This window comes from Bos javanicus, chromosome 7 (genome assembly GCF_032452875.1).
Source record: "Bos javanicus breed banteng chromosome 7, ARS-OSU_banteng_1.0, whole genome shotgun sequence".
Lineage (NCBI taxonomy): Eukaryota > Metazoa > Chordata > Mammalia > Artiodactyla > Bovidae > Bos > Bos javanicus.
This window is the reverse complement of record NC_083874.1, coordinates 97233252-97377430: the sequence shown is the minus strand read 5'-3', so window position 1 is coordinate 97377430 and position 144179 is coordinate 97233252. Positions and strand designations below refer to the sequence as shown.

At 39.1% G+C, this 144179-nt stretch overlaps 1 long non-coding RNA gene across 1 annotated transcript; it reads left to right on the top strand.

The window, feature by feature from the left end:
• The first annotated feature begins 23162 nt into the window (after positions 1–23162).
• On the top strand, positions 23163–84079 carry LOC133251701 (uncharacterized). Its single transcript, XR_009737743.1, has 4 exons — positions 23163–24757; positions 77992–78142; positions 78400–78441; positions 79018–84079. It is a non-coding gene; the product is annotated as an uncharacterized LOC133251701 (long non-coding RNA).
• Positions 84080–144179: the final 60100 nt, after the last annotated feature.

Here is a 144179-nt window from a genome sequence, read left to right as displayed (position 1 = left end):
GGCTGTTTGGAACAGAAAGTCCCTCTTCATAGCACATCTCATAGGGAAGTCTTAATTACACTTGCCTTCAGAATTGGCCTGCATTTACAGAATCACAAATTTGTAGGCAATCTTAAAGACCACTGTCCAATCTATTTAGGAATTTCTTTTTTCAAACTGTAGAAAATGATTCATGAACATTAGATCTAATTCCAGTTATTGATTTAACACTAAGTCAATGGAGAGAAAAGGATGAATCTGAGTGTTATTTGCCTGAATGAAGCACGATGGTTAATAAATCTGTAGTTTCCTTGCTTTGACCCTTACAGCATGCATTACCTTTCCCTAGCTTCATCTAATTATACTCTTTTTATTTTTTTCTTTGCCCTGATACCTTATTTTATTTTGAAATATACTTTTACTTTCTGTTTCTGTTAGTCATTTTGAATCTTTTTTGGAACAAGGTATGATATAATTCTTCATGAGCTCAGGGGTTACAAGCTCTTGCCCTTTCCTGAAGAGAAAAAAAAAAAAATCATGTAGCAGTGACTCATTAACCTAGAAACTTCTAGGTGATCTAGAATCATGCTATTTCTTTTGGTTATTCTGAGAGAAATAGTTCATACTGCTGACTTAGAAACAAGAATTACTAGAAATTTGCTTATTTTCTCTCAATCCCGTCTTGAGTGACAATCAGTTCAGCTCAGTTCAGTTGCTCAGTCGTGTCCAACTCTTTGTGACCCCATGGACTGCAGCACGCCAGGCCTCCCTGTCCATCACCAACTCCCGGAGTTCACTCAGACTTACGTCCAGCGAGTCGGTGATGCCATCCAGCCATCTCATCCTCTGTCGTCCCCTTTTCTTCCTGCCCCCAATCCCTCCCAGCATCAGAGTCTTTTCCAATGAGTCAACTCTTCGCATGAGGTGGCCAAAGTACTGGAGTTTCAGCTTTAGCATTATTCCTTCCAAAGAACACCCAGGGCTGATCTCCTTTAGAATGGACTGGTTGGATCTCCTTGCAGTCCAAGGGACTCTCAAGAGTCTTCTCCAACACCACAGTTTAAAAGCATCAACTTTTCAGCCCTCAGCTTTCTTCACAGCCCAACTCTCACATCCATACACGACTGCTGGAAAAAATCATAGCCTTGACTAGACGGACTTTTGCTGGCAAAGTAATATCTCTGCTTTTGAATATGCTATCTAGGTTGGTCATAACTTTCCTTCCAAGGAGTAAGTGTCTTTTAATTTCATGGCTGCAGTCACCATCTGCAGTGATAAAAAAAATAAAGTCTGACACTGTTTCCACTGTTTCCCCATCCATTTCCCATGAAGTGATGGGACCAGGGTCTTTTCAAATGAGTCAGTTCTTCGCATCAGGTGGCCAAAGTATTGGAATTTCAGCTTCAGCATCAGTCCTTCCAATGAATATTCAGGACTGATTTCCTTTAGGATGGACTGGTTGAATCTCCTTGCAGACCAAGGGGTTCTCAAGAGTCTTCTCCAACACCACAGTTCAAAAGCATCAATTCTTTGGCACTCAGCTTTCTTTATAGTCCAACTCTCACATCTGCACATGACTACTGGAAAACCATAGCTTCAACTAAATGGACCTTTGTTGGCAAAGTAATGTCTCTGCTTTTTAATATGCTATCTAGGTTGGTCAAAACTTTTCTTCCAAGGAGCAAGCGTCTTTTAATTTCATGGCTGCAGTCACCATCTGTGGTGATTTTTGAGCCCAAGAAAATAAAGTCAGCCACTGTTTCCACTGGTTAGCCATCTATTTGCCATGAAGTGATGGGACCAGATGCCATGATATTAGTTTTTTGAACTTTGAGTTTTTAAGCCAACTTTTTCACTCTCTTCTCTATTGTCACTCAATTTTATTCACAAATTTATTGAGTGACAATAAATTTGCCATTGTTTATGCTGAACTTTTTGGATTGGCACGTTTTCATTATAAATTAGTTACATCTCATTATGGTCTCACTGACTAGATTCTTGACTATAATAGTCTCAAAAATGCATTTCCTAAGTCAATCTTTAGCCACATTACACAAAGTAAGTTCCTGTGTAAAAAAAGTAACATTTTGACAGTAAAGTAAAAATTCTGTTTTTTGTAATTTGTTCCATCTGTTCACAATTAAAAGCAGAATCTGCTATTGAGAAAATAGATCAATGAAAAATAAAACATTCTAAACAGAAACATGGTTTTGATCCCCTTGTGCTTAGAAATAAACTGGAGGTATACTTTTTTCCCCAAGAATTTTGAACAAAAAATTATTCTCTCTGTGAAAGTTGGGGCCAAAAACTGTTGCTAAATAACTAAGTAAATAAAAATTTAAACTTCTAGCTAGAATGAAGTGACTATGGCCAACCAAGACTAGAATAAACAAATAAAATGTAAAAATAATTTGTTGAAAGTGTCCGAGAACTATTAAAAGAATAACAAGACCTGGAAGAGTTAATAATCCAGAGAAGGGACATTTTGCATCTGGGTATAGGAATTAATTCTTGGCGTAGGCAAGAAGATGAACACACTGGTTATGTAATTGATGGCAGAAAAACCAGCAAAGCTTCTGCAAGACTTGAAAACAGTTTGATGGAACTGGAGATCAATAGAAAGCCCAGAGATAAATCCACACACATATGGACACCTCATCTTTGACAAAGGAGGCAAGAATATACAATGGATTAAAGACAATCTCTTTAACAAGTGGTGCTGGGAAAACTGGTCAAACACTTGTAAAAGAATGAAACTAGAACACTTTCTAACACCATACACAAAAATAAACTCAAAATGGATTAAAGATCTAAACATAAGACCAGAAACTATAAAACTCCTAGAGGAGAACATAGGCAAAACACTGTCTGACATACATCACAGCAGGATCCTCTATGACCCACCTCCCAGAATATCGGAAATAAAAGCAAAAGTAAACAAATGGGACCTAATTAACCTTAAAAGCTTCTGCACATCTAAGGAAACTATAAGCAAGGTGAAAAGATAGCCTTCAGAATGGGAGAAAATAATAGCAAATGAAGCAACCGACAAACAACTAATCTCAAAAATATACAAGCAACTCCTACAGCTCAACTCCAGAAAAATAAATGACCCAATCAAAAAATGGGCCAAAGAACTAAATAGACATTTCTCCAAAGAAGACATACATATGGCTAACAAACACATGAAAAGATGCTCAACATCACTCATTATCAGAGAAATGCAAATCAAGACCACTATGAGGTACCACTTCACACCAGTCAGAATGGCTGCGATCCAAAAGTCTACAAATAATAAATGTTGGAGAGGGTGCAGAGAAAAGGGAACCCTCTTACACTGTTGGTGGGAATGCAAACTAGTACAGCCACTATGGAGAACAGTGTGGAGATTCCTTAAAAAACTGGAAATAGAACTGCCTTATGATCCAGCAATCCCACTGCTGGGCATACACACTGAGGAAACCAGAAGAGAAAGAGACATGTGTACCCCAATGTTCATCGCAGCACTGTTTATAATAGCCAGGACATGGAAGCAACCTAGATGTCCATCAGCAGATGAATGGATAAGAAAGCTTTGGTACATATACACAATGGAGTATTACTCAGCCATTAAAAAGAATACATTTGAATCAGTTCTAATGAGGTGGATGAAACTGGAGCCTATTATACAGAGTGAAGTAAGCCAGAAGGAAAAACACCAATACAGTATACTAACGCATATATATGGAATTTAGAAAGATGATAACAATAACCCTGTGTATGAGACAGCAAAAGAGACACTGATGTATGGAACAGTCTTATGGACTCTGTGGGAGAAGGAGAGGGTGGGAAGATTTGGGAGAATGGCATTGAAACATGTAAAATATCATGTATGAAACGAGATGCCAGTCCAGGTTCGATGCACGATACTGGATGCTTGGGGCTAGTGCACTGGGACGACCCAGAGGGATGGTATGGGGAGGGGAGGGAGGAGGGTTCAGGATGGGGAACACATGTATACCTGTGATGGATTCATTTTGATATTTGGCAAAACTAATACAATTATGTAAAGTTTAAAAATAAAATAAAATTAAAAAAAATAAAAAACAAAGAAGCTTCAAACACAGGGCTGTTTCACTCTCAAGTTATTTACCAAATTTTGATACTAAATAAGGATAAAAGTGAAATAAAAACACAAGCAAAGAACACTAAAAAGCAGAGCAGAATTTGTATTAATCTCTACTGCCAAAGCGACAATGATCAGAATTTAAGATGTTCTGAGGAGAGAACGAACTCAAATGATGGATTTGGTGGCAGATGTAAAGATTAGAAGACAAGATTAAGAATCCAAAAAATTCATTATTAGGAACTAAGAGGATAGGTTATAATAAAATTCATAAACTTAAACAAATAGAAGGAACCCTAAAATACATTAAAAATGAACAATAACCCGGTGTACGAGACAGCAAAGAGACACTGATGTATAGAACAGTCTTATGGACTCTGTGGGAGAAGGAGAGGGTGGGAAGATTTGGGAGAATGGCATTGAAACATGTAAAATATCATGTATGAAACGAGATGCCAGTCCAGGTTCGATGCACGATACTGGATGCTTGGGGCTAGTGCACTGGGACGACCCAGAGGGATGGTATGGGGAGGGAGGAGGGAGGAGGGTTCAGGATGGGGAGCACATGTATACCTGTGGCGGATTCATTTCAATATTTGGCAAAACTAATACAATTATGTAAAGTTTAAAAATAAAATAAAATTTAAAAAAAATGAGTCTTAGATCCATGTGGGCTACAGTGGCAAGTTGTAAAATACGTGTATCTTTGAGTACCAATAGAAGAGAGATGGAAGCAACATTAAATGAAATAACGACAGACTTTTTCTTTTCCAAAATTGAAGAAGAACATTAACTCAAAGAGTCAAAATTTGTGAACCCTACACAGGATAAAAAAACTAACTAGACACACAGCAGTGAAACTCCTAAAGCCAAAGAGAAGAAAAGCAGCCTGAGAAAAAGACATTGGACCTTCAAAGAAGCAAGAGTAACAACAGAAACAGGAAATAATGGAGTGACAACTTTAAAGTGCTGAAAGGAAAAGCAAACAAAACCTTCCATCTGGAATTCTATCCCAGGGAAAATATCCTTAAAAAATATCTTTTAGAATACATGACCTGAGAAAATTAGTCATCAGCAGGCATGTTTTAAGAGAAATGTTAACGGAATTTCTTTATGTAGAAAGAAAATGATCTCAGATGGAAACATGGAAATGGAAGGTATGAAGAACACAAGAGATGATGAACAGATGGAAGAATATAATTGAATATTGATTGTTCAAAATGCATTTAAAAGTTGTGTGCTGTGTGTGCATAGCCACTTGTCATGTCCAGCTCTTTGTGACCCCATGGACTGCAGCTTGCCAGGCTCCTCTGTCTATGGAATTTTCTAGGCAAGAATATTGGAGTTGTCATTTCCTTCTTCAGAAGATCTTCCTGACCCAGGGGTTGAACCCATCTTTCCTGCATTTACAGGTGAATTCTTTACCATTGCACCCCCTGAGAAGCCCCATTTAAAAATTATGTACAATTAGAATGTGTGGAGGAACAATGTAAAAGACAGAAAGAGTAGCTATAATGAAAGTGTTTAAGATAATAGCATAATGAAGAAAGAGGAAGAAAAAGGTCTGCAAACAGCTTTTGTGGAATTGAATTTGATTTTTTTCCATGTTAATTACTTGGATACACTTGAATAAATAAGTGTTTTTCTAGTGCAGCATCATAGACATTTGGGTACCAATATTGCAATAATATTATACAGAATGGTTACCATGATTTATGCTTGGTTATGCAGCCAGACATGTTCCACTAAGATCCTCGAAAAAGAAAAAAAGCCTGGAAACAATTTCAGAATAAACTATATATTACAAATGTCACTAATAATGGTGAGAATGCAAAACTAATTGAGTTGAGAAGACACGGTTCTTTCCTTTTACAGTCAATGTGTAAAACTCTGTGGTGCTTCACCAGATGAACAGTAAGCCCATTATCACATACGTTAAAGATCAGAAATTTCTTCCTTCCAGCACATAAGCAAGCACCTGCAAGAGCGTGGCAGAGGGTTTGTGTCATTTATCGGCAGGAGACCCTCTCTTCACAGAACAGCTGCCTGACACAGAGCCCAAACTGTGGCTCCCTTGTGTTTTGAAAAAGATGATGTCTCCCCTGGAAGGACAGGCGTACAGTAATGGGAGTTTTGGCTGGGAGTTGCTCTGGCTGAATGACAGATCTTCATGGGTGAAAAATGGACCTACATAACCTGCTTAATATCATAAACTCAGAAAACAGCATTTGAAATGCATAGGTTGACGACCTGCCTAGTTCTTATTTCAGTTTCAGTGGAAAACATGGCACTCAAGGAAGTTCTGTTTTTACTGATCAAATTGAGATTTTCCATCCTGCTATCCTCTCTTCCCTCCCTTTTTCCTTCTGAGGATACATTTTTTCCCTCTCTTGTTGATTTATATTGCTACATGGTATACAGTACTGCTTTACAGAGCTATTTCTTTGTATGTAAAGTTTTGTTTTGACTATCTCAAGATGACAAATTGGCTCTCATGGCATTGAGAGGATTTAACTTAATGTCCAGAAAGAACTAGTCAAGTTGAGGATGAAGTTCATGGATAAGAATTTCAAAATCTAACTTTTAATCTAGTACACTGAGCTCTTCTTTGAAGAAGCATTAAAGAAGTGTAAAGCTTTATTTATCCTACTAATTTTTGTTCATGATTTCTGATGTCTATTTTAAAAATATGAAGAGGGTGAACTCTATCAAAAGACATAAGATGTAAGCTTATGTTTTTAGGACAAATTTCTCAAATTTTAAAAAATTGGTAGAATTCATAAATGCCATATATACTAATCTCTAAAGCTTAAATTACATTTATTTTGACTCTAGAGTTGTTAGATGAAATATAGAACACTCAGTTAAATTTTGATTTCAGATAAATAATATTTTTTAGTAAAAATATGTCCCAAATATTATATTTTTATCTATGGAATAAACTCTCTTCTCTGACACTATTTTTAAAAAATATAATCTGGGTGTCAATGGCTCAAGGACTATTAACTAAAACTTAAAAATGAGACGGTTTTGTGTGGTAAAACCTACTTAGTTTGCTTTTGAGACACAAAAAGACTGCAGTTATTTATCTGTCTCAAAAGAAGCTTTAAAGCTTCAGGTCTTTCATTTTGTCTTGATTTTTACTGCTTCAAATCTATATTTTCTTCAGCACCCTACTAGTAGTTTATGGGGCCATCATAAAGAAAAATAGGCCTGACTGTTTATAGGCAATTTAGTGCAAGATCCAGTTCTTCAATATATGTGTGTGTATATAGCTGCAAAGTTTAGGGAACCCAGTTTTCATGTTGGCACATACCTTTTATTTCACACATTAATGACAATGTAATTGTTTATTAAGAAGATAATCTAGTACACAGATTTTACAAACCAGTGAATCTGGGTTTTAACCCTAACTCTTAACATATTGTAACCGTATAGCTTTGGAGGAGTTACTTAAGCTCTCTATGCTTCGGTTCCTTCGTGTTAAACAGAGGTAATAATGGTACCTGATTTGTAAATTTGTTGTGAGGATTTAATATGTTAATATATACAAGTTCTTAGACCAGAGTTCAACACACAGTCAATGCTATACAAGTATTTGTGATTGATTATTTTTTGTTTCTTTTCTATGTGCAGTTAACATGTCAAGGTTTTTTTTTTACAAATCCTACATTTAATCTTCAAAACAATTATCTAAAATTAATTTTATTAATGTATTTAATAATGTTGTATAATTTGACTACTTAAGAGAGCCGGGATTCAAGTTCAATGCTTTTAATCAAAATGATTTCCTGTAATATGTTGATTATACATCCCCACCTCCACACACAAATACACATTCTTCTAGGATGAGTGATTTCTTGAGACACATGTACTAGTAAGCTAACAAAATCTATATAACAAAGTCCATTTAGTAGGAAATAGTGTTCATTGATTCTACTGCCTTTTCTTCCTTCCATCAAGGCTAGGTTCATGAAATCCTAGGACCACACAACCTACATTTAACTTGTCTCCTTGCTTTTATTTGTTATATTAATAAAGTATTCACATTTGCAAAGGTGTAACTGAAAAGTATGAGACTTCTCTTGATTATGATCCTTAATAGTTCTGCATGTTTGACTAGAGCTTCTTGTGGCTATGTGACAATTTACTTTCCCATCCAAGGACCCATCTCACAAGCATGAATGTCCAAACATGTACACACATGTGTATATTCCGCTTGCTCAATTTAATGAGAACCTGATTGCAAATTATCTGATGATTTCCTAGATTTTAAGACAACAGCAAAGGAGAGTTGTTCATTCATACATAGGATGGTGAACTGATGATAGATACAGAGAAAACGCTTGAGAAAATTCAGTGAACAGAAATATCTATTGGGGGGGAGTTGCATGTGAGTCAAATGAAAACACAGGAAGTTATTAAAACTGTGCAACCACACTGAAACCTAGCTTTAAAAGAGTGTTTTGATCAAGGAAACACATTGCAACAACAAGGAGATTTGAAGATAAAACAATTAAAAAAACTTGAGTTTCTCAAAATACTGTGAGGAAGACATGTACTCTTTCCTGATATGTGTATATATATACATACACATATTAATTTTTGGCTGCACCGCACAGCATGTGGGATCTTAGTTTCCAGACCAGGGATCGAACACTTGCCCCCTACACTCAAAGTGTGGAGTCTTTAACTCCTGAACCACCAGGAAAGTCTTTTTCCTGATATTTCTTGAAGAATTAGTTGTTCTTATCTCCACTCTCTTAACCTGTTATAGATGTTTCTATTCTTCTCTCTCCCTGAAATCAGCATGACTCTCCTCCTTGCTCTGGATAAAAGTCCCCTCCCAACCTTCTCCTTGGTCCCTTAAGTCTCTTCCTCCTCTCCACTTCCTGCAGCCTCTAGACTTCTGTCTCTCCACACCCCTCCTCAAGAGTATGCATCACCATCCATAATTTCCATCATCTCCAGTCCTCTGGGGAAGGACGAGGGTGAGAAACTGTGCAGACAAAAAGAGAATCCCCTTGGAGAAGGGGAGGAAAGAAAGGCCAGGAACACTGAAGAGCTCATCCTTCCTTCCCTTCCCTTCCTTCTCCTCTCCTTCACTTCCCTCTGTCCTGTCCTTTGCCGCTACTCTTGAAACGCTTGTAATTCACATATAAGGCAAAACTATCCCAAGCATTATTGCAGGATGAAGTAAATATAATTTATATTTACCTATTCTACAATTTATATCTACTTATTTTATATGACTTTTATTTCCCAATTCTTGCCCATGTCTATTAATTGATATTTTTGAAACTTTCTGAGTATAAAATATTTATGACGTTGATTCTTTTTCTTAATCTCTCTATCTCTGTCTGCCCTTCCTTCCCCTCTTATTTCTTTCTTTGTCTCTCTGTTTCTCTAAGTTTCTCTCTCTCTCTCTCACAAACACACACACACCTGCATACAAACACACACACACCTGCACACAGACACACATGCACATACACACACATGCACACACACACAGAGTTCTTTGGTTTACACTGAAGCCAACCCAGGCACGCAATTCATTTTGCACTGTGGATCCCAGATAACTGATCTGCCAACCAGTTCTAACCTTTCATTCATAGGAATGCTGTCTGAAGAATTGTGGCAAATTACTAAAAGTAACTGAGAGATGTGGCAAGAGGGGCAAATACGTGATTCATAATGGTGTATTTTTTTACAGTTTAATATTAGTGATGCTTTTCAATAAACATACAAAATAATCAAGCTCGATACTAAAAAGTTCAGGTTTTAATGTTTGTAATGTGAGAACAAGGAAAGCAAGTGGAGAAATTTCAATGGACAGAGAGGATTATAAAACATTAACATTAACAGTAATAACTATCGTTTACTGAGTAGTGACTTTCCACTAGAAATTGTGAAAGTCTTTAAGCATATATTATCTAATTTAATCCTTGGATCAATACTGGTAGAGGTATTATTATCCTCATATGCCTTTCAAAATTTTTACTGGAGTACAGTTGCTATACAATGTTGTGTTAGCTTCTGCTGTATAGCAAAGTGAATCAGACATATACATACCTCTCCCCTTTTTTGGATTTCCCTCTCAGGTCCGTACAGAGCACTGACTAGAATTCTCTGTGTTCTAGAGTAGGTTCTCTTTCGTTACCTATTTTATAATAGTAGTGTATATATGTCAACCCCAAACTCCCAGTTCATTTATAGAGGGAAGATCTAAGGTTTACACGGATTAAGTAACTGCCTGTCATCTATCACTGGACTTGTAAATTGCAAAGATGGAATTCAAATCCATATCTCGCTGATCTAATGTTGTGCTTTAAACTTTGCTATACATGTGTATAGACTTATGTGTAATACATGTATACATATATTTACATATATGTAAATGTACAGAGTAATTGCTTCTGTAGGCAGTTTGCAATTTCAGATAGAAGATGTTTAGAAGGTGGGGACACCTTTCTTAAGGTTCTATAGTATGAGGCAGATGGTCATATTATAATTAGTTCCATAAGTGCATTTGAAGAATAGAGAACCAAAGAGTAAAAATAGGGCAACTGTACTGTGGAGCCTGTCAGGTGTGGCAGCTCGTTACTACCTTTGCTGTCCTTTCTCTGGTGCCTTCTCTCTCAAGTTTCATTTACTTATTTCATTTTCATCGATTTATACTTAAGTTGAATTTTTTTGCATCAGGATTATTTAATATCCTTTTTTTTTGCCCTTCTTGACATCTGCCCTCAATGTTGCATGTTCTCGTTAACTACTATGAATTGTAATTAAACAGAAGGATATGTGAAGGGAAGTGAATGCTGTTTCACAGGTGGTCTTATGGAGGGTTTGTACAGAGCATCACAAAATTCCCAGACAGTGAGGACTGGTGCCTGTGGCTTACGGGCAGCCTTAGAGACTCTCATTCCTGAAAGAACAGAATAAGGAACCAGGATGGTCATGCTTTAACACAAACCTTGTACAATGCCATTTGGTGCCATGGATAGTATCTGATTTTAGTTAGTCCCGGATGCCTTTTATATGAACATCAAAAAGTTAAATGTGTCCCTAAATGTCTGACGTGAGGATTGAACTATAATTCTATATTACACATTCTCTGCAGTTGGTGGGAAGTCCAGGGGTCAAAGCCCTGCTTGGGGCATTGTCAGACACAACAGTTTAAGTCTCTAGCTTGGCACATTAGTCGGTGATGGTATTATGGGGTTGCTTAGGGCTCTGACTTCCCATGGATAACTGGAAAGCATCAGCATCACAGCGCCTCACATTTGCTGAGTACCCAGAAGTCACATATGTGACTCAATGGGTTTTTACAGAATTCAGACGTGTCACTAGTCTTTCAAATGCACTGTTTAGTGGGGAGACAGGGCAGACCAGCAGAGAATGGGAGCCCTGGAAATAGGTGTGCTGCAAGTTCCCTTTAGTTGGAATCTTGTGAAATGTTTGAGGGCAGGGATAATTTATAGTGTTGCCGCAAAATGCACCCTCTCTTATCTTGCAGCAGAGGACTCTCCTGGAGTCTGGAAAGTATACTAATGATTACACGGAACATATCTACTGTTTTCAATAATGCTCCAAAATATTGTGTTGTAAGCATAATGGAACACCCAGAGTAACAAGTATTGTTTTCTTAATTTCTCAAATCATAGCTAAAAACATTGACAGAGAAGTATTAAAATTACATATCAGTTCTATAATTCTGCTGCTGCACAGTTGTGTCCGACTCTGTGCAACCCCATGACGGCAGCCAACCAGGCTCCCCCGTCCCTGGGATTCTCCAGGCAAGAACACTGGAGTGGGCCTATAATTCTGAGTCTTCCTTTATTTTCTCTCTAATGTACATGCCTGCTTAGCAGTGATTAAGTGAATGATGTGGGGAGAAATGGGAATTCTAGAACAAGGGCTGTCAGATCTCTGTGTGATCAACCTCAGGTGGAAGGCTTCACACACACAGCTCTTGGGATCCACCCCCAGAGTTCCCGATCCTTTAGGCCTAGGGTCAGGGGCCATAATTTATGTTCCTAACTTTTGAACTGTGGTGTTGGAGAAGACTCTTGAGAGTCCCTTGGACTGCAAGGAGATTCAGCCAGTCCATCCTAAAGGAGATCAGTCCTGAATGTTCATTGGAAGGACTGATGCTGACACTCCAATACTTTGGCCACCTGATGCAAAGAACTGACTCATTGGAAAAGACCCTGATGCTGGGAGGGATTGGGGGCAGGAGGAGAAGGGGATGACAGAGAATGAGATGGTTGCATGGCATCACCGACTCAATGGACATGAGTTTGACTAGGCTCCGGGAGCAGGTGATGGACAGGAAGGCCTGGAGTGCTGCAGTCCATGGGATCGCAAAGAGTTGGACACGACTGAGCAACTGAAATGAACTGAACTGAACAAGTTCCCAGGTGATGCTTATGCTGTTTCTCTGAGCACTAGTCTTTGTGAACTACAGTTTTAAAATACAAGAAGGAATTGAATGGAAACAATGCTTTCCTGCTGAGTGTTCTACTTTCTTTTTGAAAAACAGTGAATAAAGAAGAAGGACTAAATGTTCAATTTATGAAAAGAACTTATCATTCTTTTAAAACAATATTAATGCTGCAGAGGAGACTTAGAAGTTCTGGTGGGAAATCCTAGGCCAGAACTATTTCATCTGAAGACAAAATACCACCTGCTGCTTTTGTTTACTTATTCTGAAGAAAGTGCTTCAGTGTTTTCTTCCTTTCAACTGATTTTATTATACAGATATATTTTAAGGAAGATTATAGACATTGTGATATCCTGCCTCACAAATACTTCAGCTTATATCTGTAAAAAAGAAGAGCATCGCCAACATAATCCAAATGGCATTATTACACCTAACGAAGTTAATAATCATTATTTAATATTTATTCAAATTTCTTAAAATTGTTTCTAAAATGTCCTTTTTTGTTGGTTTGTTCATAGCAGGATCTAATCCAGGAAAACAGATTGCATCTGGGGGTGTGTGTCATTTCAAACCTTTTCAATTGAGGAGAGTTCTTTGTTTCGTGACACTGACTTGACGAAAAGAAAGGGCCACTTGTTCTGTAGAATATTTCTTTCTTTTTTTTTTTTTTGATTTGTCTTGCGTCCTTGTGGAAAGACCTATATAAATCACAGTAAATGTTTTGGTAGGGGTGTATACTAACTATACTGTTTACTGTATTACATTAGGGGACACATACCATCCAGCTTCCCATCATTTGCATTGCTTTGACTATGCATGCTAATGCCTTCCCGATCATCCACTATGATATTACATTTTCTGCCTGCTGTCAGAAAATCATCTGTGTGCTGTCACTATGGTACCTCACAAATGTCAGATCCCGCTATACATTTACATTACAGTTTTAATATCACTTGATAATGCTTATCTACAGAAGTAATTTCATTTAAGTTTACAAAGTGATTGTTTATTTGTTCTGCTACGCCTTCCAAGTATATTTTCTGGCATTCTTTTTAAAAGTAGAGCTTTTTCTTACAACTGAGGCTGTTTAAGATGCATTTTCTACTGGAAAGCTTTATCTTTCTCATAATTCACAAATTTTCAAAGTGAGTAATTGGTTTTAACTAAACGCCTCAAATGTTGACAAGTGAGGTAGCCTAGCTTTCTCTGTGTAAGTGTCATGAAGGACACGCTGATGTTCACGATTAAATGTGATTCAGTTGCCTACAATTATTCTGAAAATGTACTCGCATGACAGGAGTGAACTGTCAAGAAGCAATGAGCTGAAGACCCAAAGGACAACTCATTATGACAGGAAACAGGTGACTGCGCTGCCAAGAAAACTCAAGGCTTCAAATTCCCTTATTAGCCTTTTTTGGGTAAAGCATCCAAGGAAGAGGCCCCTACCCAGTGAAACACTGACAAGAGAAGACACATTCCATTTGCTTTGAGAGGTATTCATTCCAATGTGGCTTAATAAAGCCAATCCAGGAAATTGTGGCCACCAATTTTTATTATTAATAATAGAAATAGTTTTTTAAAAAGTCAGGGTGCTAAGAAACCTTTCAGGATATATAATCTTTGCAACGTGTTTGCTTTGAGCCTATTTTGGGAATAGTGATGTGGAAGAAATGCTGTTCTTTATGGTATTTATAACCATGCTGAGCTTGCAAAGGGAAAACAGACTGACATCATTGGACGAATGCAGCAAGGCAGTTACATGTAAACACAAGGGGAGTGATTTATATAGAAGTCTTCAGCATTTTTCTCTATCTCCTGGAGTTTTTTTTTTTTTTTCCAAAAGATCAACAAACAAAAAACCTAGTAGCGAAGAATTGGAAAGCGTTTCCTGTTACCTTGGTTTGAAGTGCCAAATGACATTGGTAAGACTGTTGGCGATAGCCCACAGTCATAGGTTTTAACTGTGTATGTTCAAGGAGTTGAACTTCTAGCAGATGTTTTCAATCATCTCTCTTGGATGCTGTCACCCCTTCCTTTTGTTCAAGTCTCAGCTAAAGGGACATGAAATCTGTGCTCTGTATGGAGAAAATCACTATGATGGATTTGTTGATGCGAAAGATAGTCCTACTCGTTCCCTCCCTCGTTTGCTGGAGAGCCAGGTGTTATTCCTTGGAAAGCCACATAGAACTCTGAACTGGGAATTTTCAACAGCAAGTACCATTAGCTGGGATCATATCTACCCTTCCTAGGACCCCTGTGCCAGGAATTCTCCTGGGTTGACCTTAAACCCAAGCCAGTCTGACATCTTTCATCTCTGTCACTATTCTCACACCCATTCTGTAGCACTGGAATGAGTTACTGGTTTTCCAGAAATTTCCATACATACATACAGAAATATATGCAAAAGTAACATCCTGAGAATTTTCCAGGTTGAACTTCCTGGTCACACAAGGTTGTCCTTGCGTGGAAAGTTGTCAGTGTGTCAGAGTTGACAAAAAAATAAATGGTATCTTGTAGAAGAATAGTAAAGATAATATTATTCTTCATTTCAGAAATGTTTGATGAGTATTTACTATGTATCATGAAGGAATAGCTCTCTTAAACCATTAAACTTGGTATCTGCTGCTGCTGCTGCTAAGTTGCTTCAGTCGTGTCTGACTCTGTGCGACCCCATAGACGGCAGCCACCAGGCTCCCCCATCCCTGGGATTCTCCAGGCAAGAACACTGGAGTGGGTTGCCATTTCCTTCTCCAGTGCATGAAAGTGAAAAGTGAAAGTGAAGTCGCTCAGTTGTGAACGATTCTTCATGACCTCATGGACTGCAGCCTACCAGGCTCCTCCATCCACGGGATTTTCCAGGCAAGAGTACTGGAGTGGGATACCATTGCCTTCTCCAAACTTGGTATCTACTCTCTACTAATTGTCTGATTCGGAGCAATTAAGTCTATGACTAAAGATGGAAGAATGTTTATTCCTTTGTAGGTAGGGTCTTCAATTTGACCTTTATCACAATCAAACAACAAGATAGCCAGGGTCCAAAACACTTCAAAGTCTCACCCTGCTGCCAGTTTTAAAGGCTTTCGGAATGTTTGTTTCTTTCATACTTTAATGTTTGTGTATTTATAACAAAGAGCTTATTATAGTGCATAATTTCATAATTATCCATTGATTCATACAGCTCCTTGCTAAATTCAGTTCCAGGTGCATTCCTTATGTTTTTCATCCAAGGTTCAGATTTGCCTTTGAGATAATTTATCGTTGGTTTAAAGACAAGAGAAAAAGAAAATGAGAGACATTGCACCTTTGTGAATCCTTTGGGTACAATAAACAGTGCAATTAAATCAGCAATTCTAAGAACTCTGAAGTTGTTTTAAGAACAATTTTCCTCAGGTCTATAAAAATGCCATCCCTTGTAAAGCTTCTGAAATCAACTAGTTGTATCTTATAGCCAATGAGGTCTTTCATTGGAGGTTTTGATGTGTGAATTATGTTGACTTCAAAAGTTTCCTTTTGAAGTGTGGAATGAAATATAATTTTAAGAATTTTAATTCTGTTTCAGTTCAGATCCAGAGGCAACTGTACTTAGTATTCTCTGCATTGGCAAAAGTCTTTGAATTTAGATAGCCATGACTGTTAAAAATGAGAAAGTTTGAGAGTTGGAGTTGTAAAGAGTTTCTTGGGCACAGGTTGTATTTTCTTGTTGCTTCATTAACAAAGGGAAAAGTTTTAATATTTTGTAAACCTTGGATAAAAACTAATGTATTGTAAACAAAAACATCATTTTATTATATTTGTACAGAAAATTTGAGATCACTTGCAAGGTCCTAGATATGGGGTGGAGGGGGTGGGATTAGTCATCAAATCTTTCAGACACTTCCATAGACCTTTAAGTATCTCCTCTAAAGGTCTGCTCACCCACTGCAGAGACAGGAAAATGCAGTGATGCGTGCCACAAAGGCAGGCTTGCTGTCCCACATGCCTTGCTTTTGACTCTCCCAAAAGACTCACTCTGGCTCCTGACTTTCCCTATTTCTTAGGACCTGGACCATAACAAGATATTTACTCTTTCATTCTTCAACCTTTAGTCTGATACTAGAAGATGCTCCATGTCCCTTATATAGAAACAGATGGTGCCATGCCCTAGATTTGCTGGAATATAGCTCAGAGCATCCTGCTGGAGAAGATTTTATGGGCTCAATCAGGACATGGGTCCAGCTCAGAGTGGAACATGCCTGCGAATCACAGAATTCCAGGCTTGGGAGATTTTTCTGAGTTTAGGAATTTACCACCTCCTCCTCTCCTGTGTTACTTTCCCTGGTTTGTGCAGTCTGTCTGAGTTCACATAGCTCTGTTATATTTTTGAAACCACTGTGAGAAAGTCTCTGTAGTGTCCCCCCCTCCCCACTGCTCCTGATTGGAGAATAAGATAATTTTGAATAAAAATTTTGGCTCTGATAGTTTGTGTTCCCGTACTGCTGAAGGCTTAGTCTCCTTTATGCCAGGGTGAATCAGTAAGACCCCATGGTGTTAATGAAACTAAACAGGATCATATGGGGCTCCTAGTCAAGGAGACTTCTGTGTCCCCTGGTTCTTATAGGGGACAAACTCTAGATTCTATGAACTTCCCTGAATTCCAAAGTGCAAATTCAATCAGTGGAACAGTCGCTAATCCGGGAAGGAGGAGATGCAAACTCAAGGGAGGAACAGCCAAAAAACAGTAGTTCAGCCTTGGGGCAGGGTTCTCAAGGGATACATTTAACAATGTCTTGAAACCCTTGATAAAACTAAAACCCAGCAAATGAACAGCAGTCATCATGCCAGAGAGCACCACATGAGGCTAGGCTAAAGGATCCAGAGAAACTCATCAACAAGATTACATGAGACAAGTTTAAAGTCCCTGCACATATCCTAACCTTATCAGCAAAGCGAAAGTCACTCAGTCCTGTCCTACTCTTTGCGACCTCATGGACTATACAGTCCTTGTAATTCTCCAGGCCAGAATGTTGGAGTGGGTAGCCTTTCCCTTCTCCAGGGTGTGTTCCCAACCCAGTAAACCCACCCTTGAATCACTGTCATAAAACTCCTCACCAAACTCTCCAGGGTTGGGACACATAGTTTTCAAGAGCAGGGGCCTCTTATGTCTGCCTTTGCCTGGCAAAGCAATGAAGCTATTCTTTTCTACTTCACCTGAAACTTGGTCTCCAAGATTCAATTTCAACATCATTGAGATATAGTCATGTATTCAACAGACATTTATGGAATGCCTAGTAAGTACGCTCGGGCTTCCCTAGTGGCTCAGTTGGTAAAGAATCCGCCTGCAATGCAGGAGACCTGGGTTCGATCCCTGGGTTGGGAAGATCCCCTGGAGAAGGGAAAGACTACCCACTCTAGTATTCTGTCCAGGAGAATTCCATGGACTGTGTAGTCCATGGGGTCACAAAAAGCTGGACACAACTGAGCGACTTTCACTTTCACTTTAGTAAGTACCAGACATTTTAGGTGCCAATAAGAAAGAAGTAAACAAAAATAAACAAAATCCCTGCTCTCAAAGAACTTATATTGTTCTTGGAAAGGAGAAGATATCAGAAAAGCAAAAAAAAAAAAAAAAAAAAAGGTATGTATGTCTCTTAGATGGTAATAAGTGCTTTGGGAAAAAAGTAAAGTTCAGTAGTTCAATTCAGTTCAGTTGCTCAGTCATGTCCAACTCTGCGACCCCATGGACTGCAGCACACCAGGCTTCCCTGTCCATCACCAACTCCCAGAGTTTACTCACACTCATGTCCTTTGAGTCGGTGATGCCATCCAACCATTCATCCTCTGTCATCCCCTTCTCCTCCTGCCCCCAATCCCTCCCAACATCAGGGTCTTTTCCAATGAGTCAGCTCTTCTCATCAGGTGGCCAAAGTATTGGAGTTTCAGCTTTAGCATCAGTCCTTCCAATGAACACCTAGGACTGATCTCCTTTAGGATGGACTGGTTGGATCTCCTTGCAGTCCAAGGGACTCTCAAGAGTCTTCTCCAACACCACAGTTCAAAAGCATCAATTCTTCTGCACTCAGCTTTCTTCCTAGTCCAACTCTCACATCCATACATGACTCCTAGAAAAACCATAGCTTTGACGAGATGGACCTTTGTTGGTAAAGTAATGTCTCTGTTTTTTAATATGCTGTCTTGGTTGGTCATAGCTTTTCTTCCAAGAAGCAAGCGTCTTTTAATTTCATGGCTGCAGTCACCATCTGCAGTGATTTTGGAGCCCAAAAGATAAAATCTCTCACTGTTTCCATTGTTTCCCCATCTATTTGCCATGAAGTGATGGGACCAGATGCCACGATCTTAGTTTTCTGAATGTTGAGCTTTAAGCCGACCTTTTCACTCTCCTCTTTCACTTTTACCAAGAGGCTCTTTAGTTCTTTTCGTTTCTGCCATAAGGGTGGTGTGATCTGCGTATCTGAGGCTATTGATAAAAGTTCAGCAGACAAGTTGCGATTTAAAATCCAGAGGTCAGGAAAGCCTTGATGAGATGGTGACTTTGAGTAATGACCTGAAGGAGGTAAAAGTGAGCTGACGTTTCAGGAAAGAGAATGCCAAGTAGACAGTGCAGCAGATGCAGAAGCCATGGATTTGAGGAATGGCAGGGTGGGAAATAGCAACCAGACTGGTGGGGTTTTGTACAGACAACTAGAACTATAACCTTGACTTTCATCCATATTGAACTTGGATACTTATGAACAAAGAAGTGATACACTCGAACTTAGTGTTTCAAGAACTTCAGTCGCAAAGTCACACGGAGGCCAGCAGGAGCCATGGGCAGAGACTGGAAGAGCAGTTTGGAGGAAGCTACCACTAATAATTCAGGTGAGATGTGTGTGCTGAGGGGTAAGAGGTTAGAGCAAGCCGGAGACACCAGAGGTGGTGAGAACTATTTCAATTCTTAATACATTTAAAAAATAGAACAGATATGTCTGCTAAAGGATTAGATGTAGGGTGTGAGAGAAAAAGGACTCAAAGGTGACTTCAAGGGTTTTGTCCCGAGCAGTTGGAAGGGCGGAACTATGGCTCACTGAAGTAAGAAAGACCTGGATCAAAATCCCTGTCTGTTACTCAGAGTGTAACTTTGGATATGCAACTTAAAACCTCTGCACCCCTGGCCCTGACCCCAGCCTTGGTTCCACTTATAAAATGGAATAATCTTATCTACTTAGAGGTTGATGTAAGAGTTAGAGATAATGTATTAAAGCTTTTGCAAGGTGCCTGATACTGGTGGGTACTCCATAATAACTGGAACACTTATCATTGTTGTTCCTTGGGAACAAAACTACAAGTCTGGGTTTCCCCTCATGATAGGGCTTCAGATATTTGCAAATTACTCACATGTTTCTCCAGTCTTCTCAGAATGAATTCTATTGTTTCTTTTGGTGGGAGCTGGCTGGATTCTTTGACTTTCCTCGGCACACGCAGGTTTGAATCACTCTCCTAATTTATAAAAGGAATGAGAAAGGTTTAGAAAAGGACTCTATACATCTTTCAATAATGAGCTAAATTATCAGAAATCCACTTGTGAGAAATCTGTATTCCCCCTTCCCTCTCCGCTATAACAACTGTGAAAGGAAAAGCTTTATTTTGTATGCAGTTTATACAAGCATGAGTCAGAATAACGGGAGTCATTATTTACATATATTTTCTTTTTTTCAGTAAACCTTCATTTTATCCCAGGGCTGTAATGCAACTTTAGGGCAACCAAACATAACACCTCCAAGTTATAAAATCCGTTCCATCCAGCCACAGTTACAATTTCTCCCAGTTCTGAGCCTGTCCAGCAGGCTGGTTACATAGGCAAAAGGTTCTAGAAAGAATGAAAATGTCAGATGAACTCTATTTGACTAGGAACCATGCATCAAAATCATATGCCTTGGGACTTCTCTGGCAGTCCTGTGATTAAGACTCGAAGTTTCCATTAGAGGGGCACAGTTTGGATATCTGGTCAGTGAACTAAGTTTCCGCATGCCATGAGGAGCGGCTAAAAAAAAAGTTATATGGTTGGAGCAATAGCCTGAATACACAAGGAGATATGGGAGAACATATAAAATCAGATTATGTCCTTGGTCCTTATGGTTTTTTTTTTTTTTTTTTTTTTAAGTAAAATTTATAGTCCTGGACTAGTTTATTTAATTCTGTCTCACATTAATACTTTGTGTTCTATTTTTTTCCTTCTGGTGCCATCTCAAAACATAGTAAAAATAAATGTTAACATTCCACCTGCCGTGGTGGAGTTGATAGCCTTCTGGAACTTTTCATGGATAATCAAGCAAATGGATTATACTGTAGTCAGCATACAGGCAGGGCCCAGATCTTAACCTCTGTTGGCGAGGCAAAGCAAGGAATTTAAACCAACATATGAAGAAGACAACTAGAGACTCTTTGACACAAATTGGATTCTCACAGTCAGCTATAACTTCAATGTTCCTTATCTAGAAAAAAATTACTTTTACTAATTTATCTAAAGAAATAAACCTGATGATGCTTCTAAATTACTTAGCACCATGCCTGGAATATAGTACACATCCAAAAGGTGCTGTTTCTAATAGCAATAATGGTAGTATTTCAACTTTTTATGTGTCTTTCTGGTGCAACGCTATTCTATATTCATTGAGACTGGTCAGGCTGTTAGGCATCTCAAAATGCACAGCAACATTGACTTAACTTGTTAATAAACTGGAGCTTCACACCTGCTCCCAGCAGTCCCTCAGAGGCCCTGTGAAGTAGAAACACAGCTGAAATGGTCCAGGAATTGCTGGCTGATTTTAAAGTCCTCAGCATTCACATTGGTCACACATATACTCACACTCCCAAATGAAACATATCTTTGTGCAAAAGCAAAGAAGGTGAGTGAGGCTGGCAGCTTGACTCACAGATGCTTTTACGCTTTTCACCTCCTCCCCACACCAATTTTTATTTAAATCCAGAGAAGCATACATTCGTGACTCTCCTATACATTAGTAGTGGAATGGTGGAGTGTAGAACCAACAATCTCAAGTGTGTCTAGGATTGGCTGGGTGGTAAGGGTTTAATTTGAAGCCTGGGAGCAGCCATGTGCATACATCAAGCCTGTGTCTACTCTGGGCATGCGCCCTGGTGACTGCTGGCTCACAGGCTTTCTCTTGGTGCTGCTGTGTGATGGAGTGAATTAAGATTTATGTTTGTCACTATGAATTTTTCTCTCAGTGCAAACAGATATATATTTTATAGGCTAGACACAAGCCCTTAAAGTTATATTCTAAAAGACTTTAGAAGAATCTGCAGTAATATTCCAAAGTAACTTCTGGAAATTGAAAGAACATTAATCATTCTAAGTATTGTTAAATTTTTCTTGTATGTTTTATTATTGTATATGAATATAGAAATACATATAAATATATATGTATTAATACACTTATATATATATATATATATATGTGTGTGTGTGTGTGTGTGTGTGTAACCTTTGCTCCCCAGGAGGTGGCTAAAACTCTTCTTTGATTTTCATTTTATTTTCTTGTTGTGATGACTACAGATCTCTGTCCCTTTAGAATGTAAGATTCACAAAGAAGGAATTTTCCCATTCATTCTTTGCTATGTCTCCCAGTGCCTATAAGAAAACAAAGAAAAAGCTCTAAGTCGTGTCTGACTCTTGTGATCCCATGAACTGTAGCCTGCCAGGCTTCTTTGTCCATGGGATTCTCCAGGCAAGAACACTGGAGTGGATCACCATTTCCTTTTCCAGGGAAACTTTCTGACCCAGGAATTGAACCCAGGTCTCCCTCATTGCAGGCATATGCTTTACCAACTGAGCATAAGAGCATCTATTAAATACTATACTAAATATAGAAAAAAACTTAAATATTAAACACTCATCCAGTAGACAATAAAGAAGAACTACTTTCAAAGGACAATATAGACAAGTGTACAGTGTTCTTAAATTTGAAAGTGCATTACAAAAAGAATTGGGAATTTATCAAAAACTCATATTCTTATAGATGCTCAGAGGTTTCAATTCAATCTGGGGTAGAGTCCAGGACTTGATCAAGCAGGCTTTTCTCCTCCCCCTCACCACCTTCCTACAAACGATTCTAAGATAGGTGGCCCTTGAACCACATTTTGAGAAATACTGCCTTAGAGTCTGCTTTTTATTTACACAGACTGAATAACTAATACTCTAAACTTAGTGGCTCATTTCTCTCCCCATTCTACATTGCGTTCACTTTCCTTACCCAAAGTACATTAATGCCTCCTAAATTCCTTTTAGCCTTTGCTCACCTCTTTATCCCTTAGATTAGAACCACAAAGGTTTGGCCACCAATCAAAAAGTGTCTTCCCATCTATTGACAGAGGATTAAGAGGCATTGAAGCTGATTGACATCAGGAAATGAGACCAAGACACAGTGTAGTTGCCCAGGTTTGCGAGAGAAAGAGAACAAGTGAATCTGCCTGGAAACAGCCAAGACAGAGGAAATGAGCTTTGAACTAAGAACAGAAGGGGGCAGGACTTGGTGAAAACAGACCCGGACTGGGTGCTTAAGACAGGCACTCTAGTGTCTAGTGACAGAGACAATCAAAGGGGAGGCTACCAGCGTCGGTGCTTCTAGTCAATGCCAAAGCCAAAGCTGTGCCTGAATATAGGGTGTTGTGTCTGCGATTCAGCCAGAAAGGCTTTGGTTTCCCCATGGAATTGGGAATAAGGCAAATAGCTGGGTTAGCTTGAGTATGAAACAGGTTGGAACTAAAAAAACAGGCTTGTGAATTGCAGTTTGCCAAGTTGGGCCCTATGACTAAGTTGGGCAGTTGTAGGTGATCTGCCTGTGGGCTCTTTAGGCTCTGAAATCTTACTCTCTAGAAGAAAAACCTGTCTTTATTTTTATTTATTTACTCATTTTAAAATCAAAATGTGTTGGGCTGACATAGAAGGCAGGGATCAGGAGCATGGAGGCAGCCCTGCTGGAGGCAAACTCATGGTTGAAAGGTTGCTTATAAAAAGAAAAAGTTAATCTTCTTTGACCTTGGGAGTGAAACTGCTAAGTGGCAAGTGGAAAATTTTGTATGTGCACCGTTGGTGCTTTAGCACATAGCTCTCCAGCAGGGCCAATTGAGAAGCTTAATGGAGGACTGGAGACTTCAGGACACCCTTGCCTAGAGCAGCAGGTGGTTATACAAGATCATTTTCCAAAATGCACTTCTATTTTCTGCTCAGTCCGTTCACAACTTAAATAGTACAGATGATTACACTAACTAGTTGTATGAAAACTTGCTTAAGAAATTTAATGTCTCTGCATACACTCTTGCCTTTCTTTTTTTCATTTTAGAGAAAAGCACATTGCCTTTACAATGGGTAGAAAGTAATACTTATTCCAAAATTACAAAGATATATTCTGGCTCGAGAATTCAATGTCCAGATTCTAAAAATAGAGTAAAGACACTTATTACAAAAACATTTATTGCATAGTGTATAAGATATGGTAAGACATGGTGGCTAAGTGTTCTTACCCTAAAGGGCTTATAGTCAAGTAAAAATAAGAAAAATCCCAAATTTTGTTATGGCACTAATCTAGAACCAAGAATTAAATTTGTTTTGTGTAACATTTTAAGGAAAAAAAAATAAAAGAAAATCTACTGGACTAGATTACTAAATAAGGAACTGGCAAAACACACGGAATGAATGGGCATGTTTCCACTGGACACGTGTATGGGAAAGCAAGTGTTGGGAGTAAGAGGTCAAACAAACACAAAACAAGGCCCCAAACAAGCGCACATCTGTGCAGCTTGAGCGTTGAAAACAACCATCCGTATCCTAGAGGGAGTTACATACTTTCAGCTCCTTGCTTTACAGTTAATTTCAAGTAGAATCTCTCTTCATTTATTGTACAAATGATTAGTGCTTTCTGCTTGGCACTCTGCTAATGGGAAAAGGAAGATAAATTAGACAGGATTCCGCTTTCAAGGAGTTCAAAGATAGAAAGCAGTGTGTGCGTGCTCAGTCTCTTCACTCAGGTCTGAGTGTTTGCGACCCTCTGGACTGCAGCCCACCCGGCTCCTCTGTCGATGGGATTCTCCAGGCAAGAATACTGGAGTGGGGTTGTCATGCCCTCTTCCAGGGGAATCTTCCCAACCCAGAGATCGAACCAGAGTCTCCCACGTCTCCTGCATTGCAGGCAGATTCTTAATCCACTGAGCCACCTAGAAAGCAGTATTGTAAGGTAAGGTAAAAGCTTGAGGGGCCTTACAGAGGTTCAGGTTGGGGGGCGGTGGCTAGAGAAGTCTGGATGGCTTCAGGGGAAAAGGTAGGGGGGTTGAACTGGACCTGAGGGCGGGTGCAAGTGGGCAGCCAGAGTTTGGAGAGCTGGCACGTGTTCTAGATGGAGAGATTCTAGTGATGTAAGAAACGTAACCGAAAATAGGTCATATTCAGGGCCAACCAATGAGCAATCTGGTTTGTGTGGACTAAACGGATTTAAGAAAAAGGCACACTTGAAAAGTTGAAGAAATAGTTAAAGAAATAAAATGAGTGTTGAACAACATCTGATTATGTACTTAGTCTAGAGACTTGATGAGCAGGAGAACCAGGGTAAGGAACACTCTGAAGAGGATTTTGTAAGTTTTGTAAGTTTCGCCAAGTTTTTCTCTGTAGAGTGGCAGTTGCAAACTCGACTGTCTAGGAGAGTCTGGTAAGGAGTGCTGATGAGGGAACTGAGCCAGGGTAAGAAAAATAGCAACTCAAGGGAGATGATCAATGCCAGCAGACTCTTGATCTGCATGTCAGGAGGTGATAGGGACTGGGCTTAAAGTTGGCCAAGTGGACAGAACATTTTACTTTTGAAAAGGATAGCTGCTACTCAGCTCCAGACACTTGTAGCCTTGTGGAAACTGAGGCTCAGTAGGGCCAAATATTCAAGAGAAATTGGAAGCTCATATTTTATGTTGGAAATGAATTAAAATTAAAAAACAACAACAAACCCAGTGGACCTCAGCATTGTATGGGCCAAAAAAAATAGGTCTGCAGGCAGTTTGAGACCTCTGATGATTGCTAGGAGTCCTTAAAATAGAAGGAATATGGAAAAGCCTTCCATTTGAAAAGAAATCAAAGCATCATACTGCTAGGAATAGCAGGAATAGCAAAGAGAATGTGGAAAACCCACAGCTTGTTTGATTATTTATTCAATGTCTGCCTCAGTAGACTGTAAACACCCTGAGAGTGGACAGCCTCATTGCTTTTCTTCTCAACACCCAGCACAGTGCCTAACATAATATAGGCATGAAATAAATATTTATTGAATGGACATTACTCTTAGAAATGTATTCTTAAGGCTAATGAGAAGTGCTACATTCTAGTTTTTTTCTTTACTTTAGATTGATGTTTGAATAATTAATGACTTGTAATTTTACCATATCAATATGCTATTTAAGACATAATCTTTTTATTTTCAGCAGAATCTGTTCATATACTTTATCACAAAACCCTTAAAGTTTACAGTCTATGTGAAATCCATGAAATAACTGTGATCATGGTGTTCCTCTAAGCTTCAATGATTTCCCATCACCTACTGAAGACAGTCTAAACTCAACCTGATTCAAAGATATTTATATGATCTGGCTTTTGAACATTTCTTAGGTTCATCTTTTCTATTTCCCAATCTTGGGATAAGTGAGTAGGTAGGTGAGTGGTTCTTGGTTGTTGAGAGCTGTTTCAGAGAAGAATTTTTAGGGGACATTCATTTATATTTGATACTGATTTAAAAAAAGACAATAAACAGCAATACACAGGATATATTCAGTTCAGTTCAGTTGCTCAGTCGTGTCCGACTCTTTGTGACCCCATGAATCGCAGCACGCCAGGCCTCCCTGTCCATCACCGACTTCCAGAGTTCACTCAGACTCACGTCCATCGAGTCAGTGATGCCATCCAGCCATCTCATCCTCTGTCATACCCTTCTCCTCCCACCCCTAATCCCTCCCAGCATCAGAGTCTTTTCCAATGAGTCAACTCTTCACATGATGTGGAGTTTCAGCTTGAGCATCATTCCTTCCAAAGAAATCCCAGGGCTGATCTCCTTCAGAATGGACTGGTTGGATCTCCTTGCAGTCCAAGGGACTCTCAAGAGTCTTCTCCAATACCACAGTTCAAAAGCATCAATTCTTCAGTGCTCAGCTTTCTTCACAGTCCAACTCTCACATCCAGTTGCCAAAAGAATCAAGTGAAATTGGGCAAAGGTTTATGATAGGTTTAAGGAATCACTAGCATTCAAACTTGACTTGTGCTTAGTTTCCCTTTGTAGGTATTGGACCTAGTAAATAAGGACACACATTACTTTTAAACGGTTTTATGATATTCAGAGTTTGTGTGTTTTCTGGTTAAATATTCTAATATGTTTGTGAATGCTACAGGCATTATGTAGTCAATATTCACATAATGAGAATGGCTGTAAACTGTAAAAGTATTTATTTTCTAGATGTTCTTTATCCATTGTATTCTATGTCTTAAAGCCGTACTTCTGAAAATACAGACTAAGGAACAGTTGTATTAGAATAACCTAGATTGTTTGTCGAAAGCGGATTTCCAGAACATGCCATAGGTATACAATTAAAGTAAATCTATTGGGAAGGGTTCAGGCCTCTGAATTTTTACAAAGTTTCTTAAGAGATCTTTTTGCAGATGAAATTTGAGCACAACTCTTTGAAGGTAGGTGGAAACTGAGAGTGGCATCACTTACTATAATGCGTGGTTTCCCTCTCTTTCTTTCTCTGTCCTAGTGTGGAGTCAGCTCCACAAAAATGCCACCCTCTGTAAGTTTGGCTGGGGAGATTCTGTGCAAACACCTGCATACCAGATGGGCATGATTGTAGACCTCCTTCTGCTGATCCAGCTTCCATTCATGTCATGCACCACTTGCTTAATTCAGAGTGAATGGAGAGGATGATGGGCATTTCACACAGAAGTCTTCAGCACATCAGAGTCATTTTTCTTTTTTTTTTTCGGTTCTTTTTTTTTTTTTTCTTCTCTATTTGTCATGATTTACAGTCTTTTTCTTTTTCCTTATCAAGAATTGCAGGGATTGTATACCCCAAAATAAATGACTGAAGGCAGAAGGCATTGCTTTGTGAAAGCAAGTGACTTAATGCAGAAAGCCTCAAGAAGGTGGTGTTGCTATTTTTAAGGGATAGACTTGTTTTTTTTAAATAGATCCAGTTTTCTATTAAAGCCACCTAACAGCTTAAAGTTTATCAAGTACTAAGTGTAAAAGTATGTATGCTGCTGCTGCTGCTGCTAAGTCACTTCAGTCGTGTCTGACTCTGTGCGACCGCATAGACGGCAGCCCACCAGGCTTCCCCATCCCTGGGATTCTCCAGGCAAGAACACTGGAGTGGGTTGCCATTTCCTTCTCCAATGCATGAAAGTGAAAAGTGAAAGTGAAGTAGCTCAGTCATGTCCAACTCCTAGCGACCCCATGGACTGCAGCCTACCAGGCTCCTTCATCCATGGGATTTTCCAGGCAAGAGTACTGGAGTGGGGTGCCATTGCCTTCTCCTAGCTGTACTAAAATAGGATTTGAAGGTAAAAGAATTATAATTTCTTTCTTTTTCTAATGCAAGTGACCTAAATATCAAATAGATGGTTAATCTCAATCACCACAATGAGATACCAGGATAAGATTGTATCCTAATCTTTTAACAAGGCAAGTATAGCACATATCTTTCTTGCCTGGAGAATCCCAGGGACAGTGGAGCCTGGTGGACTGCCATTTATGGGGTCGCACAGAGTCGGACACGACTGAAGTGACTTAGCAGCAGCATAACATATATCTAGCTTTCTTTACTTTCTCTCTCTCTCTCTCTCTTTTTTTTTTTCACCTGTACTTTTCCCTCTCACATTGTTTTTCCTACTGCTAGATCTAGAGGGAAGGATACTGCATTGCAAGGTGGAAGGAAATAGAAACAGTCTGTTGTTGGACTCCTGGGGAACTAGGAAACACTATCAGAAATGGTTTAGGTAGGAGTCATAGATCATGGGAGGGGAATTTAAAGGGAAAATAGGAAGTTTACACAAGACTTTTTAAAAAGGGGACCATAAGGCACTGTGACAATCAGAACAAATGATTACAGCAGCACCGCCCCCCACCGCCCACCCCCCCAACAAGTACTGGGGGTCAGAGGGCGGTGGCGGGGAGGAAGCTTTTCTTTTTCTATTCAAGGCTCTCAGCTAAATGCTTTGATTGCATTAGCTCACTGAACTTCATTAAGCCCTACAAGTCAGAATCCCCCCGTTTCATAGATGAGTAAAACTGGGGTTTATAGAGACTAATTAATTACCCAAGGTTACAAAGTGGCAGAGCCATAATGTGAATTCAGATGGTTTGTCTCTAGACCTCAAGCTCTTCACCACTCCCTGTAACGGCTGGAAGGGTGGTGCGGAGAAACAACAGTTGTTAGGGATCAGCGAATTCTGGGAATGTCCTAAAAAGAAAACAGTTTAACTGCTAATCTGGATTGGCCAAATCTGGATTGAAGAAAGAAAAGAAAAATCTCCAGTATACATCATTGACTCTGCCCTTTTCTGAAACGTGTGCAGCTGGGAAGCAAAAACAGTTAAATTATTTGAATGATATCTGAGCTGGTTTTGTTGAAGGCTGTTGCTTGCAAATTAAACTGCTAGAAGAATATATAGAATAAAGCTGAGTAAATCTGAAAGATACCCACCAAGTCTGTCTATAGTTAAAACTCAGTGGAATACAGTTGCAATTCATTTCCTTTCCTTGCGAAGCAGGAATTGAAATGCTGAGCATTTGCCAGTCAGTTGGAAAATGCCTCTTAAAGAGGCAGAGGCTGCCCCTGACCTCTTGTTCCCCCCACAGTGGACTGCTGTTAAGTCTTCATTGTTATGTGCAGAGTTCAGTCCCAGCAACATCTCCCTCTGTGGTGAGTTCACATGGGTTTGCAAGGGAACAGACATACTGTGAGCAGTTAGCCATTCCACAATGCTAGGCTGCCTAAGCTGACTTTGCAGTATTCACAATAGAGCCAGCTACAGAACCCCAGCAGGAATTTCCTGTTTGGGATCCTTTTATTCTTGCCACAGCAAAACCTCTCAGAAATGTGTCCTATGCGCATCAGGTACGGTGGAATTAAGTAATATCGTTTAAAGTTCCCATCAAAGGACTTTTGTCCTCCCAGCACATATTGTGGAATATACATCTGCTCATAGCTGACACATGTGGTTTTGTCTGGTTGGGATTATCTTTTGGGAATATGCTTTAACAATAAGCTTGAGCGTGAGAAATATATAATTTTAAATTTTTTCCCAAGGTTTCTGTCCACTGCCTCTTTCCCCAACACTTTCGTTACCTTTCCCCCTTTCTTTTTCTATTCCCTGCATTTCCTTCTCTTCTGATATCAGAATTTTGGAATAACAGCAACAAAAGTATCTATGGCACTCCACAGCAATACGGGATTCAGACTCTGCAAAAAACCTTAAGTGAGGTTTCATTAGTTTAGTCAGCAATGTTGTGACCAATTGTCTGCTGGGTTCATCCATGTCAGGAAACTTTCAATAAGATAAATAGAATCATTTCTGTGTCACAGGATGCCATGAGGAATAAATGAAGTTGCGTATGGGAAAGCATAAAGCTCAAGGCATAGAGGGGTGTTCAAGAGACATTAATTCCCCACTTGACCCCACCCTTTTCTCTTTTTTGTGTCTTAAAACTCCTGAATATTTTGATTTGATGCTTTATAAAGGTAACAAACAAGACGTTTTATTGTTTGAACGCTATTGAAAGAATTATTAGATTTATCAGAGTTGGCAAACATAAATGTATGTAGCAGTTCGTGTTGGTTGCTCAGTTGTGCCTGACTCTTTGCGACCCCATGGACTGTAGCCTCTGTCCATGGAATTCTCCAGGCAAGAAACCTGGAGTGGGTAGTCATTCCCTTCTCCAGGGGATCTTCCTGACCCAGGAATTGAACCCAGGTCTTCCATATTGCAGGCAGATTCTTTACTGTCTGAGCCACCAGGGAAGCCCCATATAACAGCTTGTATATATGCTGTGCTCAGTCTTTCAGTCGTGTCCAACTCTTTCTGACCCCATGGACTGTAGCTCACTAGGGTCCTCTGTCCATGGAATTTTCCAGGCAAGAATACTGGACTGGGTTGCTATTTCCTCCCCACCCAGGGATCAAACTGAATCTTTTGTGTCTCCTGATTTGGCAAGCCAATTCTTTACCACTAGCATCACCTGGGAAGCCATGTATAGCAGCTTACATATAAAAATTTATAATTGCAGTGTAATGCTGTGTTAACAGGCATACCTCCTTATCAGAGCTTTAGTGACCCTCAGGGCTGGCCACAGCAGGAATGGCAGATAGGTTTTGCATGGTGTTTGACCAGAGAACTCACTGGGAAGTAATTTTCTCTGCTTAGAAAAAGCCTCCAGAACATGTACAAGCCAAGCCTGAATCTCCAAGCTGGGGAAAGAGCTGATGGGAAGCAGAGGTGGGGGAAGGGACTAGAACCTTGGCTTTGATATCACACTGCATGTCTGTTTTCAGTGCTAGGAGCATGGTTTCATGGCTCTTTACATACAAATGCCACTGGGATCTATAAGCCAATAGTCTCTTATTTTGTTCTTTCTTGTAACATAGGAATTTTTAACGTCCTTGGTTGGAGGAGATAATGATATCCAAGGTGGCAAATCAGAATCCAAAGTTCTGGAATACCTATCATTGTTGTATAAAAGTGAAAAGACCCAACTGGACCTAGCTTGTGGAATTTCTGGTTTATGTAATTCAAAGCAGGGAAAGCAGTCATGCATAACATGTGAACAAATGGGTATGGCCATTTTTTCTAGTAGACTTTCATACAGAAACAGTACAGCCAGATTTGGCCCACAGGCCGGAGTGTACCACCTCGGCCCCTGTCTGATGGAAGAGAAAAGAGTTACATTGGGGCCTTGTGCTCAATCCAGGATCAGACAGGTGGTTCTGCTGCATTTGCGATGGCCCAGTGATTCTATCAGTGATCTAGCAGAGATAGAGAATGAGCTTTATCTCATCTGTCACTTTCAAACAATTGGTTTGAATGCATGTGTAACTATGTTCAGAAGCATTCTGACATTGTGCCTGGGCTAAGCAGAAAATATAAACAATTAGCAATGTTTGAAATAGGCATCAAGGGGGATACAGTGATACATCACATTTTTGTCATTTTCGCTTTGGTATATAGGACCGACATGGCCTGATTTTGTTTCACACATTGCAAAATTTCCATTCAAGGGCCAAGAAAGATTTTTTTAGCTTTATGATCATATATATTTTTTAATGATCCTAATGAAGATCCAAGATCGGCTAAGACGTCACCCAATACAATTGCTCAAAAAGAATGTTTTCAATTTTTTTAAAGTTTAGTACAGAAATGATAAGATCATTTAAAGTATTTTATCAAGAGGAATTAATCAGAATTTTGGAGCTAATCCATCTTATGGAATTTTGGGGCTAATCCATCTCATGAAATACTCAAATGAGATGCCTAGGGTTGTTGTTGAGTCATTAAGTTGTGTCCAACTGTTTTCCTCTAGTTGCTAAGTCACATCTGACTCTTTCGCTACCTATTGGACTGTAGCCCGCCAGGTTCCTCTGCCCACGGGATTTCTCTGGCAAGAATACTGGAGTGGGTTGCCGTGTCTCCTGCATTGACAGGAGTCCTTGGAGCACAGGTGATCACTGTGTCACCTCAGAAGCCTGTGATAACAATTACTTTTGGGGATACTAGAATGGGATGGCAACATAGTATTGTATTTTTTTTATGTTTTCCTTTAGCTCTCAATTATTTTGTACATGTATTACCTATGGTGTGCTCTTACTGACCTTAAAAAAAAATTTTTTTTTCCATTTCTGGAAAAGGCCCCAGACATTTTGAAAGTCATAGGAGGAGAGGCGATTCCTAGTTGGCTGTTGCAGAATCCTGCCTGCAGATAAGCAAGCACCACCTGCAGTTGTGCTCTAAAACAAATGCTGCTTCTTGAAAACATAATCATTGGGAGGCACTTGGCAGCTGTTAAAATTGAATCACCATTGCTCAGTCCAAAGGGGAGCAAATTTTAACCATTAGTCTCTCTAAATTGATATTTAATTACTCTCAAAAAGAAGAAAAATGTGAAATTTCTCTTCAGAATTCCTTATGTGCTGTACCCAAGGTTTCATTAGACCAGTTTATTGCAGTTGTTTCGACAGCAGCTATGTGGCCAGAGGATACACAAGAAATAAATCCATGGTTCCTTTTAGTTGAAGTTTGGCTTTAACCAGCTCTATTTTCAGTTATTTCACTTACACTTTCCTAAAAAAGCAAATTAGGTTTCAAAAATATAGTGAAAATCTTTTTGAACACTTTCTCATGATTTTGATTGGAATGTTTTTCTTATCAGAGAATGAGATGTGAGAAATGGGAAAAAGGATGGAGAGAGGAAGAAAGAGAAAACAGGAAAGAAGGTTGAGGCAGCAGTTCTTATCCTAGGCTGGCTTCAAGGATAGTCTTATAAACTGCCTGACATTGTATGTGAGACTTTACACCCATTCCACTCGTGTAAAGTATGCTTCGGGGATAAATATTAACCCTTTAGTTGAAAATTACTGTTCTAGTAGATTGAATCTTTATCTAGAGATGGTAGCCGGAATAAGTTTTGGAATGGCCAAGTCCAGCCTGAGACATGGTAGAAAGTAGGGCCAAAGGAAAAGAGATGTTAACTAAGGAAAATATCACGTACTTCACCAGTTTGCCCAGAGGCCGCCCTGATCCTGGATACACGATTATCAGTCCCGGAACCAAGGAGGAATCGTGGTAGTCAAGGCAGGCTCTTTTGGGGAATCAGTGACATATGACTGCTTCCCTCCTTCTCTCCGTTAAGAGAGCAGCTGGTGCACCCTGGAGAGTCCTGACAGTGAATGATAGCCCAAGGACAAGACACCAGCTGAAAGCCAGCTTGGCTGCAAATTAGAGTATAATGGCAGAGTGGTTTCTGCTGCGAAGCGATTTGCATCAGAGCCCACTGACAATGCACGGTCTGTAGGGCGGGCATTTGAAAGAGAAGGAAATAAAAAATGCTACATTTCTAAATAATTTAGAAGATTCATCAAAGGAAGAGATGCAGAGGAGATAGGAATTTCTAGTATCTGTTTTTAGATTATATTATATGAACACTCATTTTACATCCAAAGAAATTTATCTATATAAATTTACCTCCACGTTTTTCATGCTAGTTGCCCCTTCGTTCCCTACTCTCATAGTACTTAAATCATAACTCTGTTATAGAACTATACAAATGCAGTGCTTAGACATATATCTCATTAAATTGTATATTTGTAATGCTTAGGTGTGGTTCCCTAAAGATCAGATTACTGTGGTTATCACATCAACGCTCCAGCATTCTAAGAATCTGGGGTATGTGTGTGTTTAATAAAATCTTTAGGAAATGACGGAATCTTGTGGAAGAACTCTGATAATGTGAAACATCAGAGAAAGTAAGTGAAAGTGTTAGTGGCTCAGTTGTGTCCGACTATTTGCGACCCTATGGACTGTAGCCCGCCAGGCTTCTCTGTCCATGGGGATTCTCCAGGCAAGAATACTGGATGGGTTGCCATGCTCTCTTCCAGAGAATCTTCCCAACCCAGGGATCAAACCCAGGTCTTCATTATTGTAGGTGGATTCTTTACTGTCTGAGCCACAAGGGAAGCCCCTAAACATCAGAGAAGAGATCCAGTAAATGCTGAATCAAATTCTGTGATAATGGAGACAGAAAATGCTGATGAAAACAAGCAGTTGGAAAGGGAAACAAAAGAGAAACATGATAAGATTCATAAAATAGAACTAATAACCAACATGGAGGAGCATAACATATTTATGTGCTGTAACTATCGGAAAGATAATCCATTATTCTCGGTATATGAGAAACATATCGAATAAACAGCATTATTTTATTAATTTAGCTATGAAAATCTGCTGGAATGGCATATAAATACACAGTAATTTATGACATTTGAAAGGCTGAGCTTGTATTTTCCACCTGATGGTGATTTTCATGGGGACAAAAACTATATCTTGCTCCTTTTATCATTTCCAGTACTTAGCTTAACACATCACACTGAAAGCACTGAATAAATATTTGTTTTTTAAAAAAGAATGTCTGACATTTAAGAATCTTTGTAATTGAAAGGCTGATATTATCAGTGCTTCTTAATTTTCCACTTCTTCCTATTCAAACCTCCTGCTCTACTCATCACTGCCTCGTGAAGCCTCATTTGAGAATGTTTTCTCTTTGCCTTTCCCAATCTTCTCTATATCTATTTATGCTTCAGCACAGCTTACATCTCACTTAGTCTGAGGTCTCATTTGTCTGCTTTATGTGTATTGAACTCCTTCTAAGTTAGAGTTCATCATGTTTACTTTTTTAAAATTTATTTTATTGAAGTATTAATTTGCAATGTTGTTTTAATTTCTACTGTACAGCAAACTGCTTCATATATAAGTTGTTTTTCATATTCTTTTCCATTATGGCTTCCCACAGGGTATTGAATATAGTTCCCTGTGCTATACAGTAGGTGAAAGGGTAAGTGTTAGTCGTTCAGTTGTGTCTGACTCTTTGTGACCCCATGGACTGAAGCGCACCAGGCTCCTCCGTCTATGGAATTCTAACCAAGCAAGAATACTGGAGTGGGTTGCCATACCCTTCTCCAGTGGATCTTCCTGACCCAGGGATCGAACCCAGGTCTCCTGCATTGCAGGCAGATTCTCTACCATCCGAGCCACCTGGGAAGCATCATGTTGTTTATCCATTCTATTTATAATAGTTTGTATCTGCTAATCCCCTGTCCCATCACTTCACGGGAAATAGATGGGGAAACAGTGGAAACAGTGGCTGACTTTATTTTTCTGGGCTCCAAAATCACTGTAGATGGTGACTGCAACCATGAAATTAAAAGACGCTTACTCCTTGGAAGGAAAGTTATGACCAACCTAGATAGCATACTCAAAAGCAGAGACATTACTTTGCCAACAAAGGTCCATCTAGTCAAGGCTATGGTTTTTCCTGTGGTCATGTATGGATGTGAGAGTTGGACTGTGAAGAAGGCTGAATGCCGAAGAATTGATGCTTTTGAACTGTGGTGTTGGAGAAGACTCTTGAGAGTCCCTTGGACTGCAAGGAGATCCAACCAGTCCATTCTGAAGGAGATCAGCCCTGGGATTTCTTTGGAGGGAATGATGCTGAAGCTGAAACTCCAGTACTTTGGCCACTTGATGCGAAGAGTTGACTCATTGGAAAAGACTCTGATGCTGGGAAGGATTGGGAGCAGGAGGAGAAGGGGACGACAGAGGATGAGATGGCTGCATGGCATCACTGACTCGATGGACTTGAGTCTGAGTGAACTCTGGGAGTTGGTGATGGACAGGGAGGCCTGGCGTGCTGCGATTCATGGGGTCGCAAAGAGTCGGACACGACTGAGCGACTGAACTGAACTAATCCCAAACTCCCAATCCATCCCTCCCCACTTCCAAGCCCTGGAAACCACAAGTCTGTGAGTCTGGTTTTTTTGTCTATTAAATCTTTATGTCTATTAAGTCCATTTGTATCATATTTTAGATTCCACATATAAGTGACTTATAATACAAAGATAGTATTTGGCTTTGTCTGACTTCAGCTCAGTTTAGTCGCTCAGTTGTGTTCGACTCTTTGCAGCCCCTTGATCCGCAGCACACCAGGCCTCCCTGTCCATCACCAACTCCCGCAGTCCACCCAAACCCATGTCCATTGAGTCAATGATGCCATCCAACCATCTCATCCTCTGCTGTCCCCTTCTTCTCCTGCTCTCAATCTTTCCCAGCATCAGGGTCTTATCAAATGAGTCAGCTCTTTGCATCAGGTGGCCAAAGTATTGGAGTTTCAGCTTCAGCATCAGTCCTTCCAATGAACACCCAGGACTGATCTCCTTTAGGATGGACTGGTTGAATCTCCTTGCAGTCCAAGGCACTCTCAAGAGTCTTCTCCATCACCACAGTTCAAAAGCATCAGTTCTTCAGCACTCAGCTTTCTTTATAGTCCAACTCTCACATCCATACATGACCACAGGAAAAACCATAGCCTTGACTAGATGGACCTTTGTTGGCAAAGTAATGTCTCTGCTTTTTAATATGCTGTCTAGGTTGGTCATAACTTTCTTTCCAAGAAGTAAGCGTCTTTTGGTTTCATTGCTGCAATCACCACCTGTAGTGGTTTTGGAGCCCAGAAAAATAAAGTCAGCCACGGTTTCTACTGTTTCCCCATCTATTTCCCATGAAGTGATGGGACTGGATGCCATGATCTTAGTTTTCTGAATGTTGAGCTTTAAGCCAACTTTTTGACTCTCCTCTTTCACTTTCATCAAGAGGCTCTTTAGTTCTTCTTCACTTTCTGCCATAAGGGTGGTATCATCTGCATATCTGAAGTTATTGATATTTCTCCCTGCAATCTTGATTCCAGCTTGTGCTTCCTCCAGCCCAGCATTTCTCATGATGTACTCTGCATATAAGTTAAATAAGCAGGGTGACAATATACAGCCTTGACGGACTCCTTTTCCTATTTGGAACCAGTCTGTTGTTTCATGTCTGACTTACTTCACTTAATATGATAATCTCTATGTCCATCCATGTTGCTGCAAATGGCATTATTTCACTCTTTTCATGACTGAGTAATATTCCATCATATATATGTACTACATCTTCTTTATCCATTCATCTGTTGATGGACATTTAGGTTATTTCTATGTGTTGGTTATGGTAAACAGTGCTGCAATGCACAATAGGGTGCATGTGTCTTTTCAAATTATGATTTCCTCTGGATATATGCTCAGGAGTTGGATTGTAGGATCATATGGCACATGTTCAGTTGTTATTTCATTGACAATTTCACTTGTTTAAGACTTATTTCCTTGCATAGACTACAAGCTGTTTCGGCAGAAGGAATCATATTTCAAAGAAGGTAAGTTTCTATATTTCCCATGTTGCTGAGGACATTTTGTAGACAGATACAGGCCTGCAAAGTAGACAGCATTTCTGGGAAGGAGGAGGAATATAATGCCAAGCAGCAGTGATGCTTACAGGACCTGAGAGCATGGGAGGTGGGTGGGGATCCAAGCTTACAGGTTTCCCGACAGTGCGGGTTAGTTTCACCATTTGTAGGGAGCTCCCGTCTATGGAGATCTGATAAACAGGAGGCGAGGCCCCTGAATTTAGTGTCTTTTGTGGGGATCACACACTTGGCTAAGCTTTCCACTCATTTCCTATCTCAGCCGCTGTAGTCTCAAAAGTGACATATTGAAATTAAATGGGTTTCTTTTACACGGTTACAACTTTTAGCTTTTCTTCTTCTCTAGGGCATAAATTAGTAGAAGGTAAGTAAATAGTGGCATAGACATTTAATCAGTTTTCTATTATTGGAAAGCTCCCCCGCCTTTTTTTTATCTCTCTCAACTTCTAGGTGGAGAACATAAAATAGTAGTAAAATCGTTCCTATATTCTCATTTGGCATTTACTGACTTGACAACATTTTTCAGTACATGGAATACAAACAATACAAAAATCTGATCTATATATTGTGCTAAACTTGAAATTTTTTTTCCTATGGTTTTTCAAGAGAATTTAGCTATATCAGTTGATAGATAGTATTCAGTAAAGAGAAAGAAAAAAATGTAGTCTTTGTTAATTAAAAAGAACTGAAAACATGTTATATAAGCTCTAATCCTTCTGCCCTGTGAACTCTACTTTGGGAATAAGGCAGACTTTACCCTCCTGAAATTGTAGAATATTTTTGTATAGTTAAGCAATGATGTAGCATTCTTTAGCCATGTTTTCCATAAAAACATCTAATAGCCTATTAGAAGAATAAAGAAAGGCAAGAATCAAGATCTATCCCAGTCTGATAGGATTGTTCTATGTGGTGGTGGCTTACTAATAGCTTTATTATTAAACCATGTAAGCAAAAGAAAGCACTACAGCTTAGAGAGAACTCAGACAGATCTGCTTTCAGCATGTAACTCAACCAGTGTGTAGAAACAAGTAATTAAAAGGACACAAAGCCCGTAATCAATTGCACACCGGTTATCTTTGATTGCTCTTGCAAAGGACAAATTACACACAAGCCTCTTGAAAGCCTGCAGAGAAAGAGGTTCTATTATCTTCATTTTGAAATCATCTCTCCACAAAGACAAGGGCGTCCCTATTCCCGATCTCTTGGTTTAATTAAAAAGACACAAACATCGGATGATGTTGCCGCATATCGAATGTTTCCGTCAGTGCAATGGAGTGAAAGAGGAGTAGGGGGAGGAGGGTGAATGGGGAAATGGAGCCGGGGGAGGGGTTGGGGGTGAGGGTGTGGGCTGGAAGAATTTCTTTGCCATAAAGACTGGCCTTTTTCACTCTGACCATCTGTTTTCTCATGGTGAAAAGCCCCATTGCTGGTATCCTGGCATAGCTTTGCCTGTCTTTGTGCTTGAGGGACATTCAATCTTGCATCTGATACACGCTGATCTGTGACACTTCCTAACAAATGAGGCTTTGTTCAAACAAAGAGGCTCCCTGATAGGAACTGTAAACTTGGAGCTTGATATCCTGCAGGAAAGGCAGGCTACGGCTGAACAGGCACAGGAAATTCTCCCTGAAATGCAACAGAGCCGAAGGAGGTCACACGCCCATGCACACACATGGTCTTTCAGATCCTCCCAGACCTCTCATCTCTATCTTCCCTTCAGATCCGACAGCTCTAGAGCACAGCTGTGTTCAGACCTGGCAAGAGTGGGACCCATTTCTATTAGAGGCCGAAGCTCACTCTCCATAATAATGGCACTTATTCGTGTAGTTTCTTCATTTTACAAAGCACTTCCACAACCATTAATCCATTTGATACAATAAGCTCTTAAGGCCCAGTCCAAATGTGATCACATCCAAGAGCACTCTTTTGTAAATATCAGGGCCAGTCGCTGCTTGTCTCTCTTTCCTCTCCTTTTATGTCCTCTCTCTCTCTTTTCTTCTCTCTCTCCTTTTTCCTCCAGCTGGTGACCTTGAATTGGAGGTTCCCAACATCAGTACTGTCCACCTTTTAACCATATACTATGTTTCTGCGGTCCCTGACTACTTAGACTTGAGCTGTGGAAAATGGATAATGAGCTATTGAATATGGATTGCAATTTGGAAAAACAAATAAACAAACAAAAAATAGCAGAGAAGACCCCAGATCAGGAAAATACTGCTTGCTCTTTCTAGTTATGGTTTGGTATCCTGTTAGAATGTAACCAAGCACCCTAGGAAGAATGCCACTTTTTCTTTTCCTCCCTTAATGTGCTGTGTTCTCTCCTAGGCAACTCCCATGCACTCACGGAACACCTGGCTGTCGCAGCTTCTGTTGTGGGCATCTCCTTCTTCCTCTAGTTGGTTAATTGGTACTTCCTTCATGTTCTCACCCCACCTTGCTTCCCACTCAGCACAAGTATGTCTATCTATCTCCCCTACTAAACTGTGAACCACAGGGCTGGAATGTGTATTTATTATACATCCTTGTATATTTCCAGTATTTCATGGAGTGCCTGACCCACAGCAGGCTGCCAGTAACAGTATGTCAGATAGATACATTTTGTTGGTTAAACAGTGATACAATTGAGAGGGAAGAAACGGGAAAATACTGGCAAAACATAAAACATTGACTTCCCTGCAAACATCTATAAATTTTTTCTTGGCCTGGACCTGTCACTTGGCTTTCTGCTTCTTACCACTTCCACAATGTGAAGCAGTGTGTGATTCAGGAATTATCTTAGATCCAATGTCTCAGTTTTCTGGATCAGTACTTTTTTTTTTTTTTTAACAAAGATGCTTGAATTGCAGAGAACTTAAGTAACCTTGTATAAATTCTATCATTGATTACTTAATGGATCTATTACCAAATGTAAAGATTTTTGGCCCAGTAAGGCTCTGGAGTTACAGGAAAGAAAACTCATCCAGTGAGCACTTTAACATGAAAATTTCTTAGGGAGGACAGTAAGCTGCAAAAAAAAAAAAAAAAAAAGAGAGAGGTCACATAGACTTTAAAATCTCACCTTTCAACTGGCTTGTTCAATTACAAGTTGTTTTTAATGTTTCTGAACCTTGATTTCTCTAGCTATAAAATGAGAATATTAACACTAGCATGCCTCAATGGGATTTTATGAGGATTAACTAAATGTGATTGTAAAGCATGTTGGGAACATAGAGTACTGGATAAAATAATTAATATTCATAATTTTGAGACTGGATATGATTTCAAAGGGTAATGGTGTGAGGTAGGTTGCAACTGCATTGCAGTTTTAAAGGGAGTGGTTCCAACTCATTTTGTCCCTTTTCTAATCTCTTTCCCTCATGTGCTGGTAAGAACACAACAGAAAATTGATTAATTAAAGTTTGGTAGCTCAGTCAAATTTATTTGAAAACCGTTTTTAAGAGTAATAATGGTCAGCAGTCAAAGGGTAGAGTAACTGTAACTGCCCCATTGTTCCAGCCAGTTTGAACATGACCACGTAAAACATGGGAAATAATAAAGATAGCAGGGCAAACTTCTTGGCTGTTAATGTCCAGTCACTTATTCAATTAAAAGTAACCAGTACGGACTCTCTAAATGCCTGTCAACCTATGTTTCTGTTGGTTCTGCTGTAGCGAAAGGGTTAACTCTTGGCCGAGCAGTGAGCACAACCTATGGATCTAAAATTTGAGGTTCAACTAAGAAACACCTTCAAAAGGTGATTTACACCATGGAATCACGAGGTTAGTTTATCATCCCAGGGGAGTAGTTATGAGTTTAATGTGAACCTACTCAGTGTGATTCTATTTAAACTAATAGCTGACATGAATGTAGTGCTGCCTTTTCCTCTGAGTCTCTGTTCTGTATCATTGCATATGATGCGCCTAAAATCCCTCTAAGGAGACAGGAGAGACGGTAGTCACTCTAAGGTGTAGACAGGAGAGTGAGTCGCTGTCGCATGAATCACGCACCCTGGACAACCTTTCGCCTCATCATCAATGAAGCTTCACGTTCTGATTCAGCTTGTCAAATTTTCCAAACTTGTGTATCATGTGTGAAAAGGGACTTTTTAAAAAAAAAAAAAAAAAGGAATAGAGCTCTGGGAACAATTTTCCCAGCGTTTTCAAAAAGCAGTATTGATTTTTCTTTTCAAACTATCTTTCAGATTCCTTCCCTCTTTTCCATTCTCACGTCAGCCCTGAAGGTCAAAGTCTCATTACTTAAATTACTAGAGCAGTAGTTTTCAACCCTGACAGCACAGTAACATCTCTCTGGGAGTTTCAAAAGCACTGACATTTGGATTGGAATCTCAGAGATTCTGATGCAACTGGTCTGGGATGTGTCCTGAGCACTGAGATACTGAAAGTGCTTCTGGTGATTCTCAAGGGTAACCCAAGGAGAGGAATCAGGGATCATTGACCATGAGCTCTTCTCTCTCCAGATCCATCCTGCAAGTTCAGCTCAGTCATTGTCGTGTCCGACTCTCTGCGACCTCAAGCGTGCCAGGCCTCCCTGTCCATCACCAACTTCCAGAGTTCACCCAAACTCATGTCCATTGAGTCGATGATGCCATCCAACCATCTCATCCTCTGTCGTCCCCTTCTCCTCCTGCTCCCAATCCCTCCCAGTATCAGGGTCTTTTCAAACGAGTCAGCTCTTCACATCAAGTGGCCAAAGTATTGGAGTTTCGGCTTCAATATCAGTTCTTCCAATGAACACCCAGGACTGATCTCCTTTAGAATGGACTGGTTGGATCTCCTTGCAGTCCAAGGGACTCTCAAGAGTCTTCTCCAACACCACAGTTCAAAAGCACCATTTCTTCTATGCTCAGCTTTCTTTATAGTCCAACTCTCACATCCATACATGATTGGAAAAACCATAGCTTTGACTAGATGGACCTTTGTTGATGAAGTAATGTCTCTGTTTTTTAATATGCTGTCTAGGTTGATCACAACTTTCCTTTCAAGGAGTAAGCGTCTTTTAATTTCATGGCTGCAATCACTATCTGCAGTGATTTTGGAGCCCCCAGAAATAAAATCAGCCACTGTTTCCCCATCTATTTCCCATGAAGTGATGGGACCGGATGCCATGATCTTAGTTTTCTGAATATTGAGCTTTAAGCCAACTTTTTCACTGTCCTCTTTCACTTTCAACAAGAGGCTCTTTAGTTCTTCTTCACTTTCTGCCCTGCACTCGCTTAAACTTCATAAGCATTATAGTAACTAGATCCATCTTGGTTTTACTAAAAATACCTCTCATCTCCATTTTTTCCTATTTTCTATTCCTAACATAGATATTTCATATCATATGGTTTGACACGAAAAGTGGAATAGATGATAAATATATTAAAATTCCAGTGCTAGATAAATATTTCCCCAGCAGTGCTTTAATCATTTTACTCATCCAGAAATTCTAAAACCTCACATTGCCAAGTTGCAAAGCTCTTTGAGCTAGTATTTAATATTCTTCAATTGCTTAAAATCTCATTTTACCTCTCCAGCTTGACTTATCATTAAGCTTTTTCTGTATTCCGAATGTACCACATTGAACCATTTGTTCTCCCACCATGCCTCCTATCCCTTCATCTCTGTGTCTCAGTTCTGGCCTTTCCCTCCACTGAGAAAGCCTTGAGCCAGCTCTAAATCTTTCAGTATTAACCACCCCTAATGTGCCAATCAATATGCCACTTTCTTTAATAAGATGTTTCAGTTCTGATAAAAATGGGTTCAAACCCTTTTTCTACCCCATAACATTTTTACTGCTACATCTTATGGTGTGATCTATGATTATTTATAAATTTATCCTACATCCTTTCTTCCTCCCATTATACTTATAACTTCTCAATGGCCAAAATAAAATATGATTAGAGCTGCTTTAGATTCAGATAGCCTGAGTTCAAATCCTGGTTCTACCTCCTAAGAGACATGTGACTTCTAGCAAATTGCTTTCCTCTCTGGGCTTTGCTTTCTTATTTTTCAAATGGGAGAGATAAATGCCACCTTCTTATAGGGCTGTGGGGCAAATTACTGACTCGTGTATGCTTTGAGCAGTGCCCGGCACAGAGTGAGTACCAGGAAATGTCAGCTCTTGTCGGTTGCCTGTTTTATCTTGACAGAGAGTAGGGCAGTATCTTGTACATTTTAGGCACCAAAAGTATTTGTCAAAGGTACTAAATTCTTTGGAGCTTGAAAAGATCCCAAATACCCATACTATAAATATTTTATAGCTGATGATTTTTAGGTCATTTTTACAGCTACTTGACAGCATGTGGGCCAAGGTGACTCGATATTTTGCTTCAAAAAATGGAAAACATAATGTCTGACAGGCTTGATATCCTGTGTTGAAATTCTTGGGTCCCACAGTTAGTGCTAGAGATTCACCTCTGTGAAATGCCAAAACTGCCAATCACAGTGATTTATTGCATACTCAGTTCCACAGACATTTAAAAGAAATAGCTGAAAATCCAGAAGCCATTGAAATTCTTTAGCTTAGAGCAAGTATGTGCAAATAAACTAAATAGGAAAATTATGTATTCTGATAACAAAACTTCCCAATATAGGTATTTCATTTAGTAATATATGCTTCACAGGTCTTTGGAGATAAGACTATAAACATGACTGTCAGATTTAACCAATAAATATTTTAACACCAGCACATTCTTAAACTCATAGGCATTTGTATATCAGATGTCATAAAGTTGAACTGCCCTTTAGGTTTTCAGGACAGAAAAAAAGAATAAATAAAATGATCAAGTCAATGTCAAGTGCGACTATTCAGCCAGTTACTGGGGTTTTCCCCCGCCTACATTGACTTGTGAAATGTTTGAAGTCACTTTTTAAAAAATTAATAATTAATCTTTTTAAGCTGTTCTTTTTGCAGGTGGTGAGGGCAGTCAATGTTAAAGGAAAAAAGATAAGAACAGAGGACAAGTCCTGCCTGTCGGTGTTTATGAGGTAATCTGACACCACAGGGATCACACTGTGTGTGTTTGTGCTGTAGATGTTAATGTGATCTTTGTCTTCAGTGAATTCCCAGGAAACCTTGTCAATGAATTAACTCTGGAGGTGTTGTTTGTGCATAGGAAGTAGAATAGTAAAAGTCTGAAGTAACAGTTTACAGCTGCAGAGAGAAGCAGAAAGAGAAAGAAAGTAAAAGAGAGAGAGAGAGAGAAAACTTTAGAGGCAAATAATGCTTTTTGGGAGCTGACTGTGGCTGAGATCATGAACTCCTTATGCCAAGTTCAGACTTAAATTGAAGAAAGTAGGGAAAACCACTAGACCATTCAGGTATGAACTAAATCGAATCTCTTAGGATTATACAGAGGAAGTGACATAGATTTAAGGGACTAGATCTGACAGAGTGCTTGATGAACTATAGATAGAGGTTCGTGACATTATACAGGAGACAGGGATCAAGACCATCGCCATGGAAAAGAAATGCAAAAAAGAAATATGGCTGTCTGAGGAGGCCTTACAAATAGCTGTGAAAAGAAGATAAGCGAAAAGCAAAGGAGAAAAGGGAAGATATACCCATTTGAATGCAGAATTCCTATGAATAGCAAGGAGAGATAAGAAAGCCTTCCTCAGTAATCAGTGCAAAGAAATAGAGGAAAACAGTAGAATGGGAAAGACTAGAGATCTCTTCAAGAAAATTAGATACCAAGGGAACATTTCATGCAAAGATGGGCTCAATAAAGGACAGAAATGGTATGGATCTAACAGAAGCAGAAGATATTAAGAAGAGGTGGCAAGAATACACAGAAGAACTGTACAAAAAAGATCTTCACGACCCAGATAATCACAATGATGTGATCACTCACCTAGAGCCAGACATCCTGGAATATGAAGTCAAGTGAGCCTTAGGAAGCATCACTACAAACAAAGCTAGTGGAGGTGATGGAATTCCAGTTGAGCTACTTCAAATCCTGAAAGATGATGCTGTGAAAGTGCTGCACTCAATATGCCAGCAAATTTGGAAAACTCAGCAGTGGCCACAGGACTGGAAAAGGTCAGTTTTCATTCCAATCCCAAAGAAAGGCAATGACAAAGAATGCTCAAACTACCACAGAATTGCACTCATCTCATATGCTAGGAAAGTAATGCTCAAAATTCTCCAAGCCAGGCTTCAGCAATACGTGAACCATGAACTTCCAGATGTTCAAGCTGGTTTTAGAAAAGGCAGAGGAACCAGAGATCAAATTGCCAACATCTGCTGGATCATCAAAAAAGGAAGAGAGTTCCAGAAAAACATCTATTTCTGCTTTATTGACTATACCAAAGCCTTTGACTATGTGGATCACAATAAACTGTGGAAAATTATGAAAGAGATGGGAATACCAGACCACCTGACCTGCCTCTTGAGAAACCTGTATGCAGGTCAGAAAGCAACAGTTAGAACTGGACATGGAACAACAGACTGGTTCCAGATAAGAAAAGGAATACGTCAAGGCTGTATATTGTCACCCTGCTTATTTAACTTATATGCAGAGTACATCATGAGAAATGCTGGTCTAGATGAAGCACAAGCTGGAATCAAGATTGCCGGGAGAAATATCAATAACCTCAGATATGCAGATGACACCACCCTTATGGCAGAAAGTGAAGAGGAACTCAAAAGCCTCTTGATGAAAGTGAAAGTGGAGAGTGAAAAAGTTGGCTTAAAGCTCAACATTCAGAAAACTAAGATCATGGCATCTGGTCCCATCACTTCATGGCAAATAGATGGGGAAACAGTGGCTGACTTTATTTTTTTGGACTCCAAAATCACGGCAGATGGTGATTGCAGCCATGAAATTAAAAGATGCTTACTCCTTGGAAGGAAAATTATGACCAACCTATATAGCATATTAAAAAGCAGAGACATTGCTTTGCCAACCAAGGTCCATCTTGTCAAGGCTATGGTTTTTCCAGTGGTCATGTATGGATGTGAGAGTTGGACTATAAAGAAAGCTGAGCACTGAAGAACTGATGCTTTTGAACTGTGGTGTTGGAGAAGACTCTTGAGAGTCCCTTGGACTGCAAGAAGATCCAACCAGTCCATCCTAAAGGAGATCAGTCCTGGGTGTTCATTGGAAGGACTGATGTTGAAGCTAAACCTCCAATACTTTGGCCACCTGTTGTGAAGAGCTGACTCATTTGATAAGACCCTGATGCTGGGAAAGATTGAGGGCAGGAGGAGAAGGGGTGACAGAGTTTGAGATGGTTGGATGGGATCACTTACTCGATGGACATGAGTTTTGGTAAACTCTGGGAGTTGGTGATGGATAGGGAGGCCTGGCGTGCTAAGGTCCATGGGGTCGCAAAGATTCGGATACGAATGAGCAACTGAGCTGAACTGAAGATAGTTTATCTTTAAGGAATCACATACTGATAATGGCACATGAGAATTTATGTTGTTTTGGATGCGTTATAGCTACCATTTTTTTTTTTTTTTTGCTTTTGCTGACTGTTTGAGTCCTCTTTGTTCAAATAATTTATTCATGAGGTTACGCTCAGATTAACAATGGAATATCCAGCATGTATACTTCTGGATGGGAGTATATTTCTTTATCTGATTCTTTTATAGGGGTCATTACATGCCAGCACTATGCTCTTAAGTTTTACTAAAATATACTTACCGATTTAATGGTCCGAATAGTCCTGTAAGATAGATACCCTTATTATGCCCATTATACAGATGAGGTAATGAAGGCCCAGAAACATAAAATATCTTGCCTTAGGTCACAGAACAGGGCTAGAAATAGGACACAGGCTGTCTGATGGGCTATCTGGCTCATGCTTGTAAACACTGAGTTATGTTGTTTTAGAAGAAAAGGTACAATAACAATCAAAGCAGGTCCCCCCATCTCCCCGAAATTTTAGTGATTTGCTCTTATTCTGTAACTATAAGCAGTACTCCCTTTTGAGGATAACAGGAGATAAAGGGGCTAATCTGATGAAGGAAAGGAATTAAAAAAAAGTGTGGCAAAGGAACACCAGAAATTTAAATTGACAATAAAGTGGGTGTAAAAGTCTCAAAGTGTTTTGGCCCACGGCCTACACTGATCTATGGGAGGAGCTGGTGGCTCAGGGAAAGCTGTGCAGTGAGTGTGGAGGTACAGTTTTATGAGAGAGTGATAGAGGTGTATGAGCAGGCACACTGAAGGCCAGAAGTGTATGAATTCAGCAAGGACATTATCTCACATCAGAGAATGGTTTCACAGATCCTAGATACCGTCCCCTTCCTTCTAGGCTTCTCCATAGTAGGATAACTATTACAAGGATATTCTGCAAAAGATCGCTGTCTGGATGCCTGGATTTAAATCCTCAGTCCTCAACTAACTGGCCTTATGGCTTCGGTCCAGATATTATATTTCCCTTGATCACAGCTTTCCTATTGGTGAGACAGGGTTAATAATAGTACCTGCTTCAAGGTTATTGTGAGAATTACATGGGCTAATCTACATGAAACACTCCTCGCACAGAGATTACTCAACAGTACTTTCTGACTTCTCTCCTTTATGACATTTGATGTCATGAATGCAATTTTATATTTCACAAATATTTGTCTTCTACAGGCTAAGTGCCGGGATATACAAAGATAAACGAAATAGTCCCTGACTTGGGGAGTTTAAAAGATATTCATGATCTACACAACAAAGGCAAATATTTGTTACATGGTTGTACAAATAAGTGAACTACAAATACTGCAAAAATTCCTAATCGATTCCCCAGAGCAAAAAAAAAAAATAAAGTTTTAAAAGTACACAATAATCTGATAAAACGCACTAAGTGTTCTCTGCCACGTGTGTCTCTGTGACTTTTCCGGAAGCGTGATGGATGTTGCTAGGTGGAAGAGGGTTCTCCACTCACAGTCTGTATACTAGGTATCTCACAGCACAGGTATAGGCGGAGATATCCTTGAGATGGGCAAAGTCTTTCTCCTTAATTATGCTCAAAAGGTATCAAATATACATTTTAAAGGGGAGGCATGACGGAAAGAATGGATTTATACACAGGTTTCTTAACTATAGTAACAAGACGTTATCTAATGTTTCTAAGGCCTAAATCATAATTTCTGGGTAGCAGGTCGCAAAAGTTCTTTGTACATTTTTCAAAATGGTTTCAGTTTGTGTAGGCCAATATGCTTCATAAGATATGACAGGTAAATTTTAAATATTTAATATGAATACCAAATGTATTCTGTTGCTTCAGGTCCCACCCTGCAGCCTACCTCTGATTTTAGCCACAGCTGCAGGGCACACTTTTATACACTCTTAGCTGCAGGCTGACAACATCCTGTACCAAAGCCTCCTCATGTAGACACATTTTCTACCCGAGACCCTCTCCAAAACCACAGCTCCTGCCCAGCCTATCAACAAAACCAGTCCAGGAACGGCTGGGTGTTGATGTCCAAGGCGAGTTAGTGGATATACTTGCCCTACCCTTTTTCTACTGTAATAATTGTGAGACACACTCTACATGCTCTGGCTAAATTGTACCAAATGCATGTATTTACATGTATATTGCATTATATATAAATTTTTTCTCCTTTCCTATTTTACTTTCTTTGCTTTTTCACTCCTGTTTTCAAGATTGTCCCTCAGTAAACGGTCTGCATACGATGCATTCAAATCTTTATCTTAAGCTCTGCATGGAAAGGGTCCATGCTGCTGCTGCTGTTAAGTCACTTCAGTCGTGTCTGACTCTGTGCCACCCCATAGATGGCAGCCCACCAGGCTCCCCTGTCCCTGGGATTCTCCAGGCAAGAACACTGGAGTAGGTTGCCATTTCCTTCTCCAATGGAAAGAGTCCATATTAAGGCATAAAATCCCAACACGCAGGTTATTAATAGTCTTAAGTTAGTTAAATAAACTGAGTCAAGGAAAATGGGTAGATTAGGATATATGGGTATTTCACCCAGAGAGATTTAAATGGAGAACGTCAGTGGAATCTCCTTTCAGACCAATTAACACCATAGAGGCAGGCAGGGTAGCACCAACTACAGTTTCTAGGAAAAAAAATCTTTAAGTAAACTCATCCTTCTAAGAGATATTCAGTGGCTACATATTTCTATAATAGGAGCGGAAATATTATGTTTTAAATATAGTAAAAAAAAAATTACAACACATCTTTCTTCTCAATAAACAGTTTCAAGTCCTAACTGAAAAGTGCTGAAAAGACTTAGAGACATATGGACCACTTTCACTGAGTTTGAATCAATGAGACCGACATAATGGCCTCATTCTTCTTTAGTTGGTTTATGACAGCTGCTTGTGTTAGAATGTCAATGAAAGCCTGCGACAGCAATATAAAAGCTATCATATTGATTATGACATAAGCTTTGAGCTGATTAGAAGAAAAGTACATAGTGCAAAGTATAATTTTTATCACTTTATAGTCATTATAAAAGGACCACAGTGCTTATCACTAGCAAAGCTGTTTACATCATGGAGCATGAAACTGACATGTATATAACCCCAACTGAGGCAAACAATAGGAGTTAAGGATAGAGCAAATACACCTGCTCTGAAGCAAAAGCATAATAAAATGACAGGGTCCTTTCTGAAAAGGGGTCTATATAGTTTGTATCCCTAAATTTGAAGCTCTTAACGAACATAATTATACTTGAGTTTTAAGTTAAACAGTGGTGAGCTAAAGAATTTCATTTTAAATCCATTTACTGGCTTTCCCTCTTTTAGCCATAGTAATGTCACTTTTGATATATCTTGTGCATTTCAGATTACCTATGACTCTGATTAAGCCTCATGCCAACTTTTAGAAAAACAATCATCCTAAAAATGATAAACAGTTCTTTTAATATTCCAGGTTTATGGGAACATTATCAGAGAAAAATTAAGGAGAGCTTAAATAATTTGAGTCATGTAATCTCTTCTAGCACAAACCAGAAACTGAATTTGTCCAAAAGCTGTTGAAGCCTCTTGAAGTAAATTAGCAGAAGAAGAGATGCTCTGACTATGATGGGGAAATCTGGTCAGTGTCACGAGGTTGTCATTCCTCTTAAAACTTGCTGGGGAGCTATGTTCAACCTCTGTATTCGGGGGCTGTTTGAGAATTTATCAGAGTGTTTTTTAAGAAATGGGGATGTTTGAGGTAGTGAGGTTGACAGAAAATTCCTAGGTGACAAATGACCTGAGAATTGTTAAATGTTGCAGCTCAGTTCACTTTAGATGTCTCTGCTATAAACAAATGGCATTTCTGTGGAGCGTCTCTTAAATGGGCAGAACTATTTGTATCAAAGGATATGATAGACATTACTCACAAACACTGCTGGTATGTCAACCCTTCTGGGAGCGTGGGAGGATTGCATGTATTTGCCCCATTAAAGTTAGACAAACATCTAACACCCTCTGACCAAGAAAATGAAAGTAAAGTAAGTGGTGTCACCTGTGACCTAAGGCATAGAAGAAAGGGCCTATGTACAATTCTTTCTTCTCTTCTTTGCCCTGCTAAAACTGGAAGGCTCTTTTGCAAGTGCAGCATGTAGGAAGCTAGAGCCTTTATCTATCTTAGTCTCTGAGTGACTGCCATAAACCAAGTTCTCCCCTCGATGCACACAGGTCATGTGCTGTGTGTGGCAAACAGACCTTTGCTGCATTGTCACAGAAAGGTTAGTGTTTTTTGTTAAACTAGCACATCCTGACCAATACATAGGATCTGTTTTAAAAGGCACTGTTTATGTGAACCAGCTGCCTGGGATTGAAATTAGCTTTGATATATAGAATATAAGGGTATAATATTTAATCAACTATAACTCTACCTGTAGAATCTTGTGTTTAACCTCCAGGCTTATGGCAAGATAATACCTCAGGAGAATAAAGTCTAAGTTAGTGGATTTTCAGTGATAGAAATATAACTCGTGTTATTTGAATTGAGTTGTGTTAGAAAGCAAGAGTGCAAGGAAAAAGGATTTTGGCCAAACAGCCTCTTATACCACAGAGAAAAAAATGTGAGGGAGAAAGACAAAATCATGATGAGGTAAAGAAAGGCATCGTAAGCAGTAGGGGGTGATACATACATAGCCATAATGTAACAGGTTCAGGCCAGAAAACTGGGAATATGCTGACTGAGCCAGCCCGAAGTTTGAGGAAAGATAAGGCTGTAGTACAAGTTTCAAAAAGTAGCTCAGATGGTAAAGAATCTGCCTGCAATGCAGGGAATGACCTGGGTTCAATTCCTGGTTCCGGAAGATCCCCTGGAGAAGGAAATAGCGTCCCACTTCAGTATTCTTGCCTGGAGAATCCCACGGATATCTATTCCATGGATAGAGGAGTCTGGCTGTCTATAGTGCATGTGGTCACAGAGTTGGACGTGACTAAGTGACTAACACACACACACACACACACACACACACACATATACACAGGTTTCAAAAGGGTTTTAACTGAAGCTGTGTATGCTGCTGCTGCTGCTGCTAAGATGCTTCAGTAGTGTCCGATTCTGTGCAACTCCATAAACGGCTGCCCACCAGGCTCCCCCGTCCCTGGGATTCTCCAGGCAAGAACACTGGAGTGGGTTGCCATTTCCTTCTCCAATGCATGAAAGTGAAAAGTGAAAGTGAAGTCGCTCAGTCGTGTCCGACTCTTAGCGACCTCACGGACTGCAGCCCACCAGGCTCCTCTGTCCATGAGATTTTCCAGGCGTGAGTACTGGAGTGGGGTGCCATTGCCTTCTCCAGAAGCTGTATATACGTGATGTCAGAAGTTTTATGAAGTTCCATATTGGTTTTACAGATCTAATTGATTTTTTTCCTATCCAATTGATTGACTAATGCTATGTATACAAGAGTGATTTTTTTTTTCTCTCTGAGAGTTGTATGTCATATCTAATCATGTGCCTTATCTCTCACAGTTTGGTGTTAATTATTTTTATGGTCAAAAAAATTTTTTTCCTAATATCAACTTTTTAAGATCAAGAACAATATAAAGGTTTTCAAAACTTTGGTACTTCCCCTTTTTGATGTTTATATTCCCTAAAGGACTGACATTCCTCGAGGGCAGAAATGACATTAGTCTCTTCACCACACAATCCCCAGGACCTGGCATAATGTCTTGGACACAGTAGATGCTTATTATCTTCTCAATGAATATATGAACATGTATATCAAACTTCTAAGCTCTTTTCGTATGGTCCTACTTTAACTTAATCTTCCCTGGAGGTTCAGACGGTAAAGCGTCTGCCTACAATGTGGTAGATCGGGGTTCGATCCCTGGGTCGGGAAGATCCCCTGGAGAAGGAAATCGCAACCCACTCCAGTACTCTTGCTTGGAAAATCCCATGGACACAGGAGCCTGGTAAGCAACAATCCATGGGGTCACAAAGAGTTGGACATGACTGAACGACTTCATTTTCTTTACTTCATCTTTCTGGTTTTATTTCTGTTAGGCTCCCTCACACATATTGTGGCCAAATAGATCTGCGTATAAACTTCATCCCAATCTTTGTTCTTTGATTTACTCTCTTTCCTCACTATGTCCCCATCTCTCCGTCTCCTGCTAATAGATGCCTTTCATAGCTGAGAACTTTTCATATATGCTGCCATTCTCTAAAATGAAAGAAACAAAACTATGAAGTAGGCTGTATTCATAGTAATAATACCATTATACAGATGAGGAAAATAAGGCTTAGAAAGGTAACGTATCTCAGTTCTCTGAGCCCCGTAGGTCCCCAAAGCGCAGGGCGGCCAAGCTCTGTCTCCTCACAGAACCACTGCCTCTAACTGCTTTGCTTACTGCTAACTCCTGCTGTCGGAGAAGGCAATGGCAACCGACTCCAGTACTCTTGCCTGGAAAATCCCGTGGATGGAGGAGCCTGGTAGGCTGCAGTCCATGAGGTCATGAAGAATCGTTCACAACTGAGCGACTTCACTTTCACTTTTCACTTTCATGCACTGGAGAAGGAAATGGCAACCCACTCCAGTGTTCTTGCCTGGAGAATCCCAGGGATGGGGGAGCCTGGTGGCTGCCGTCTATGGGGTCGCACAGAGTCAGACACGACTGAAGTGACTTAGCAGCAGCAGCAGCAGCAACTCCTGCTGTTCTTCCTTCAAGCCCCATTCAAATACCACTCCCTCCATAAATCTTTTTTATTATGTTGATCTTCACCTATCTCAACCTCTCTTCTGTTCCAAACACCTGTTACCCTTAAACTCAGCAGCAGGCTGTTCACCCTTACTGGTTCTGTATATATTTCATGTGTACTAACTTAATGTTTCCAATGAGACCTTGAAGTCTCCAACTGGAATTGAGCACTATGGTATATCCCATGATCTGGCGCAGTAGAGATGATCAAGGAAAACTTCCCAAGAAGCAAGTTGAGAAAGAATAAAATCATTCTAGAGTTGCCCTATTTAATCTGGAATTCTCATTGGTCAATTTTTCTCAAAGCTCACATGTAGCCTTTCCTTTTGACATTCTTTATTAATTTATTTTTTAATTTCTGCCACTCTGAAACTTAAAACCATATCTTTAGCTTTGGAATTGTTAGAAATAGTTTGGATAAAACAGGCTGCCTTTTCAAGATGAGGCAAAGACTGCTATTTCCAGTCATTAAAAATGTTTAGGAACAAAGGAATCAGCTGACAACTTGTGCCTGGTGCCATCAGAGAAGCCGGAGATTGGGATGTTTATTTTTACACATTGGGAAGGAAGAAGCAAGGATTAGCCCCCGAGGTTGACACCTCAGATGAGCTCAGTGGTTTTGCATTATATCACATGAACATAATGTCTTTCTTCATGCCCTCTCAGAACTAGGCAGAGGCACAAAAGAAAGCCCCAAGCCAGAGCTCTGAACATAAACTGGATCTAAGCCTTAGTAACTGAATCTGATCATATAAACAACTCAGAACAAGTGAAGAAGTGCCAAACTTGCCCTTGTGAGTTTCCTTGTAAGTTAAAAATAAAACTCAAGCAATTATGGATTCAGATTATAGAAAGGTAATGAAATTGAAGCTAATTTAAGTAAATGATTCATGATTCCAAAATGCATAAAACTACTACAAAATTAAGTTTATTTTGTGCAAAAGGAAAAACAAAATAAATGGAGCCCTTGGTTAGGTTTGATATTCTTTAAGCAAACTGCAAAATATTTTCTCATGTCAGCTTAAATCATAGATTCAGATTTAGACCAATTTGGGGATAAGGAATAGTTATTACTGGATGGCTTTTTTGTGGACGATGTAAAACAAACACAATTTAAGTTAATTCTCAATGTAAAGGTGTCCATTATAACTATGGATACTTAGGCTGAGGCCTCAAATAATCCCCAAATTATGTGATAGTATCAGAGTGGTAAAGAATCCATCTACCAGTGCAGGAGACGACAGAGACTAGGGTTTGATCCCTGGGTCAGGAAGATCCCCTGGAGGTTAAAACGGCAACCTGCTGTAGTATTCTTGCCTGGAGAAGTCCATGGACAGAGGAGCCTGGCAGGCTACAGTCCATGGGTTCGCAGAGTCGGATTGACTGAGCATACACATACAACACACACATAATTCTCTTATACATATGCATATTTTTAATGGGAAGCAAACATTTATTTTTATTATGAGTTGATTTCAAGATAGAAAGTGAAAGAAAGTGAAGTTCCTCAGTCCTGTCCAACTCTTCAAGATAGAGACTCACTTAAAGGTCACAGAGTTCATATCAAGGACATAAATAGGAATTGTGAGACCAGGCCAGATGCACGCCCATTTGGACAGTATAATCTTGCTAACAACACTCCAAAGATCATGCCGTGGAGAGGGCAGAGGCTCTCATACTGGTACTTTATGGTCACTTGTTAACTTCCCAGTGCTTTTTGGGGGTCTTTAGACTTTTGTTGGTGAAGGCAATGGCACCCAACTCCAGTACTCTTGCCTGGAAAATCCCATGGATGTAGGAGCCTGGAAGGCTGCAGTCCATGGGGTCGCTGAGGGTCGGACATGACTGAGTGACTTCACTTTCACTTTTCACTTTCATGCATTGGAGAAGAAGTGGCAACCCACTCCAGTGTTCTTGCCTGGAGAATCCCAGGGACAGAGGAGCCTGGTGGGCTGCCGTCTATGGGGTCGCACAGAGTCGGACACGACTGAAGCGACTTAGCAGCAGCAGCAGACTTTTGTCATTATTTTCTGCAAAGTACAATACCTGTTATTCCTACCACCTCTTTTGATTCACAAGATATCAGGATGGGGATGGTTGCTTACCCTGAGGGACTTCCCTGTGAGATCTTTTGCACTCTTACCTCGCCACCACCCTTCTGTCCTCTTCTTTGTCAGTCTCTTTGACCCATTGTTGAGATTCAGATAACCTTGCAGCAAGCTGCTTGTGTTGGAGAATTTACTCACATGTCACCTAAATGTGCAGCTCTCAATCATTATGACTCTCAGGCTCTTTGGTCTTTACAGCTTTATGTTTTACTAATTTAGCAGTTTCATGACTCTTGCTCGTTCTGATTGTCCTTCTAAATCTAGACCTCCTCAAGCTTTCTTTGTGTAAAATTACTGAAATGGAAAGTTTATGATGTAGTTCAGAACCCCTGGTAATAAGTCTAGATGAAGTTATATGTGCAAGAGACCAAATGAAGGAAACACCTGTGAAGAATAGAAGGGGAGATGGAGCAGACCTTCAGACCAGGATGCAGGTCTGAAACCAGAAAGCAGAGAGGGGAGGAAGGAGGATTTGGAGGCATAGCCACACATTGCAGTGCAAGTGGAAGGAAGTCACACTCAGGTCGGATCAAAAGCGGCCCATTAAAGGCATTTCCCGTAGGTAGGCATGGTCCAAGACCAGCATCCCTCCTGTGCTCTACCACGGCGCAGCAGGTGCCCAGGAAGAGCATGGTCTCCATGTGAGTGCTGTGACGGAGCCCACTGGGTAGCCACTGGGGTCATCACCACCTACAGTCAGAGCAGATTTTCTCTGGAAGGGAGGTCAGAGTAACTCACCTTCACAGCTTCCATAATTCCCGCTTTGTGCCACACAGACTCATTTCTCCACCTGCGTTTGGGGCCCAGCCTCTCCCCAGTTCCTGGGACTCCTCTTTCTGTAGGATAAATTAGAAGATGGTAGTTAGGGGGATGGAAAACAGTTGTATAATTTCATTTGGTCTCAAGTCTGCAACAGTGGCTTGTTGTCTCCCTCCTCTACAGTTTGATTAAAATGCACCTCGTTCACAGTCTTCTCGCTAAGTCTTTGTAGTTAACCTGAGGGATCTGAGCCCTGCTAGTCATTCCTTTATCAGGTCAGGTCGGGGTTGCTGAATGCACGCACTCACAGCTGGGGGAGTCTCCAGAGAGACCCAAATAGGTCACCTGGGTTCCCCATGTCCCCCCTGCTCTGTCCCCATCAGCTCAGAATGGCACCTCCTCCTACTGACTAGGATCAGACTTTTGCTTTGTTGTGTGGATTTCCATGTCTGTGGGTCATGTACTCTCTCCAAGACTAGACAGTGGTCCTAACTGAGCATCCTTGGGCAGGTAAAGCAAACTCATACACGAAATCAGTATTTTTCTCTGTGAGGACAAACTGCCAATCCTTTCAAAATAAAAGAGACCCAAGGTAGTCAGACTACCTGAGGGAGTTGCTGGTCTCCTGGAGGAATAGAGCTACATTGGAGACTCAGCACCAATAGCAAGTTGAACGTTCAGAAATGACAGTAGAAATGTGGGCCCGGAGAGGTGTGAGTCCACGTCAGGTCCTTATGTAGCTTCCGATGCTGACACCTTGGCAGCCCTGAATTATACAGAACTTCTCTCTCACCCTCTTGATTACAGGTGTTTGACCAAGGCCTCTGAGGCTCTAGCCATCTCCTGATCACCCTGCCTGAAGCCACTGATGCAATAGATCAATGTGATTTTCTGTGGAATGTTTAGACAGCCCATATCTCCTTGAATAGTACTATGACAGAAGGCAGGAGTGAGAGTGAAGGTGAAAGTCGCTCAGGCATGTCCGACTCTTTGCCACCCCATGGGCTGTATAGTCCCTGGAATTCTCCAGGCCAGACTACTGGAGTGGGTAGCCTTTCCCTTCTCCAGGGGATCTTCTCAACCCAGGGATCAAGCCCAAGTCTCCTGCATTGCAGGCGGATTCTTTACCAGCTGAGCCACACGGGAAGCCCAAGAACACTGGAGTGGGTACCCTATCCCTTCTCCAGCGGATCTTCCCGACCCAGGAATTGAACCAGGGTCTCCTGCATTTGCAGGTGGATTCTTGACCAACTGATTTATGAGGAAGGCAGGAGAGCTATCACAATAGAGTTATCAGATCCCAGGAATAAAACTATACAGATATTCTTGTCTGTTTCTTGTAAATGCAATTGTGTTTGAACTTTTTTTCCTAATTGAGTCCTTATTAATATCTTCTAGCAATGAAACCATGTTGGTTTTCCAGAGGTGATCATGGCTAACACTTGGTTGTGCTCTGGTAGAATGCAAACATTCTCCCTGATCTGTCCAGTTTTTGCAGTGGCCAGACTAGTGAATTACACAAAGGTATGACAGAAGCTGTAGTCTTAAAATATTTAGCTCTTTAATGAAAACAATAATCTCCACCATCCTTCCATGAAGTGATATTGTTTAGATATACTTTCTTGACTGAGAAATAATAGCATCTTTAAAGGGTTTCACTCAGCTTCATCCGCTGTGACAGTGCTTATTCCACATTCCAAGGATCCAATGTGAGGGGTAGTCTAACTTTGAATCCTAACTGTACTCAAAACTAATGACTACTTAATGTGCCTGTGGACTCAGTGGCTGGGACTACTGTAGCAGATAAATCCACTGTACTAAGTTAGATTTTATCAAAGATCCCATTTATTCCTGGATCCCACTCTAATCAGGTGTGATAATGATGGTTTGGGTTCCACCTATCAATGTCAATTCAGAATGTAGTATCCAGTAGTCTTTAAAATGTTGGATACTACTTTTTCCAGGAGTCAGTCATCTGAGTAAAAGGCTACAGATCCCTCTATGAATATTAAGTGTATTTTTACCATATAGACTTGTGATTGAATTGGGAGATAGGCAGTGGATTCTGTTTCTGAAAACTGACCCAGAATTAGGAAATGAAAAGGAATTGTGACTTCTTACTGGCATGACTGTGCTCAGCTCCCTACCCTTGCATTGTTGTTAGAGATAAAGGAGCTTTACTGCTGTCAGGCTATTTATCTCCTAGGCTGTGACAGTCTTTAACCATTTTTACAAGTCTTTGTGGGTTAACTCTACATGGCTGCTTGCCAGTTATCTTGGTAACAGTGGCTCCGTAGCTTCTGGCCATTAAGTGCCACCTCTTGGCCTCTATTGTCCACTTGGCTATTAATGAGCCAGGCTCAATGCCCACCTCCCCCAACATCAGCCCTGGACAGCGGAGGTGGTCACCACTGAGGCTGGTGCTCCCCTCCGTAGTGCATTCCTGCTGGCCTTGGTGATCGCTGGATCTTGTGAGCCCTCTCCTGGAGCATAGTTCTGGGTTGGATGTTCATTTCCATATGCCTCTTTCTTCAGTTCAGTTTAGTTGCTCAGTCATGTCCAACTCTTTGCAACCCCATGGACTGCAGCACAGCAGGCCTCTGTGTCCATCACCAACTCTGAGCTTGCTCAAACTCATGTCCATTGAGTTGGTGATGCCACACAACCATCTCATCCTCTATCATCCCCTTCTCCTCCTACCCTCAATCTTTCCCAGCATCAGGGTCTTTTCCAATGAATCAGCTCTTTGCATCAGGTGGCCAAAGTATTGGAGTTTCAGGGTCAGCATCAGTCCTTCCAATGAATATTCAGGACTGATTTCCTTTAATTCCATCTTCTACTATCTTTCATGTCAACTCAGGCATTTTACCTTTGTTCAGCATGGGCCACAGCTTTCTCCAAGCTTCTAAAGTCCTCCCAATAGAGTGTTCCCTGTTTCCTGTGGGTACTTGCTGATTTATTGAACCTGTGTCACAAGAAAATGTCTGCAACTCAATAAATTACTGTTCATTCAGTCTTATATTCAGGATCCCTTGACTAAGCACCTTCAAAACCCAGTTCCAGGAGACTCCTCTGGATCCTGCTGGCCCATGCCTGCTAATTTTTGCCATTTCCTTGGTGTGTGAGGTTCTTCCTGCCTTATTGGATCTGCACGTCACCAGCTGGATTATGCTGGGATCGAACTGTAGTGCTCGGGCTGGTGGCCAGGAAGGGGAGTAAGAACAGCTTGCCAGGGGCACTTGCCACTTTGCAGGTGAGGGGCCTCTGTCACAACACATGCACAAGAAGAGTGCCATCTCTCAGGAGGTGGTGTCACCTCTGTAAACTCTGTAGGCTCAGGAGAGTCTGCAGAGCTCCCCACCCACCACCCCCCGCCCCTTAGGGACGTCAACCCAGTTCTTCCCATCCCTTAACTCCAGGCCCTAAATATTCTCAACTTAGCATAACATACCTTCCAGGGCTGGGCATTTAAATGATTCTGGAACACCATGACCCTAACTCTTAGATTCTGTGCTTACTCCTCAACTGTGTCTGTCTTTGCACCGCACCAGATAAAGGACTTCTTCAAAGGGGTAGTCCTGACATATATACACTATGATGTGTGAAACAGATAGAAAATGGGGAGCTGCTATATATTAATAACATAGGGGGCCCAACTCGGCGCTCTGTGGCAACCTAGAGTGGTAGGTGGGTGGGACGGGATATTTATATGTGGCTGATTTTTATTGTTGTACAGCAGAAACCAACATGACATTGTAAGGTGATTATCCTTCAACTTAAAAAAAAAATAAGCTACCAAAAATGCCCTCTTGTTCACACACTTTGCAATTAACTCTTTTTTAAACTTATTTAAATTTCTCATTGCCCTTCAGAGTGTCAGTGCAATCCAGAAGTAACTGGCCAATTCCACTGTCCTTAACGGGCATTTTTCCACCATTCATTTCAAACATCTGAATTACTGCACCATCAAGAGTATTCTCTTCTCCTGGGTCATTTTCCCAGATCAGTTCAGTTCAGTTCAGTTGCTCAGTCGTGTCTGACTGTTTGTGACCCCATGAACTGCAGCATGCCAGGCCTCCCTGTACATTACCAACTCCTGGAGTTTACTCAAACTCGTGTCCATCGAGTTGGTGATGCCATCCAACCATCTCATCCTCTGTCATCCCCTTCTCCTCCTGCCCCCAATCCCTCCCAGCATCAGGGTCTTTTCCAATGAGTCAGTTCTTCGCCATTGGTGAAATTTTTAGCAGTTGGGCTCCTTTCTTGTGTCAGAGACTCTCTGTGCCTCCTTCTAGATGAGTGTTAAGGGATCCACCAGCTCACAGACCTCATCTTAATATATTTCACTGGGGTCATTTCTGGTGCCAACTGTGTCAGCTTGGGAAGCAGGTGCCAAAGTGGAATTAGATATATGAGAGTTTTATTTGGACAATGGTTCACAGAAGATGAAGGCGAGAAGCATCAGGATTATGCAGGAGTGTGATGCATTTCTGACCCCTGTAAAGGGAGTTATGGAAGGAGGAGGATGGAATAGAAAGAGCCTCACATCATGATTCAGCTTGGAGAAGGCACTGGGCAGGCTGATAGACAGCCCTAGAGGGAAGACTGCCCATTAAAGAAGTCCCACTTTGGGCAGAAACGGAACAGCTCTAGAGAAACCTCCACACTCCGTGGCTGGTCATAGCGTGGCCTTGGCACGCATGCTGCAGTGGATTCTGTGATGCAGCCCCAGAGTACCCTCCTCACAGCAGGTTCTTTCTAGAAGGGAGATCTGAGCCACTTCAGTGGCTGCCACAGTTATATTTCAGGTATAGACACATCATACTTTTATTTGAGGGAAGTAATAATTTGTTGATTTTTCCCCTTACATACTAAAATTTCCCAATGCCTAATATTTGGTTCACTTTCAAAACCCTAGTAACCTAACACAAACAGTTTCCACTCATCCTATGTCTCTTTTCTTGATCATAATTGTTAGCTCAGAACTCTTTGTATTATTTATAGTTTGAATTATTTATTGCCAAATGCATTACCTTGAGTTTTCCCATATTAAAATTTGTCTGACCACTTTCCTACTCACTGTTTGGATTTAAATCATCTTATCATAGTGTCTCTACCACTCGAATATGTGTAATGGGGGTCACAGCTATAATTTCCCCTTTATAATGAATATTTGCAAGTTTTGAAAAGTATTCTTCCCATTTCATGCCTAAGTATCTCCTTGGATTTACCTAAAGTCTATTAGCTTTAGACTATTTTGAGATCCATGAGCAGAATCTTCTGAGAATACTCCCTTTATACAGCAACAGGGGGCTCATCCTCTCTGTCCGCCTTGTGTTTCTATACTGGAGAGATTAACTAAGGGCCCATTAACCTGATGCGAAGAGCTGACTCTTTTGAAAAGACCCTGATGTTGGGAAAGATTGAAGGCAGGAGGAGAAGGGGATGATAGAGGATGAGATGGCTGGATGGCATCACTGACTCAATGGACGTGAGTTTGGGTGAACTCCAGGAGATGGTGATGGACAGGGAGGCCTGGCGTGCTGCAGTTCATGGGGTAGCAAAGAGGCAGACACAACTGAGCGACTGAACTGAACTGAACCTGAAGAATCTGTGAAGTACATGCTGCTTTTTAAGGGTGGAATTTCCTGTATAGAGGGTCATGGCTTAAGAAGCAAATTTTTCAGGGGAAAGCTGTCTTGCTATCTGACTTACCTGGCTGTACCAGGGATACACAAGAAGGCAACAAATGCATGGTTACCCATGGGGTAGGCCAGCTGACTTTGGTGAGGCTCTGCTGATATTCTAGAGGAACATGGAGAAAGGCGGTCACTTAAGTCCTGACCATTAGTCAAGGTTAAACAACTGCCCTCTATGTAATCTTTTATGTGTAACATGACTTCTCTCGAGAGGCAGCCCGTTAACGTACCCCAGGTGTATGTGCTAGCAATACAATTAATATCTGGAGGTAATCTGTGCTCTCTCTCTTTAATGCTAAGGAATTTGATCAGCTTGATTAGCTTTACTTGGCTGTATAATTCCCATTTATGACTGTCCTGTTGTGTCTCCTGACTGTATTTATGTATTTTTGAAAAGTCTTCATTTCTAACCCTTCTCCACTTACAGAAGAAATGTTTTTCTGGTGCTTGTTTTTTTTAGGTTTTAGACCACATTAGTTTCTGGTTTTCTAAGTCATTCAATAATTTAGATGCCCACCAACACTGTGTCCCCTCCAGGGTAGAATTATCACTGAAAGCAGATACTTAGTCAGAGACCTAGGTACCTAGGTACCTCAGCATCTAGATAAGGCTGTGTGTCTGGTTCTTGTTACTGGAATGGAGTGGAAATGTTGTGTCACACTTTTTCTCTGTGCATTGGATACAAAACATAATAAAGTCCTTGGATATGGCACATTCCCAATATGGAGGGACCAAAGGTCTCTGACTTACACATAGAGAAACACTGCTTACTCATTGGGAATAGCTGGACTAGGGAAAACAAGGAAAACAATTAACTTTTATTGCACTGAAATTTTAGGATTTATTTACTGGCATTACCTTAATGAATACTTGGCTTTCAATAAGGAAATATCTTAAGAATGGTTTTAAGAAACATCATTGCATTTACTTTACGAACATCTCTGAGTGTGAGGAGGCAGAATTCATAATATTCTGTGACACTGATAGAACAGAAGAAACTTTTATGTAAAAAATGAAATACTGTTGGTATATCTCTGGATAGAAGTACCACTTATTTTTATATAGTCTGATAAAAATATATTACAGACACCAAAACCAAAATAGTGTGACTAAGTTTCAAAAAATGGAAGGATTTGGGTAAGCTACAAAATTAAGTCGACGTGTAAATTCAGAAACTTCATTTAACAAGAGATGGACTAGTGGAATGTTACAAGAGCTGGAAGACAGGGAAGGATTTTGAATAAGACAGGGGAACTGTGTCAAGAAAGGATACTGAAGAGTTCATAATTTAGCAGAAACAAACCCAAAAAGGAGTAGTGAGTGAACCAGTAAAAACTGGCAATCATAAATCAGTAAATCAGTATTTTAAATATAGAAAATAAGTACCACAGATATGTCTTTTTTTTTTTTTTTAATCTCCTGTACTTTAGTAGATTCTAGCTAGAAGTAAAGATCCAAAAAAGCCCTGGATGAAGTAAACAATATTTTTCTCTTGGCACTTCAAATGTTACAAAACATTTTATACACTTTACCTCATTTATTCTTTAACAATGTCCTTGACAATTAGAAATGTTGGATAGCATTATAAGAATGATGAAGATAAAGAACTGAGGCTCAGAAAATACAGTAATTGTTTACACCAAAGGGCTTCCTGCCAACACTGGCAAAATGGAGCATATTTGAACTTGACGTTTGTGACTCTTAAAAACTTTGAAAAATGAAACAAAATAAACAAACAAAAACTTTTGTAGCTGCTTGTTGTAGGGACAGGTGTGATGGACTTGACGTTTTAATCCAAATGTGAAGAGCCACGTGGGAAAATCCATGGAATGATTTGGGGCAGTCCTATCCTTTCCCACGATGAGGCTGAGATATTTATGAACTAAATTTTTATGTTTATGCAACTAAGGAGTAAAGTAGTGAACTGGCATCAAAGAGAAGTGTTGTGAGCTCTTCCTAATTGGATGGGCCACCTGTGTCAGCGGTCTTTGAGGGATATGTGTTTGGTAACTGGCTTTCCTCCTTAGGAATTAATTTGGAATAATGTCATTTGAGGAATAGTATAATTGCTATTGTTGTTTTGGCTGACTGTATAGAACTTCTCTATCTTCAGGTGCAAAGAATATAATCAATCTGACTTCAGTATTGACCATTTGGTGATGACCATGTGCAGACATGTCTCTTGTGTTGTTGGAAAAGGGTGTTTGACATGACCAGCGTGTTCTCTTGACAAAACCCTGTTAGTATTTACCCTTACTTTAATACTTTACACTTTTAAAAACATTTACCTCATTTTTTCCATTTATTCTATAAACTCAGAATCTATTTTGAGGTATGAGACGGTATTTAGGATATGAATTTGGAAGTCAGATTCGTTTCCTAAGGAACTTTGAATCTACTGGGTAAACCAGAGTAGTGAACAGATAACATTACTAGGCAATCAAGTGTACTAATGTATTTACTGAAGGAAGTATATGTGTCAACTCAAAAACCATAGTAAATATAGTCAAAGTTCATGGGATGTCAACTATATTTTCATAGTAAGTCATTATTAGAACATTTTGTTTGGATGAGTGAAAGTAAAAGTTGCTCAGTTGTGTCCGACTCTTTGCGACCCCATGGACTATACAGAATTCCATATACATGGAATTCTCCAGGCCAGAATACTGGAGTGGGTAGCCTTTCCCTTCTCCAGGCTATCTTCCCAACCCAGGGATTGAACCTAGGTCTCCCGTATTGCAAGTGGATTCTTTACCAGCTAAGCCACACAGGAAGCCCAAGAATACTGGAGTGGGTAGCTTATCTCTTCTCCAGTGGATCTTCCCAACCCAGGAATTGAACCAGGGTCTCCTGCACTGCAGGGGGATTCTTTACCAACTGAGCTATGAGGGAAGCCCTTGTTTTGGTGAGAGGGCACTGGAAAAAAGCAGTGGGAATTCTTATTCTTTTCTCTAATTTTCTAACAGCCTTCTGTTTTGCTTTTATTATCTTCCCCTCCTCTCTTCTCCATATGTAATCCACACTCTCTTATTTGCTCTCCTACTATTTTTAAGCTAATCTCACAGATTTACTTAAACTTAAACTTATTTCCGTGTAGCACAACTGTGGTTTAAATATTGCAGTCTGTGGAGTCAGACTTTAGGTTCAAACCTGGCCTTGTCTTTTATTACTTGTGTCACAATTTACTTACAACTTCTGTGTTTAATCTCCTTGTAGAAAACAGCATTCGCTTTATACGTTTTTTGTTTTTTTTGTGTGTGTGAAGACTTAATGTGTTTACATACATAAAATGCTTACTGTCTGGCATGTGGTAAGTGCTCTATGGTTGAGTATTAGTTTTCTTGCGACTGTCACAAATTGCCACATACCTTAGGAATATAAATCGGCATCCATTTATCATCTTACAGTTCTGTAGATCAGAATCTGGGTAAGTTTTCCTGGGTACTCTGCTGAGGGTCTAACAAGGCTAAAATAAAGGTATTGACCAGCACAGGATCTTATTTGAGGCTCTGAAGGAGAATCTGCTTCAAGGTTTAATTAGGTGATTGACAAAATTCAGTTCTTTGTAGTTGTAGGACGGAGGTCCCTGTTTCCTTGACGTGTGGGCCCCTCCATTTCAAAGTCAGCAATGGCATACCGAATTTGTCTTGTACTTTGATTCTCTCAGACATCTTCTGCCACATATTTCTAATTATTTCGCCTTCTGCTTTTAAGGGCTCCTGTGATTACATGACCCGCTCAGATAATTCAGGATAATCTCTCTATTTTAAATCAGATAATTAGCATTTTAGTTACCTCTGCAAAGCCTCTTTTGTCATGAAGTGTAACATACTCACAGACATGACATGGGGTGGTGAAGTTTATAGGAACCAAAATTCTGCCTACCACAGATCATTATCTATTACTACTGTTGTAATTTAAATGAGTGAAGGACTAACAGATGTATGGAATAGAATGTTCAGGACAATAATGTTTTCTAGGGAATTGAATTGAAAATTGATTTGAAAGTTATTTAAAGAGTTAAACTCTGGGGGTAAAGGAACTCTTGCTCTGATGAACAAACTCAAACCTTGAACTATTATCTTTTTGCACATATACATATACTGATTTCTCTATTTTTAAGGGTAACATTTTGTTACTCTGAATCTTAACACCAATCTGTCGATACATTTCAAAAATATTTATAAAATTACAATGCTAAAGTCATCTCTCATTTCAAAAATAGAATAAAATTTTTAAGAAAGAAAAGTAAAATAAGAAAGAGAAGTGTTTTCTTATAAAATTTAGCTTGGAGAAAGCTTCAGAAATCTAAGAAATTGCACACCTTTCAAATATAGGTTTGTGAGGATATGTAGAAAAAGAACACTTGTACACTGTTGGTGGGAATATAAATTGTGCAACCACCCTAGAAAACAGTATGGAGTTTCCTCAAAAACCATGTGATTCAGCAATTCCACTCCTGAGTATATATCCAAAGAAAAAGAAAACATTAATTAGAAAAGATACAACACCCTAATGTTCATGGCTGCCTTATTTACAGTTGCCAAAACATGGAAGTAACCCATCCATCAATAGGTGAATGAATAAAGAAACGGTATATGTGTGTGTGTGCATGTTCACACAATGGAAAACTATTCAGCCAAAAAAAGAATGAAATTTCATTTGCAACAGTATGCATGGACTTGGAGAATATTATGGTCAATGAAATAAGACAGATAGAGAAAGACAAATACTGTATGTTATCACTTCTATGTGAAATCGAAAAAGTGAAACAAGCTAGTGAAAATAACAAGACAGAGAAAAAAATGCTTTCTTCTGAAATATGATACACTTGATTCCTGTTAATATAATAAGGGGCTTCCCAATATAATAAGAAATAAAATGTATTTATTAAATGTTCAAGAAATTATTAATTAATTATTTAATATAAAAAGAAAGTATTTAAATTGTAATTACTTCTATTTATTTCACAGGTATTTCACAGTCAGAACAAACCTAAACTAGGTTTTGTTAGAAGCTGAAAACAAAGCTTCAAAAGATCATGAGGAAGGAAAAATAAAAATAAAGTAAAATACAATGTTTAACTTATGTGAAGCTAGATAACTAATGAACATGGTTAAGCTATTTCTAAAGATGTTTTTCTTTTGTTTTGCTTGTGAGCATAGTATTCAAAGTGATTTGCCACTCTACACACAGACACCACAAGATGGTCAGTATCAAAATCAGACTGATTACGTTCTTTGCAGTCGAAGATGGAGAAGCTCTATACAGTCAGCAAAAACAAGACCTGGAGCTGACTATGGATCAGATCATCAGCTCCTGATGGCAAAATTCAGGCTCAAATTGAAGAAAGTAGGGAAAGTCACTAGGCCATTCATGTATGACCTAAATCAAACCCCTTGTGATTATACAGTGGCGATGATGAATAGGTTCAGGGGACTAGAATTCAGATCCAACATGCTCTGGATCATAGAAAAAGCAAGTGAATTCCAAAAAAAATCTGCGTCTGCTTCACTGACTATGATAAAGCCTTTAACTAGGTGGATCACAATAAACTGTGGAATATTCTTAATGAGATGGGAATACCAGACCACTTTACCTGCTTCTTGAGAAACCTCCATGAAGGAGAAGAAGCTACAGTTAGAAATGGACATGAAACAATGGACTGGTTCCAAATCAGGAAAGGAGGCTATATATTGCCAAGGCTATATATTGTCACTCTGCTTATTTAATTAATATGCAGAGTCTAATATTCAGAGTACATCATGTGAAATCCGGGCTGATTAAATCACAAGTTAGAATCAAGATTGTCTGGAGAAATATCAACAACCTCAGATACGAAGATAATACCACTTTAATGGCAGAAAGTGAATAGGAACTAAAGAGCCTCTTTGTGAAGGTGAAAGAGGAGAGTGAAAACACTGGCTAAAAACTCAACATTCAGAACATGAAGATCATGACCTCCAGTCCTATCACTTCATGGCAAATAGATGGTAAAAATGTGCAGACAATGTCAGATTTCATTTTTGGGGCGCTTGACTGAGCGACTGAACTGAAAATCAATGCAGATGGTGACTGCAGCCATGAAATTAAAAGATGCTTGCTCCTTGGAATAATAACTATGATGAATAAAACTAGACAGTGTATTAAAAAGCAGAGACATCACTTTGCTGACCTTTGCTGACAAAGGTCCGTAAAGTCAAAGCTATGGTTTTTCCAATAGTCATGTATGGATGTGACAGTTTGACTATAAAGAATGTTGAGTGCTGAAGAATTGATGCTTTCAGACTGTGGTGCTGGAGAAGACAGACTCTTGAGAGTCCCTTGGACAGCAAGGAGATCAAACCAGTCCATCCTAAAGGAAATCAGTCCTGAATATTCACTGGAAGGACTGATGCTGAAGCTGAAACTCCAATACACTGGCCATCTGATGTGAAGAGCTGACTCATTGGAAAAGACCCTGATGCTGGGAAAGATTGAGGGCAAGATGAGAAGGGGTCGACAGAGGATGAGATGGTTGGATGGCACCACTGACTCAATGGACATGAGTTTGAGCAAACTCCAGGAGATGATTAAGGACAGAGAAGCCTGGCTGTGCTGCAGTTCATGGAGTCTCAAAGAGTCAGACATGACTTTGCAATGGAACAACAACAGTGTTAGACTCTTCTGAGCATGGTTACTTTTCCCTAGCTTCTGCTCAGGGCTCAGAATCTCACTGTAGGGCTAATTAGTCATATTTGGGTATTGTGTCTTAGTATAAGAGTCACTTGGTATTTTTTTCATGGATGATGAATCCCTATATATGTTTATGTGCATATATACATCTGCACATGTACTTACACATACCCACATTATTAATTTACCTGATCAGTTAGTAATAATTTAAAATTTGCTTTTCAAATGTACTTTTGTCTTTAAACTTTAATGTGTACTCTGCATATTAAAGGCAGCATAATATCAGCTATCTTTAAACAGGGATGTTTCATTGGGAAAGAAATGGACAGAGATGGACAATGAGTATGTCTAGACCTTCTAAGTTATACCGTAACTTGCAATGGTCTTTCTATTTTTCTCTCATTTCCTGTCTCTATTTTTTCCCCATCCATTTTTAGAGCTAACTTGCCAAAGTTTTTTCTATGCATATTTACTCATGCCATAAGTGCTTTTCTCTCACTTCCCTCACATAAATCAGATTTTGGCCTAGTACAGCCTTTGCTATACATCTTGGAGTATGGTGATTTAGATAAAAATTCAATCTTCTTTTGCATAAGGACAAGATATTTAAATTTCCAAGGTTTTATTTATGCAAATATCAAAAATCACGAGTGACTATGAGTCACTATGAAATTTCAAAATCTCCTTTTAGCTGTAGTTAATAATTTACAGATTGAAGAATACTTGCTGGATTATGATCAAGCCTTCAGACAAGAGGATGCTAAGATGATAGCTTTTCACTACTTAGTATCCATTTATATGATATCACTGAGACTTTTGGCATAGAGTTCATGCTCAAAATGTTTTTAACATCTGTGTGACTATTTTTTTTATGACTAAAGATTCAATATTTATTAATCTCTCAAACCCCAGTTGGGTTTCTGAATACTTTCTTTGAGGAGTGCACAAAATATAATCTCAAAACAAATTACAAGAAGTGTAAGGTAGAGGTTTTTAGTTCTAAGAAATGCAAGAGTTCCTGCTATGCTTAGGGAGTTAGGTTTAATGTAGTGAAATATTTTATATGTCTTTGCATTATCTTTCACTTAAATCTGTCATGCAGAATGCAAAGAAAGTTGAAAATCTCAGCAACAATAGGCAGATTAGATTTAGAAAGGAATGAATTGGTGCCTGTTTTATGATATATATCACAGTAAAGCGGGTTTCCAGATTCTCTGTTTTTCAGAAATGCATAACCCATGATGGTAGACATATTAAAATTGCCTTTGGGAAATGAGGATGACATTCATTTGACATAGAGGAGGATATTTAATCTCTGTAGGTACATCACATTGGGGAAAAGCAGTTTTTTCATTTGGGTTACATTTATGATCATTTCTGAACTTTTGATAAGATGGTTAAAATGAACAGATCAACTGGGCTGCAAGCACACAGAAGGCTATGGTTATAGGCATGAAATAAACAGTTACTAACAGGGTTTTCAACATAAATGAATATACTGAGCTGGCACCAACCAGAAGGCTAATTTGGAAACAGCACAGAGAAGGTTTAGTAAGAGGGATGTTATTTTGGATGAAACATTAATACAAAATGCATAATTCCAAAAAAGGTTGTTTTGTTCCTGCTATTTTTGTTTCTGTTTGATTTTGCTTGAAGCTGTCATGAATGGCCCCTTCCATGGATCACAGCCTTGTGGTGAAAGGGCTTGTGTAACTCAATGAAGCTATGAGCCAAACCATGCAGGGCCCCCCAAGATGGACGGGTCATAGTGAAGAGTACTCATAAAATGTGGTTCCCTGGAGGAGGAAATGGCAACCTACTTCAATATTCTTACGTGGAGAACCCCATGGGCAGTATGAAAAGGCAAAAAGATATGACACCGGTGAAGATGAGCCCCCCAGGTTGGAAGGTGTGCAATGTGCTACTGGGGAAGAGCAGAGGGCAATTACTATAATAGCTCCAGAAAGGGTGGAGTGGCTGGGCCAAAGTGGAAATGACAATCAGTTGTGGGTATGTCTGGTGGTGAAAATAAAGTCCTATGCTATAAAGAACAATAAACCTGGAATGTTAGGTCCATGAATCAAAGTAAATTGAATGTGGAAAAGCAGGAGATGACAGGAATGGACACAGACATCTTAGGGATCAATGAATTAAAATGGACAAGAAGGGGAAAATTTAATTCAGATGACCACTATATCTATTACTGTGGGCAAGAATCCCTAGAAGAAATAGAGTAGCCCTCACAGTCAATGAAAGAGTCCAAAATGCAGTACTTGGGTGCAATCTCAAAAATGACAGAACTGTCTTGGTTTGTTTCCACGGCAAACCATTCAACATTACAGTGAATCTAGTCTATGCCCCAACCGCTAATGCCAAAGAAGCTGAATTTGACCAGTTTATGAAGACCTACAAGATCTTCTAGAATATATACCAATGAAAGATGTTATTTTCATCATGTGTGAGTCACTAAGTCATGTCCAACTCTTTGCAACCCCATGGACTGTGGCCTGCCAGGCTCCTCTCTCCATGGGATTCTCCAGGAAAGAATACTGGAGTGGGTAGCCATTCCCTTCTCCAGGGGATCTTCTTGAAGCAGGGGTAGAACTTGGGGTCCTTTTCATCAGGGGATTGGAAGTCAAGAGATAAATGGGGTAACAGGCAAGTTTGACCTTGTAGCACAAAATGAAGCAGGGCAAAGGCTAACAGAGTCTCATAGAGAGAATACATTGGTCACAGCAAACATTCTTTTCCAACAACCCAAGAGACCACTCTACACGTGGACATCACCACATGGTCAAAACTGAAATGAGATTATGTTCTTTGTGGCCAATGATGAGAAGCTCTATATAGTTAGCAAAAACTAGACTTGGAGCTGACTGTGGCTCAGATAATGAGTTCCTTATTGCAAAATTAAGACTTAAATTGAAGAAAGTAGAGAAAACTACCAGACCATTCAGATATGACTTAAATTGAATCCCTTATGAATACACCATGGATGTCACAAATATATTCAAGGGGTTAAATCTGGTAGACAGAGTACACGAAGAACTATGGATGGAAGTTTGTAACACTGTACAGGAGGCAAAGAACAGGATCATCCCAAAGAAAAAGAAATGCAAGAAGGAAAAGCAGTTGTCTGAGGAGGCTTTACAAATAGCTGAGGAAAGAAGAGAAGCAAGGCAAGAGACAAAGGGAAATATATACCCAACTGAATGCAGAGTTCCAGAGAATAGCAAGGAGAGATAAGAAGATCTTCTTAAATGAACAATGCAAAGAAATGGAGGAAAACAATAGAATGGGAAAGGCTAGAGATCTTTTCAATAAAATTGGAGATATCAAGGGGACATTTCATGCAACAACAGGCACAATAAAGGAAGAAAGGGTAAGGAACTAACAGAAGCAGAAGAGATGGTGAGAAAACACAGAACTATACAAGAAAGGTCTTAATGACCCAGATAACCATGATGGTGTGGTCACTCACCTAGTGCCAGACATCCTGGAGTGTGAAGTCAAGTGGGCCTTGGGAAGTATTACTACAAGCAAAGCTAGTGGAGGTGATAGAATTCTAGCTGAGCTATTTAAAATCCTAAAAGATGATGCTGTTAAAGTCTTGCACTCAGTATGTAAACAAACTAGGAAAACTCAGCAGTGGCGACAGGACTGGAAAAGGTCAGTTTTCAATCCAATCTCAAAGAAGGGCAATGCCAAAAAGAGTTCAAACTACCATACAATTGGGCTCATGTAACATATTAGCAAGATAATGCTTAAAATCCTTGAAGGTAGGCTTTAGCAGTATGTGAACTGAGAATTTCCAGATGTACAAGCTGGGTCTCAAAGGGGCAGAGGAAACAGACATTAAATTTCTGACATTCATTGGATCATGGGGAAATCAAGGGAATTCCAGAAAAACATATACTTCTGCTTCACTGACTATGGTAAAGCCTTTGTGTGGAAACTGTGGAAAATTCTTAAAGAGATGGGAGTACCAGACCACCTTACCTGCCTCCTGAGAAACCTGTATGTGGGTCAAGAAGCAACAGATAGAACCAGACATGGAACAACTGACTGGTTCCTAATTTTGAAAGGAGTATGTCAAGGCTGTATATTGTCTCCCTTATTTAACTTCTATGCAGATATATCATGTGAAATGCCAGGCTGGATGACTCAGAAGCTGGAATCAAGATTGCCAGGAGAAATATCAACAACCTCAGGTATGTAGATGACACCACCCGTATGGCAGAAAGCGAAAAGGAACTAAAGAGCCTCTTAATGAGGTTGAAAGAGGAGAGTGAAAAAGTTAGCTTAAAACTCAGCATTCAAAAAACTAAGCTTATCGCATCTGGTCCCATCACTTCATGGCAAATAGAGGGGAAAAGAGTGGAAGCAGTGAGATTTTATTTTCTTGGGTTTCAAAATCACTGTGGACAGTGACTGAAGCCATGAATTTAAAAGATGCTTGCTTCTTGGAAGGAAAGCTATGACAAAAAGTTATGATAGTGTACTAAAAAGCAGAGATATTACTTTGCTTACAAAGGTCCATATAGCCAAAGCTATGGTTTTCCAGTAGTCATGTAGTATGTGAGAGGTGGATATAAAGAAGGCTGAGGGCTGAAAAATTGATGCTTTCAAATTGTGGTGCTGGAGAAGTACTCCTGAGAGTCCCTTGGACAGCAAGGAGATCAAACTAGTCAATCCTAAAGGAAATCAACCCTGAATATCCATTGAGAGGACTATTGCTGAAGCTCTAATACTTTGGCCACCTGATGAGAAAAGAGATGTCATTGGAAAAGACCTTGATTTAGGAAAGATTGAAGGTAAAAGGAGAAAAGCAGGGGATGAGATGGTTAGGTAGCATCACCAACTCAATGGACATGAATTTGAACATACTCCTGGAGATAGTGGAGGACAGAGGAGTCTGACTTACTATAGTCCACAAGGTTGCAAAGAGTCAGACATGATTTAGTGACTGAACAACAGAAATGATACCAAGAATAACAAGTGATGTTACCATAGTTTTTTCTCTTATAGATATTTTTTACTCAGGGTATCTTTCATGCGTGTATATTTGGTGTCCATTATTCAATTAAAGGGATATGTAAACAAATTCCCATTGTCTGCTTTTATAGCCTAATCAGCTGTTAAGTGTAGGAGTTTTAACCAATTATTTCTTAAACTTTTTAATTAAAATTGTATAATTTAAAGTGTGCAACATGATGATTTGACATACAGTAAGACTCGTACATTTGAACTTTTAAGTTCTGAACTTTCAAACACATGTTCATGTGTCCAAACAGGTAAGTTAGTTCACATATCTGATGTACATTGAAACGTGTGTGCAGCCTTTTTACGATGGTTGTGCCTTTGTGAACTTTACTGTACAGGACTTAGAAAGTACAGTGGTATACTGTCTTTATTTCAAGTCCAGGATGTCCTGGAAGCAAGTGGAAAAGCAATGGTGATGTAGCTGGTACAGATAAGAAGCATCAAGAAATAGTTATGGAAACAAAAGTCAAAATAACTGAGTGTGAAGTAAGGAGAATGATGGTAGACATTGCCTATTCTTATAACATGAATCATTCAACCACTGGAACAATTCTAAAGAACAAGGACAAGATCATGGGACGTATGAAGTCTGCTGTGCTGATGATGTAGACAATAATATCAAATAAATGTGAAAAAGTGGTGGGCGAGATGGAGAAACTTCTCTGTGTGTGGATGCAACAGCATCAAGCCCTGCTCAACTTAATGCTGATTTGAAAGCTAACAGCTTTTCTGAAGACTTAAAGAGGAAACACGGTGAAGAATAAGAGAGTATGACTTTTAATGCCGGCCATGGCTGATTTTATCGATTCGAGGCTAGAGCCAACCTTCAAAACATAAAAGCAAAGGGCGAGGCCGCGAGTGTGCCCATGGTAGCCGCCCGGGAATTTCCTGAAATGCTTTGAGATATTATTGATGAAGGCACATACAGTAATGACGAAGACCTGATGGAATTGGGGGCCCAGAGAAAGGATCAAGAGAGGCGAGAGAAAGCGGAAGTCACTGAAGAACTGAAGGGATTCATGATGCAGGGAATGACAAGGGGATTTTCAATATTTGAGGAGGTGGTTAGTTTTTTGAGGCACAGGACCTGAATGTAGAACAGGACATGAAGGTTGCAGCAGCCATTCAGAATGCAATCCAGCGCTACTGAGCTATCAATGGCTAGAAAGAAAGAGACACAACACAGAAATCACTGTATTGTTTTTTTTTTTTTTTTTTAAAAGAGGGCAGATTGAATAGCAGGGAACCAGAACGTGTACCATCAACGTCAGGTATGAGTGAAACTGCAGCTTGCCCTTCTTCTCTTGTTGCTGACAATCCTTCAGCTCTGCCGTCTCCCACCTCTTTTCCCTCCTCCAGTCAGTGACTCTTCTTGCCTGTTCACTTGATGCCAGCCCCTGTGTGCCAGCTATTGTACTGTACTACTGGAATTTTCAAGGTACTGTACTGTAAGGAAAAAAAGTTTTACTTTTGCATTTGTTCATTTTTATGCATTATTTGTGTGAAAAATATTACAAACCTATGACCGTACAGTACTGATTGTGTCAGTTGGGTACCTAGGCTAACTTTGTTGGACTTATGAACAAATTGGAACTCGTTGGTGGGTAGAACTGTCCATATGCATGGAGAAAGGATTACCACAGAGAAGCTAATTAACATATCGTCTCACATTTCCATTTTTTGTACATAATGAGAGCCCCTAAAATATACTATTTTAGCAAATGCTTCCTCCACATTGTGGCAACTATAAACAATGCTGCTATGAACGTTGGCATGCATGTTATCTTTCCAAATTAGTGTTTTTCTTTTCTTTTTTTTGGATATATATACACCCAAGAATGGAATCGTTGGCTCAAATCGTAGTTCTCTTTTTAGTTTTTTGAGACACTTCCATACTGTTTTCCACAGTGATTGCACCAATTTACATTCCCACCAACCATGTACAAGCATTCTCTTTTCTCCACATCCTCACCAACATGTATTATTTGTGGACTTTTTGATGGTAGCCATTCTGATAGGTGGGAGGTAATATCTCATTGTGGCTTTAATTTACGTTTCCCTAATGATTAGTTCTAATGATTAGTTAGAACTGAACATGGAACAATTGACTGGTTCCAAATAAGGAAAGGAGTACATCAAGGCTGTATATTGTCACCCTGCTTATTTAACTTACATGCAGAATACATCATGAGAAATGCTGGGCTGGATGAAGCACAAGCTGGAATCAAGATTGCCGGGAGAAGTATCAATAACCTCAGATATGTAGATTTCACCACCCTTATGGCAGAAAGTAAAGAAGAACTAAAGAGCCTCTTGATGAAAGTGAAAGAGGAGAGTGAAAAAGTTGGCTTAAAACTCAACATTCAGAAAACTAAGATCATGGCATCCGGTCCCATCACTTCATGGCAAACAAATGGGGAAACAGTGGAAACAGTGGCTAACTTTATTTTTCTGGGCTCCAAAATCACTGCAGATGCTGATTGCAGCCATGAAATTAAAAGATGCTTACTCCTTGGAAGAAAAGTTATGACCAACCTAGACAGCATATTAAAAAGCAGAGACATTACTTTGCCAACAAAGGTCCATCTAATCAAGGCTGTCCTTTTCCAGTGGTCATGTATGGTGGTGAGAGTTGGACTCTAAAGAAAGCTGAGCACTGAAGAATTGATGCTTTTGAATCATGGTGTTGGAGAAGACTCTTGAGAGTCCCTTGAACTCTCAAGGAGGGAGGGAGATCCAATCAGTTCATCCTAAAGGAAATCAGTCCTGCATATTCATTGGAAGGACTGATGTTGAAGCTGAAACTCCAACACTTTGGTCACCTGATGCGAAGAACTGACTCATTGGAAAAGACCCTGATGCTGGGAAGGATTAAGGGCAGAAGAAGAAGGGGACAACAAAGGATGAGATGGTTGGATGGCATCACCAACTCAATGGAGATGAGTTTGAGTAAACTCTGGGAGTTGGTGATGGACAGGGAAGCCTGGTGTGCTGCAGTCCATGGGGTCGCAAAGAGTGAGACTCAACTGAGTGACTGAATTGAACTTAACTGAATAATTAGTGATGTTGAATATCTTTTCATGTTCCTGTTAGCACCTTTTATGTATGTTGATGTATGTTGTCTATGTATGTTGGATATTAACCCTTTATTGGTCATATCATTTGCAAATATTTTCTCCCATTCAGTAGGTTGTCTTTTTGTTTTGTCAAAGATTTCCTTTGCTGTGTAAAAGCTTTTAAGTTTAATTAAGTCTGATTTATTTTTGATTTAGGAAATGCATTAGGAAATGGATTGAAAAACATATTGCCATGATTTGTGTCAAAGAGTGTTCTGCCTATTTTTTCCTATAGGAGGTTTATGGTTATTTGGTCTTACACTTAGGTCTTTAGGGCTTCCCTGATAGCTCAGCTGGTAAAGAATCCACCTGCAATGCAGGAGACTCTGGTACGATTCCTGGGTCAGGAAGATCTGCTGGAGAAGGGATAGGCTACCCACTCCAATATTATTGGGCTTCCCTTGTGGCTCAGCTGGTAAAGAATTTGCCTGCAATATGGGAGACCTGGGTTCAATCCCTGGGTTGGAAAGATCCCCTGGAGAAGGGAAAGGCTACCAACTCCAGCATTCCGTTCTGGAGAATGCCATGGACTGTATAGTCCATGGGGTTGCAAAGAATCAAACACGACTGAGCGACTTTCACTTCACTTTCATTTTAGGCTTTTAACCCACTCTGAGTTTACTTTTTGTATATTCTGTAAGAGAATGTTCTAATTTCCATCTTTTATATGTAGCTGTCCAATTTTCCTGGCACCACTATTGAAGAGACTGACTTTTCTCCACTAGCACATTCTTGCCTCTGTTACAGATTAATTGATCGAAAGCGTGTGGGTTGGCACAAATTTAATTTTTTTATGAAGTGAAAAATTGTCTAATTTTGCTTGATTTTCTATGCTCATATCTTTTTCAACCACAAACTCTTGTGCATCAAGTGTTCTATTAATTTATTTTTCCAGAAGAAGTATTTCCTTGAGCCCTCTGACCTGCTTCAATCAGGACTGTGTACCCTCTGATTGCACGCATGCTAAGTTGCTTCAGTTGTGTCCAATTCTTTGTGACCCTGTGGACCGTAACCCTCCTGGCTCCTCTGTCCATGGGATTCTCCAGGTAAGAATACCAGAGCGAGTTGCCATGCCCTCCTCCAGGGGAACTTCCTGACCCAGGGATCGAACCCTCGGTTCTTATGTCTCCTGCATTGGTAGGTGGGTTCTTTACCACTAGTACCACCTGGGAAGCCCTAAGTCTGATTACTCAGCAGTCATTGTGGCATCTTCTGTCACCACCATCCTGGGACTCACCTCTTCTTCCCATGCTCCTCTTGTTTCCCGTGAATTTTCATCTTTGTTTCAATTTTATTTTGGTAGATCATCTCTGTCCAGAAGATCCTTGAGAAAGGACACGTTGGGGTAAGAATTTTGAAACTTTTTCTCATGTGAAAATGTCTTTACTTCTCTTCCTTTTTACTGATACTTCATCTTGACATTGGATTCTTTCCTTACTTTTTATTGGAAATCTGAAAGCTCTTCTCTTTTGACTTTTAGTGCTCCCAGTTTCCAAAGTTACTGCTGACAAAAACCTGAAGCCACGTTAATTTCTGTTCCATTTTAGGTGATCACTCTGTCTCTCTGGGACCTTGTTGAATCTTCCCCTTGTGTTCTGAAGTATCACAATGATGTACAGTGATAAGATCTGTCTGCATTCACTGGGCATGTTGTTGGTCTTTCAGCCTGAAAACTTAAGTTCTTTGAGTTTTGGAAAAATTTTTTTAAATCATTTTGCTTATCATTTTCTTCCCACTTTTTTTTTCCTTCAGTTTTACACTTCTGGAATCCTTTTTATTTTTAATAGTAAACTTTTTGAATTGATCCTCTTATTTTCTTGTTATTTTTGTTCTCCTGACCTAAAATTACTTTTTGCTACCCTTCTCATTTCTGTTATGCTGCATGAAATCAATGCTTTCTTTGTATTTTTGTCTTTGATAGAAGGCTGAGCGCCGAAAAATTGATGCTTTTGGACTGTGGTGTTGGAGAAGACTCTTGAGAGTCCCTTGGACTGCAAGGAGATCCAACCAGTCCATTCTGAAGAAGATCAGCCCTGGGATTTCTTTGGAGGGAATGATGCTGAAGCTGAAACTCCAGTACTTTGGCCACCTCATGAGAAGACCTGACTCATTGGAAAAGACTCTAATGCTGGGAGGTATTGGGGGCAGGAGGAAAAGGGGACGCCAGAGGATGAGATGGCTGGATGGCATCACTGACTCGATGGACTTGAGTCTGAGTGAACTCCGGGAGTTTGTGATGGACAGGGAGGCCTGGCCTGCTGCGATTCATGGGGTCACAAAGAGTTGGACATGACTGAGTGACTGAACGGAACTGAACTGGTGTCTAAACAGGCTTTTATTTCTATAAGTTGTTATGTTATAATTTGAAACAATTTTGTTAAATCTGTTTTTCAGTTTACTAGCTCAAATGTGTTATCTCCTTCCAAGTCAAGTGAGCTGAAGGTCCTTACAACCCTTGTTCTGTTGTTTTATTTTAACTTTAGAAAAAAATTTAAACTTTATCTTCTATTCTTTACCATCTGAGCCAATATTTTAACTGTGGAAACACTCTTTTGGTTCTCAGAATGTTCTTTTTTATTATAGCATTCTATTCCTTTTCTACAAAGTTATACTATCTTCTCTTGCATTTCAGTGGATATTAATAATACATATATCTTCAAAGCTCTCTTCCCTGTGCACAGTCTGCTTCCCCCAAGTTGCTTTTTATATTTTTCATACTTTTCACATCGCAGGCATTCCTCAGATGTCTAACAGTTCTCAGGGATCAAAAACTTTGACTGGAAGCTCTATCACCTGTGAATCTCAGGGCAGAAGGATATAGGTACACTTTTCAGTTTTGTGACCTCTGGATACATTCTCTTGAAGTGGTCTGAATTGCCAGAGAAAGCGTTTCTAGTCCTGTGCCTGGAGGATGATGGCCTAGTTGCTAGGAAGCCAAGGAGGGGAGGAGAGCTGGAGGACTCAGTCGTAGTGCTCATACTTGTCCTTCTGCTTTATCATGCTACTTTGCCATCCACCCTGTAAGGGGTCCAAAGCCCCCTTGTTTCATTGTTTTAAGAGAACACGCTTCCCTATTGAGCAAATATTCAAGAGGCGTGGTCATTTCATTGCCTTAAGCTGGGAAGCAGATCTAGGGACTTGACTGCTACTTAAAGTCCTCCTTATTTCAGCTCTCTCCTTCTATTCACACTTACAGTGGTACCTGATGCTACCGTATCCTTAGGTTTTTGAGGATTCTGTGTTAGAAATCTGATGAGTTTTCAGCTTTCTGAGTTGCTAGGATAAGATTCTGGTCTCTGGGGTCTGTTAAACCTTTTTCCAGTTGAACATCTGCTTTCCAGCTTCTAAAATTTTGTTGCTGCTGCTTCTTTCGTTCTTCCTGTGTTTGGGGGTTGACATGCCTTGGGTGGGAAATCAATTTGCTATTATCTTAGTGAATTTCAGGAGGGAACAAAATTAGACGAATGTGTGCAATCTGGGGCAGACTGTATTTTCCAAAGGTGATCACCATAATACCTCCTGTCCTTTTGTGCTCTTTTGATGTGACTATGGCATTCCTTCTATCAGGTGATTGGTCCTGTTTTTTCCTTCTCTCGAATCCTGATGAACTTTTGACTATGGTGGAAGTGCTGCTTTATGACTTCTGAAGCTAGGTCACAAAATGCTATGAAACTTCTGCTGGGACACTTGGCCTTGGAATTTGGCCATCACAATGTGACTAGAACACAGGGAGCCAGTTGGAGAGCAGTAAAAGCTGTGATGGAAGAGAGAGGTTTTGTTTTTACTGGACATGAGTCACAAAATCTGTTCTTCAATTCTAGTTTTTCCAGGTAACTATGATTTCAGCAGCCTCAGCTTCTTCATCAACAAAATGGATGCATTAAATAAGATGAATTTTAAGCTTCTAGTTCTAATGTGCTATTATTTTTATGACATTTAAATAGTTCAGAGCCCTACTGATGTTTAAGTTCAGGGAGTTTTATTCAAATAGACTGCAGTGAGAATGATATCCTAAAGTTGCAGAAGGTGGCAGCTATGATAATCAGCGAGGTTGATATGTGTATCTTTGAACTTAAGTTCCATTATCCGACAAGTCTATTATGTGTCTGACATTGAGATTGAACAGGAACTTGTCACTCTGTTACAGCATTTTAGCTATGAAGTAAGACTGACTATTGTCTTTCTCTGAATTTCTTGGGATAGAAAGTAGACAGTTTCTATGACTGTTTTCTTTGCCTATTAGTTTGGTGGGAAAACAAAGCACAAGACACATTTAAATATTGAGCAACAATATATTCAAGAACAATAAAGAGTATGGAGATGTCTTAAGTAATATCAAATCACTTGTTTGGTTTCTTCCCACTATTCTGTAAGTCCTTCTTTCTACCTCATAGACACTTATAAATCCCCTACTTCTTTCTCATATCTTTGTTTTAGAATTTCTGAGTTCTTCAGAACTTCTAAGAATTTCTTGAAATTTAAAAGTTTTTTGTATTTTCTAAGACTCCCTGAAGCCAACCTTTCTTGGCAAGAATTTTTATCCATATTCTTCTGCTAATGTAAAATATTATATCCTTTCCTCATGGAATTCCTTATTTTCTATATAAATTATCCTGCAAAGCTAGAGCTCCTGAGGGAAAGAAAGATTTCTTTTACACATGGAAAACCTCTGAACATCCATATTTGCCTTGGATAATTTTTAATGTTTTTGAGAGGAGGATCTATCTTCTTTTCCAAAGTACCCCAGAGCTCTCACAGATCACCACTATAAACATTAACAATTTAAAAAATCTGCACTCACAGGAAAGACAGCAATGAAATCTTTTCCCCTCCCCCAAGAAGAGCTCTGAACCTTGGGGGAAATAATGAAACCACATACTTTACTGTTAAATTAGTTTCCAATGTCTACTACTCCCTTCTGTGCAGAATTCTCAGTGGTTCCTGAGAAGCTCCTGTTTTGCACTTTTGTATTAATATTTTGTTAGCAAACCAGGTAAAGGAGAGAAAAGACTGTCATTTTTGGGATGAAAGCCATTCTGAATGAACTTTCTTAATTAAGAAGCTTAAAAAGGATAAAAACATTTATGAACCACAGAGATGCCTTGATTAAAACAATCTTGTAACCAGTAGTTTTGTTCTTTATGTGAGAATTTCTCAATTATTCTAGAGCAGTAGGTCTCAAACTTTTTGAGTGTCAAATTAACTGGAGGGTTGATAAAACAGATTACTGGGCTCTACCCTCAAGGGTTTTAAATTCAGTATGTCTAGGGTGAGGCCTAACAATTTGTATTTCTGACAACTTCCCAGGTGACACTTGATGCTCCTGGTCCAGGGAACCACACTCTGAGAACCACTGCATTAGAGAGCCTTGGATGCTGAGGGTCCTTCAGTTCAGTTCAGTTCAGTGGCTCAGTCGTGTCCGACTCTTTGCGAGCCCATGAACTGCAGCACGCCAGGCCTCCCTGTCCATCACCAACTCCTGGAGTCCACCCAAACTCATATCCACTGAGTCAATGATGCCATCCAACAATCTCATCCTCTGTTGTCCCCTTCTCCTCCTGCCCTAAATTTCCCCAGCATCAAGGTCTTTTCAAATGAGTCAACTCTTTGCATCAGGTGGCCAAAGCGTTGGAGTTTCAGCTTCAAGATCAGTCCTTCCAATGAACACCCAGGACTGATCTCCTTTAGGATGGACTGGTTGGATCTCCTTGCAGTCCAAGGGACTCTCAAGAGTCCTTTCCAACACCACAGTTCAAAAGCATCAATTCTTCAGTGCTCAGCTTTCTTTATAGTCCAACTCTTACATCCATACATGACTACTGGAAAAACCATAACTTTGACTAGATGGACCTTTGTTGGCAAAGTAATGTCTCTGCTTTTTAATATGCTGTCTAGGTTGGTCATAACTTTCCTCCCAAGGAGTAAGCGTCTTTTAATTTCATGGCTGCATATATTTGCTACTGCTGCTAAGTCACTTCAGTCGTGTCGGACACTGTGCGACCCCATAGACGGCAGCCCACCAGGCTTCCCCGTCCCTGGGATACTCCAGACAAGAATACTGGAGTGGGTTGCCATTTCTTTCTCCAATGCATGAAAGTGAAAAGTGAAAGTGAAGTCGCTCAGTCATGTCCGACTCTTAGTGACCCCATGGACTGCAGCCTACCAGGCTCCTCTGTCCATGGGATTCTCCAGGCAAAAGTACTGGAGTGGGGTGCCATTGCCTTCTCCATGCATATATTTAAACATATATAATTAAAAATTTTATGCATATTAAATATATAATATTTGATACACACAATAGAAAAGCAAAACATATGTGTATTATGAAACATAAAAATAAAATGAACAACCATAAATAATTTCTGAGTTAAGAACTAGGACTTATCAATACTGTTCTATCTATTGGTGTGTCCCTTTATTCAATTCTCTTACCTGCCCTCTCCACTCTAAATTTAGTTTGGCATCCTACTGCTTTTAAAAATGGTTTTATCATGTAATTTTTTATCTTAACTAGGATATTTAATTTTGCTGGTATATGGCAGAAAGTGAAGAGGAACTAAAAAGCCTCTTGATGAAAGTGAAAGTGGAGAGTGAAAAAGTTGGCTTAAAACTCAACATTCAGAAAACGAAGATCATGGCATCCAGTCCCATCACTTCATGGGAAATAGATGGGGAAACAGTGGAAACAGTGGCTGACTTTATTTTTCTGGGCTCCAAAATCACTGCAGATGGTGACTGCAGCCATGAAATTAAAAGACACTTACTCCTTGAAAGGAAAGTTATGACCAACCTAGATAGCATATTCAAAAGCAGAGACATTACTTTGCCAACAAAGGTTCATCTAGTCAAGGCTATGGTTTTTCCTGTGGTCATGTATGGATGTGAGAGTTGGACTGTGAAGAAGGCTGAGCACTGAAGAATTGATGCTTTTGAACTGTGGTGTTGGAGAAGACTCTTGAGAGTCCCTTGGACTGCAAGGAGATCCAACGAGTCCATTGTGAAGGAGATCAGCCCTGGGTGTTCTTTGGAAGGAATGATGCTAAAGCTGAAACTCCAGTACTTTGGCCACCTCATGCGAAGAGTTGACTCATTGGAAAAGACTCTGATGCTGGGAGGGATTAGGGGCAGGAGGAGAATGGGGCGACAGAGGACGAGATGGCTGGATGGCATCACTGACTCGATGGACGTGAATCTGAGTGAACTCTGGGAGTTGGTGAGGGACAGGGAGGCCTGGCACGCTGCAATTCATGAGGTCGCAAAGAGTCGGACACGACTGAGCTACTGAACTGAACTGAACTGAAGTCTTATATAAAAGTGGTTTCATACTGTATGCAGTCTTCTGAAACATGACTTTTTTGACTAAATATTGTGTTTCTAAGATTCACCTCTGTTGCTGTGTGAAATGTTATTTATTTCTTAGTTTCATAGTTGTATAATTTTCCTTTTGTGTGAATACAGCAAAATATTTATGTCTCTTTTCCTGTTAATAGACTTCTAGGTAGAGCTTTTATGGACAAGACTATTTTAGGCATCTTAATTTTCTCTAGGATTTTTTTTATCTTGAATGAGTAATATATTGATTCTATAGATAAGAAAGTGATATCACATCTTTTTTAAAACATTATATAAAAAAATTAAATGTTAAAGAATTTATGAGGTGTTTTCTATGGAAAACTAACTCCACGAACTGCTTTTTCAAAATGTGTTTCATGGCCAAATAATATTGATAAATATCCTATTCTATGTAACTGCTTTGGAAAATCACAGTAAAATTAGCATGTCAATGGCTCTGAGAAGACCTACTATAAAGTAAATGTTTAATTATATTGAACCTAGTGGTTCCTATGTTTTTGATCATAGAATCCCAGTTGTTCATTATGTCTATTATTATCTCATGGCACCAAAAGTCTATTGAACACATCTTGCTACACTGACATACTGCATCAATACTATGACACTATATAGGGTTTTTATCGCATCTCTTTGATACATAAATGAAAATTGACACATTATATACATTATGGAATAGGAAGGAAATCTCTATGGAATACTGGAAAATCCTAGGAATACTAGAAATCCTTACCTAAAATCAGTAATTCTGTGCTAATATGTGATCTTTGTGATCAATTACCATTGACTGGTTCTGGTCCTGTTCCCACTTTTTATAGTGGGATAACGAGCTCAAATCCTAGAAACATGGAGGAACCATGAAAACAGTATTGAGATGGCTCCTGTCCAATTATCAGCTGGGTTTAAAAACGAATTCTTCCCTATATCTAAAAGTGGAAATATTAGTACTTCTTGAGCAGGAATGCTAGCGTGTCTGTTGGTCTACCATGCCAGAGAGGCCAGGATGCCTCCCAGACCCAATTATTCACTGTTTGGGTCCTTTCTGGTTACATCAAGACTTCAGACTTTTCAGAAAAATCCACAGTTGCTCTATTCTGGCACAGAAAGTAACTATTTTATAGTTTACCATTCTTTGCTCAAAATCTTTTTCTTTGTGTTGCTCTTTGGTTCAGATTTTGAATTCTCCTTCTCTTTTTTTCAGCTGTTCAGATTGTTGGCTTATTTTGATAGTGTGCCCATATTTTCTTTCAATATTTCCATAGAATTTGTCTCCAGGATTTTCTTTTCAATTCCTTGCAAGCTAGCTTTTGGGGAAGTATAACCTCATCTCTGAGTTTCTTGGAACAGAAACTTCTATGATACTACACTCCATCTGAGCCTCAATTCTCAAGGTTCATTTAGCTGAGGAATTAGGTTCCAGGGTCCAGAATTTCTCTGTTTTCTTTCTATCCATATAACCCCTAGAGTTCAGAGTATGAAACCCTCCACTCCTTCCAACTGGCCAAGGCCTGATTTTTTACCTTATTCTATTCGCCAGACTCTGGACCTGTTCTGACTCTTCTCTCTCTTAGATTTTGTGATTTTCCAGAGTGCCTGCTTTCTGACAAGTATTATCACCCTCTCTGCTTTGTGGCACTTGCTGAAGCACACTTTCTGTGTATGTTTGAATATTATATAGGTTATCAGAAATTATGATTTTATTGGATTTTAATAATTATGATTGACCAAGCTAGGCCATATAAATTTCTTCCTTAGTTCCTAGTCTTTGAATGTATTTCCAGAAATGTATTCCCTTGAATGAGCTCACCTCTCTGGAAAATTTATACTCTCTACCTTTGAAGCTTTAAATATAACATGGGTATAATTCTCTGAGCAGGGCTAAGTGTGTCTGAAGTATACCACATGCTCTATAGAACATGCCACAAATCTCTCTTCCTAAAAGTGTTGGCAGCATCCTACAATCAGACATTTCTTATATATGTAGCCAATATGGAGGGACAACCATCACAACCATCTTCCAATTCTTTATTTGATGCCAGTGAATTTCTTTTTCCTAGCCCCTTCATTCACTTTTCAACCCAACCCTGTATTTGACTCCAGTCTAACCCTCTAGTTGGAAAACCTTGCTTCTTAGATCATCATGAAATCTCAAGATGAATTCTCAACCTCTTGCTGGCTCCATCTATGGCCTACAAGAGATATACACCCAACCTTCCCACCTATTTTTTTGTCTAATAATATTAGAAGTTCTCCACTGAACCCCATTTCTTCCATCTGGTACCTCTTCTCCTGCCTAATTAGGGATTTATCCTGCCAGTTACTACCTCTTTCTACAACATTTTCTAGCCGTTCCATGTCAAGGCTTAAATACAACTGCCTGAGAGAGGACTTTCCTTATTGTAAACCCAGAGTAACCCAGCTGGCACTGTCTATAACAACACCCTGTTTTATTGTTTTTTATGGCAGTTATCATCACCTAGTATATCTTATTTACCTGTTATTTGTTGACTTCTTGTGACTTCCTTGAAAGCAGCGACCTTGTCTCTTGTTTATTTCTAAAGTCTTAATACTTAGCATAATGCTTGGAACATAGTAAGAGTTCAGTAAATATTGTTAAATAAAACAATAAGTATATCCTCCAATATCTTCATTTCTACATACACTTTCCTTCTAGCTTATAAATATGTGTATTACTTTCCCATCTTAAAAACAACAAAAGCAAACAAGTGAAAGACAAAAAAAACTTTTCTTAATTCTGACAGCAATTGCCTGACCCAGGGATTGGCAATATGTGGCTCACCAGCAGAACACTTTTTTTTAATAAAGCTTTATTAGGAAGAGCCATGAACATCCATGTATGTATTGGCTATGGCTGCTTTCTGCCCTACCATGGTAGAGCTGTATCTTTGCCATAGAGACCGTATGCCCACAAGCCTAAATTATCTGGCTTTTTCAGAAAACGTTTGCCTACCTCAGGACCTAGCACCTATTTTTATATTTAGCATTCTCCAAAGTAGTAGAGTGCCACAATTTCTTGCATTCTTGTAAGTATCATTTCCTTTTTCTCTTTATTTTAGTCTGATTCCATATTCATACTATACTACATTGCTTTCTCTAAGATTAAAAATGGTGCCCTAATCGCAAAATCCAGTAGATGCTTTCCAGTCTTTATATTCTGGAGCTACTGCTCTTGGCTTCTGTGAAACTCACCCACTTCTTTCTTTCCCCTGTTCTCTGACTGTATCTTTGCTCTTTCCTTTAGCCTGCCCCTTTAGAATCTGTGTATTGCCAGATTCTCTCCTTAGCTAAAAGTTCTCAATTTGCATACTTTTCCTGCTGCTGCTGCTAAGTCGCTTCAGTCATGTCCGACTCTGTGCACCCCCAAGGATGGCAGCCCACCAGGCTGCCCCGTCCCTGGGATTCTCCAGGCAAGAACACTGGAGTGGGTTGCCATTTCCTTCTCCAATGCATGAAAGTGAAAAGTCAAAGTGAAGTCGCTCAGTCGTGTCCAACTTTTAGTGACCCCATGGACTGCAGCCCACCACCAGGCTCCTCCGGCATACTTTTCCTACATAAATTCATTCAATCTGATTGGTTTCAGTCCCACTGCTAAAGTTCAGTTCAGTTCAGTTCAGTCACTCAGTTATGTCCAAGTCTTTGCAACTCCATGGACCACAGCATGCCAGGCCTCCCTGTCCATCACCAATACCTGGAGCGTACTAAAACTCATGTCCATGAAGTTGGTGATGCCATCCAACCATCTCATCCTCTGTTGCCCCATTCTCCTCTCGCCTTCAATCTTTCCCAGCATCAGGGTCTTTTCAAATGAATCAGTTCTTTGCATCAGGTGGCCAAAGTATTGGAGTTTCAGCTTCAACATCAGTACTTCCATTGAACACCCAGGACTGATCTCCTTTAGGATGGACTGATTGGATCTCCTTGCAGTCCAAGGGACTCTCAAAAGTCTTCTCTAACACCACAGTTCAAAAGCATCAATTCTTCAGTACTCAGCTTTCTTTACAGTCCAACTTTTGCATCCATACACGACCACTGGAAAAACCATAGCCTTGACTAGATGGACCTTTGTTGGCAAAGTAATGTCTCTGCTTTTTAATATGCTGTCTAGGTTGGCCATAACTTTCCTTCCAAGGAGTAAGCGTCTTTTAATTTCATGGCTGCAGTCACCATCTGCAGTGATTTTGGAGCCCCCCAAAATAAAGTCAGCCACTGTTTCCACTGTTTCCCCATCTATTTGCCATGAAGTGATGGTGCTGGATGCCATGATCTTACTTTTCTGAATGTTGAGCTTTAAGCCAACTTTTTCACTCTCCTCTTTCCCTTTCATCAAGAGGCTCTTTAGTTCTTCTCTTTCTGCCGTAAGGTGGTGGCATCTGCACACACACACACCATTTCTTGACTTTGGCAGCAGCTTCCTGCCTAGTCTCCCTGCATTCAACCATACCCCATTAAAGCCACCTTCGACCCAGATGCCAAGTGTCGGTTTAAGGCAGTGCTTTCCAGACCTTATTGAGCATCAGATACAGACTGCTAAACCCCATTTATGTAGTTTTCACCTAGTCAGTCTCCTGTGGGACCAGAGTATCTGCATTTCTTTCTTCCCAGGTGCTGCTGATACTGCTGTTGTAAACAGCATATTGAAAGGCACTGGCTTAAAAAATATTTGTATTGCCCCCCTTCTTCCTTGATACGATGCAGTGGTTTCCCACAACCTCCAGAGAAGACCTGACTTTCCTAGTATGTCACATTACGCTCGCCAAGCTCTTACATTTTCTACTTCACCAGGATTCCTTCTCTCATTCTTTGACTTCCACTTGATTCTCCTGAAACCTCAAACATTTGTGTATTTCAGCAAGTGTCCTGACATTTCAGCCCTCTGAGCTCTGGCTGATACCTGTGATATCCATAACCATTCTGCCCATCTTTCTTCTCACTCTTTAAAGAGGTGTTTCAAGTGCTTGTTCCCCTTCCAAGCTTCTGCAATAGCCTGCACACGTTCCTCTCACCACACAGTTTCTCTGTCCACTCTGCATCCTCAGTAGTATCTTAACAACAGTTATTTGTGTTCATCTTGTCTCTCTCAAATTGTGAGCCCCTCACAGAGGGCTTAGAATCTATGATTCTTTCAATCCCTTTCTCTCCCTCTCTCATCACAAAAATGTAGGCTCGCTTTGATGTATCAACCTAGGAAATATATTTCACACTGAGGGTTAGAACATGGAAATTAGTGTTTCCATACATTACTGATCACACCATAAATTGACTGCATCCTTTCAGAAAGCAACTTGGCAGAAGCCATGGAGAGCCAAAAAAATAAGAAAAACTCTTCATGTTCTTGGACTTAGTCATTCCACTTCTGGGAATCTAGTCTAAGAAAATAATTCAAAATATGCATAGAGATGCAAGTCACACATCGCTTAAAAGAGCAAAACAATGGAAAACACAGAGTGTTTAACACTAGAGAATGATTAAGTAAGATGATTCTGATGAAATATTGCACATTTAAATAATTTTTAAAGCACATATGGCAAGCATAAGATTATTTTTATTACAATGTTAAGTAAAACATAAAGATACCAAATGTTAATATAAATTATAATTCCAATTATGTAGCAAGATTTTTTTTTTAAAGCCTTGAAGAAAATGCACTCTAAGTTAGGGTAATACACTTATGATATGACTGTATATAGTGGTTTTATTTTAGAATAAACAAAATTTGAAAACTTATTTTAAATATCCATGGTCTTTCATGTTATGCAGTTTTCTTTTTAAAATGAAAAAGATGTGTCAGTTTTAGTTATACAGAAAGGCTCAACTGAGATTTTAATACATATCTTTACTTGTATCTTTTGTCTAAATTACTGCAGGATACAATTTTAAAAACTGAAGAATATTAAGAGCCATAGTGTTGAACACTGACAAAATGTAGCCAAAGATTCATGCAACAATCAAAGGTAAAATGACTTTTGTGAGATGCTGAATATAACATGAAGACACCAAGTTGCACACCACAGCAGGAGCCACCAGGGCATTAGATGGATAAATGCACTCAAACATCATGTCCAACATGTGGAGTTAGTACAGCATGGTGGTTAGAGTTCTCACCGTAGCACTTTAATCTAGATTTCAGCCCTACATAGTCCCTTACTAATTAAGTAACTGTGGGAAAGCTTTTGGCTTCTTGAAGTCTGTTTTCCCGTCTGTATGGTAAGGATAGTAACACTTGCTTATGGTGGACACTGTGGATTGCTTGCCCACGGCCATCCTACTGCGTGTGGTCTGCCTCCCCCAACACTGCCGAGCTTACACGCTCCCTCTCTCTTTTACACACACATTCATTTTCCATCAGAGTCTGTCTCTTACTCTAGAGGCTCCCAGTATCAGATCCTTACTTTCTCAGCCCTCCTTTAGCCAGATTAAGGTTTTATGATCCAGTTCTGGTCCCTTGAACTGAGGCAAATGTCATATTATCTTCTGGGAAAGAGTCCACCCCTCCCACCAAATATATTCATGGACAAAAACACTGCCTTTCTTTGCTTAGTGTGGTCAGTTTCAAGTGTGAGGTCTGCAATTGTCTCAGTCATCTGACAGTGAGAGAGGGAACCCTGCACAGAGTATAACAGAACAAAAAGATGGACAACTTGAACCTATGATAACATCACCACCCTGGAGAACTTTTTTATCTGGAATAACACGTATGGTCAATGTTTAAATCAGTTTTAAATGTGGCTATTCTAGTATTTGCTTTTAAATCAGTTTTGGTTGGCTATTCTAAAACTTGCGGTTGGAACGACTACACAGTTTTATATTAAATGAAATAAGGTGGGTGATGTGCTTAGCAAGGAAGCAAAGCACAGTGGTCAAGGGTAGAGGCTCTGAAGTCAGACTGAGTGTTTTCTGGTGCTAGTCATGCAACACTGAAAAACTTCTTAAACTCTCTGTCACTCAATTTCCCTATCTGTAATATGGAGATATTAATAGCACCTATGTCATAGGGTTTGAGTGGGGAATAAATGAAATATATACAGCACCTATGAAAATATCTGGCAACTATAAAAATTCCTATATTAGGAATTAAATGTAGTGAACCAGGGTCTCCCACATTGCAGGTGGATTCTTTACCAGCTGAGCTACCAGGGAAGCCCAGCAGTATAACAAGAGTTCAGTAAATAAAATATCACTCTTATAGATGATTGGTTATGAAATGACCTTAAAGACCATGCAGACATTTCATAAACAAGCTGTAGTGACCAATCTCAGGTTAGATAATCAAGTCACCTAAGTTTTAATTCATGGCACTTTCTCTTATGCTGTACTGTCATTATCTTTTCAACAATCCTGAAACACTGTTTATTGTGTTTTAATTATCATAAGTTTTATTGTTTTAATATGTGATGTAGAAGTAGATTCAATGGATAGATATTAAAATGCTTTTGCATTTAATTTGGGTAATTTAGACTCTTTTATTAGACAAGTTATATTCCTAACAAGTTTATGTAAGTAATATTTTTTAAAATAATGGGTTACTGATTGATATTTTTTTACTTTATAAAGTGTTCAGAATAAATTTAGTATAAACTTTTCAAGCAGGACATGATGCAAATTTTGGAAGAATTTTCTGAAGCTCTCTCTACTTAGGTGTCATATGATATATGATTGCTTACCCACAGCCATCCTTTCATCCTCTCCGGTACTATAAATATCTGCAGAATCTAGATTTGAAAAAAGTAACAAAACCATTATCATAACTCATGTGACAGCTTCTGCTCCTCTTTGGAAGTGTGTATACCACTCAAAATGAAAGGGAAGCATTAGTTGTCAGTCCCTCTGACTGTGAGAGGGAGACTCCATCGTGTGAGTGTCTGGTAGGGAATCCACAGTTTACCTGAGTTCTTTCTGACGTAATCTACAGCTACAGTTTCTAAAAATTAACAATCTCTTACTCTTAGCATCTAAAAGAATGCATGATAATATTCCATAAATGATTGGTAAATAAATGCATAAACCAATCACTTATTAAGCAAATTGATATATTGGGAAGGTAAAAAGTTCTTGATCTCACATTTTAATTGGTACAAGTCACAGTAAGTGCAACGAAGACAAACAAACAAACCAAAAAAAACAACAATATGGAGGTGTGTTCGAGAATTACTGAGTAGAGTAGCTGGCAACTTTAGATGGAGTAATCAGAGAAAAGTTCCTGATCAAATCAGGTAATTTGATCTGAGACCTAAAAGATGAGAGGGGCTACACTGCACTTTTCCAGTTGGGGGAGGCTCTGCGGTAATCTAGGAAACAATATGTTCAAAAGCCTGAAAGCAGAAGTTAAGTTGGCATGGTCAAACAAATAACAAAGCAAATCAAAATGGAAAGAAGACTGAAATGTTTGAAGTACCATTAATAAAGAGGGGAATAGTAGACAATGAGGTGGGTGAGGCTGGCAAGAGTCATGTCATACAGATCTTGATACAACACGGAAAGAACTTTGGACTTTAAGAAAAGTTGGAAAACGTTGGAATCTTATTCATGTAACCAATGAATAAAGATATACAAGGTGCTAAATCCTTATCATTTAGGCACTGTTCTCATATTTTACATTGATTAACCTACTTAATGCTGATAGCCGCCTTTTGAGAAAACTGGTGCACGAATATATTACATAATTTTCCCAAAGACATACAGTGAATGAAGCAGAGTGCCAGGATTTGAAGCTGGGAAGTCTGGCTTCATCGTTCTTGCTGACTCCCTTAAACTTACAGCGTCCTTTATATGTCAGTGTGAACGCAACACAATAAGGACGTTGGAGATCAGAATTTGTTTCTTCTCCCCAAAGGTAAAGTACTATCTTACTTCACTCGTGATTTAATTCAATTCAGGCTAACAAAAGCTCACCGATGTCACACTCAGCACATGATGCTGGCTAAAGTTCTGGGGTGTATGAATGACGAATATAATGGTTTTATCTCTCAAAGAACTCACAGTCTAACCAAAAACTGACAAATGGTATTGATATACATATACATATATGTATATATAATATACGAATGACAAATCATATACATAAATATCTATAATGTTAGCAAGTCTCTGTGGTATTTAATATGAGTGTTCTTTAATATTCACTCACCTTCTCTATTTTAGGCCCACTTGCGTTAAGTTGGATCATGCCACTAATTTTGTCCATGTGTTCTGAACATGTCACTTCTGGACTAAGGCATCAAGAGCCCTGTACAATCCACCGGTTTATTCTTCCCTGTTGTGGTGACTGGGGAAGTTTCATGTTGCTAGGGCAGGGATGCAATTTGAAAGCAGCCTAGTCAGAAAAGAAATAACTACCCTAGGGAGTTAACCAGACTCACATCAGATTTTTTTTTTTTTTTGTAAGCAAGAAATAAACGTTGTTGGGATAACTGCTGAGATTTCAGGCCCTGTTTATTACCACAGCAAGGCAGAGGCTATCCTGTGTTTTCTGCTTTAAAAAAGTGTATGTGATAAATTCTGAGGCACAAGAGGAAAATAAGAAACAACAATTCTTACTGGTAAATTGAAGATGTTTCCATAGAAGAAGTAACATTTTAATTGTTTATAAAGGATGAAAAGGACGTCAGTGGCCAGAAAGATTAGGGGGGAGAGGAGGATATCATAGAAGCATAAACCAAAAGAATAATGAAAGTTAAAAAAACTTATGGAAGTAAAAAGAAATAATTTGAAAGATAGAAAATAAAGCCACATTTCTAAAATGTTCAGTAATTAGTAGTAAAATGGTAGGCAGTACAAGGCTAAACATAGAGAGATGTGATGAAAAGATAGATTAGGGCTTATTTTGACCATGCTAAAGATTTTGACTGTGTGGGTGACAACAAACTGGGAAATTTTTAAACAAATGGGAATCCCAGACCATCTTACCTGTCTCCTGAGAAGCCTGTATGCAGAACAAGAAGCGCATTTAGAACCAGACATAGAACAACAGACTAGTTCAAAACTGGGAAAGGAGTACATCAAGGCTGTATAACGTCATCCTGCTTATTTAACTTATATGCAGAGTACAATATGTGAAATGCTGGGCTGGATGAATCACAAGCTGGAATCAAGACTGCCAGGAGAAATATCAACAACCTCCGATATGAAGATGATACCACTTTAATGACACAGAGTGAAGAGGAACTAAAGAGTTTCCTGATGAGGGTAAAAGAAGAGACTAAAAAGCTGGCTTAAAATTCAACATTCAAAAAACCAAGATCACGGGATCTGGTCCCATCACTTCATGGCAAAGAGATGAGGAAAAAGTAGAAGCAGTGACAGACTTTATTTTCTTGGGCTCCAAAAGCACTGCTGATGGTGACTGCAGCCACAAAATTAAAAGACACTTGCTTCTTGGAAGAAAAGCTATGACAAACCTAGACAGCATATTAAAAAACAGAGACATCACTTTGCTGACAAACGTCCATCTAGTCAAAGCTATGGTTTTTCCAGTAGTCATGTGTGAATGTGAGAACTGGACCATAAAGGCTGAGCACTTAAGAATTGATTCTTTCAAATTGTGGTGTTGGAGAAGACTCTTGAGAGTCCCTTGGACTTCAGTATCAAACTAGTCATTCCTAAAGGAAATCAGTCCAAAATATACATTGAAAGGACTGATGCTGAAGCTGAAACTCCAATACTTAGGCCACCTGATGCAAAGAGCTGACTCATTGGAAAAGACTTTAATGCTGGGAAAGATTGAGGGCAAGAGGAGAAGGGGTCAACAGGGGATGAGATCACTGGATGGCATCAATGACTCAATGGACATGAGTTTAAGCAAACTCCAGGATATAGCGAAGGACAGGGAAGCCTGGAGTGCTGCTGTTCACAGGGTCACAAAGAATTGGACAAAACTTAGCAACTGAATAACAATTTTGATAAATATAAGCTCCTTAAACTTGATTTTGTACTATGTGAGAGAGCCATTAAAAACTTTTCATAGAGGAGACATTTTCTGACAACCAGTAAAAGACATGTTTTGAATAGATAACAATTTTGATATAGTCTCCACCCTGTGTTGGTGGCAAAGTACAATCAGAGACATTGCATTGTTTTGAAATGATTTGTTTAGGTGACCTTAAGTGTAAAGGTCACTTTACATTTAAGCAAATACTTTCAGAATATTTGTTTCATATCGAGGCAACCTCACAGTTGCATTTGCTCTAAATCTTCATTTTTTGTCCAGTAGCTAAGACTTGGAGAAGGTGTTGAGAAGGAAGCAATAGATGGGAAGGACTCATGGGAGTATGAGTTGGGCTCTGAGATTGCATTCAGCCTGTGCCTAGGAAGACAACTCAGGCAGCAATAAGTAAGTAAGTGTTAGTCGCTCAGTTGTGCCCGACTCTTTGTGACCCCATGGACTGCAGCCCACCAGGCTCCTCTGTCCATGAGATTTTCCAGGCAAGGATACTGGAGTGGGTTGCCATTTCCTTCTCCAGGGGATCTTCCCAACCCAGGGATTGAATCTGGGTCTCCTGCACTGCAGGCAGATTCTTTTTTTTTTTTTTTTTTAGCATCTTTTAACAATAAAGCATTTTTAAAAAATATAAATTTATTTATTTTAATTGGAGGCTAATTACTTTACAATATTGTATTGATTTTGCCATACATCAACATGAATCTGCCATGAGTGTACACACAGGCAGATTCTTTACTGACTGAGCTACAAGGGAAACTCCAATAATTGTCCAGGAGAGAAAATAGGGTCTCTCTTGGGAGGCTTAACTTGGGGAGAGACTGAATGGGTCAAGAGAACTTAGATGTGTCCAGATGTCTATTCAGCTACTAAATGAATGATGCATATGTCATTTGGAAGATTGGAGAAGTAGCATTTTGAAGAGTCATAAAGGATCAGATGGCCTGCCTCAGCCTGGGTCTGTAGAATGCCTGATGGAGCCCCTGAAACTGAATGAGAAAACAGCTTTGTTGTTGACCATCGTGCTTAATGTCTCCACTGAATTCTCTCCTGTCACATGAAAGATCCTAAGACAGAAATGAACCCTTTGAAAAATAGTATTGGTTCTGTTGACAATAGAATGGGAAGAGTAAAAGTAAGGAATAGACAGTTACTTGTTTTATAATACTTGCAAACTCTAATGTGAAAAATATCATTAAAATGGAATAAATATTGTATTATTTTTCAAGTATATATAAGAGTTAGTATTATGAATAAACTATAAATCATTAAAATAATACTAACTTTTTGACATTATTGTAATTATCATTTGATGATAAAAATATAATGATCAGCATGATTAGAGGCTGAAAAATTTTTGATGTTAAAGTGAGAACCCTATCCATGGAGAAGTTGAGAACCATCTGTTCTGTTAAATACTTACACCATGGGTGTAAGTATACATTCTTAACAAACAGTGTTAAGGATATGTCTGGGATAACCTGAAATTAATAGCAATTCATCAGCTGACTCTGAATGTAAGTGAAAGTCATGGAGATAGTCTTGCTTTGACATAGTCCATAATTTACATACCTAGATAAGACAGCTACCAGAAATTTTGAGGAAGCTCCCAGAACATTGTTCTCATAATTTTTGAAGATTCCAATGCTGTGTGTGTGTGTGAGCGTGCACGCACACACACGTGTGCACACGTACTGGGAGCTTAGTGGTGGCAGGAGGAACAGGAAGGATGGACAAATATTGCAATGCCCTTAGCACGTGACTCTCGGTGAAACTGGGGAGTTTGCCAGCTGTTTACATTATTTTCAGATAAGTTCTTCATCTGAGATGTATAGCTACTGTGCTTCATTTTGCTTGTGAAAGCAACTGTTACAAACCATATTGAAAATAAAATGGTTATTTTTACCCTACATAAGGACTTTGATCCTTTGTGAGAAATTCGTTTACTGAAAAAATAGAATAATTTTGTTGAAAGCATTTTGTTGAACTTAAGTAACAGAGGTGATACCTTTTATTGTTATTTCACTGAAAAGTCAAGGAGGGTTTAAGTAAATGTTTTCCTAATAAATTGTATGGGGAATCTGTAACTGCTCAGTGGAAAAATCTAAAATAAGCAATTAGCAAAGGCACTGTTTGTTACGAATGACATTTCCCTGGAAGCCAGCTGTTGCCATCAGCAAGAAGGTTTTCTTACTCTTTGTGTCCCCTTACTCCTGACTTGGAAATCAGTTAACACCAAGTAGCTGCTGATTTCATTTTGCAAAGCGTTTTTTGTTAACATCTCCAGATATTATATAAGGCTTTCCATTGGCATCAAAATTTAATTAAGTGTAGTCAGTTTGCCTTTGCTTTGACTTTGATTATTTGAATTTCAACTGCCTTTAGGGAGAAAAATACGGAAGTATATTACTCACCATTTCACATCTGTTGCAGTTTAAAAGACTCAGTTGCCAAGAATTTTATGAAGCATCACTTAGTAATGATTCAGGAAATGATTAGTCAATGCATCTTATGCTCAAAGTGGAGGGCACCCTCTGTTGTCCATCTTGGTGTGATATTTCCTTTGTGTTGCTTAAACCACAGAACCAAGCTATGAATTTGACATTTCTCCTTAAATGGACACTGACCCATATACATAAAAGAATCCTTCAATATTCTACTGAGAGTCTTAAAGTAGGGTGGTCTAAGAAAATTGGCTTCATTCTCATCTTCCATCAGTTAACTGGGATTTCCAAAGTCACTTGATATCTCTTTCCAAATGAGAAATATTAACAATTTAATGGTAATGGAAAACGAGAAAGTTGACAATTGCACAATGTACATTTGCAAAGGTTTAATATTGCAGTTGTTATTTAAATCTTAAGTACAAATGAAGTTTCCAACATCTTTGTCTGTTTGTGTGTTTTACAATTTTAAGATTCAATCATTATTAACATTTTATATAAGGCCATAGAGCTGAAAGCTATGTTTAGGATTTTGACTAAAAAAGACACCTCAAGAAGTCTGCTTCTTTAACTTTTTCCTTACACACTCTTATGACTTTATTACCTCTTCTAAGTATTTCTTTCTTGTTCTCTGAAACTTGCAATGGATCTTTCCTTTATTATTATTTATACATGGTTTGATTCTTGATTTCTAATGATTTGTACCTTCAGTTCAGTTCAGTTGAGTTCAGTCGCTCAGTCGTGTCCGACTCTTTGCGACCCCATGAATCGAAGCACGAAAGGCCTCCCTGTCCATCACCAACTCCCGGAGTTCACTGAGACTCAAGTCCATCGAGTCAGTGATGCCATCCAGCCATCTCATCCTCTGTCGTCCCCTTCTCCTCCTGCCCTCAATCCCTCCCAGCATCAGAGTCTTTTCCAATGAGTCAACTCTTCGCATGAGGTGGCCAAAGTACTAGAGTTTCAGCTTTAGCATCATTCCTTCCAAAGAAATCCCAGGGCTGATTTCCTTTAGGATGGACTGGTTGGATCTCCTTGCAGTCCAAGGGCCTCTCAAGAGTCTTCTCCAACACCACAGTTCAAAAGCATCAATTCTTCGGCGCTCAGCTTTCTTCACAGTCCAACTCTCATATCCATACATGACCACTGGAAAAACCATAGTCTTGACTAGATAGACCTTTGCTGGCAAAGTAATGTCTCTGCTTTTCAATATGCTATCTAGGTTGGTCACAACTTTCCTTCCAAGGAGTAAAGAAAGAAAGTGAAAGTGAAGTAGCACAGTCATGTGCGACTCTGCGACCCCGTGGACTGTAGCCTACCAGGCTCTTCTGTCCATGAGATTCTCCAGGCAAGAATACTGGAGTGGGTTGCCATTTCCTTCTCCAGGAAATCTTTCTGACCCAGGGATTGAACCCAGGTCTCCCACATTGGAGGCAGACGCTTTAACCTCTGATCCACCAGGGAAGCCAAGGAGTAATTGTCTCCAAGGAGTAAGTGTCTTTTTTCATTTGTACCTTGCTGCTGCTGCTGCTTGGAGAAGGCAATGGCACCCCACTCCAGTGCTCTTGCCTGGAGGGTCCCATGGACGGAGGAGCCTGGTGGGCTGCAGTCCATGGGGTCTCGAAGAGTCGGGCACGGCTGAGCGACTTCACTTTCACTTTTCACTTTCCTGCATTGGAGAAGGAAATGGCAACCCACTCCAGTGTTCTTGCCTGGAGAATCCCAGGGACCGGGGCTGCTTCAGTCATGTATGACTCTGTGCGACCCCATAGAGGGCAGCCCACCAGGCTCCCCGGTCCCTGGGATTCTCCAGGCAAGAACACTGGAGTGGGTTGCCATTTCCTTCTCCAATGCAGGAAAGTGAAAAGTGAAAGTGAAGTCGCTCAGCCGTGCCCGACTCTTCGAGACCCCATGGACTGCAGCCTACCAGGCTCTCCCATCCATGGGGTTTTCCAGGCAAGAGCACTGGAGTGGGGTGCCATTCTCTTAGCATGCAACTCATTTATTTTCATTGTTTCAACTACCACACCATGAGAACAGTCATCAGGTCTTTGTTTTAGTCTTACAAAACATTCCCTATCGTATTTTCAAATAATTACTATACTCTTCAACTTGTGTAACACTCACCATGTCAAACTCATGACCTTTATCTCAAATCTACCTTAGGTTTGATCCCTATGGCAAGACTACAGATGGTATTATGCATTTTCATTGAAAAGCATTAAATATTTGGCTGACTCATTGCAACATAGTAAGTCATTGTCTCCAGATCTTTTCAGTGGTCAGAGCTAATACATTTTATCCATTTTATATAAGTATAATATGTGTATATTATATATTTTGTGTAAGTGCATATTAAAGATAAAATATCTCATGAATTCATACTACTACTTATAAAATTTTAGCATACAGATTTTTTACCTAATTTGTTTTATATTTCACCTGTATCACCATTCACATTTAAGACCTTAATTTTCAAGGATACAGGGGATCATAGAATTAGACTAGCCCATACTTTTTCTTCATGAAATCTGTGCATGTTTCTGCCATTTCCTCCCTCCCTTCCTTCCTTTCAAGGTCTAGTTGATATGCAATATTATATGTTTCAAGTATACAACATAGTGATTCATGATTTTTAAAGGTTACACTTCATTTATAGTTATAGAATACTGTGCTATATAATGTATTCTCATAGTTTATTTTATACAAAGTAGTTTATACCTCTTAATCTTCTACCCCTTTATTGCCCTGATGCCCCTTCCCGCCCTTCCCCACTGGTAACCAACTAGTCTATTCTCTGTATCTGTGAGTGTTTCCTTTTGTTATATTCATTAGTTTGTTTTGCTCTTTAGTTTCCATATCTAAGTGATATCATAGGATACTTGTTTTTCTCTGTCTGACATTTCACTAAGCATAATACCCTCCAAATTGATCCTTTTTATTGCAAATGGCAAAATTTCATTCTTTTTTTTATGGTTGAATAGTAATGTGTTGTATATATATCATACCACTTCTTCTTTATCCATTCATCTGTTGATGTATGATTGGATTGCTTCCATGTCTTGGCAATTGTAAATAATGCTACTATGAACACTGAGGGTGCATGTATGTTTTCAAGTTAGTGTTTTTGTTTTCTTCAAGTATATAATAAGAAATAGAATTCCTGGATCATATGGTAGTTCTGTGAGGAAATTCTATTCTGTTTTCTGTAGTGGCTGCACCAATTTACATTCTCACGAACAGTGTACAAGTGTTTCCTTTTCTCCACATCCCACTTGATCATGATGTAATCCTTTTATTATTTTATTTTATTTTATTGATCATGATGTAATAACATTTACTGTATTGTTGGAGTCAGTTTGCTTGTGTTTTGTTGAGGGTTTTTGCATCTATGTTTATCAGTGATGTTGACTTGTAATTTTCTATTTTTGTGAGATCTTTTTCTGGTTTTGGTATTACGGTGATGGTAGCCTCAGAGGATGAATTAAGAAGGGTTCCTTCCTCTGCAATTTTTTGAATAATTTCAGAAGGGTAAATGTTAACTCTTTTATCCCGGGCTTTTGTTTATTTGGAGTTTTTAAATTACTGATTCAATTTCAGCAGCAATGTTGGTCTGTTCATATTTCCTGTAGTTGTTGTTCAGCTGCTATCACGTGCAGCCTGGCAACTGCAGCACGCCCGGCTCCCCTATCCTTCACTATTTTCCGGGGTCTGCTCAGACTCATGTCCATTGTGTTGATGATTCCATCCAATCATCTCATATTCCGTTGCCCCCTTCTCCTTCTGCCCTTAATCTTTCCCAGCACCAGGGTTTGTTCTAATGAGTCAGCTTTTTGCATTAGCTGGCCAAAGTACTGGAACTTCTGCTTCAGCATCAGTCCTTCCAATGAATAGTCAGGGTTGATTTCCTTTAGGATTGACAGTTTGATCTCTACTCTTCCTGATTGAGTCTTGGGAGATTGTGCATTTCTAGGAATTTCTTCTAGGTTGTCCATTTTATTGGCATATAGTTTTTCATAGTAGTCTCTTATGATCCTTTGTATTTCTGTGGTGTGGGTTGTAATTTCTCCTTTTTCATATCTGATTTTAATGATTTGAATCCTCTCTCTTTATTGATGTGTCTGGATAAAGATTTATCAATTTCATCTCTTCAAAGAAACAGCTCTTCATTTTATTGATCTTATCTATTCTTTTTTTAGTCTCTATTTTATTTATTTCTGCTCTGATCTTTATGATTTCTTTCCTTCTACTAACTTTGAGTTTTATTTGTTCTTCTTCCCTAGTTGCTTTTTGTGTCAGGTTTAGGTATGAGGTTTTTCCCCCCCAATTTCTGAGGTAGAAAATTGGGAAATTATAAAGAAATGAAGTTATAAAAAATACAAAAATTTTGTATTGCTATTGTCTTTCTCTTTACCGATGAGCTTTTTTCCTCTTGTAATTTCCATGTTTCTCATTGTATCCTTTCTTTTCCACTTAAAGAAGTTTCTTTAACATTCTTGGAAAGCTAGTGCTAAATTCTGTTGGCTTTTGCTCGTCTGTGAAGCTTTTCACCTCTCCATCAAGTCTAAGAGCCTTGCTGCGTAGAGTATTCTTGGTTGTAGGTTCTTCTCTTTCAGCACTTGAAATACATTATGCCATTCCCTCCTAGCCTACATTATTTTTCTGAAAAGTCAGCTGATATCCTCATGAGAGCTTCCTTGTATATAGCTCATCACTTTCCTCAGTTTTTTGGTTTTGTTTTATTTTATTTATTTATTTATTTTGCCTCATCATGCAGTATGCTGGATATTAGTTTCCTGACCAGGGATCAAACCCAGGCTCCTGCTAGGGAGAGTGTGGAGTCTACAGACTCGACCACCAGGGAAGTCCCACCGCTTACCGCTTTTAATATTCTTTCCTTATCTTTAATTTTTGCCGTTTTAATTACAATGTGTATTTGTGTATTCCTCTCTGGGTTAATCCTGTTGGGGACTCTCTGATTCCTGGGCTTGGGTGTCTGATTCTTTTCCCAGGTTAGAGAAATTTTCAGCTATTATGTCTTTAAATATGTTCTTAGCCCCTTTCTCTCTTTTCCTCTGGAATTCCTAGAATGCACATATATGTGCACTTGATGTCAGAATTCTGTTACACTATCCTCATTTCTTTTCCTTTTTTCTGTTCAGTGTCAATCATCTCCACTACTACATGTTTCAGCTCATGTTCCATTACTCTGCATCATTTAGTCCACTTTTGATTCCTTCTAGTGTAGTTTTCATTTCAGTTGTCGTATTCTTCATCTCTGTTTGGTTGCTCCTTATATTTTATAACGCCTGGTAAAAACTTTCAACTTCTCTCTTTCTGCATCTATTCTTCTCTTGAGTTCTTTGATCATTTTTGCAATCATTACCCTGATCTCTTTCTTGAGTATATTGCCTATCTCCACTTCACTTAGTTCTTCTGAGGTTTTATCTTGTGCCTCTGTTTGCAGCATATGCCTCTGTCACTTCCCTTTGCCTAAGTATTTTAATTTCTATATATGGTGGGTTAATACATTTCCCAACCTTGGAGAAGTGGCCTTTTGAAGGAGATGTCCAGTATATCCTGCAGCATACTCCAGGATATGTGGAGTGATATGCTCTAGGAGTTCCCCTTCCCTGCTTGTGTGTGCTACATAGGCCCTTCTATTGTGGTGGCCTGACTACTATGGGTGGTCTGGTAGGCTTGGTTGGCCCTAGGTCCACTTGACTGGTACACTTTGGCTTGTCTGGAGGCTGCTGGCTAATGGTTGGCAGGTCTAGACAGGAGGCGGCTGGCTGCAGAACCCCAGGGACTCCCAGGGATAGTGCTGGCTCACTGGTATGCAGAGTCAGGGTCCAGGAGACTCTGGGGCTGGTGCCTGCCTTTTGGTGAGTGAAACCAGGTTCCCGGGCCAGGGCTAGTTCACTGGAAGGCAGAAATGGGTTTTGGAGCCTGGTTTCAGGGCCCAGGGTCCCAGAGCTGGTCTTGGAATGTTGCTGGGCACAGACTCCTGGGTGTAGGGTGTCCAAAGCTTATATTGGCCTCCTAATGGGTGGGGTACTAGCCTGCTTGTGGTGGGCTGTGTCTGAAGGCTGTGGGGCTGCAGTTGTCCTGCAGCTGGTGTCTCCTTACTGGTGAGTGAGACTGGTCTTGAAGCCAGCTCAGACTTGCTGGTGGGTGGGTCTAGGACCCAGCCAATACTGGACTGGTGCTGGCCTGCTGGTGGGTGGGCTGAGTCTGCAGGCTGCGGGTATTCTGGAATTTTTAATTTCCATCCTTCTATATCACATGCGTAATTATATTAGGGTAAAATTTTTAATGCTATCACCATCAGTATTATTTATAAAATTAATAAGGTTTTCATTTGCTCTTCTCATTTTCCTTATCCTTTTGAAAAGTAATTGGCCTATATCTACATTGTCAGAGCATATAGTACAGCACACTATAATCTCTTACTCTGAACCTCAGTCAGGGTTAGTATTAGTTCAACAATTAATTATGTATTTAAGTTCACCACCAGATCTAAGGAAAAAGCACATCTATTTTGTTAAGTGTTCCTCCTCATGTGTCAGTATGCTCATGAAACAATGAAAGAAGGGTGCTGGCTTCACCAGTTAGATATGCTTATGCTTCCAGGCATGGTTTGGGTGGACTCCCGAAGTTGGTGATGGACAGGGAGGCCTGGCGTGCTCTGGTTCATGGGGTCGCAAAGTCTGACATGACTGAGCAACTGAACTGAACTGATGCTCCCAGGATAAGAATTGGGGACAGATTGTCTACATCAAATGGGATAAATTCAAGAAAATCCTTTTCTCAATTTCTAGAAATGTGCCTCATTCCCTGGGGAAAAATACTGAATCATGTGTAGATCAGAAAACATCTGTTCATCTAGAGAGAACTAATCTTTAATCTATTTATTACTTAATTGCTCCTGTTTTACCTTTATGAAGCACTGAAACATTTTTAAAAGCCACTTTAAGTATTTGTGAAGAAAACAGAAAATCAAGCAGTGAGTGTATTTGCAATAGATAACTAGTGGGAAGTTGCTGTAACACAGGCAGCTCAACCTGGTTCTCTGTGACAACCTAGAGGGGGTGGGATGGGGTGAGGGTGTGGGAGGGAGTTTCAAGAGGGAGTGGAATATGTATACTTATGGCTGACTGTATACATTGTAAAGCAATTATCCTCCGATTAGAAATAAAAGAAGTGAATGTGTTAACAGTAAGCCCATCCTATCAATTTGTTAAAACATTTAACAATACTAGTCAACTAGTCTTATGTATTATGCAAAGTGGACATGTATATAAATGGCAGGTTTTGGAGGTTTATTTAAGTAAAAATATTTTAAATTATTAGAATTAGCTTCCATATGTTCAGGTATGACTGAAAAGATCATTGGTAAACAATAGAGTACAATGCACCGAATATTGTTAGAGATGACATTGTAAAAAGCTCTGCTGGATTCTTTTGAATTTGCTTTTAAAACATCAGCATGTATAAAAATAAAACAAAAATGAAAGTGAAAATAATCATGTAAATAGAAATTTAGGATGTGAGCTTTGCTATCAAGTAGATTTGAGTTTCAATGATGCAAAAAGCAGATGTTTAGTAATAATTCTTCAATGAATGAGAGAATAAATCGATCATTCAGTCATTTAATAAATCCAAGTTCTATTACATATAGAGCATGCAACATTGGACATGTTATTCGTAATAAAAGCAGAAAAGCTTTTATATGACAGGGACTAGGTCACAGAACTGAAGACAACCGGCATGTTGTATGCAAACATCAAAAAAAAGAGTCTTAAACATAAGAATTGGCCAATAAATGTTTCTTTGTCTTTTTCTTAAAGACATTTGGGCTGATTTTAGCAATATACTGTCAAAAATCCTGTCAAAGAATACGCGATTTTAAATAAAGGTATTTATTTATGCATCACCACAGAATTGGGTTTTCAACCAGACAAAAGTATTAACTCTATTCAACACTTAACCTGGAAAATAGCTTGAAGTTTACCAGACCATAAAGTTGCTTGGATAATTTTAAAACTCTGAGTGGATATCTAGGAAGGCCATTTTTGAGTATCTTGAAATGAAAGATAACCTGGAACTTTTCAAGGAGACTTATCAGAAAATTCACGAGAGTAAAGAAAACTCTTTTTCATTAGATTGGTTTTCTCATTTGAAATGAACATATCACTGAACCAATTTAATTAATGTGTTTTTCTGGAGCTCAGCATTTTTACTTTTTGTATTAAGTGAAATCAGGTCAGTAGAGAAAGATTAGTAACGGCAAGTGAATTTTTGGATAGAAAGTGAAGAACATGTTCTAATGCCTTTTCACCACCCGTCATAACCATCTTCTCATCTTGATCCACATCTCAATTAATGGGAATAGAAGCTATCCACCATTGCTTTCTCCTGTTACTCCTTTACCTCTTGCGTCAAATAACTTCTGAAATCACATAAGTTTTATTTGGGTAATGAGTCTTAAGTTTATCTTTACTGTCACTCATTTACATTCTTTTTCACTCATTCACAAATATTTATTGAGGGTTTACTATGTCTTGGACCAAGTGTGAGACATTCATTGTCCCTAATCAGAAAAATTGTGCTAACATCGTAGTTGGTTCTTCACTTCCCACTTCAGCCTATGATCATGAAAGGCTTACGTGCTAAGTCACTTCAGTCGTGTCTGACTCTTTGCGACCCCACGGACTGTAGCCTGCCAGGCCCCTCTGCCCTTGGGGATTCTCCAGGCAAGAATACTGGAGCGGGTATGATCATGAAATAGCTTTGTTCAAAACCCCCTTGTGGTTTCTTTCTTTTCATAAAGTATGATCATATGCTTCAGCTTATCTTTTTAGCTATTTAAAATGCATCCTGGGCTTCCTTGGTAGTCCAGTGGTTGTGAGTACAGCTGCCAGGGCAGGGTACATGAGTTTGATACCTGCTTCAGGAGATTCCCATGTGCCATAGGGCAACTAAGCCCGTGTGCCACAACTTCTGAGCTTGTACTCTAGAGGTCATGTTCTGCAACAAGAGAAGCCCCTGCTCACCATAAATAGAGTGTCTATGTGCAGAAATGAAGAGGCAGTGCAGCTAAAAATAAATAAATCTTAAAAAATAAATACGTAAATAAATAAAATGCACCCCTAATATCATTTCTAAAACACTTCTCCTATCTCTTCCTATTCATTTAATTGTGATGGACAGCAAGTGGTTGGTTTCCCAATTCCCAATCATGCCACACATATATTTTCAGATCCCCATGCATGTATAGCTTGCACACCCTTCCTAGAGCACTGTTTTAAGGATTCTTGTTTGTTTTCTTTTTCTTTTAAGCATGGGATTCTGAACTCATCTTCCAAATCTCAGCCAAAATTTTGCTTCTCTGGGAAGCCCTTCCTAAACATCCAGTCAAAATTTATTCCTCCTTCCATATTCTATTATTGATCTTCTAATTTGATTCTGAGCCCCTCTATATCAGGAGCCACATCTTTGTCATGATATTAAATTAATATCCAATATTTAAAAGCTATGAGTTGTATAAGCAAATGAGATAAGCTTCCTGCTTATATCACTGAGTGGCCAACTAAATTTTATTTTAGTTTACTGATTTGAATCTGTATACCTTAAAGTTGAGCACAGTGCCATGGCTCCAAAATGTTGAATTTCAAATTTAAAAACATATGAGTAACTGCCCATTCTCTACCTCCCGCTAGGTCACTTCAGTCGTGTCCGACTCTGTGACCCCATAGATGGCAGCCCACCAGGCTCCTCTGTCCCTGGGATTCTCCAGGCAAGAACACTGGAGTGGGTTGCCATTTCCTTCTCCAATGCATGAAAGTGAAAAGTGAAAGTGAAGTCGCTCAGTTGTGTCCGACTCTTAGCGACCCCATGGACTGCAGCCCACCAGGCTCCTCCATCCATGGGATTTTCCAGGCAAGAGTACTGGAGTGGGGTGCCATTGCCTTCTCTACCTCCAGTTTACCCAATAAAATACAGCTTCACAGTCTAGGCACTGAGTTCTGCACATACACATACAGGGGAAAATATGTAAATATGGTGTGTGTGTGTATAGACAGAGAGAGAGAGAGAGAGAGAGAGAGAGAGAAGGTCATTAAAGACTTAAACTTTAAGTTCCATTAGGGCACAAACATATTTGCACATAACATCAAGTAAAATGTTTGCAGTATAATAGAAAATGAGTATTTATTGATAAAAAAAAATTTCATCCAAAGACTGAATTTTTTTTGTTTTTTTCCAGTCTAACTCTGGAGCAACCCAATACTTTATCCTAAAAATTCTTTAATTGACATTCTTTTTGGTTATAGTTAGATAAATTCTTGAGTACTTGTTCCTTTGGGAGTAGGGTCACGTTTAAGGCACATGTGATTAATCTCATTTGTGTGTAATCTTGCAACCCAAGGGTGTCTAAAGGTTGAAGCAATTCATAAGCATCTGGTACCTCTGGCATTGGTTGCCTTCTTGGTACTGCTTTAACATAGCAGCTTGCAAATCATCTAGACTCACCTATGTCCTCAAATGTCGCAATTATATTCTATCATTCTGACTTGATCTAAAGAAACATTGCCTTTAGACTATGAGAGTAGTCTTCATGGTACATAAAAAGTTTATTTTCTTCTTCTAAACACTGCATAAAGGTAGAGAAATATTTTACTGTGAAAGTAAACTTTTGGTTTTAAATAGAGCTTGGTGAAAATAAGGTTCTTCTGACTCCTACATATTCTACTGGCCTGCTCTATTCATGAACATTTTCAAAATGTGCTACTCTCAATTTTTAATTCATTGTGCTACATATTTAGTCTCTCATACAATGGAATTTAGGAAGGCTGCTTAACTGGAGCCTCAATAAAAAGTAACTGTATTCTTAATTTTTTCTACTTTTCTTCAGTTTATGTCCTTTACCAAGCTTGTGTGTATGTGAGATTATCTGTATAAATTTTACTTGTAAGCTGTTACCTTATTTTGGGGAAGATTTAAGATGTTTAAGGAGATTGTATCTTGGGTATAAACATGTATAGATACGCATTAATTTCATATCCATTTCACATTTATTGCAGTCCTTGTCATTGGCTAAATGGCTTACGTAGAGATAAAAATACGTCAAATATATGAAGTTCCATATATGTGCAAGATTTCTCTTCCTTTTCTACCAGATAAAGCACAACTAGTCAATAAACCAAAACCCCTTTTTATTGATTGAGATCGGAAGATTAGCAATAACCCTGAAGAGGGAATAAACTGTTCTCTGGTCTTGACAGCCTTGTAAGAATATCATTAACATGTCTTTTGTGTGGATAGTTTACTGACATATCAGTAGAGTCCTTCAGGGAGAAGATTAGCAAAATTAAGCTTTATTCTCCCATCACCATCTTAAAAATACATTTTGTTTTAATTAGTTGATGGAAATGGACTTAGATAATCAGAAGCTAAGAAACAAGCAAATAGCATCACAACTTCCAAAGGGCTAGTTAATGCTGAATTGACACATTTTCTTCAAAAATCTATTGTTAGAGTTTGTAAATATTTAGCTAGTCAAGAATCTCAGTTTCTTCTGGTGGGATGAATTTGATTTCATTCTTGAGATTGAACTAATCTCTGCAAGTAAAATTATAGCCAAAAGTCTTTGAGGGCTGAGGCTCTGGGCTATAATAATTATTTTTCTTATTTGATAGCAGAATCTCAACATGATGGCTATATTCAGTTTTTACACAGAAAGGATTTAAAGTTGACAACCAGTAAAAAAGTGAATTTGCTAGGGAACTCAGCCTGAAGCCACATTTTCTTAGAAAGACTACAACTTCTATTTAGATGGTTTGCTTACTTGATATGGCTTGTGAGGAGGCCCATCAGAAATCACAGGGGTTATTTTTCTGTATCACTTTCCCACTGTCAAACCACTCCTTGTCACTAACCACTCCTTGTCAGTTGTGTTCGACTATTTGCAACCCCATGGTCTTTCCTGGTATTCTCCAGGAAAGAATACTGGAATGGGTTGCCATTTCCTTTTCCGAGGGATCTTCCCAACCGAGGGACTGAACTCCGGTCTCCTTCATTGCAGACAGATTCTTTACCATCTGAGCTACAGGGAGTTCCCAAGTCACTAATACTAGATCTCAATTAATGCGCATTGGACTGGTTGACTAAAGTCCACCACTATTCAACATTTTGCCGGGAATCAAATGCAAATGTATTCTTAGAGTGTGTATTCCCTATTTCCCTTATTACAGAACTTATTACATACACTATATTAGTGTGTTAAAAGTGAAAGTCACTCAAGCGTGTACGACTTTTTGTGACCTGGTGGACTATACAGTGGAGAAGGCAATGGCACCCCACTCCAGTACTCTTGCCTGGAAAATCCCATGGATGGAGGAGCCTGGTGGGCTACAGTCCATGGGGTCGCTAAGAGTTGGACACAACTGAGCGACTTCACTTTCACTCTTCGCTTTCATGCACTGGAGAAGGAAATGGCAACCCACTCCAGTGTTCTTGCCTTGAGAATCCCAGGGACAGGGAAGCCTGGTTGGGCTGCTGTCTATGGGGTCGCACAGAGTTGGACACGACTGAAGCGACTTAGCAGCAGCAGCAGCAGGACTATACAGTCCATGGAATTCTCTAGGCCAGAACACTGGAGTGGGTTAGTTCCCTTCTCCAGGGGATCTTTCCAACCTGGAGATTGAACCCATGTAGCCTGCATTGCAGGCAGATTCTTGACCAGCTGATCCACAGAGAAGCCTGTATTAGTGTGTTAATGCCTGTAAATTTCTAGTTCCCCCTCACTTTGATAGTGTGAGTTAGGAACATGTATTTCAATCCTTATTACAGATTCAGAGCTATCCAAGTGCCTGTCACATGGAATAATGCTCCCAAATTTTGGTGAATAAAACAATGATCTTAGAGAACATGATCTTAGAGGTATTTTCCAAGGTCATTAGACTAAGAATGTATTTCAACTTATTTAACATTTCCTTACGTATCAATGGCATGTAGCATTTTCAGAACTGGAATTTCTCCTGGCTATAGTCATTTCTTTTAAATTAGGATTTGAAAGAAAGCTTTGAAGCTAGTCACTGACTGCTTTCCCTACCATGTTTGGTGTTAAGAAAGGCAACTGGGTCTTCTTTGTTTGTTTGATTTCTTTTGAGGTGTGCATGAAAGTTTGTGATGGAGCAATTTCTGAGTATGGTCTTAGTTACCAACTTTTAGCTTTTAAGTAGGTTGCACACATCCGAAAGCCACCGTTTGATCAAAATGTTGTGTTTAATTCCTTGAACTAGCTATGATGTTATCCACATATTTAGGTTGACATTTATGTGCAAAGAAATAAAGTATAGAGATATCTAGAAAATTACTGTGTGTGAACTCAAAGGAAAAGGAAACTTTTCTAAATCTTTGGAATAGAACATTCATTTAACAATGATAATAACAGTAGTTGCTATTTACTAAAAGTTCGTTATGTAGCAGCTGCTTCATATAGTTTATGTTACTTAATCCTCAGAAGAATGCAATAAATTTCATATTATTAATATCAATAATTTTAACAACAATAAAACTAGAGCTGAGAAAGGTTAAATAATGTTTCCAAGGCAACACAATTTATGAATCATGAGTGAAATTTAAAATCATATTTGATTCTCGAACTTGTATTTTCAATCACTATATTATCCTGCACTTAATTCCAGGGAATTAAATATTAACTTTTAAAAAGATGCTGAAATGAAATATAACAAATCAATTAAACCAAGGTTTAACTAGGGTTATCCAAGGGTTAACTAATAAAATTATATTTGTGCTATGGTGTCTTAAAAAAATTCCAAGCATTATATGAAATAAATAGATGATAAACATAGCCATCTTTAGCACCAGTTATACAGTTTCTCGTGGAAAATTAATTGCACACCTTTTTCTTCCCTACAATATTTAACTTTTTTTTTTTTTTTTAATCCATTTGCCAAGCTCTGGTTTGGAGCCTGGAATATTAAACTGTCATCTCACAACCAAAAAAGGACAAGAGTAAAGTGAAAATGGATCTCATCCCAAATAACTAAAAGTTTTTTTGGCATTGTTTAATATTTGGAGGGAAATAAGTGAGCTGTAATATAACAAAGCAGAAAGCTCCTTGCTGTCATGTTTTAACTATTGCTTTTAATCTCAGAATTAAACATAACAGAACAAAGCACATTTCCTGCAATCCACAATGAAGAAATATTCAGCCTCACAGTACCATTTTTGGAATCAAGCACACTATCCTTAAGTCTACTCATTTTCCTTTCTAAGTCCCAAAGCAGGAGACCTCACATACACAGTTTTTTTTTTCCCCCTCAGAGCAGTCATTTTGATTCTTAAAAGAACGTTTCCTTTGCATTGGAGGGCTCTAGATGCCTTCGGTATTTGGCAAAACTAATACAATTATGTAAAGTTTAAAAATAAAATAAAATTAGGAAAAAAAAATAAATAAATATTACAGAATGAAGAAGCTTATAAGGTCTATTATATTTTGGAGAGTAATGTTTTAAAAGATAGAATTTGGAGCAATGTTTCAAAAGATGGGATTCAGAGAGTTGTAAATAAATATCATCTACATAGACTATGCTTTGCAACCTACTGTAAAGAGATTTTTTTCCCACTCCTTTAACTGAATTTTTTAAAAGAAATTGCTGCTGGATAGGAAACTCTGCTATTTTTGTTGTGTTTTCTTACTTTTTTCTCTTTAGTTTGTATTTCAAGGGACATTTGCATGAAAACAGCCCTATTCAACTGAAGTTTTATGTGCTCCTATTCCTGCTGGATTGACCACCAGTCATAATTAGTGATGAGAGAGCTTCAAAGGCTGTAATTCCCCATCCTTTATCTCAGGTTACTTTCCCTTTATTTCATAAATTCCCTTCCCCCAAACTCAGTGACAGTCCTCCCTTTTACTGACCCTAGGAAAGCTTCAGCTCCCTTTCCCCTTCCTTTGACCTTTGGTCAATAAACTCCCACTCCAATTTTGTGAACTTTTCACTTGCAACTGCTAGACAGCCCTTACTGCCTGGTATCCCCAGTAGCTACCGTTTCTAAAGGTGCCTTACTGTAAAAACACATGCTCCCCAGAGTGATGGCAGTTCTGTTTTCATTTCACAACGGCACCTAATCATCCTTGAAGAATCCATGTATTTCCTCTTCAAAAAGCTTTCTTGGCCTTTTTGATCTGACAGGTATCCTTGCCTTGTACTACCATAGCGTCCTGTACTACCACTGTCCTAACACTCCTTGGATTGTTGTGATTGTTTAATTGTCTATAAACTCCATGGAAGTGAGGACATTCGTTTTGTCCATATCCTCTACCTCCTAATATAGTTTCACACTTAATAGGTGCTCATTAAACATTTATGAATGAGTGTTGCTCAGCTACTCTGTGTGTAACACTGTTGGGCTTTGTTGGGTGAGTCCACTACAGGCAGAGAAGGTGGTGCAACCTTTGCAAGGAGTTATTTGCATTTTTGGAGTGAATTAGTCTGGGATATCCATGTGCCCCACAACCAGTTGAGGAGGTGTGCAGGTGGAGAGGTGGGGGTGGGTATCTTTGAAGAATAAACATCAAGAATAAAGGCACAGAGGTAGGCAAATGAGAAAGAACATATGAGAGGGTCTGAGGTGGCTTCTAGGCCCAATCAATACTACACTATTTCCACCTTCCCTGCCAGTCCCAGGCTATGGGAGTCTTCAAGTTTTGCCTCAAATGACTTTTATTTTATAATGCTTTTCATGTTCCCTAGAAAGCTATATTCTTCAGGTCCGTTTAGAATTTTGTATTTTTAAAAATGAAACTATTTTGAATTGTCGTTATTTGTGTGCACGTAATAATATCTCAGAGAAGGAAATGGCAACCCACTCCAGTACTCATGCCTAGAAAACCCCATGGATGGAGGAGCCTGGTGTCCATGGAGTCATAAAGAGTCGGACACGACTGAGAGACTTCACTTCAATAATATCTCACCTGCTCAACCACATACTCTATGAGGGGAGGGTGTATTCTTTACTTATCCCTGAATCTTCTACCTAACATAGAAATTAACACATAGTAAGTACACAGTATTATTATTTTTATCATTATTATTTAACTCTTTAGGGTGAAATTGAAAGTGAAAGTCGCTCAGTCATGTCTGACTCTTTGCAACCCCATGGATTGTATAGTCCATGGAATTCTCAGGCCAGAGTACTGGAGTGGATAGCCATTCCCTTTTCTAGGAGATCTTCCCAACCCAGGGATCAAACCCAGGCCTCCTCCATTGCAGGCAGATTCTTTACCATCTGACCCACCAGGAAAGCCCAAGAATACTGGAGTGGGTAGCCTATCCCTTCTCCAGGGGACCTTCCCAACCCAGGAAATGAACTGGAGTCTCCTGCATTGCAGGCAGATTCTTTATCAGCTGAGCTACCAGGGAAGCCCTCTTTAGGGTGAGTATCTTTATTAATGATACATGGCATACAAGAAATGAAGAAAGCTCCATTGTTTGAGTGCTGTCTACATAACATCCTAGTCTTGAACTATTTGGTTTTACAGACTAACATATCTAGCTATTGGTGGTTTTTCTGTAGGGCTTGAAGGCTTGCATATGAAGTTTAGATATGGCAAAAAGCAAAGTGATATTTTTCATTACTTTTAAATCCACAACAAAATAGTTAAATTTTGACTTTCAAGGTAGAGGGGAAAACTATCATTTAAATTAGAAATTAAAAACTTTAATCATAGACATAAATTTGTGTTCCTTCTTGTTTTGCTATTTCTGCCAATTGGCAGGAGCTGAGGTAATCATGAAGTAGACCTGAAATATTGAGAACACCAGTTCCAACCCACTGCTGGGCAAAAATCCAGACAAAATTCTACTTTGAAAAGATACATGGATCCCTGTGTTCATAGCAGCACTATTTAAAATAGCCAAGATATGGAAACAACCTCAGTGTCCATCACCAGAAAAATGGATAAAGATGTGGTGCATATATACAAAGGAATATTATACTGCCATTAGATAGAATGAAAAATGCCATTTGCAGCAACGTGGATAGACCTAGAGATTATTCCATTAAGTGAAGCAAATCACGAAAAGAAAGACAAATACCATATGATATCACTTATGTGGGATCTAAAATGTGTTAGTCGCTCAGTCATATCCGAATCTTTGGGACTCCGTGGACTGTAGCCTGACAAGCTCTTCTGTCAATGGGATCCTCCAGGCAAGAATACTAGAGTGGGTTGCCATCCCCTTCTCCAGAGGATTTTCCCAGCCCAGGGATTGAACCCGGGTCTCCTGCACTGCAGGGGATTCTTTACTGTCTGAGCCACCAGAGAAGCCCAGAATCTAAAATATGACACAAATGAATTTATCTACAAAACAGAAAGAGAGACTCACAGACATAGAGAACAGACTTGTGGTTGCTAAGAGGGTAGCAGTGGAGGGATGCATTAGGAGTTTAGGATTAGCAGATGCAAACTATTATATATAGAATAAACAACAAGATCCTATTATATAGCACAGGGAACTATACTCAGTATTCTATAATATAATGTAATATGAAAAAGACAATACATATATAACTGAATCACTTTGCTCTACAATAGAAATCGACACAATCTTATAAATCAACTCTACTCCAATGAAATAAATTAAAATAAAAAAGAAAGCACCAGTTATTCTTGACATAGTATTTCTAACTGTGCCTTTGGCTCTATGCTGGCCAGTGTCCTACCCTGCAGATGAAAGAGAAGCTCAAGAATCCAGGAGATTTCTGTTTCTGTTTATTTGCTGTGTGACCTTGGGTAGGGCAGTGTTTTAAGCAGATATTACTTCCAAATTGTTTTAAACAATGCAGTTTAATTAAATGGCTAAGATCCCTTCTAATATCACATTTCTAGGATTTTCTGAAATTGTAAGAAAACCAAGGAAAGAGATCATTGACATACAGCTTATTTTTTCTCACATGCAGTTGAGCTAGTCTTACTGCAGAAAAACCTATTATTGCTGAGCTTTCTACAATATCAAAAGCAAGAAAATTCATAGGCATTATTTGCCTCTAACCTTCTGTTTTATTCCACTAGGTAAGATTTTGTCAGAGTCTGGAGATTGCATATATTGCCCAGAAATGGCAATAGAGGTGAGAGTCAAAAGTCTCAGGAAGCTCTTTCAAAAAGCCAATAGATTCAGTTGTAATTTTCAGCATATTTTAAAAACTCTAAGTTAATCCCTTATTTAACTAATAATCATATCCTTTTACTAGAAGGAGAGTCTAAAGGATTTGTTTGGATTTTTAATACTTTCATTTATTTCTTCATTTCTAAACTTGCTTACTGATATTAATTTGGGGGAGTGGAGTGGCAATATGAAATGATTTTGCTCTAAAACTTGTAAGACATCCTTTCAGATAACTGAAGACACCAAAGAAGGCTACAAGGCTATACAAATAGAAATAAAAATCCACTATGAATCTTCTGCTTAGGGAGAAACATTTAAGCACTGAAGCAGAGTGAACCAGTAGAGGGGCATATAAAGAAAGAAATGGCAGGAGAGACGAGTTAGTGGTTAGTATTCTTTTCCTAAAATTTTGAAAATCTACAGATTGAACTTTTATTTTGCAAAGTAGTTGATCTTATTGAGTTTTTAAAATAAAGTATCACATGTTAAATAATTTTAAAATTTAGAGATTTTGGAAAATTTCAAATTTGAATTTTGTTAAGTGGAACTGAATTTTAAATATATATTTAAAGCCATGTGTTATTACTGATACAGAAAGAATGTTAATTTTTTATATCAGAGATTAAATACTTAAATCACACTTACTAATTTAAATTCATATTTACGTCAATTTGTATAGAACTCTTAACTCGTAAACTACTCCATTTCCATGTTTAAAAGAAAGACTTCCATCTGGTAACTCTTATCTATTGTTAATTTTCTCCATAAACTTCCAGAAAGTGTATTTTCCGACACCTACATAAAACTATTCAGTTAATCACAATATGATTCTAATAGACAATTCTCCAAAGTTTAGCTTCATTTTTTTTACATAAGAGTTTGCTCTATAAATATTTAATGCAAAATTAGTCAAAGTTGTTAAAATTTGTTATATAATTTTACTTAAATCCAAGAATGGCTTTTCTCTTATATAATTTTCTAGTATGTGTTGATAAAATAAGATATATACAAGAAGCAAAAAACAACTTTGGCATCAGAGTTCTTAATTCTGAACTTTGACTTAAGACATGATTAATCTTAACTCTTAGCTATCTATCCTGAAATGACCCAAAGTCACATCCTCGGAGAGTACATTTCTTCTTGAGAAACCTTGGGATAAAAAAGAATTTATGATATTACAGCAAGAAGTTACATATGCAAGAAATCAAGGTAAGATCAAGTGGAACAGTGTACACCAGAGTCTGAGATGCATGAAAACTTCTGGAGAGTATCTTTTGGAGTAGAAATTTCTTAGAGGGCAGAAGACTTCAAGGCCTGAAAGACACAGGCTTCATTTCTACCAGGTCAAGAGAACTAATCACAGTTGGGAAAAAGACATTCTTATTTTCAACCACAAAATTGCTCTTCATTCCTGCAGAACAACAAGGAAAGTGAAGCTGGAAGCAAGCCAGATGCTTTTCTGGTTTTTCTTTGGGTGTGAATTTGTTCACATAGCTCTCAGTTCAGAACATAATGTTATGTTCTGGCAACACCACGGTGTATTGTTAGGGGATGTGATGTCACACGGAGGAACACATTTCACAAAAGGAATTTCAGTTGCTGAAGTGCAACTAGACACCATGTGTGTGCACAATAAACACACACATACACACAATTTATGTATATGCCATGAATTTCAGATCTACTCAAAGAGTTGAAAGGAAAAAATGTCATTTTCAAAAGCCATCAAAACTAGAATGCTAAATAGCTTCACTTTTTAGTTAGAGGGGGAATTTCTTTGAGACCTGATTACCTCTAGAATAGGAGAGAAGGGTATGGACATTCCTTCAAATGAGTAATCTGAATAATGGATTAGTCCCTGTAAATTTTTCTTCCTACTATTTTATTCAGATTACTCATTTGAAGGAATGTCTCTATATTTGCAACAAGCCTTGCATTTCTGAGCTCAGAGTATGACATACACTATTTTGTCAAAAGTAATTGAAACATGAAGCAAAGTCCTATTTTTTAATGCCTGTTGCATTTGTTCATGTTTTATTAATGTCTCCTGACTTACAGATAACAGAGACTCTGCAGCATACTTAACATGGTTGCCTGTGGGGCAATTTGCTCTTCTTGCACTTTCAGAGAGTTGAGGGCTGGAGGAAGTGAAGCTGAGTGCAAAGCAATAAAACTTAACACCCTGACATGAAGTGCCTGAACTCCTTTGTGGCATTCTGATGCCATTTCATGCCTACTGGCTTATTCTTTCCAGCTGAGTTACAAATTATTCCCGGGATGGACATTTTTAAGTCTTTCATAATTTTTCATGGGCTAGTGGTAAAGAACCCACCTGCCAATGCAGGAGACAGAAGAGATGTGGGTTCAATCCCTGGGTCAGGAAGATCCCCTAGAGGAGGGAATGGCAACACACTCCAGTATTCTTGTCTGGAGAATCCCATGGACAGAAGGAGCTTGGCAGGCTACAGACTGGACTCTTTTGTAGCATCTTGATGCCACTTCATGCCTATTGGCTTGTTCTTTCCAGCTGAGTTGCAAATTATTCCTGGGATGGACATTTGTATGTCTTTCATAGTTTTTCATAACACTCAGAATATGTATGCACATAGCAGGCATTAGAGTATATTCTTAATAATTAAGGACATCACTTCAGTGTTGAAAATAGTATATGTTATATTCCAACAGGCATGGAAAGCTGGACATTCTTTTGGCTGTTTGACTGTCTCCTGCTAAGAAAGTTTCAGAGAATTCATGGGCCTGACATACAGCCTATGGTTCTGAGCCATGAGGTGGGTTGAATTACCTTTGGACGGTCAGCTCTAAAACTCGGGTAGCATCCTAAGCAGTGCTAAGTAACAATCTGATCTTCTCAACCCCTAAAAAGTAAGAAATACAAAAAGGAAATGGCACTTTCATTTTGAAACACATTTTTAACAATACTTCATGAAATATCTTGAAGAAAATAAAAATCATGTTCCCATTTTGAAACCAAAGGGACTGCTGATTGACTTTGATAATTGGGCATGTCTTTAGCTCTGGGCATTTCCTCAAGTTATCTTCACTTTAGTCTCTCCCCTTTCTCTGACCTGGGTTAGCAGAGGTTACAACAACAGTGTAGGGAAGGCATTTACCTGGGCAACAGGCTGAATGGAGGAGAAAAGAAAAAAATGTAATTTCTACATGGGAATGTGGTGAGGGGCTTGAGAAGATTATTCATAAGTGGCATTGAGGAAATATTTTCAGTGAATCTTAACAATATCTTTGAGAAGCACAGCAAAAAAGTAGACAGTCTTCTGTTTTTTAATGTGAAAGTCGCTCAGTCGTGTTCAACTCTTTGTGACCCCATGGACAATACAGTCCATGGAATTCTCCAGGCCAGAATACTGGAGTGGGTAGCCTTTCCCTTCTCCAGGGGATCTTCCCAACCCAGGGATTGAATCCAGGTCTCCCGCATTGCAGGTAGATTCTTCTTTATCAGCTGAGCCACAAGGGAAGCCTGATTTTTTAATGTAAGTTCAGGATATTTATTCTGAGGTGATTCATAAACTTCATCACTTCACAAAATCCCTTTTGATATTTTCTTTATGTTTGTAGTGTCACCAGTTTTTAGAATAAAATGTCATAAAATACTAACTTTGCAGTTCCTCAGTTGAATATTTTGGCTATTGTTCTTTTGGAATATAACCTGAAAAATCCCACAGAATCTCACTTGGTTGAATAGTACAGTTAAAGATAATTAAGGAATATAACAAATCAGTTGTTTTTATCCATCGGTATGGGCACCTCAACTGGTAGATATAATCGATTCATCAACTAACTGGAGTGCCTGTCTTCTGCACAGCTGGAACTGTTATTCTGAAAGGCTTTTATTTTGTATTTTAAATTTATTTTATTATTTATTTGGCTGTGTTGTGTCTCAGTTGCAGCATGAGAGGTCTTTTAGTTGCGGCATGTGAACGGTTAGTTGCTGCTTGTGGGATCTAGTCTCTGACCAGGCATGGAACCTGGGCCCCCTGCATTGGAAGCAAAGAGTCTTAGTGACAGGACCACCAGAGAAGTCCTTGTAAAGCTTTTAAATCTCCTTTTTGTCATATATTAGTGGAAAGGAAAATCAAAGGAGTGTCATTTCTAGGAGGCATTGGGGCTATAGCTTTGCTAATTTGTTATGTTGATTTAGGACAAATTAGTGCAAATTAATTTACTGCTCCCTCTTCCAAAAACTGACACCAGGTTGAATTTATATGGGATTCCTTTTATATCTTGGGGCCAGCATACTTTAGATGCAAAAAAAAGATCTAAGTTCCCTGGGGATATCTGGGGGACAGTTCTGAAGGTGATGGTTTGTGGACTTCCTAGGAGAAATTTTGGCATTGCTATATATACCAGTAACTTTTAAAATTTAGTGTGGATCATAATGAACTGAAGAACTTGTTAAAACACAGATCACCTCATTGCCAGAGTTTCTGATTCAGAAGGTGAAATACAAATAATTTGTATTTTAGCAGGTTCCCATGCAATACTGCTGGTTTGGGGACCCCACAGTGTAAGAACTTCTAGTCTAGAATATATCCTAGACCCACTAGAAATCCCCCAAACCTACTGGCAAAGCTGCAAAAGTTAAAGAATGATGGAGTTAAACAGGATGGAGAGAAACAGACATTTTGGGTTGATTGGTCAGGCCACACACAGAAACGGAGGAAACTACGAAATCTAGAGACCTTTTTCTTTGCTACTGGGATTTATCTCTGCTTAGCTCCATAAAAGAAGCAAATTGACATTTATATGATGGCAAACTGTAAGGTACCTGCTGCCAGCACGAGCAGTTCAGACTACCCACTGTTATTTTTAAATGTTTCAGACATCCTGGGAGCAAGTGCAAAAAAGCAGACTCATGATCTAAACAATATGAGGAGCAGATAGTACACTTCAAACAAGACATTCCTTTCTACTAAAGCAGGTTCGAAGACACAGTACAAAGCAGAAGCAACTATTTTATAAAGAAAAAAAATACATAAAGGGCCTTTTTACAAATATTTCCAGACCTAAATATCCTTACCACTGTTTACCAGTGCAGTTGAAATGCGGGTTATTTCATTTAGGAACATTTCTTACTCATCAAGGAAAGGTAAGAAAAAGTGGGTACAACATGTGGGTTTCATAAAATGTACTTTTGTTCAAAACATGTAAATGATTTGTTCCCATCCCCTCAGACCTTTAACAAACAAGGGTGATGGTCATTGTGCCCAAGGTAAGGTACACATACAAACATTTTGATTGTACTTTCTGGATACCAGAAGTCCGAAAAGAGAAGTCTGATTTACAGTCAACAGTTTCCACAAGTGACCCTTGGCAGAAAGGGGTTGCTTTTTCAGCTGGCGCTGTTGTTGAAGTTCAGGAATAGCTCATCTGTCTCTATTTCAGGCGTCTGGCAAATGGAGAACTGTTTCAGCATTCTCCATCCCTCTAAACACTTTCAGATGACTTCCACATTCTGGAGCATCTGCTGGTTATCTCGTTTCTCTCATTTTGGATTATTTTCCCTGTTGTGTTTTGAAAAGACTCCCTAACTTTTATTTTCTAAGTACGCTATTGTTGCTGTTGTCATTTTGGGAGAAATCTACAGATGTATTTGGTACTACTCCAATAATCTGAAACCAGAAATGGTAATTAAAAAAAAAAAAAGAAACAAAAAATAAATAAATAAAAGTCCAGCTGAATCACAATTATAAAATATGTTCAGGAAATGATTCATGGGCTGAAAGTAAACAGTCATCGATAATTTTAGGATCTTTTTTTGAAAGTTCTTATAAACAACACAGTACTCAAATTCTGTGCACATGTGGTTACTCTGTGATGCATATATATAATATAAACATTATTCATAACTTGTTATTATAAATGAATCCACTTATTCTTATCCTTACTGTTGCTTTGCCAGGTACTGTGTTCTGCTCTATGCTTGTAAAATATCAAAACATCCAAATATGCTTCCTGAGGGAATTTTTCTTCATTTGCATAAAATACAGACAACATATAACTCTTAATATATTTATTCCAGCTTCTTCATTTGCTTTATAGAGCACATGAATGATGTTTTGCATATATTGAGGGTTTTCTTACTCCAGTTAATCAAATATACAGGGCACTTATACTTGAATATTAATGTATTTATTTAAAAGCAGGGTGACTGGTGCCATTAAAATTGTAATTTGAATTGGTTAGTGTCCAGTGAACATTGCTTGATACATACTGTTAATTAGACAACAAGGATGAGTATTCTGTTTGCAATCATTTCCTTCAAAAACAGAAAGAACAATGGGCATGTGATTTCACTAATAGTCTTGTTTTCTTAATTTTTTGAGATCTTAAAATCAAGCAAAGATGAAAAAAGCATTAAAAGATCACAACATACAATATTAAAGACATACCACTAGATGTATCTGTTCCATTATTTCTGAAAGAAGCAAAATATTTACAAATTTAGCCACAGTCTACTACAACTACTCCCTGCTATTCTATTACTTGTTCTCCCTTCTCAAAGACAACTTTGCCCTCATGAAAGAGTCCAGAGAAGGATGACTTGAGAGAGTAGCACTGACATATATTTACACTACCATGTGTAAAATAGCTAGCTAGTGGGGGCTGCTGTATAGCACAGAGAGCTCAATATGGTATTTTGTGATAACATAGAGGGGTGGGCGGAGAAGGCGATGGCAATCCACTCCAGTACTTTTGCCTGGAAAATCCCATGGATGGAGGAGCCTGGTAGGCTGCAGTCCAAGGGGTCGCTAGAGTCGGACGCGACTGAGAGACTTCACTTTCACTTTTCACTTGCATGCACTGGAGAAGGAAATGGCAACCCACTCCAGTGTTCTTGCCTGGAGAATCCCAGGGACGGGGAAGCCTGGGCTGCTGTCTATGGGGTCACTCAGAGTCGGACACGACTGAAGCGACTTAACAGCAGCAGCAGCAGCAGCAGAGAGGTGGGGCTTCCCTGGTGGCTCAGACAGCAAAGTAAAGTGTCTGACTTGCATTGCGGAAGACAGGGTTCGATCCCTCGGTTGGGAAGATCCCCTGGAGAAAGAAATGGCAACCCACTCCAGTACTCTTGCCCGGAAAATCCCATGAACAGAGGAGCCTAGTAAACTACAGTCCATGGGGTCGCAAAGAGTCCGACACAACTGAGTGACTTCACTTTTTCTTTAGAGGGGTAGGATTGGGCGAGGGTGGGAGGGGAACTTAAGAGCAAGGGGATTTGTATACTTATAGCTGATTCATGTTGTTGTACAACAGAAATTAAAACAATGCTGTAAAACAATTATCGCTCAGTTAAAAAAAAAAAAAAAGGCGGGGGTGGGGGGCAGATAGAAATCCCTGGCTCCCTCCACCATGTGAAGATAAAGTGAGAAGTTTGGGACCCAAAAGAGGGTTCTCACAGAATCGTGGTGGTATCCTGTTCTTGAACTTCCAGACTCCAGAACTATGAGAAATAAAGTTCTCTATTTATAAGTCACCAACTCTGTGGTATTTTGTCATAGTAGCCTCAACAGATTAAGACACGTAGCTTTTTTTATCTTTGCAATCGTTAGCAAAATCTAAGACAATGATGACCAAAGGAACATCTTTCTCAGCTTTCCTTGTGATCGGCCACCGGATGCAGAGATTAATTAAGAGTTGGATTGTTGCTTGGACACAGATCAGAGGACAAAGGATGAAGTCCAGTGACATGAGGGTGTTGTCAGGGAAACAAAACCATTATGTTCTTCGTGCAAATTAGGCAAAGATGAATTTTAACTGCACTTTGAGAAAACATTTTTGCCATCTTCAGAAGAGGGGTTGGGTTAACATATTGACATCATCTCCTGCTTAGAGAAATATTGATTTCTGCCCTTTGTTTCACAAGATGCCTACATTGATGGCAACCTCTATCTCTGTATAAGACAGAAATCTAAAAGACTAAAGAGAGGTCAATTGTCCTTGCCATGTTTCAGAGAAAGAACAGATTATATTTCTTTGTTGCTGCCAAATATTGTCTATAGCAAAAATATCACAGCTTACACCTAGCCTAACAAAAAAGAGCTCCTATGTTTCTTAATATTCTGTGTCTTAGTCATTACTGTTATCTCATGAGTATTTTTAAGGTATTAATACTTCTGCTAAATATGATATACTAGTTTCAGTTCACCCAGTGGAACCCCTCACACAGAGGCTGAATTATCTGGAGGTTTTTGTGACCGTAACTGCTTGGCCAATAGACTTTCAGTCTCCCAATATCTCAATATCTGCCTGACTGTTGAAAGTTGCATGAATGATGAAAAAAAAAAAAAAAGAAGTTTATAGCAATATATTAGGAATAAAAAGAAAATGCCTCATAACACAAATATTACTAGCAATGCTCTGCATTGTCATTTTTGGAAAATCAAAACAAAAAATATATGCTTTATTATCTCTTCTATGATTAAAAAATACAGTTAAACGATTTCTTTAGATTACTCATTTATGTTACCTGTAAAGAAAATTACTTTAAATTTTATTTATATGTATTTATATAGTCCTGTATTGTGCTCTAACATCCCAAACAGCAAGAAAATAGCTTGTCAATGGGCTATAAGTGCACAGCCAATTTACATTAGAAAAATGACATTGTGACTATTTGATGACAATTCTAAGTCTATAATTTACTGGCATATTCTAAAGATGTATTTATCAGTATCAGTATCAGTTCAGTCGCTCAGTCATGTCCAACTCTTGGCGACACCATGAACTGCAGCATGCCAGGCCTCTTAGTCCATCACCAACTCCCAGAGTTTCCCAAACTCATGTCCATTGAGTCGGTGATGCCCCAACCATCTCATCCTCTATCGTCCCCTTATTCTCCTGCCTTCAATCTTTCCCAACATAAGGGTCTTTTCAAATGAGTGAGCTCTTTGCATCAGGTGTCCGAAATACTGGAGTTTCAGCTTCAACATCCGTCCTTCCAATGAACACCCAGGACTGATCTCCTTTAGGAAGGACTGGTTGGACCTCCTTGCAGTCCAAGGGACTCTCAAGAGTCTTCTCCAACACCACAGTTCAAAAGCATCAATTCTTTAGTGCTCAGCTTTCTTTATAGTCCAACTCTAACATCCATACATGACTACTGGAAAAACCATAGCCTTGACTAGACGGACCTTAGGTGACAAAGTAATGTCTTTCCTTTTTAATATGCTATCTAGGTTGGTCATAACTTTCCTTCCAAGAAGTAAGCGTCTTTTAATTTCATGGCTGCAATCACCATCTACAGTGATTTTGGAGCCCTCCAAAATAGAGTCAGCCACTGTTTCCACTGTTTCCTCATCTATCTGCCATGAAGTGATGGGACCAGATCCCATGATCTTAGTTTTCTGAATGTTGACCTTTAAACCAGCTTTTTCACTCTCCTCTTTCACTTTCAAGAGGCTTTTTAGTTCCTATTCACTTTCTGCCATAAGGGTGGTGTCATCTGCATATCTGAGGTTATTGATATTTCTCCCAGCAATCTTGATTCCAGCTTGTGTTTCCTCCAGCCCAGCATTTCCCACGATGTACTCTACATAGAAGTTAAATAAGCAGGGTGACAATATACAGCCTTGACGTACTCCTTTTCCTATTTGGAACCAGTCTGCTGTTTCATGTCCAGTTCCAACTGTTGCTTCCTGACCTGCATACAGGTTTCTTAAGAGGCTGGTCAGGTGGTCTGGTATTCCCATCTCTTTCAGAATTTTCCACAGTTCATTGTGATCCATACAGTCAAAGGCTTTGACATAGTCAATAAAGCAGAAATAGATGCTTTTCTGCAACTCTTTTGCTTTTTAGATGATCCAGCAGATGTTGGCAATTTGATCTCTTGTTTCTCTGCCTTTTCTAAAATTAGCTTGAACATCTGGAAGTTCATGGTTCACGTATTGCTGAAGCCTGGCTTGGAGAATTTTGAGCATTACTTTACTAGTTTGTGAGATGAGTGCAATTGTGTGGTAGTTTGAGTATTCTTTGGCATTCCCTTTGTTTGGGATTGGAATGAACGCTGACCTTTTCCAGTCCTGTGGCCACTGCTGAATTTGCCAAATTTGCTGGCATATTGAGTGCAGCACTTTCACAGCATCATCTTTTAGGGTTTGAAATAGCTCAACTGAAATTCCATCACCTCCACTAGCTTTGTTCATAGCAATACTTCCTAAGGCCCACTTGACTTCACATTCCCGGATGTCTTGCTCTAGGTGAGTGATCACACCATCGTGATTATCTGGGTTGTGAAGATCTTTTTTGTACAGTTCTTCTGTGTACTCTTGCCACCTCTTCTTAATATCTTCTGCTTCTGTTAGGTCCATACCATTTTTGTCCTTTATCGAGCCCATCTTTGCATGAAATGTTCCCTTGGTATCTCTAATTTTCTTAAAGAGATCTCTAGTCTTTCCCATTCTGTTGTTTTCCTCTACTTCTTTGCATTGATCGCTGAAGAAGGCTTTCTTATCTCTCCTTGCTATTCTTTGGAACTCTGCATTCAGATGCTTATATCTTTCCTTTTCCCCTTTGCTTTTCGCTTCTCTTCTTTTCACAGCTATTTGTAAGGCCTCCCCAGACAGCCATTTTGCTTTTTTGCATTTCTTTTCCATGGGGATGGTCTTGATCCCTGTCTCCTGTACAATGTCATGAACCTCATTCCATAGTTCATTAGGTACTCTATCTATCAGCTCTAAGCCCTTAAATCTATTTCTCACTTTCACTATATAATCATAAGGGATTTGATTTAGTTCATACCTGAATGGTCTAGTGATTTTCCCTACTTTCTTAAACTTCAGTCTGAATTTGGCAATAAGGAGTTCATGATCTGAGCCACAGTCAGCTTCTGGTCTTGTTTTTGCTGACTGTATAGAACTTCTCCATCTTTGACTGCAAAGAATATAATCAATCCAATTTCAGTGTTGACCATCTGGTGATGTCCATGTGTAGTCTTCTCCTGCGTTGTTGGAAGAGAGTGTTTGCTATGACCAGTGTGTTCTCTTGGCCAAAATCTGTTTTCCTTTGCCCTGCTTCATTCTGTACTCCAAGGCCAAATTTGCTAGTTACTCCAGGTGTTTCTTGACTTCCTACTTTTGCATTCCAATCCCCTATAATGCAAAGGACATCTTTTTTGGGTGTTGGTATGTATGTTTATCAATTAGAGAGACTTAAACAGAGCTATGTCTTTGAATGCATAACAAGAATCTTCAAAAAGAGTAGTGAAGCAGTATGTTTTAAATCTGCTGATGAAGAAACTTGCCTTTTCATCTTATGATTCTTTTTCCTGAACTGTATTGAGTCCATGTTACTATGTATGCTTAAAAGATTACATGGAGGTGTGATGCTACTGGGAAAATATTTTTACAAGGCTGTAAACTTTGGTATCAGACTTTTTTGCATAGTTTGTGATTGAGAACTTCAGTATATTGCATTTGGGTCTTGAAGTTTTATTTCTTGAGCCTCCTTTTGCTTGGCTCGATGAAAGGTCACCTTTTACCTGATCTGTATTCTCATGATAGCTTCAGGACATGGTAAATCTAATATTCATAAACACCTGTAGGTGAACTTGAAAAACTCATAAAGACACCCTTGTGTTTTTATCATTTGTTTTTAATTATGTCTATGTAAAACTGAGAGAGAACCCCAAATTCCAGAACTACAGTTCTTGATGGAATATGCTGCCCATGTAGATTACTGTCTCCTAGTATTTTAGTGAGTATGAAGGTCTGATTATGCCATAAGAATCTCCAGTATTGTTGGTGATACCAGGAATATCAGTTTGCTTGTGAATGTAACCCCTTGCATATAACATTTTACATGATTACTCTTATTCCAAATATAAAACATGGAAGAATCTTTATGAGCTTGGGTGATTCAAAGAATTCAGAGATTGAGAGCCAAGAATAAATATTCACATACTTTGCAGTTTTACCTAGTACTAGGTTTAGACTCATGGATGAGTGGATATTATGTAAAGCTCTTCAGTCTACCTTTGAATTCTTAGAATATATTTACCATATTGCATTCAATTTTGGTAATAGCTGTCCTAAGGGATTTTCCTTGCTTCCTTTGGAATTTCTCAGATGCTAATTCAATTTTAACACACTATTTTATCTGGCCTTAATCTTTTAAGCAAAACTTTTAGCATAGGAGTGGGGTCGCCTTAAATACAGATACATATTAGAATCAGTGGAGGTTTGAAAAACAACAGCAACAACTCCAGTTTTCCATTTTAGCTCAATGAAATCAGAATTGCTAAAAGGAAGGACTGTGCATTGTATTTAAAAAAAAATTAGATAATTCTAAAATTCAGCTAGGCTTGATAGCTCCTGAGTTAGCATTGAAGCTTCCTTATGTCATTTATACATCGTAATTACCATTATACCTTATATATTCTATGTTATATACTCCTTGGAAGAAAAGTTATGACCAACCTAGATAGCATATTCAAAAGCAGAGACATTACTTTGCCAACAAAGGTCAGTCTAGTCAAGGCTATGGTTTTTGCAGTGGTCATGTATGGATGTGAGAGTTGGACTATGAAGAAAGCTGAGGGCCAAAGAATTGATGCTTTTGAACTATGGTGTTGGAAAAGACTCTTGAGAGTCCCTAGGACTGCAAGGAGATCCAACCAGTCCATTCTGAAGGAGATCAGCCCTGGAATTTCTTTGGAAGGAATGATGCTAAAGCTGAAACTCCAGTATTTTGGCCACCTCATGAGAAGAGTTGACTCCTTGGAAAAGACTCTGATGCTGGGAGGGATTGGGGGCAGGAGGAGAAGGGGATTACAGAGGATGAGATGGCTGGATGGCATCACTGACTCGATGGACGTGAGTCTCAGTGAACTCCGGGAGTTGGTGATGGACAGGGAGGCCTGGCGTGCTGCGATTCATGGGGTTGCAAAGAGTCAGACACGACTGAGTGACTGAACTGAACTGATATACAAGTATATTAAATGTTTACAAATCTGACTCTATCAGTATTGAAAAAAAACCTTAAGAACATGGAATAAAGCTTACTTTATTTTGTATTTGCCCTAGTGTCTGGGTCTCAACGTGAGCTTGAATGAGAGAAGGAATTACAATGCAGGACATATTTACCCATTTATAAGATTTATGTCAGGTAATAATCAATAATTGCTATTTAAATGAATAAATGGAAGTGAAAAAAGAGTGAATTTTTGCTCTTACGTGACTTTGATAAAGACCTCATGGACAGTATTAATAAATACTGGGTAATAGTTCCATGGTTTGTGTATGTACTTAGTTGTCTTTGTAATATCTTCATTCTTAGGTTAAAAATTAAGCTTCTTGAAAGAAACAAAGAAACAAATATCTGAGTATTATTCTGAATTTATTGCTTTTATAATTTCTCAGAATTCCTAGTATTAAGGACTGTTGAATACATATTACTGGACTGTCTGAATGGGCTAAAATAAAAGTTTGATTTGCCCATATTTTAGAAAAATTATTTTTTATATACATTTCTTTTCACACAAGTGAAATAATAATAATACTCCCCACCACCCTCCAACATAAATAATCAATGAGCAAATTCCTCCATTATCCTGACTTGGGTAAAAATCTTTTTCTAAACTATTAATGTCAGTCAAGACATCTAGAAGTAATATGAATGCAGCTATTTAGCACAATTCTTGCTCAATAATTCAAACATTACCAATTCGAATTCTCTACTGAATTCCACTTATCTTCTTCATGTGGGCAGTAAGACTTTGAAAGGGAGCTGGGTCTGCTTTACTCTGATATCACACATATTTGAGATTCAAATGACTGTGCAGTAAAAAGTGAACATTATGCATTGTCCTTACAGAGCTTCACTCTTTGAGGAACACAAAGAGCTTTAATATGTGATCTTGTTAATCTTCACAATATCCCATCTAGGAAGTAACATGACATTTTAATGTAAGAAAATCCAGGTGCAGTGTAGAAAATGCCAACCTGACTTACTGGAAGAAATTTTTTTAAGGTTTGAAATCTCTTTTAAGATTTTTTGTTTGTTTGTTTATATATTTCAGACTTTAGGCTTTTCAGTGCTGTGTTTGGTGCCTGGTAAGCTTGAGATGATCCAGATGGTATTTCCAACCCAAAGGACATTTTTTTAACAGAGACTTGGATATATACATACATATATATATATATATATATATGTATTTTTTATTTTCTTCAAATTAGTGTATCCATATGGTTTGACTTGGTGAAAGGTGACCAATTTGGGGGATTTTAAATAATTAATTTCAGCTGCTTTAACAAATAAGTGGTTTTTCAATATATAGACACCAGTATAATTTGTAATGACAGTGAAAATAATCTTAATGGGTAATAATTTATCTGTACCTTAAACAATTTTTATCATTTTATTTTTTATTTGCCCTCAGTTTAATTATATTCTAATCTGCTATCAATATTACTACTTGGATGTTCTTTTCAAATGCTTGAATACTTTTAGGGTGGCCTTGTACACCAGACTGGCATAATAGAGGTCCTCACCACGACGGACTTTACCTGGTTTTTCTGCCACTTGCAAACCTACACCCAAATGCATCATTTTCCTCAGATATAGTCACTATTACCTGCACACATCATCATATCAAATTCTCAGGACTGTTTCCTCTCCCTAAAATGTACATCCATCTTTTCTTCATCTAGCTAAGTTCTACTTGGCATTCAACATTCAGATCAAGAAACATCTTCACCATAATCATTGAATATGCTATAGATGTTGATCCAGTTTTTCTCATTCCAATAGATAACTGGCTTCCTGAGGAAAGAAACAATAACTATCTATGTTTAAATATCAGTATTTAACATAGTAACTGACATATATTAGAGATGCTAATAAAAAGGTCTATTAAAAGAATAGTTTTCTTCTTACAGTGTATATGCTTAAATATCTAAGAGCATAGCTAATAGCAGCCATTTAATTCTCATATTAGCAAATTAATACTTAAACCAAATAACAGATAATATATTTAGACTTATTCTCTTCATGACGGTAAACATTTTATATGGTGAAAGTTGTTTGTTAACTAGGCAATATAGAGGTGTTGTGCCATAATAGACTTTCTCACTGAATGCAACTGATATTTACTAAAATTGAACATTTTAGAGTCCTTACAATTTAATTCTATGTAGATTTTCTAGTAGAATCTTGGTTCTTTCCAGAAGCTGTCCTGCGGCCACCTACATTTGAAGGTCAGAAGTATGCTCTTCAAATAGGAACCTTCTGTAATATTCTTGAAAGGATGAAATCCTTCCTCCCCAGTTGGTCTAATATCAAATCATGTTCATCTGCCCTTCCTTGGAAACATGAAAACAGCTTATAAAACATTTAAGGGTGAGAAATAATTCTTGCGGTGTGCTGCTTGAGAGACTTGAAGCCATCTAATCTCAGTCTGGGTGCTATCTGGGAATCAAGCCCTGCCGCCGGAATGCATACACACTGTTTTGGCTCTCGAATCCTTGCTATTTGAACTCTGGCATGATGCCTTAGGTTTACAATAATAGGCATTATGGAAAACAGTTGTGTAGAACCTGCCGTTGTCTTCAGTGCCAAAGGATCTTTTCCAAACATCATGTATTATATGAGGGGATTTCAAATGTGACTGCCCAGGAAAACCTCTTGGAGAGCTTGCTAAAATACAGATTCCAGTGACCCACTTCAGACCTACTAAATCAGAATCTCTGGGAATAGTACTTGTGCGTGCTCAGTTGCTTCAGTCGTATCTGACTCTGTGCGACTCCATGGACTGTAGCCTGCCAGGCTCCTCTTGTCTATGGGATTTTTCAGGCAAAAATACTAGAGTGGGTTGCTATGCCCTCGTCCAGGGGCTCTTCCCGACACAGGGATCAAACTTGCATCTCCTGCATTGCACGCAGATTCTTCACATGCTGAGCCACCAGGGATGCCCTGGGAATAGCCCTTGATATGAGTATTAAAAATTTTTTTTTATTTTGAAATAATTTTAGGTTCACATATAAGCTTCAAAAATAGTTTTTTGAAGGCACCAATAGTAAAAAAAAAGAGTTTCCATGTTCTAGTTCCTCATCTTCATCCAATAATAGTATCTTAACTCTAACATCTAACACAATGACCCAAACCAGGAAATTGACGACTGTATGACACAATTAACTTTAGACCTTAATTTGGATGTCAGATGCTTTTACATGCATTTTCGGTATATTAGTTTCATGAAATTTTATCACATTTATAAATCTGAGTAACTGCCAACCCAATCAGCATGCAGAACTGTTCCAGCAACCCCCAGAACTCTCTTGTCCTTATATCCACACTCTACTCCCAGTCCTAACTTTTAGTAACCATTAATCTGTTCTCTATAGTTTTGTCATGAAAGTCATAGAAGTTGAATCATACAGTGAAAGTATTGGCTTTTTCTAATCAGTAAAATGCTCTTGAGATTCATTCCCAGGTTCTGTGTCTGTCAACTTTTCTTTTTATTGCTGACTAGAATTCAGATGCACCATAGTTAATCTATTCCTCTGTCAAAGTACATGTGGGTTATTCCCAATTTGGGACTATTACAAATAAAGCAGCTATAAATATTTGTACACAGGTATTTGTGTGAACATAAATTTTTATTTCTCTAAGGTAAATTCAGTCCACATTTCAGTTTTGTCAAATGACTCTATACTTTTCTTTATAGAGTTGTCCCCTTATATTTTCCTTCTTGAACAAAAATTTCTTCATTCAGGAATTAATTACCTCCTGATTTCCAAGCCTCCTCTTGTAGAACTACCTCTTCTTCTAAGTTTGTTACATTAAACATATGTTGCACTGCTATTATTCAGGAACTTCTTTTCCTTATGGTCTTGCATTGAATGCTTTTTTTTTTTTTGGAATTGTGCTTTTCTTTGTGGCTTATGCTCTTTTTACAGTGTACTTCCTAAGAAAGGATTCTTAAGTATTAAAAGTGTAATTACACATGTGAAAAAAAACTACTTCTACACTGCCACTTGATTGCTCTTTTGTTTAAATTTATCTTGAAAATACTTTTTTCCTCCAAATTTTGAATACGTTACTCCACTGTCTTTTAATGTTCATTGTGATTCCTAAATTCTTTGTATGCAACTGCTTGTGTGTGTGCTTTTAAATTCTTCCTATGTTGGTGTCATAAAATTTCACAGAATATCTTATACACAGGAACCTGGAAAGTTCCATGGACAGATGAGCCTGGCAGGTTACAGTCCATGGAGTCTTAGTGACTAAACAACAACAAAAGCACTTAGCCTTTTCAGTGTGGAATCTAATGTCTTCATGTTTTAGGAAATTTTCCGAAATGCTCTATGTATTATTTTTAGAAAAAATAATCATCACCTCCATTTTTGTTTGTTCATTTATTTTTCTCTTTCAAGAACTTCCATTGGTTGGATATTGAATCTCTAAAATGGTCCTCTTATTTGCTTATATTTTCTTTCCTTATTTCCATCTCTTTGGATTCTTGTTTAGCTTTCTTAAAAGTGCACTTGATTTCTAGAGAGTGATTTCTAATTTTAGATCTACCATAAAATTTTTTAAAAGCTCTCTCTTTTATTCTTTCTTATTTCTAATTCTTAATGAACACAACATATTGTCTTATCTCAGGATATTAATTGCAAGGTTCTTAAATTTTCTTCTGCTTCCTATGTTGTCTTAGTCTCTTCTCTTCTTACTTTGATATCTTTTCTTATTCCATCTTGCATATGGAGATTTTGGTCACGTCTCTGGTGAGCCCAGTCTCCCTGTTCATATTTAAGTGTGAGGAAGCAAACAGTCACCCTTGAACCTGTAGATGATGCTTGTGGGCATCTCTGTAATCAAAACCAGCTTTTCTTCACAGAGGTATCCCCAAATAAACATATCTATGGTTTTCATTTTTGTTTTAAATCGGGATCAGTTCAGTTTTTCCAGTAACACCACTAGTCTCTTGCATCAGGGTTGTGCCTGGCTGCCAGGGTTCTGGTTCAAGTGGCACAGGGGAAAAAAGGGCCAGAGTCCTACTCTTCAATTACACCTCACTTAATCACTCCTTCCTTTTCTGTTAAAAATCCCTTTTCTTCCTCTCACCTTTTGGTAAGGCTCCAGACTTTGGAGACAAGCGGGATAGTGGTGAGGGTAAGTAGTTCATGAGAGGTGAGGGAAAAAACAGAAGTCCAATAATTTTTTTTTTTTTACAGGACTTTTACGCCTGTTTTCAGCCCTGACCCTTATTCATCCTCAGTATATTTGATACATTGAATCCTGAGCCTTCTGTGGTTTCAACCAGCTTATTCTCACTGGTATTTCTGAAGCTTTTAAAATTTGCTATCAGTTTCCTGACCTTCTTCTGGCCTTCAAAACATTGTTGAAATTTCTTGTCCAATATGTTTCCATTGTTTTGTCCATTTTCTTTTTAAAATTTATTTACTGTCATGTTAAAGCTGTTTGAGGGGAAAGATAAATGTCTGTAGTCAATCTGCCATGTTTAACTTGATGTATAGCTATGCTGCTGGCACTGTGATGCTTTGCACCATGGTCATTGCATTTAATTCTTGGTTCCATTTCTAGGATAGTATAGAACTATGTTCCATTCATCTCTAAATATTTTGTTCGCATAATCCCATATATTCCTCAAAGCAATTAACCAGTAACTAAGATAAAGCCAGGATCTTAATTTTTACAGTTTTTTGCCTTTCTCTGTCTTTAGCTCTTATTTTTATTTTCATTCCCCTCTTTTCTTTTTCTTTATGTTCCTCCTGTAAAATACTATATAGAATTTCAATTAAAATTTCCTCATATCAAATTTGGGAAAAGATAAGTGATGAATAATGGAAAATAAAACAGTTAAGACAGCTAGGTAAAATTTTGATACTGATTAAAAGTGGTTGGATTTAAGACAAAGACTAATGTACTTTTAACTTCCATCTTGAGTCAGTTAATGAAAATTTTCTTTCTTCTCCTCCTCCTTAATCAATATGAAGGCCAGTGGGGTTTACCATCATGGCTAGAATGGAGAAGAGAGGTGAAAAACACACGGGCCTCACTTCTCTGCATTTATACTCAGACCTTGAGGAAGTTCCTTTATCCAAAGTAGTCTAATTCTAAGAAAACTGGAGCAAATTATACATTAATGCTAATTTATATATTCATAAAAATGTAGAGACTATTATTACTTATTATAGTCATATGTCTGAATGAATAAGTACTGGGTATGGTCCAAAGTTACTCTCTTATCTTCTGGAGATTTTGTTAAAATATTGTTTTTGGTAGTGCTGGTAAGTATCTAAAACTCATCCCAGGTTTTATTTCCTTCAAATTGGAAATAAAAATGATTTTATACCACTCTTCTGCTTAAAAACCCTAAAGAACATTTTAGTTTACCTAGAATAAAATTCTAACTGTATATAAAAGCTCTGCATGTGTGCGTGCTAAGTGGCTTTGACTGCCTGAGTCTAGTTATTCAGATTGTAGCTCAAATGTCTCCTTCAGAGAGACTGTCCTGAACTGCATATTCAAAACAGCCTCACTGCCCGCTGTCACTCTCCATTTTCCCATCCAATTGTAATTCTTCGCAAAGTCATTATTATCTGATATTTTTGTGCTTGTTTCTTCTCCCTCCTCTTTATTTACATTTTATGGTCAGTCTCTTTAGTTGTTAAAAAGCAAGGTTTTTGCCAATCTATTTTACTTTAAAATTCTTGAGCATTTGAAAAGTGCTTGGTATTTATTAAGCACCCAATAAATATAAACAATAAATTAAAGAAATACATCAGTTCAGTTCAATCACTCAGTCGTATCCGACTCTTTTCGACCCCATGAATTGCAGCACGCCAGGCCTCCCTGTCCATCATCAACTCCCGGAGTTCACCCAAACTCACGTCCATCGAGTCGGTGATGCCATTCAGCCATCTCATCCTCTGTCATCCCCTTCTCCTCCTGCCCCCAATCCCTCCCAGCATTAGAGTCTTTTCCAATGAGTCAACTCTTCGCATGAAGTGGCTAAAGTATTGGAGTTTCAGCTTCAGCATCACTCCTTCCAAAGAAATCCCAGGGCTGATCTCCTTCAGAATGAACTGGTTGGATCTCCTTGTAGTCCAAGAGACTCTCAAGAGTCTCTTCCAACACCACAGTTCAAAAACATCAATTCTTCAGCGCTCAGCTTTCTTCACAGTCCAACTCTCGCATCCATACATGACTACTGGAAAAACCATAGCCTTCACTAGACGGACCTTTGCTGGCAAAGTAACGTCTCTGCTTTTGAATATGCTATCTAGGTTGATCATAACTTTCCTTCCAAGGAATAAGCGTCTTTTAATTTCATGGTTGCAGTCACCATCTGCAGTGATTTTGGAGCCCCCCAAAATAAAGTCTGACACTGTTTCCACTGTTTCCCCATCTATTTGCCATGAAATAATGAGACTGGATGCCATGATCTTCGTTTTCTAAATGTTGAGCTTTAAGCCAACTTTTTCACTCTCCTCTTTCACTTTCATCAATAGGCTCTTTAGTTCCTCTTTACTTTCTGCCATAAGGGTGGTGTCATCTGCATATCTGAGGTTATTGATATTTCTCCCGGCAATCTTGATTCCAGCTTGTGCTTCTTCCAGCCCAGTGTTTCTCATGATGTACTCTGCATAGAAGTTAAATAAGCAGGGTGACAATATACAGCCTTGACATACTCCTTTTCCTATTTGGAACCAGTCTGTTGTTCCATGTCCAGTTCTAATTTTGCTTCCTGACCTGCATATAGGTTTCTCAAGAGGCGAGTCAGGTGGTCTGGTATCCCCATCTCTTTCAGAATTTTCCACAGTTTATTGTGATACACATAGTCAAAGGCTTTGGCATAGTCAATACAAAAACTTAGATTAATTGGTTAGTCAATCTAGGTGAATTACTGGAGGAAACTGCTAAAAGTGGAACCAGTGAAATATTACTAGAATTAACATGTATTTCTTTAAGATGATAGATGAGGGGGATCTAAGTTTTTAAAACATGGAATAAAATAACAAATCTTATGCTCTTTATAATATGCTGAACATGCACCATTCTAATAGGCCTTGTTTGGAAAAACTTGATAAGGATTCTGGTCACCAATTTCAGTATGTAGTTTTTCTCTCTCCACACACCCAATCAGGTCTCTGACACCAGCTGGATGTCCTACAATTCAACTCAATTCTGATACTGTCTACCTGGCAGTAGCTTCAGATTCAGAGGTTATGAACTCAATCCCACAAGGCTGCTTCCCCTGCTAACTCCTAGCAAGCCCAGGTCGTCCTGTGCTTTTGACCAACCAACTACAGATTGGAGGTTCTAACCCCTTCAACCTTGAATTCGATTAATTTGCTACAGTGGCTCACAGAACTTAGGAAAACACTTTGTTTACTAGATCAATCACTGGTTAACTGTGAAAGGATATAACTCAAGAACAGCCAGTTGAAAGAGACACATAGGACAAAGCATGGGGAAAGATCTTGGAGTTTTCATACATCTTCATGTGTACCATTCTCCCCAAATCCCCATGTGTTAACTAACCTAGAAGCTCTGTGAGCTCTGTTCTTTAGGATTTTTATGGTGCTTTCATTACCTAGGGCTGTGTGTGTATGTGCACAAGCACATGCTCAGTTGCTCAATTGTGTCCCCTAGGTATGATTGATTAACTCATTGACTACTGATGATTGAACTCAATCTCCAAGGCCTCTCCCTTCCCCAGAGGCTAGCGGGTGGGACTGAAAATTCCAATCCTCTATATCACACAGTTGGATCATCCAAAAAGCAAGAGAGCTTCAGAAAAACATCTACTTCTGCTTTATTGACTACATGGAAGCCTTTGACTGTATGGATCACAACAAATCGTGGAAAATTCTTAAAGAGGAGGGACTACAAGACCACCTGACCTGCCTCCTGAGAAATCTGTATGCAGGTGAAGACACAGTTAGAACAGTTAGAACTGGACGTGGAACAACAGACTGGGAAAGGAGTATGTCAAGGATGTATATTGTCACTCTGCTTATTTAACCTATATGCAGAGTACCAGCAAAATGCTGGGCTGGATGAAGCACAAGCTGGAGTCAAGATTGCTGGGAGAAATATCAATAACCTCAGATATGTAGATGACACCACCCTTATGGCAGAAAAGCGAAGAAGAAATAAAGAGGTTCTTGATGAAAGTGAACGAGGAGAGTGAAAAAGGTGGCTTAAAGCTCAACATTCAGAAAACTAAGATCATGACATCCAGTCCCATCACTTCATGGCAAATAGATGGAGAAACAATGGAAACAGTGAGAGGCTTTATTTTGGGGGCTCTAAAATCACTTCAGATGGTGACTTCAGCCATGAAATTAAAAGACGCTTGCTCCTTGGAAGAAAAGCTATGACCAAGCTATACAACATATTAAAAAGCAGAGACATTACTTTGCCAACAAAGGTCTGTCTAGTCAAAGCTATGGTTTTTCCACTAGTCATATATGGATGTGAGAGTTGGACTGTAAAGAAAGCTGAGCACTGAAGAACTGATGCTTTTGAACTGTGACTGGAGAAGACTCTTGAGAGTCCCTTGGACTACAGGGAGATCCAACCAGTCCATCCTAAAGGAAATCAGTCCTGACTATTCATTGAAAGGACTGTTGCTGAAGCTGAAACTCCAATACTTAGGCCATCTGATGTAAAGAACTGACTCCTTGAAAAAGACCCTGATGCTGGGAAAGATTGAAGGCAGGAGGAGAAAGGGATGACAGAGGATAAGATGGTTGGATGGCATCACTGACTCGATGGACGTGAGTTTGAGTAAGCTCTGGGAGTTGGTGATGGACAGGGAAGCCTGGCGTGCTATGGTTCATGGGTTTGCAAATGGTCGGACACGACTGAATTACTGAACTGAACTGAATCCGACAGTTGGTTCTCCTGGCAACCAGCCCCCAAACTTGAGATGCTTTCCAAAAATTCGCTTCATTAACATAAAAAAGGAACCCTCACTGCCCTTACCACTAAAGAAATTCCAAGAGTTTTAGGACCCATATGCAAGAAATGACCAGAAGATCAAGTATATATTTCTTATTGTAAACCATAATATCACATTTGAGAACCTGATGCATAAGTTGAAGATAACTAGATGAATGCTCCTGATGACCTGGGTTATGCATACCTTCTGAACTCACAGAGCTTCCAGGGGTGGCTTACGTTTCCCTTGAGAATTCTTCAAAGGCCTCTCCCTAGCAATGCAATACTTATCCCCTTAAGGAAATCTCCTCTCTTAGCTGCCAGTCTGATAATAGGGGTTGAATCTCAGTATTTCCCAGGTGGGGACATCCATCCAGTTCAGCCATTCAGTCATGTCTGACTGTTTGTGACCCCATGGACTTTAGGATGCCAGGCTTCCCTGTCCATCACCAAATCCTGGAGCTTGCTCAAACTCATGTCCATTGAGTCAGTGATGCCATCCAATCACTTCATCCTCTGTCATCTCCTTCTCCTCCTGCCTTCAGTCTTTCCCAGCATCATGGTCTTTTCCAGTGAGTCAGTTCTTCACATCAGGTGGCATGAGTATTGGAGTTTCAGCCTCAGCATCAGTCTTCCAATGAATATTCAGGACTGATTTCCTTTAGGATGGAGTTGTTGGATCTCCATCCTGTTCAAGGGACTCTCAAGAGTATTCTCCAATGCTATAGTTCAAAAGCATCAATTCTTCATTGCTCAGCTCTCTTTATAGTCCAACTCTCACATCCATACATGACTACTGAAAAAACCATAGCCTTGACTAGACATGCGTGGTCTTAAGGAGGGTAGAGAGTATACACCAAGAAAGAGGTGAAAAGTAGCTTGCACGTTTGAGAGAGTCACAGAGCTCTATAAGACCCGTGAAGAATATCCCCTAGGATTAGGCTCTAATGTTGTTTAAGGGGGCCAGAATAAAGACAGGATAAGCAAAAATGTATTTGCCTGGTAATACTTTCTAAGGATGTGTGATTTTAAAAACTGCCTTGCAAGGACTTCAGGAATGGGGCAGACTCACTGCTGAGGAGGTTGTTCGGTCAACAGAAAACAAAAATCTATGCTGAGTGAAGTAGAAATTCCAGTAGTGATTGAACTCAGGTTAAGGTATGTGGTATGAGGTATATGGGAGAAGGCAATGGCACCCCACTCCAGTACTCTTGCCTGGAAAATCCCATGGATGGAGGAACTTGGTGGGCTGCAGTCCATGGGGTCGCGAAGAGTTGGGTATGACTGAGTGACTTCACTTTCATTTTTCACTTTCATGCATTGGAGAAGGAAATGGCAACCCACTCCAGTGTTCTTGCCTTGAGAATCCCAGGGACGGGGGAGCCTGGTGGGCTGCCATTTATGGGGTCGCACAGAGTTGGATACGACTGAAGCGACTTAGCAGCAGCAGCAGCAGCAGGAGCAGAATGAGGTATATGATAGAGGAAGGAATAGAGTCTCAGGAAAGTGGGCGTACTGGAAGCGATATACTGTGTAAGGTCAGAATACCCACTAGATGATAAGTCCCATCTCTAAGGCCATGAGGAATGTACTGGTGAGAGGGAAAGGCCAGAGCTTCTGAAGGCCGGTGCTGATAGCAGGAGAAGCTCGCCGACCTGGACTCTGATAGCCAGATGGCTTGTGAGGAACCAAAGTAATAGACACCAGGGGGCACTGCTTACAGCCATAAACCAGGAGGTCACAATTCCTGTAAGAGCCAGAAAGATCAGTCAGAAAAGATTTGCAGGGAAGGTTAATAGAAGATGGTGTCTATAAAGCAAAATGGATGGGAGGCCAACAGGAGTGCTGTTTAGTATCCACAACCAGAAGATGATAAGAACGGAAGAACAGGAAATTGAGAGCAGGCACTTCAGTAAACAATCATAATTCCTTGTTCAGTTTCTGGGTCTGAGCTGATTTTCAAATACAGATTTTATTAGCAGAAGAGGTGTTCAGACCCCTAAGAGGAGAGATCTGTAATTCCAAAACAAGTGTACAGTATATTACATGTTATCCCCAAAAGGGCCCAGGGTCACTTACTTCAGTGCCTTTACACTGGGGAAAGAAGAATGCCTGGACATTTTGAAAACTATTGTGCACAGAATTTGAACTGATGTCCACACTTAGAGACTAAAAGCTTATTATGGCCCCCATGTGAAAGCAGAAGTAAAAGAGGCCAAGTAATAAAAGGAGCCCTAACTAAAGTCAAACTTATCATGGCCACTGGGTCCATGGTAGAACCAGTGACTAGTATTTCTCTAGTCTTAGATATATATTAGGGTTTGATATTCTTGGGCTGGATAACACTCACACTGAATTCTTGACTTGTATAATAAGAGTTATTACAGTGAAGAAGCTAAGACCAAGTAGAAACTTCTGATACTATTCTGTCCTACCCTGACCAAGATACTAAATTTTAAGAAGCCATCACATCCTGGGGCCATGGTGACGATTAGGGCTTCAATTATGGACCTGAAGATCATGGAGATAGTGGTGTCTATTATATCACTATTTAATTTTCAAGGATTCATTATTTCCTGCTGGTGTCTGTCAGTCGAATTAAATAGCAAATATTATTCAGTTTATCTTATTGTAGACTGTCACAAGCTAGACCAAGCAGCTTTCATATAGATGGAATCATTCAGTATCTAGATTTTGTGTCTAGCTTCTTTCACTTGGGCTTCAGTGGGCTTACCATGGGCTTCCCTGGTGGCTCAGAGGTTAAAGCATCTGCCTGGAATGCGGGAGACCTGGGTTCGATCCCTGGGTTGGGAAGATCCCCTGGAGAAGGAAATGGCAACCCACTCCAGTACTCTTGCCTGGAGAATCCCCTGGAGGAAGGAGCCAGGTAGGCTACAGTCTATGGGGTCGCAAAGAGTTGGACACGACTGAGCGACTTCACTGTCACTTTCTTTCACTTAACACAGTGTTTTCAAGGTTTATCTATGTTGTATAATGCATAAGTACTTCATCTCTTTTTATTGTCAAGAAATATTCCATTGTGTAGATATTCACATTTTTTATCCATTGTTTTTGTTTAACTATTTAGCACATGATGGACATTTGGGTTGTTTCCACTGTTTAGTTATTATGAATAATACTGCTATGAAAAAATTACATGTTAATATGACCATGTGTTTTCAGTTCTCTCCTGTGCGTGCTAAATCGCTTCTGTTATGTCTAACTCTTTGCAACCCAGTGGACTGTAGCCTGCCAGCCTCCTCTGTCCATGGGATTCTCCAGGCAAGAATACTGGAGTGGGTGTCATGCTCTTCTCCCAGGAATCTTCCCGACCCACAGATTAAACCTGTGTTTCTTGTGTCTCCTGCACTGGCAGGCAGGTTCTTTATCACTAGTACAAACTAGGTATGCATTAACATATCTAGGAGTGGAATTGCTGGCTCATATGATACCTTTGTGTTTAATCTTTTGAGCAATGCCAAACTTCTTTCCAAAGCAACCGAACCATTTACATTCCTACCAGCAGTATATGGGGGCTCTAATGTCTTTGCATCCTTGTCAACAGTTGCTATTATCTGTCCATTTTATTATAGCCATCCTTCTATGTATGAAATGATATATTAGTATGGCTTAGACTTACATTTCTCTAGTAACTAAGGATGTTGAGAATCTTTTTAGTTTTTATTGGGCATTTGTATCTTTTGAAAATGTCTATTTAAATCATTTGCTCATTTTAAAATTGGATTATTTGTCTTTACATGTCTTATTATTCTTGAGTTGTAAGGGATTGCTACCAAACAAGGGCTCAATGTCCAACACCCATAGAAGCTAACACTATGACACAAACTTAAGAGAAGAGAAACGATGTTTTCTTAAGGCTGACCATCAAGGAGACAGGAGACAGAGCTCAACTCTGACTTCTCCATCTGCAGTTCAATCAAACTTTCATGAGTTAGGAGAGAATGGGTTGGAATGCTGAAGCACTAGCAGGGCAGGTTTCCATTAGATGGCTTTGAACTTGACTATTTATGGTAAGGTAGGGTAAAGGAGGGGCTGCCCTGGTGTCTCAGACAGTAAAGAATCTGCCTGCAATGGAGGAAACTTGGGTTCTTTTGATCCCTGGGTAGGGAAGGAGGAAGGAAGAAAGGAATGGCTATCCACCCCAGAATTTGTGCCTCGAGAATCCCATGGACACAAGAGCCTGGAGAGCTACCGTGGGGTCACAAATAGTCGGACATGACTGAGTAACTAACACTTCACTTTGCTTCATGGTCAAGGAGACTTCACCATTAGATTTTCTGGGACAACAGACACTTTGCTTCTGAAAGTGTTCTGGTGTTCAGGTTTCGTAATGTCCTGGTCCTTTTGTTCCATGGAAGGGAGATACTTTGATTCCAAGCATTAATATTATCTGAGGTTGAAATTTTCTTCTTTATACAAGTATTGGTTGCATGACTTGCAGTTTTGTCCTGTTTCTGAAAAACAAAAACACAAAAACCACTCAGTATCTTGTTATCTACACAACAGGACTATATTTGGCTGGTCCTGAGACTATTCATTCTTTTTATATTCTATATTCTAAGCCCTCATCAGATAAATGATTTGCAAATATTTTATCTCATTCTGCTGGTTATCTTTTCATTTTCTTAATAGTGTCCTTGAAGCACAGCAGTTGTTTTCTATTTTGGCTGAAGTTAAATTCAAAAGAATTCCTATTTTTTCTTTGATTACTTGTGCTTTTGGTGTTTTATATAAGAAATCATTGCCTAAACCAGGGTCACAGAGATTTACACCTCCATATTCTTCTCACAGTTCTATAGTATAAGCTTTACAGTAGGTCTTTAAAACATGCTTAATTACTTTTGTGTATGTTGTGAGGGAGGGGTCCACCTTAATTATTTTGCATGTGGATGTTCAGTTACCTGGCACCATTTATTGAAAAGGAGTAATTTTTTTCTATTGAATCACCTTGACACCCTTGCCAACTTGCTGTGATTGTTACTGAGGAGAAGAGTATACTTAGACTTAATCCTATTTCCCTCCCTGATTATTGTTGGTCATGTTATCAACATTTGTTGCCCTTACTAAATGTTTTATTTCATCAATAAAAGTGCTATAGCTTTTAGTCTTAGTTTTATATTTAAATAGCTTCAAATTGCCCATAAAAACTCTTACCCTAGCTTCTCTA